The sequence below is a fragment of the Megalobrama amblycephala genome, linkage group LG15 (genome assembly GCF_018812025.1).
Source record: "Megalobrama amblycephala isolate DHTTF-2021 linkage group LG15, ASM1881202v1, whole genome shotgun sequence".
NCBI lineage: Eukaryota > Metazoa > Chordata > Actinopteri > Cypriniformes > Xenocyprididae > Megalobrama > Megalobrama amblycephala.
This window is the reverse complement of record NC_063058.1, coordinates 31,727,303-31,871,481: the sequence shown is the minus strand read 5'-3', so window position 1 is coordinate 31,871,481 and position 144,179 is coordinate 31,727,303. Positions and strand designations below refer to the sequence as shown.

Below are 144,179 nucleotides of genomic sequence, written 5' to 3'. Positions count from 1 at the left end.
ATGTTTTCTTTACTCAAAAAACACTATGTCTATAAAGGGTAATGTTTTGTGTATTTGTAGAGCAAAGAACAGTCTTCATCTGATATGTCCCGTCTAGTTGTAGCCAATATGCTATGCTATATACCCTGATAGCACACATACATCTTGGAGACGTCTATTTGATGTGTGTGTTTACGTCTGGAAGATGTATTTTTTAGAGTGTTTGCTCATCTGCAATACGTCTATAGGACGTTTCCTGTCAGATGTCAAGTAGACGTTTAGAAGATGTCTTTAAGATGTTTATGATTTAGAATGTATGTAAAACTTACATCTTAAAGACGTCTATCAGATGTTTGTAAAAAGCAGATGCTTTCCAGATTAAGTGATCTTTAACAGACATCTTGCAGACGTACATATGGGTAAAGGATGTAATTATCAAATTTAACATAGCACAATTTGACTTGCTCTGGAACAAATAATAGATTATTAAGACCAAAGATTGCCCGTTTTATGTACTCAAATTGAATTTTGTCTCATGTTTAACCACTATAAGAACCAGTGGTAAATCCCCGAAGCACTGGCCGAGATGAAGCTGTTCTCGGCGCTTACACAAGCTCTGAATGGCCGCTGACGCCCTGGAGCTCGCATCTCCAAAAAACGTCAAAACAAATTGTAAAATAAATATGAGTCAAATATTTAAGGCTCCTATACAGTATATACATACCAAACGTGCGATCTTCTCCTATCATGCGTCCTCCCTATTGCATCGCTGGCTGAGGCAATAATCATTTTAATCACTGTTTCGTGTTCAAAGATCTCTTTTATCAATGCCATTGATGTTTTTCCATTTCTAGATATGATTATCGAAATCAAAACAGTCCATAAACTATAAATCCTCACAAAAACTCACAAATACTAAAGTCAAGCCATCTCGCGCGTCACCCAGAACTGAATATGAGAGATCAGCCTGTGTCAAATTTCTCGGTTTCTGAATGGACGGTTGGCTTGATTGACATGTCGCCACGAACGCTAACTCTCTGGCATGATTTACATACCATCGACATGTCCTCAGACATGTCCTTTCTCCATTCAAGAGCACAACGAAAGCTCACAGAAACATGAAAATGGTCTCATTTGAAAGGAAATATCCTAAGCTGTTTGTTGCTTTTTTGATACTGTTTTAGTTTGATACTGACTTAAGCACACCTTATCAAATGTGTGGAGGGCAATTTTATGTTTATGTCTTTGGGGGGTACAGCACTCAAAAGTTACAGTACACTGAGGTACACCAGCCTGTTTTCCTCCCTGAAGATTCTTATAATCGAGACAACAGTGAAGGAACTTACAGTTTGGCTGAACTCATTGCCCAGCCTCCCTCATAGTCATATCATGGACAAGGACATGGTCAACTAGTGGCACGAATTTCATCTAAGACTCCCCTCATCCTCATCCTCTTCCCTCACCTCTTCCTCCGTTCCTTACTGCTCTTGCTCATCCTCCTCTTCTTCCTCTTCCTCTCTGGTGTCCTCGACCTTTTCAATCACGTCTCTCTGGATCCATTGTTCCAAAACTGAATGAATTGAATCAGACTCTTTTATCTCTCTATTGAAGGTTCTGATTGGTGTGTGATAAATTTTGACTCTTAGTGTTTCCACATGGGTAACTGTGTGCTAACTGAGCTCAAGCTACGCTGACTTGAGTGAACAATATTGAACGTGCTTTCTGAATGACAGCATGGTGTTGTAGGCAATGAGAAATTAAGTGTCTAGAGTTTTTCAGTGACAGATCAACAAATCTGATTCATATGTCAAAACAGGGGAATAGTGTTTAGTTTAGGGAAATGGGTGTGCTTTTTGATAAATGGTGTTATGGTTTTGAAATTTTAGTTCTAAATCCTGGTTATAGTGTTTAAGTAATCAAGAAAAACATGAATTAAGGGTGCAGAAATTCAACAATAAGCTTTAATAAATTATTTTTATTATACTAAATAGATAGATGAAAAGAAGAGTTGAAGTAGTATACTGTCAATTACAGTACAGTAAAAAAATAAATACATAAATAAATTCAGCATCCTCAACCAATTGGTGACCATTTGCCCTGTAGATGAGCCTGTAGTAGACAAACTTCCCTCACGTTTATTCCTACACAAAAACATGATCAACTGTAGTGCTTTGTATTTCATCAGGAACAAATGTCCTTTGACCCTGTCCCCTTCATTTTTCTTTTCCTTATTGTCTCCCACCAATAGGACTGCAAAGAACATAAAACACATAAAAAGCCCTATTTTATATTATCCTGACATTCTGATTGGTGTGTCATCAGTTTTGCTACTTAATGTATACACATGGATAAATGTGCGCTATTTGAGTTCACAGTGTTTGTGTTTTCTGCATTTTTTTTTTTTTTTTTGCATTTTTATGCAGAGTTTTGCAGAAAACACTGAGAAAAAATGGAACGTGTGTGAAAACAGGTAAAATGTGTTAAACGTTTTGAGAAATGTGTCTGTGTTTCTAGAACTGAATTAAACTTAATGGAAATTGGGCCAGCTGAACCAGTTATAGTGTGTTAGCAATCGAGAAAAACTGTAGTTTGTGCGCCCTCTAGTGGTAAGCATTGAAATGAATAAGAAAGGTTAATTTTGTCAAGGCTTTTTTTTTTTTTTTATCAAACCCGCCCAACCCTATTTTCACCATCTCTTGCTGAAATGGCGTCCAGTTCAGGTAAGAATTTCAGATTCTGTCTAAAACAAGCTAAAACTAAGTTTTTTTTTTTTTTTGATCCATCAGTAGTAAAATTCCACTATAGTCTATAATACGTATGGCTTGTTTTGTTTAAAATACTTGTCTGTGTAGTTTCACTTTCAGATTATGCAAACCAGGAAACGATATAAGCTATAGAAACTTATTAAAATCAAATACTGCCAATTAACCATCGATATCTATTTCGTTTCAGGGGTTTTGTTTATAGGTTGCAGGGTTTGCTGTGTCATTTGTTCACCTATTGATAATGGACGGGGTTTAATGATAACATGTTTGTATTAATGTCAAGTAGGATGTTTACTGGGATCCATCGTGGCATTAAGGACAATACTTTAATAATTCTGCACTTTTTGTCATTCTCAATTCAAAATAAAGTATCAATAATATCCATTAATCCAAATGTTGCTAGTCATGTAGGTTTGTTTACACATTAAACGCGTGGCCAGTGGCCACAAGAAAAAAAATGTTATGTGTCCCCTCAACATGTGATCATACTGTGAACTGTAATAAATACTGTATACTTAGTTTTTACTACAGTATACTGTAGTGTATTATACTATAATATATCCTATAGTTGTAGAAAACTTTCAGTAACTACAGTATTGGGTAAAATAATTGGATAAAATAATTTGTATTGTTGTAGTCATTTTATTACCACAACAACTATAGAATTACCACAACAAATTAAGTAATTTACTATAGTATATTTCAAAAACACTATAGTATTATAGTATTTAATATATATTACTATACTTTGTTTTTTTTTTTTTCAAATAATTCAAGTTTTGCATATATTTAAAATATGGTAAAATCAAGGAATCCTATACTCTTCAACAATATAAAAATGTATCTTTTTTCAGTGTATATTGGAAAAGTTGTAGATTAGTCAATGCTCTGCACTAATTGTTTTGTGTGTCACCTTTTTTGTTGTAGGCAGGAGGCGACGGAGGAGTGGAAGTGGCGATCGTCCTTACAGTATGTTAAACACTTGATGAAGTGGTAACACTTTAAAATACTGATCCATCATTAATGAATAACTACACAGAAACAAATGAGTAATGCATTATTACCACTCTAGTAACTACTATTAACTAACAATAAACTCTGATGAATGTATTAGTAAGTAATAGTGCTCAGTTGAAGGTGGTAGTTCACTATTAACTAATCAGTAACTACTGTTTTTTCATTCCTCCCAGAGAAATACTATGAAATACTATATACAGGTTCATAATTAACATGAATGATGCAGAATTCTAAATAATGTATAATTAATTCTATAATTAGTAATTCCTTCTGAAGGGTTTGGTAATACTTCAGTCATTACTAGTCTGTTACCATGACCTTAACTTTAGAATTAATTATATATTTTGCATCATTCATGTTAATTATGGAACCTGTATGTAGTAGCTCTTAGTAGTTCTCTGTGAGGTTTGAAAAAACATTAGCTACTAGTGAACTACCACCTTCAACTGAGCACTATTATTATACTATAATTCAAATGCAAATGTTTTTGCTATAGTTTCAGCCTGATGCAGTTATCATTTTCACATCCTGCACCACATTTAAATAGCAAATATATGTGCGCCCATTTGTGTGCCCATAGGCGTGATGGTCTGAAAACGAGGTGTGTTCAGGCACATTGTTGCATGTTGCTATTTTGAGGCAACTGAAATAGACTGCATACACTCTGCTTATTACACACACATGTACACACAGCAGCACACCAACATGGCAAATATTAAAAAATAAAAGGATTACAATTTAAAATATTATTCCCTGGTTAGGTATGTTTTGAAGCATGGCAGCTGGTTTGGGCTGGTTTAAGCTGGTCAAGTGCTGGTTCTAAGCTGATCCTAAGCAACTAGCTCAAGCTCAGGACCAGCATAAACCAGCTCAAATAGCGAAACCACCATGGCGCAACTGGGTTCTAAAGGGAATGGGACTTGAGACTCTTATTGGTTTATTTTATGTCATGCCCAAAACACACCCATGACTCATCAAGAGAATAGGGACAAAAACCATGTGCCGACCATTTTTCCTGTCGTTAAGCTAGCAAAAGTGGATTTGGACATGCCCTGAGTGCACCTGTGCCATGTGCTTTAGACTGTGTCATCACATAGACTTTAGATCATTAAAATAGGACACTAAGGGCCCTTACGATCTAAGCACACAATCTGAAGTTTTTTGTTTACATAACAAAAATATTTTGCATTTTAATCCTTTAATTTTTTTATATTTAAAAATGTTTGTGTGCTGCTCTACGTCCCTGTGGGTTTAATAAGCAGAGTGTGCATTGTTGACCCACCTAATGCACAACATCAGCGCAACATCTGCAACTCATAGTTATGAGTTTTGGTAACTTTTGGATTTTCTTCAGAGAAAACATGTCAGAATCAATGGATGCAAAGTCTGTCCTAGTGAAAAAAGTATGCCAAAATGTATTTAAAATCGGCATTCATTTCATGCTAACTACCACAGGCGGACTGGCCATCTGGCATACCGGGCACTTTCCCGGTGGGCTGACGTGCTTTTTGGGGCCGACGGTCGCCGACTGCAAAAAAAAGAACAAAAAAAAATTCTCTCGGCCCATGAAAGTGGTAGGCCTAGATCGGCGGCCCAATGCTTTTTCAATTGACACTGGGCTGCTGGCCCAAAACACTCAAAAATATCACATAGGCTAGTTTTTTTTCCTTCTGACAGACGCGGCTCATGAAATATGTAGCTCAGCGGCCCATTGGTTGTTTTCTTGATTGACACTGGACTGGCCCGCAGGTTGCACACAGTTACAGAAATCCGGCAGAAATTATAAAAAGTTACAAAAATCTGTATGCTGATCCTCACATACGCATACAAAAGTGAAGTATACTTTGGCCTTTAGAATGGTAATGACACACAAAAAGAAAAATCATTCAAAAAGAAAGGAAAAATTAAAATAAGGATTTGTTTATTGAGTAATAGATGGAATAATGAATGATAAAATTAATTTATTGTAATATATGCGATATAGAAAGTAATAACTCATTCAGGTCACTTTAGACCCATGTTGTATATGTCCAAAACTGTTACTTTTCAGGAACACTGATAGACTTAAAGGGTGACCAATTGCATTGATTTATGACAAAAAATTAAAAATTATGAAATATATAGCCTAATATATTAAATATAATAAGACTTACATCCATCAAATATACAAAAGTAGCCTTGTTAAGACAGTTGTCTGCAGTAAATATGTTCCTACTTGCAAAAATTTGCAAATATTAAAGATTTCTATATGGGTCATTTTTGACCCATGTGTGTAAAATTGATGTAGAAACTGTGTTTGTTTATAAAGTAAGAAAGGAATACCTGGAATAAATAAATGACAAAATACATTTCTTTCAAAGATTCAGCAAATAAACACTCAGTCATGACTGAAATACCATAGGAAATCAATACGGGTCATTTTTGACCCATGTGTGTAAAATTTATGTAGACAAACAAAAACTGTGTTTGTTTATAAAGTAAGAAAGAAAAAATGAACATAATGATTTTTTACAATCAAAAACAAGATATTTAAGGAATACCTGGAATAAATGAATGATAAAATACATTTCTTTTAAAGATTCAGCAAAGAAACACTCAACCGTTATTAAAATTACATAGGAAATGAATACGGGTAATTTTTGACCCATGTTGCGCATTAGAAGGGCAGTGATACAAAAATGATTTTTATTAAAAAAGTAAGAAAGAAAAAATTTAAATGAGGATTTGTTATGATCAAAAACAAGTTAATTGAGGAATACCTGGAATACTGAATGATGAAATTAATTTCTTGCAAAGATATAGAAAATAAAAACTCAGCCGGGTCATTTTTGACCCATGTTATGCATCAAAGGGTTAAAATAATTATGTAAGTAGTAAAGCAATACAAACGCAAACGGGCGTTTTAAGTTTAGAAACATTTTGAGTCACCCCTCCCTTGCCTCACAGTGGTTTGGTCCACCGCGCACGTCACACTCGTGTGTGTGTAGCGCTTTTACAGTCTATGGTGTAGCGGTGTGTAGATTAAATCAAATTTGGCAAGAAAGGTGGGATAGAGAGGATAAAGGGAGATGGTTATATCAAATTCAAAGAAATGTTAAAGGAGATAGGGTAGGATGTGGGTACCGGAGAGAAGAAATAGTGATGTTAAGGTTGGGGCATTGTACACTAAATAAAACTCTTAAGATGATAGGAAAACACCAGACAGGATTGTGTGAAGGATGTCAAGAAGAGGAAACAGTTGAGCATATAATCATGACTTGTAGGAGATATGAAGTTCATAGAGAGATGATGAGGAATAAATTGAGGGTGTTAGGGGAACAGGAGTTCACGGTAAAAAGGTTATTGAGCACAAAAGATAGGGAACATATCAGATTATTGATGACTTTTTTAAGAGAATCAGGGGTATTCAGTAGGATTTGAAGTTAAATTAGTAGAATGTGAGGGAGGAATTACAAAAGGATATTAGTAGTGTATTGGAAACATAACTAGTTTTGGATAATTAAATATATATATATATATATATATATATATATATATATATATATATATATAATATATATGTATTTTTTTTTTCCTCTTGTGGGGTGGGGTTAAAAGTGAGTGGGAAATAGAAGGTAAGGAATAAGATTGTAGACCTATTATCTGGTCCACACTCCGGAGCAGAAGGGGGCGGTAATGCACCAATAAGCTGGATGCCAACCGCCGTAAAACAGGAAAGAAGAAGAAGAAGAAGAAGAAGGTGTGTAGATCATGAGCTGTGTCCAAAACCGCTTACTCGTTCACTCATTCACTAATCCTTATATAGTGTATGGCATTTGAGTGCACTATATCTGTATGGAGTGAACGAAATGAAGTGAGTGAATTCGGACGCTGACGTATACACTGTGCGTCGGAGATCTCAGAAACGGCTCGACACGCTTTAAAACTATTTTATCCTACATGTTATTTACATTATAAAATAATGTTAATAACAATAACAATCATAATGACTTTATTTTGTAATCATACGTGCCAGCTTTGTAGTTTAATCAATTATGTAATTTTTTGTCATGCTTAATGTGTTCATAATCATTTAATACTATAAAATACTGCAAACAAAAATAAACACATTAACAAGTGTACATAATTTCATGTATTTATCCTTTTTAATAAAGTTGTTAGAAACTCTCACGCTCACAGATTACGTGGTCTTTGAGCGCCCTCAGGCGACCGTTATGATTTGAATACGCTACCTATGATTAACGATTTTTTTTAAATCATCCACTAAATTATCATCTTTTAAAGATTAATGAGTTAACAGTGCCGCAAAATATTAAAACACATTGCTGTTAGTAAAACACATTAAATTGATTTAATGCCTACATAATATATTTTAATAATGAAAATATTTTTTATTAATATAATTTCATTTTTTTTTTAATTCATCTATATATAATGTCCCCCTACATTTTAGTAGGTTTTATTCAAGTAGTGATTAATTAAAAAAAGAAAAGGTTAAAAAATTGGATTTTGGGAAATAGTGCTTCAGCAAGTGTACATCGAATCTACACTCGAAATCAGAGAGAATTGTGGGTATAAAGTAGTGAACGAATGTAGGGAATGAAGTCGTTCACTCAGAATTCGGACACCACTACAAAATGGCCGACACCCGATATAGTGGACTATATAGTGGATAGGGAGCGGTTTCAGACACAGCTATGGTGTAGATTCTGTAGAAGTCCGGTGGCGCCGGCGGGAGAGAACAGTTCTACAGTCAGATGAGTTCCAGTAAGTTGGCTGTCAAGGCTATTTTATTCAAAAACATCGGATGAAGTGATTATTTTCTCTTTAATGCTGACGGTGCTGAGTAATTAGTCATAACAACAACAACAACAAAAAAGATGATAACTGATGATTTTTTCTGATGATTATAATCGCTATTTTAGCGATTATAATGTTACCTAGCTTGTTTACCATAGCTTGTTGGATATAAGTCACCCACACCAACAACAATTAACATTGTGCAGAGTGGCTCTGACATTGTGATAAGAATATGTGAACTGTAATAAGGCTAATAGATTTACTGTTGTGTGTTGGGTTATGCTCAGTGTGTATTCATCGTATTTGGTGACTTGGTTGTAAACAACTTCAAAAAAAAAAAAAAAAATTGTATATATATATATACACATACATATAATTACATAATTAGTAATATATAACTATATAGTCATGAAATTATATATATATATATATATATATATATATATATATATATATATATATATCATGAAATTATATAATTAGTAATATATAACTATATAGTCATGAAATTTTATATATATATATATATATATATATAAGCGGAAGGACGTATTTGTGATTTGTAGTATTTGTGATCTTGTGTGGTGGTGGGCCGGTCTGGGCCAAAATGCCAGGGCCATCCCTGCTAACTACAAACCCTTTAATATGACATACTGACGTATCACTTGAGACTTGCTGATATAAATATTATCATTAAACTTTATTGAACAATAAAGTGGAACAATACATATTTCTTAAAATCAAGCCTACAATGTATTTAATAGCACTATTAGTAAGGATAGTATGAAAACTATAATTTAAATGCAACATATTTAAAGAGTATAAAGTATACTTGAAATAGTTTCACTTTAGCACAATCAAATATACTTTAGTATATCTTTATTTGGACCTCAACACTATGTCCGGATAACTAAAGTACAAAATTACTTGTTCTAATTTAGCAGACATGAAAGCTGCAGTCCGCAATTTTTCCTCTTTGTCACCATCTCTGTTTGAAACATGCGATTGCAGTCATATGCGGAACAGTTACCTGTACGTGTGTTGTGCGTCGGCACGGCTCGTCAGCGCGGATGAATCTAATGCTTGCTGTCAGTCACCGCACCGGTGTGGATACTGTACTTCAGAATCACAGATTCTACATCTTAAAAGTATGACCAATATAAGAATTTTCACTGGAAAATATCATCTGAACAAGTAAGTAACATTTCTGCCACTTTTGTTCTGACCAACTGAGGAAAAAAGCATTAGGCCTACAATAAATCACGCTGCCAATGATGATAAAATCTAACGATCGCTTAACTCGGATCATGCCAAACCGTGCAAATTATTATTACTGTTATATTGTTCTTAAATTGTTAATGTTAACAACATCAGCATTGCGTGACTGTGTATTTAGTGTATATTAGCGTTACCTGTAGATTTCAATTTCTGTAGTCACTCCACAGTCTGAAGTCTTTTGCTTTTTGACTACGGGTTAATCTCCAGTTGTCACTGATGATTGTCATTTGGATCTTTCTGGATTACAATCCGCCATCAAAATGACAAGTTTAATTATTTCAGCTGCTGTGAGGCTATAAATGTGCCGCTACCGGCAGCTTCCTCACATGATAAAACCGACTAGCCTGGACTCCTTCCTTTCTGTTTACGGACGTGACGTAATGACGCACAGAGGAACTGCTGCATGCTTGAATTTCCCGCGGAAATCCGCCATGTCGCTCTTATTATAAAAACATTATTATAAGCTTACTGTTGTGAATCGGGCTAAGATAATGAGATAGTTTTGAACAATGGCTGGTTATGTACTTGCTCAAAAATTGATTTTGGATAATTTTTAACCAAAAAAAGTTGCGGACTGCAGCTTTAGGTATACCAATTTAGCATATTAAAAGTACAATTGCAGAGTATTTATAAACATGTAAATATATTTGTAGTATACTTAACATAAAATACATTTTAGTATATTTTATTTTTCACTTGGGAATCCAAAACAACAATGTCAAATTTAGACCTTGAAAGCAGCTTCTGCTGATGTTTTTTTTTATTGGTAATGCCAAGGCATCAATAAATTACCCCCAAAAGATAATTTATACCATCAAACAGACATTTTTAAAAAGTAGTTCTATAAAGAAATACTTTATAAGAAATATAAGAAGCTGTATCTTATTTGGTAGACCAACATTTTTCAAAAGATATTTTTAATGTTCCATAAAAAAGAAACAAAGTCACAAAGACAACATGAGGGTAAGTAAATATAATTTTTTTTTTTTTCCCCCAGGTGAATTATTCCTAAAATATGAAGTTATTTGTTTAATGTAAATATACTCTAAATAAGAAACTAAAACTGGCAGTAGGTGGCAGTGATTGTCTTAATGAGCAATTAACTGAGTCATTAATTAATTAGATTCGTTGAAAAGGCTGATTCATTAAGGAATAAAGGCTCTCTTTATGAATTGGCAATTGAATCATTGATTCACCCAGTTGATTTGGTCAAAACGTGAATTCATTCAGAAACAAAACACTGTGTTGTTTGGAGATGCACAACATTTCTGCTCTGGCTTTATAGATATATTTTCATTGGCAAAATTGTGCAACAGACAATATTGTGAGTATAGTATATCACAATGAACATATTTATTGAGCTGTTGTATGAAATCAATCTCATTATCACTTGTGCTATTCAGGAAAAAAACATTTGCTTACACCATATAAACACTTGGAAAATGATGGCTCTTATTCAGAATTTTGCCCATTGTGGGAAAGCAATTGCCAAAATTGCTCTGTAAAAGAAAAAAAAAAGTATGATACATTTAAAAATGTAATATGTTAAATTTATTTGTTATTTTCAAATACAAGCAAAAGAATGCAACAGATATGCTCTGTATGCCAACAAGAGTTTCTTGTTTTTCTCAACAGTGGGAGAGCAGGGACAGAGCAACACCAAGAAAACTGAACTAAGGATCGTCCTTCTGGGGAAAACCGGAGTTGGGAAAAGTTCAACAGGAAACACTATACTGGGACAGAACAGATTTGAATGTAAAAAAAGTTTGAACTCTGTAACAAAGCAATGTAAGGCTGAGGAGTCAGTTGTTGGAGGCAGAACTATAACTGTCATTGACACTCCCGGGTTTTTTGACACAACACTTCCAGAAGAAGACATGGCAAAAGAGATGGCAAAGAGTGTGTTTCTGTCTGCACCAGGACCTCATGCATTCTTATTTGTACTTCCAGTAGAAAGATTCACAAAGCAGGAGGAAGAGGTATTGAAAAAAATTCAGATGATGTTTGGTGATGGTATGCTGAAATATCTTATAATCCTCTTTACAAATGGAGATGATATTGACCCAGAGACATTTAAGTCAGAGGTAAATGAGCACAACATATTAGGACCGATTTTTGAGAGCTGTCAGGGCAGATTAAACATCTTCAACAATAAAGATCAGAATAACAGAGAGCAGGTGAATGATCTACTGCAGACGATTGACACAATGATAGAGCAGAATGGAGGAGGACACTACAGTAATCGGATGTTTGAAGATGCTGAGAGATTCAGACGAGAGGAGAAAGAGAGGAGATGGAGAGGGGAAGAGAGGAGAAATAGAGAGAAAACAGAAGACTTTGATATGGAGATTTCAGACACAGATCCTCTGCTACAGGACAGAAAGGGTAGTGAGTCAGCATTTGGTAAATTCTGGGATCTTGTCAAACAATTTTTTAGGAATATTGCAAAAAAAGCTCGTGGAGAAAAAAAAGACAAGTAATTCTATGCAGTAATACTCAACAATGGGGATAACAACAAAAAGCTTCATGCTGCAGTGCATTCTGGGTGCACCAATCAAAACTCATCCATGGCTCCCAGCATGCATTGTGGCATGAATTATAGTAGTTTGTTTTTTTGAGATTTGTGTGATCAGTATTGTTGTCAAAGTGCCCAGTTTAAAATATTTGCACATAAGATGTTTTGGATATTCTCAGTTTGTGTCAGTGTTACTCTTTCTCTCACAGCTACCTGTAAATTTGTGTAGTAAAAAGAAAATATGTTCATTGTTCAGTAGGGCCGCAACCTTTCTACTGTTGTATTTGCTTTAAAATGGTCATTTAAACTGTATCACTGTACAACAAACATTTGCATGTCATAAACAGACAATTTCAGCTGATCTACTTTATCAAATCACAAGTTTTCCTAATGAAACACTGCTGCAATTGGTGTAAAAAACAGAGTCATTTAAGAAGCCACGATTTAGGTGCTCAACTAAAGCAAACACTTTCACTATACGAAATGGTGACTTCAAACTTTTTTTTTTTTCTCAATTAAAAATAATCAACATTAATTAGAGCTAAACCTCTGTTAATTCTCAGAAACATCTTATGAATGAAATAAAGTCAAACTGTTCTGTAATTGAATCTGGTAAAGCTGTTTTTGGAGTTGTTTAATTGTCCTCTGCTCAGATTTTGAGAAATCTAATTGATTTGATTGTCAGTTGATGTTTGGCTGATATCAGATCAATTATTATTTACAGTAAAAATGAATTTAAATGGGAATAAAGTTCTCAACCAAAACATAGCTGAAACATTTGAAATAAAAGAATAAATAAAATAATTATTTATTTGGTTTAATTAATACAATAAGCCACAATAGGTTACATACATGAATTTTAGGTATTGAAAACTATTGAACTGTAAGTTTAAATAACTAAATTTGTCAAGTTGAAAATACTTAACCCTCTGGAGTCTGAGGCTGATTTGAGGTACTGGAGAAGTTTTGACATGCCCTGACATTTGTGTTTTTTTTTTTTTTTCAGTTGCTTATAAACATTTTAATGACTCAAGTCATCTTCATTTATATAGAACTTTTTACAAAATAGATTGTTTCAAAGCAGCTGTAACGAAGGCAGGACTCAGAGTAAGATCCAAATGCAGCATTTATTTACAGGTGAGAGTGGTCGTACAGGCAGGGTCAAAACAGGAACAAACAGGAACAGTGAGGAACAGGCAGAGTCGTAGTCAAGGGACAGGCAAAGATCAGGACAGGCAGCAACGGGTCAAAAACAAGAAACAGGCAGGAACGATAACAAGCAGGCAGACAGGATAGAAACGCTCAGAAATGACACAATGGTAAACAAGACTTCGCGGTGAGGAGGTGTGTGTGACAGTCCTTTATAGTCCTGGTAATGAGTGGCAGCTGGGTGTGGTGATTAGTGTGGAGTGATTGTGAAGTGAGTGCAGGTGATGAGCAATGGAGGATCATGGGAAATGTAGTCCGGGATGTGACAGGAACAGACGTGATCGTGACATAACGCCCCCCTCCCGGAAGGCGCGTCCTCGCGGCGTAGATGACACCAATAGGGAGGGGGGTGGGTGCATTGGAGCTCTAGTGGCGGACAGGAACGGAGTCTCCAATGCAGGTTCCCGGGCCGCCATGGCGGGTCAGGTGCTACGGGCAGCCATGGCGGGTCAGGTGCCACGGGCAGCCATGGTGAGCCCGGAGTGTCAGAAGGCCATGGGGGATCAGGTGGTAACCTCGGCAGGTCAGGTGACTTGAGCAACCACGGCAGGTCAGGCGGGTCAGGTGGCTTGGGCAGCCACAGCAGGTCAGGTGGTCTGGGTAACCACGGTAGGTCAGGTGGTTTGGGTAACCACGGTAGGTCAGGTGGTTTGGGTAACCACGGCAGGTCAGGTGGTTTGGGTAACCACGGCAGGTTAGGGTCCATAAACGGCCATAATAGTTCAAAGGCCAATGACAGCAGTGGCCAGGCAGAGTGCCCACCCACAAGCTCCCCACCCTCAGGTATACTGCCCCCCCAAAAAGTTCTTGGGGATTTCAACGGGGTCTGTTGCGGCCTCGTGGGCAAGGAGTTCAGGTGGTTCCGGCAGGGCCAGGCGTTCGGATGGTGCTGGCAGGGCGAGACGCCTGGGTGGCGTTGGCAGGGCTAGGAGCTTGGATGGCGCCGGCAGGGCCAGGAGCTCGGGTGGTGCTGGCAGGGCAAGGAGTTCAGGTGGTGCTGGCAAGGCAGGGAGTTCAGGTGGCGCCGGCAGAGTGAGAAGCGCAGGTGGCGCTGGCAGGGCAAGGAGCGCAGGTGGCGCTGGCAGGGCAAGAAGCAGGGCAAGGAGTTCAGGTGGTGCTGGCAAGGCAGGGAGTTCAGGTGGCGCCGGCAGAGTGAGAAGCGCAGGTGGCGCTGGCAGGGCAAGGAGCGCAGGTGGCGCTGGCAGGGCAAGAAGCGCAGGTGGCGCCGGCCGAGCAAGCAGCTTGGGCGTAAGAGGGGGAAGAACGGAAGAAGCCTTCCTCTCCTCTTCCGAGGATGAGGCGATGCGGCCATCTTGTCCGTAGACACAGGCAATGTGGCCCTCTTGTCCGTAGACACAGGCGATGCGGCCATCTTGTCCGTAGACACAGGTGATGCGGCCATCTTGTCCGTAGACACAGGCGATGCGGCCATCTTGTCCGTAGACACAGGCGATGCGGCCATCTTGTCCGTAGACACAGGCGATGTGGCCCTCTTGTCCGTAGACACAGGCGAAGCGGCCGGCTGGCTTGAGAGCGTTGCAACCGGTTGGCTTGAGTGCGAAGCGGCCGGCGGGCTTGAGAGCGAAGCGGCCGACTGGTTTGAGAGCGAGACCGGCTGGCTTGAGTAAGAAGCGGCCGGCGGGTAAGAGCGGGCCGGCGAGGAGCGGCCGGTTGGGTTTCGGGATGCCAGCTGCTCGGACCGTAGTCAGTGGAGGATCAGCCACACTGGAACGCAACCCTCTCCGCTCCCGGACTGATCTAGAGACGTGACGTGACTCTGGGTGATCAGCGGCGACGTGACTTTGCTCTGGGCGATCAGCGGCGACGTAACGTTGCTCTGGGCGATCAGCGAAGGCGTGACGTTGCTCTGGGCAATCAGCGAAGGTGTGACGTTGCTCTGGGCGATCAGCGAAGGCGTGACGTTGCTCTGGGCGATCAGCGAAGACGTGACGTTGCTCTGGGCGATCAGCGGAGGCGTGACGTTGCTCTGGGCGATCAGCGGAGACGTGACGTTGCTCTGGGCGATCAGCGGAGGCGTGACGTGGCTCTGGAAGATCAACGGAGAGGTGACTTGGTTCTGGAAGATCAGCGGAGACTTGACTTGATGTTGTTGTGGTAGCAGCCATCTTGTGGGTGTTGTCTGGCGTGGCAGCCATTACATGAAGAGACGAGGTGTCGCGTTCCTCCGCGACACCCACAGTAAAGCTAGAGCCACTCAGTTGTAATGCCAGATCTATATATTGTTCTAGAGTCCCATCAGTTTCATGCAGTGGCATGAGGGAACTGAGCGGATCAGAAAGTCCCCCACGAAAGAATATCATGAGACATACTGTGTCAAAGGTTGTTAAATGTGCCAGTCCAATAAAATCCTCGACATAATCCTCAATCGTTCTGTCTCCTTGACGGAGACACATTAACTGGACAGAATGACTCATATTAGCTGAGACAGGAACACTCACGAAAGCTGCTGGATCTCGGTGTGGCGAAGTCTTCTGTAGCGAAGGCAGGACTCAGAGTAAGATCCAAATGCAGCATTTATTTACAGGTGAGAGTGGTCGTACAGGCAGGGTCAAAACAGGAACAAACAGGAACAGTGAGGAACAGGCAGAGTCGTAGTCAAGGGACAGGCAAAGATCAGGACAGGCAGCAACGGGTCAAAAACAAGAAACAGGCAGGAACGATAACAAGCAGGCAGACAGGATAGAAACGCTCAGAAATGACACAATGGTAAACAAGACTTCGCGGGGAGGAGGTGTGTGTGACAGTCCTTTATAGTCCTGGTAATGAGTGGCAGCTGGGTGTGGTGATTAGTGTGGAGTGATTGTGAAGTGAGTGCAGGTGATGAGCAATGGAGGATCATGGGAAATGTAGTCCGGGATGTGACAGGAACAGACGTGATCGTGACAGCAGCTTCACAGTGACAATAGGAAAACTAATGGACAGAGATTGTCTTGGCTTTACAGCAGTAAAAGTACAAGAAATGGAAGAAAATTTGGTAACACTTTACATTAAGGTTCCCTTTGTAAAGGGTTTATAAAGGTGTTTGTTAATGAGTAATAAGTCATTTACAAATGCATTATAAATCATTAATAATGTAGTTATAACTATGAATAAAAAGAGCGACTTTAATGTAATACCTGCCAAATAGTGAGCCGTTTTTAAATCATGTTATAAATGCTTAATAAATTGATTTATTATCACTTATTTAACTCAAAACCAGATTCCTGATTTATTTCATGATGCAGCAAAAACTGACTATCATAATTAGACTGAAGGGTGTTGGATTTGTGCTTTTCTTATTAATATCTCACGACTGCCACTTTTCTTACTATGTTGCTTACCAGAAGTTTCTTTCTTGCCCACGATACTCTCCAAAAAGGTCATGACGCCAACCCACAGCTTGTTTATCAAGATGGAATTGAAACTTTTTTCATCAATATATTTATTATTGTTTACATGAACAATTTACAGAATCAGTTCAGTAAACATTTTTTTTTTCTACACACCCTCTCATCCCTGTCCCACCCCTCGAGACAGAACACTTGCATGATCATTATTACAAGGCCTTGAGCTGATGTGTAAGACAAAAATTTTCTAAAGATATATATATATATATATATATATATATATACACACACACACACACCATTTGGAGGCCACTGAAAGGAATAAGGAAAACAATCCTGGAATGTTTTAATCAAAAACCTTCATTTCTTTTCGACTGAAGAAAGAAAGACATGAACATCTTGGATGACATGGGGGTGAGTAAATTATTAGGAAAATTTTATTTGAAAGTGAACTAATCCTTTAATGAGTTACAAATATTAATAACCTGTGAAAGTGAACCTTAATGTAAAGTGGAAACGTGAACAATTTATTCATGAGTTATAAACATTAACAGACTATCATGGGTGAGACAGAAACTTCTGGTAAGCAACATAGTAAGAAAAGTGGCAGTCATGAAGAAAACCACAAATCCAACACTCTTCAGACTAATTATGAAAGTCAATTTTTATTGCATCCTGCAATAAATCAGGAATCTGGTTTTGAGATAAATAAGTGTGAATAAATACATTTATTAAGCATTTATAACGTGAGTTAAAAACGGCTCACTATTTGGCAGGTGCTGCATTAAAGTTGCCTTTTTATTCATGCAGTTATAACTAAATTATTAATGATTTATAATGCATTTGTAAATTAATTATTATAACAAACACCTTTATAAAGGTTATGGAGTCATGGAGGAAAATGCTTAACGTGCAATTCGCAGTCAAAATGACTCATTACTCCACTAATAGTGCACTTGAAGGAGTGACTGAAAACGAGTGAGTGAATTTGAACTTTAAGTGTGCTGGAAGTGCGTGAATGGAAATCATTTTGATAACATTTTCATTTTTACAGAGAAAAAAACCTTTTATCGTGAAAAAAACTAAAGGCCTGTAAAAGTGCTGTACAAACTTGTTTTGCTACCACTAACTGCATGTTTGAGGAGGCAGAAACGTCCTTTAAAAGGAAAATGGAGGAAATAATGAAAGAGAATCAGAAAGATGAAATTAAAATCATATTGTCCCCTTGGAAATATAAGGTTCTATCTGACATCAAAATTTTATCAAAATTTTGTTATTCACATATTCATATTCTGTGACAACTTATTTACATTATGTGTGTACATTTTGGTACTTTTTTATAGAAACAAAAAGATTCTATTAACAAAGTCAAACTCTAACTTGGATCTATAAGGTTCTATCTGCGTGAGCCAATCAGCACTTCGAATGCACACACAAGGACCAATCAGGATCAGCTTTCTTTGTTTATTTGTAGAGAGTTCAGATAAACGCTAAATCGGTGAAGAGAAGACTAAATCATTTCACACAACGCAATGTTTATTAGAAACCTCATGATTGACTATTTTATTTATGATCTTGTCAATGACAGCAGCCCTATTAAAAGGATAAGTACAGTTTTTGTAGTTGTAACGTATGGGATAGGACAACGAAGTTGGACATCCACGTGCAGGCTTTATTAATAGGAAAAGCGTAGTTGTACAGGCAGTAGGTCAATCACCAGCAAACAGATACATAAAGGCAAGGCAAAAGAGTAATCCAAAACCCAGGCAAAGGATCAAGGCAGGCAGCAAATGATCATCAACAAAGAAACAGTCTAGTGTCAAAAACACAGGCTAGGCTAGACAAGGCAAGGAACAAGGTACACGGAGACAAGGCTAAACATTACTCAGCAATCTGTGTGTGTCTGAGTGCAGCTTTAAAGTGTCACTGATGGGAAACAGGTGTGAGTGTGTGATTAGTTCCTAGATGGGGAATGGTGGGAAATGGAGTCCATATGATGATAGTAGAACACGGACCCAGGGCAGGTAACAGGGGATGTTGTGTGTATTAGGTTATGTTTTAACCTTGATCCATCCTGTGTGCTTGAATTGAGCTATATAGCTATAAAGCTCTACCCTATGGCATACTGGATTAAAGTGTGTACTAGATTAAGTGAGATGAAATGTTAAATTTTACATTGTTGGTAAGTTGTTGCATAGTTTAAATAATTTAAATATTTTAAATGTGAAATATTTAAATTTTTTCAATGTTTATTAAGTTTTGCAAAACACCTTTGCTGAAGCATTGTCTGTTTTCTTGCAGTTTTTTTAGTCGTAAAATGTCTCAAATTTTACAATATTAAGCCTTAAAGGTCAAATAGTCAATAATTTATTGATGGGGTCTTAAAGGCAGGGTAGGTAAAAAAAATGTATAAAAAACTTTTTTTCAAAATTTGTTTAGGCTAAACTTTATTTATATATCAATACATAATTAAAATGTAAGTACTCTGAAAAAGAAAGTATAAAAATCGAGTGTCTGTAGACCTCTCACGACTGTTTTAAAGACAGCTCATTATTTCCATTCACTCCACCCCCTCCTTCTGGGCTCCTTCCAAAGCCACGCCCCCAAAACGCATGAACGCGCGACTCCGACCACTGAGCTGGAAGACGCATTATTTACCTGAGACGAGCGGAGAGGAAGGAGCACAGTGCATGTAGTGACATCATGTCAGAATCACATGTAATAAAAATAACTTTATAATTATGAAGATAAACAAACAAGATTTTAGTACTCACCAGAGCCGTCGAAAAACGGCTCTGGTACTCACTATCAAGCTAGCATATTGATATTGGTAAAGTTTAAAATATATATTTTTTGATTCGCTAACGAGCTAGTTATCTATAAGGCAAAGCTAAAAACAGGTTGCATGATACACGTTTTTCCATTACCATCATTTACACTGTGATGAAGATGAATTTCGTGTAAGATTCATAACATATACGTTGTTCTACAGATAAACAGAGTAACATACACTCAAATATCAACTCACAACTGCATTGCAGACACAAAATAATAACACACACATACAACAAAGTGTGTACGACACACACAGATACAAGACAAAGACATCAGTAAACATAGGTAGAGAATATAAAAACAAAACAAAGGCGAAAAAAAACGTGCAGGTAAACTTACAGGTGAACATGGTAAAAGAGTTAGACAGAGGGTAAATATAGTTCTAAGAAAAGTTCCTAGATGCGGAGTAACGTTAGGCCTACTATCTGTTAAACATGTATTTAGTTATCTAAAGCAAAATTATGCACAATTCAACACTATAGCTATCATCTTGAGCTAGGCCTATAGATTATTTATCGTCTCTACTACGGCTCGCTAAGTAATGTTATGTTAGCTATATTACGCAGCTACGTGTGCTAATGACACATGCTTCATGAAAAAATAAACAAAAAAATATGTATGATCAAAATACAAAAAGAAAGATTTACCTGTCCAGCAGAAATAAAGCCATCAAGGAGTCACTTTTCAGCCCCTTGAGTTCCCTCAGTTGAAAGGGAGTAAAATCTTTGCGTGGCAGGGGGAGCTGCCACTGGACCTGCCACGGTTATGCGCGCCTGCCTCGGGACCTGCCACGGTTATATGCGCCTGCCTCGGGACCTGCCACGGTTATGCGCGCCTGCCTCGGGACCTTCCATGGTTATATGCGCCTGCCTCGGGACCTGCCACGGTTATATGTGTCTGCCTCGGGACCTGCCACGGTTATGCGCGCCTGCCTCGGGACCTTCCATGGTTATATGCGCCTGCCTCGGGACCTGCCACGGTTATATGCGCCTGCCACTGGACCTTCCGTGGTTATATGCGCCTGCCACTGGACCTTCCGTGGTTATATGCGCCTGCCACTGGACCTTCCGTGGTTATATGCGCCTGCCTCGGGACCTGCCACTGTTATATGATGCATATATGATAAATGCCGATTGATGCATGCGTGCAAACTGTGCACAATCCTGCTCTCAGTTCTCGCCATCGCTGGAAAGCCACGCCGATATTAACTCGCCTTTTATTTCTTTGTTTATCCAAAGACTTTTTGTTCATTGCCTTTTCTTGTACTGTTACTGTCTTCCTTTTTTTGCCTGGTTTGCCTTCACTAACTGCATAGGCCGGTACTGTGAATTTTGCTTGCTGTTTCTCTGCCATTGTTTTGGTATTCCTAGGATCCATGCCTCTTGAATTCCCCAAATCAAACATGCGCGCGCAAGTGGGCAGGTCATGTGTGGCAAAAGGGTGGTTGCCATGGTTGCGAGAGAGTGACAGTCGCCTAAGCCAATCCTATGTTTCGTCCTACGTATGCGCAAAGCAGCGGAGCAGAAGGGCGTGGCACGCTAGCGACATCCGCTAGTCAAAGCCGTGTAAATGCGAGAACACAGCAAACATGGCACGTTCTGCAAAACAGTTGTTTTCGTTAAAGTCAGTGTAATCTACATAGTGCAAATACGGTGACCGGGAGGGGACATGTTCGGTTCACTTAGTTTTGTCGTGGCCACGACATATAAACTCGTGGAAACGTGATAATATGTCGTGGCTACAAGATATTAATTCGTGGGAACGTGATAATATGTCGTGGCTACAAGATATTAATTCGTGGGAACGTGATAAGTCGTGGCCACGAGATCGTTTTGTCGAGGTAACGACATCCTTATGTCGTGGCCACGCGATGTAAAGTCGTGGCCTCGAGATCATATTGTGAGGGAACGAGATATTTTTCTCGTGGCCAAGACTTCATTATGTTGAGGGAACGACATCTATTTCTCGTGGCCACGAGTTACATGTGTAAACAATCTGCGCTACCATAGCAACCTGAACTATCAGAAATGGATAAGATTATAATACTATTTATTTTTAATTAAGAAAAAGCGCGGAATTAATAAGTGATTATTAACATGTTGCCTATTGTGTTGTGTGCGATGCCTACAGCAGCATTCGAATGAAGTTTATCAATAAATATTATTGATATATAGTGTATATTTTTATCACATCCAACAGTCTTTTAAATCCATTCACTGATTGTTAATTTTTTTATTTCATATTTTTACATTATTTATTATTATTATTATTATTAGGCTATCATTATTGGTTAAATGTTTTTAATTCATTGTTATGTAGCCCTATTTGCTTTATTTTCCCCTTCATTTCGTGTATCCTTTCTGTAGGCCTATATTATGTTGCTATATTTTGTAAATACTTTAAATGCCAGATCATGCCAATAAAATGTGACTTTATGACTGTATTGTAGCCATGAAGATAGGATAAATGAGCGTCTGTTATTATTTGTAGACACTCGTGCCCGTGACAGCATTTGAATGAAATTCGAATAATTTATTATCATTAACTGGTTGTTAAAAGAATATTTAAGCTAAAAAAAAAAAAAAATCCATTCACTGATATAGCCTAGACAAAAACTTGTTCATCATTTTATTTAGGTTTTATAGGCATATTAATAATAATAATAATAATTATTATTATTATTATTATTATTATTATAATAAAGGCACGATCAGAAGGCTGTGAGATGGGATGGGTAAATGTTCATTATCATTAAATGAAGTTTGTTATCAAATTGATAATAACAAACTTGCTATAGTGGCAACATCTCGCGCAATATAGGCTATTTATAGCTTACATTGCGCACGATGTTGACTATATATAGACAGCATTCAAATAGTAATAATTTCTTAATTCTGCACTTATTTTATCATTCTTAATTCCAGGTTGCTATGGTAGCGCGCGTTGTTTACACATGTAACTCGTGGTAAAATAAAAAAATGACGGAGTTTCGCGTGCGCACGAGATACTTTCGCGTGCTCACGAGAAACTTTCGCGAAATGTATTGCGTGCGCACGCATTACAATTTCCGGTTTGTGTATACTATAACCTACTTCATTTGTGCGTCACTGCCTATGAAGAATGCCAGAGTATGGATGCACATAAACTAATAAAGATCATGAAAATTAAAGAGAAAATGAGAGTGGATGCACATGAACTACTACAGCTGTATTTGCTCAAAATCTGGCTTTCTTAGACCAGATCGTCTAGGATGAATCCAGCTAATTATTCGTTTTAATTAAACACGTGCCTTCCTTATATCTAAAGTGCTTTATGTCAATGGCTCTGCTCGCAATAAGCGCTGTTAGAATTGAATGGAGAAAATAAGCATGTCTCTGCCACCTGTAAGGATGCGTTAAATCCGACAAAGTGGTTTAATAAAGGGCCGTTTGATCTTGTGAAATATGAAATTTTAGTACGCCTACATTTTACAGTTCCAGTACTTTTACATGGGAAAATATAAATATGGCCTACTGCCCTAACGAAATACAAAGTTTCATCATTTTTACTGTACCAATGTTTTTTCATGAACCATTAAACGTGGCATTATGACAGTGCACACTGATCCCATTTCCCAGCGCGATTCTTGCCCTACGAAAGCCACATTTCAGCAAATAGATCGTTATTAATTTATGCACATCCATACTCGCATTTTCTGCATATTTTTGAGCAAATGGATCTTTAATAATTAATGCGTGTCCATACTATTTTCTTCTTTAATAAAAATATATTTGCTCAAAATTGAAAATGGGAGTAGCCTATGAATGAATTAATAATGATCTATTTGCTCAAAATTATGAAGAAAATGCGACTATGGATGTGCATAAATTAATAACGATCTATTTGCTCAAAATTATGCAGAAAATGCGAGTATGCATGAATAGGCTAAATAAAGATCTATTTGCTCAAAATTATAAAGAAGAAGATGGTATGGACGCGCATGAATTATTAACGATCTATTTGCTCAAAAATATGCAGAAAATGCGAGTATGGATGAATTAATAAAGATCTATTTGCTCAAAATTATGCAGAAAATGCGAGTATGGATGTGCATAAATTAATAACGATCTATTTGCTGAAATGTGGCTTTCGTAGGGCAGTTTATATCACGGTCTTAAGTCTGTCTGCTTTAAAGCATTCTCTGTGACGGCCAGGATATGAATAGTTATGTGCATTGTTCTTTTTGCCAAGTTAAAAAAAATAAAATAAATAAGGCTGATACAGTAAAAAGTGCTCAAAATGTGGCTTTCCTTAGGGAAGTGCGTTATTTTTCAAGGACTTTCCAAGAATCGCGCTGGGAAATGGGCTCAGTGAGCACTGTCATAATGCCACGTTTAATGGTTCATGAAAAAACGTTGGTACAGTAAAAATGATGAAACTTTGTATTTCGTTAGGGCAGTAGGCCATATTTATATTTTCCCATGTAAAAGTACTGGAACTGTAAAATGTAGGCGTACTAAAATTTCATATTTCACAAGATCAAACGGCCCTTTATTAAACCACTTTGTCGGATTTAACGCATCCTTACAGGTGGCAGAGACATGCTTATTTTCTCTATTCAATTCTAACAGCGCTTATTGCGAGCAGAGCCATTGACATAAAGCAGATATAAGGAAGGCACGTGTTTAATTAAAACGAATAATTAGCTGGATTCATCCTAGACGATCTGGTCTAAGAAAGCCAGATTTTGAGCAAATACAGCTGTATTAGTTCATGTGCATCCACTCTCATTTTCTCTTTAATTGTCATGATCTTTATTAGTTTATGTGCATCCATACTCTGGCATTCTTCATAGGCAGTGACGCACAAATGAAGTAGGTTATAGTATACACAAACCGGAAATTGTAACGCGTGCGCACGCGAAAGTATCTCGTGCGCACGCAATACATTTCTCGTGCCCACGCGAAAGTATCTCGTGAGCACGCGAAAGTTTCTTGTGAGCACCCGAAACTCCTTCATTTTTTATTTTTGCAAAGGTCTCCGTACTTTTCCCATCACATCAGAGAGGCATTTATTTTCAATAAAAATGAAGAAAAAAAAAAAAAAGTTCTAAAAGTGGAAGTAAATGGCCTAACGAGTGTTTAGTAATGATAAAATAATTTACACTCTATTATTGCATCCTGTTAATTTACAATACTGAGGTGCAAATAAAATAGTACGTATCTGCCAGTATAAAATATAAATAGCATCTAATTACTATTTTGTGAATTTTTATTATATATATATATATATATATATATATATATATATATATATATATATATATATAAGATCTAAAGGATTAATGATGGAGATTTATTTTCACAAGCTTTTTTGTTCATATTTACCAAGGGTACCAACAATTTTTATTTAGGAGAGTATTTATTTATTTATTTATTTATTTTTGTGACGAGAATTATGAAATTTCTATGGTTTCAAAAATATTGATATCATAAAATCCTTATGGCATCTGTTAAATAAATGTTATGATAAACTTTCAATATTTCAGTAATATGTCAAGCTTGGAACTGTTAATTATCCTGATGTGGCCAACTTTTGTTTTGATTTAAAGTTGTTAATGTTATTTTCACCAAATCTAACGTTTGTTAGCGTAATTTTTATTCCAAACACAGCTTGTATAACACAACTAACATTACCATTTTGCCAACGAATGCAGCTTTACCATTAAAGCCACAACATAATTAAAACGTTTTTTTCGTTTGTACTTTTTCACACACAAGATATTCTGAGAATGTTTATGCATTTTTTTTACAACATGGTAATTTTTGACCAAAGAGATTCAAGGAGAATGATAAATGACTGATTCTTCTTCTGCATTATATGAGAAGCACAAGGTTCACTCTAAAAAGAACCTGCCCAGTTATTAGAAGTGTAATATTTATGATTTACATGTCAATCTCTGTCACAGCGAGCATGTAGCATCTGCTCTAGTTAGGCTACATTCAAACCCTTCTGAAAAAGTAGTAGGCTGAGTTGTAATGTTTAAGCGAACTATCAAAAATCTCCATTGAAACTATTTTTTACAATGACATTATATATTACAAATATCTGAATAATTGTTCATTTTTGATGAAGATTGTTTTAAGTAAAAACTGTGTGGTTAAAATACCGTAATGCAACACAATTGTGATGTCAAGAGTGTTTTATTTAGTAAACTATCCGAAGATACACACAAAACTATATCTCAGTCTGTCAATGTGCAAAACTGCTACAAATGTAATTTTGTTTTAATTTGTCCTACATGTTGACAGGTTATTGAACACAAAAATGGAAGTAAAAATAGCAGACGACTAATATGGGTCTTTATTGCTTAAATACACAATTGGCAACATAAATATGATATTGATCACATTAAATAAACAGTTATTTAATGATAAAACTTACTTACAACGTTAAAGATAAATGCAAATAGATAAAACAGTAGATAAGCTCCGTTCTTGCCAAACCGGTAGTTCTGTGCGTTAGTTTTTAAACGTCAAAAGTAAAATGAATCTAAACCAAAAATAAACTAGCCTACTCGCCAGCAAATGCGAGAGAAATCCCAACGAGCAGTAAAATCACAGAGGATTGCATGTTTGTCTTAACATGTCGGCAACAGTCTTATTTTTAAATCATCTTTCTAGAAAGCCAGCAGAAGCCGATGTCTTTTCTTCTTAACACACCTGTCTGAACGCACCTGAACTACAGAAGCCCCGCCCACTCTATCATCGAGTCATCAATCACTATGCAGAACTACTGGATTGTGTTATTATTCTGTTAAAGGGGACTGAAGCCATCATGAAGTCGTGTACAGATTACGGAGCTAATCGCATTTTTTTCTGGGGTCAGCAAAATTATTACCCCTTCGTTGAAGTCACTACCTGAATTTGGCACAACACATGATCGCAAGAAAAAGTTCGGGTCAATAATGTAACCTCACAGATGCTGAACAGGTGTAATAACGTTTACATGATCAGCCATGATGAAGCCTCTGTATGAATGAACGCGTCTCACCTGTTTGAATGGAGATTTGGCGCCATCTGCTGGACACTCAACAAACAATCAACAGTGGGAAGTTGCTACTCTGAAATACTGTATAATAAAATGTGAAATGTCTTTTGTTAAGTTGGATTGATGACAGATTTAACTAGTCATTACCTCTCTAGCTCTGCTTGAGATCCCAGTGAGCTGCTTCAGCACACAGACAGCACAAGAGCAGAAGATTTGACTGAAACAGCATCTGTGATCCACTGACACCTTCATCTGTACAGAGACTCTCACTAAACACATCACAACACTCACTGAACAAACTATAATCATCAGTCAGCTTTATTTCTACAGCGCTTTATTCAGTACAGACTGATTCAAAGCAGATTCACTGGAATAAACAGGACAATAACAGTGATAACCTCACAAAGAATCAAAAGTTTGAACTATTTTGTTTATTTTGATAAATAAAAGAATTCATTTTTGTTCAGTAAATATACTGTCATTAAAATAGGCCTATGTTAATATAAAAATATATTTTAAAAATACATTATTTTTAAAAGTAATAATTCTGAAAGCATTAAAGGTGATTCCATAATATTAATATAGATTTACCATAGTAACAATAAATTATATTTTATTATGATATGATTAATATCATATTTTAAAATATGATTGTTTCATTACAAATATGGGTATTATCTCTAAGTTGGATACTCAATTTGATAAATGATATTTGCTATGTGGATCTGACCATTTACCCAGTTATTCATTATCATATTAATTATTGTGCCTTTTGCCCAACCAGCAGGGGCGCTTTTTACCCCAAATACCATACTTTTACACATTCTTCGTTATTGAAAACCTGTTGCTTTAATTACCCTGAACAAAACTGAAAATCATTAAGAAGACTTTTGTCTGAAAATACAAACATTAATTTAATGGATTCTCATTTGCTACTTAAATCAACAACATTTTAAAAACATCAAATATTAGATCAAACTACCTCAAAATCAACTTCTGTCAGCAATCTACATTGATGCCTGCGACAAATTTGCTCGTGCTTTCGAAGAGCGATATTTAGGAAAGTGCTGCGGCAAGTGTTTTGTATGGAGGACCAGGGGTGCCACTTAAAAATAAAAAGAAGAATCAATTAATTAATTTAATAATTCAAACATAAAAATGTATATAAATGATTCACTTTTTATATGGGCAATTTAATAGACATATTTAAAGTTGTTTATTTAATTCCTGTTTTTAAATGTAGTTTAATAAAACAATAAAACAATAAATTTTAAAAATCTTTTTTGAATGTATAAATAAATAGACACATTTGAAATGGGATATTTAATTCATTTTTTAAAACGTAGATAAATAAAACAATAAAAAGTTCATTAGTAAATCATTTTAAATGCGCATTTAAATCGCTTTTTTAAAAAGAATTTGGCAAATGCTTTTCTTTCTCTATTTACCAATTGCTTTTCTTTGTCTGTTTGCCAAGTGCTTTTCTTTATCCATTTGTCAATCGAGTGGTAAAATGCCATTGGACAGTACACACGAGGGAGCAACCAATCAACTTTCCCCTCAATTTGAAGAGCCAATCCTCTCTCACTTGTAACACTCATTGTCATTGGACAATTAGTACGGTGACCGGGAGGGGACATGTTCTGTTCATTTAGTTTTGTCGTGGCCACAACATATAAAGTCGTGGGAACGTGATAATATGTCGTGGCCAAAGATATTAATTCGTGGGAACGGCCACGAGATTGTTTTGTCGAGTTAACGATATCCTTATGTCGTGGCCACGCCATTTAAAGTCGTGGCCTCGAGATCATATGGTGAGGGAACAATATATTTTTCTCATGGCCGCGAGTTAAATGTGTAAACAACCTGCTTGACCATAACAACCTGGAATTATCAGAAATGGACAATACCATAATAATATTTTTAATTAAGAAAAGAATGGAATTAAGAAATTATTATATTAACATAGTGCATATTATATTGTATTGCGCGCGATGTTGCAGACAGCATTCTTTTAAATCCATTCACTTATCGTTTATTTTTTATTTAATATTTTTATATTATTAGTTACATCTGTATATTCAGGGATTTGTGAAAAAAACAGAGGGAAGGGATGTTTTGAAAAGTTTTTTTGTTGTTGTTTTTTTGTTTTTGTTAAAGACCACAGTGGAGCTATATACTATTTTTGGCAGCTGTTACAGAAACATTTTTACAAAAAAAATCTGATTTAACTTTGAGATTTGAAGTATTAGATATAGCTTAGATATTTGCAGCACTACAATGACACTAATAATTCTTAATTTCTGATAGAAATGCAAAATCAATCGGTAGTTATTAATAGAATAACGAGACACAACCCTTTACATTCAATCGCGTTTGGTCCCATTTATTTATACACGTTTACCTCAGATTTCATTAGATAGAATATAAGCTGTGCTGTACGCAGGGTTTGATAATTACCAAGGTCAGAAAATGTAGTTTACTAGGGGGGTACGGGGGCATGGTCCCCCGAGAAAATTTAGATTTCCCTGGTGTACATGTGTGCATTTTTAGGACAACAAATGGGATAACAATAGCTTTAAAACCATGTCAACAAATACATGCATGCACAGTTTTGAGGCAGCTTTAATCGCATGTTTGGTAATTTCATGACTTAACAGAACACCGACGGCCATTGCTCGTAGTTTCTTTTGCGCTTTATTTAAGCTACAATAAAATAATTATGCAGCGCGCGCCGGCGCATTTGCTCATGCAATTCTTGAGTGCGCGCCGCAAGCACAGTATAACGGCTGATTGGACAGTCATGTTCATTTTTCTGAGTTTTACTAACATCATCCGACCGCAGTTCACTGTTGTTCAACTGAAGCTCACTCGTTGTCACCTGCACCTTTTCCTCGCTCGTTTGACTTGCGCTGAAGCGAAGTCGGAATGCGCGTCTGAAAAGTGTCCCGTTTGTTGTGGTGGTAAAGAGACAGTTACATATAAACGCAGCGTTTTATTTGGCGATGTTTTAAAAAAAGATTTTTATTTTTGTTATTTTATATGCTCTGTTGGTGGTTTGTGGAGTAGCATCACCCAGGGGGGATATTTTTTTAGAGGCAGGGATACTATCTATAGTCTATAGACCAGAAGAGGGGAAATCCCCCCGTCCCCCCTACAAATCGCACACTGTGTATATTTATTTGCTTTATTTTCCCCTTCATTTCCCATATTTCTTTATCTAATTAATATTCTTTACTTTATGACTGTAGTCTATTTCTGTAAATGAGCGTCTGTTTTCTCTTGTAGCCCCTCGTGCCTGTGACAGCATTCGAATTAATTCAGAGTTTAAGTTTAAAAAATGTGTTACTATTTTAGAATATTTTGTTTATTATTTGTATATAACCTATGAAAGCATGATTTAATTCTATTTCTGTAGGCGCACGGGAATTTTACAAGGAGTTCATTTACGGGAATATTATATATATATATATATACCACCCTTATTTTTCATTCTTAATTAAAAATATTATTATGGTATTGTCCATTTCTGATAATTCCAGGTTGCTATGGTTGCGCAGGTTGTTTACACATTTAACTCGTGGCCATGAGAAATTATGTCGTTCCCTCAACATATGATCTCGTGGCCACGACATAAGGATGTTGTTACCTCGACAAAATGATCTCGTGGCCACAACTTATCACATTCCCACGAATTAATATATTGTGGCCACGACAAAACTAAATGAACAGAACATGTCCCCTCCCGGTCACCGTACTAATTGTCCAATGACAATGAGTGTTACAAGTGAGAGAGGATTGGCTCTTCAAATTGAGGGGAAAGTTGATTGGTTGCTCCCTCGTGTGTACTGTCCAATGGCATTTTACCACTCGATTGACAAATGGATAAAGAAAAGCACTTGGCAAACAGACAAAGAAAAGCAATTGGTAAATAGAGAAAGAAAAGCATTTACCAAATTCTTTTTAAAAAAGGGATTTAAATGCGCATTTAAAATGATTTACTAATGAACTTTTTATTGTTTTATTTATCTACGTTTTAAAAAATGAATTAAATATCCCATTTCAAATGTGTCTATTTATTTATACATTCAAAAAAGATTTTTAAAATTTATTGTTTTATTGTTTTATTAAACTACATTTAAAAACAGGAATTAAATAAACAACTTTAAATATGTCTATTAAATTGCCCATATAAAAAGTGAATCATTTATATACATTTTTATGTTTGAATTATTAAATTAATTAATTGATTCTTCTTTTTATTTTTAAGTGGCACCCCTGGTCCTCCATAGTTTTGTGCCATCTAGTGGTTTAGAGAAAAAAATAAAATAAAAGGCACATTTTGTCCTGTTGTACCCTACTGCCTGACTGCATTGTGTCAAGTGTAAAAATCAAATCAAGGTTCATAAAGACATGGATGAGAGAGTTTGGTGTGGAGGAACTAGACTGGCCTGCACAGAGTCCTGACCTCAACCCGACAGAACACCTTTGGGATGAATTAGAGCGGAGACTGTGAGCCAGACCTTGAAATAAGAGAAGAAGAGAGAAACAGATAAAGAGGAGATGAAGAAGTAACATGAAGATGAAGCCAGAAAACAAGCAGAAGAGTTTAATGAGTCAACAGAAAGAAAACTGCAGCATGTTCTGGAGCTCACAGAGATGATGAAAGAGTGTCAACATGAAAAACTGAAAAATAACCAGACTGTCATTCACTGATACTGCTGAAAGTCCAAAGATGAGACTCAAACAGCCATATTAATGCTTTATTTTTATTTTCTATAATACCATCATGACGTTTTACTCATAATTTTTGTTTAATGGGATACGGGATCGTCTGGAAAAAAATTTAAAAACATTCAAAACATTGTAAAATCTCTTTCTGACTTCCGGATTTTAACACTAAATTATTTGCCCACAGTAGAGTTATTTTATTATTCTGACCAATATCATGTGATGGACTGACCATCATTTAGTGTTTCAAATATCGCAACATTATTTTCCCTTTATTTTCCCTCCATTTTCTCCTCATGTGCACTTCCTTACACTGACAACAGACATTGTGTTTCATTTTGATCACTTTAATGAATTCAACTCATTAAACTTTAGCATCATTTATTGTTATTTTTTTTCTTAATAAGGGATAAGAAATAGACCATATGATAAAAACTGCCATAAATACATAAATATTTGATTCATTATTATTTATTCATTCTTAAAATCTAAGTAAACTTTGAAAAAAATTAACTTTTAAAATGTAAGTAAACTCAAGAGGAATAGTTCCCAGATGAGTTTTAGTTCCTCCCAGGGTTTCTTTGTATTAATATTTAAGTATGTTTTGTGCAGTAATAATGAGACACTCACCTCAAGAGAACAGTTTAATCACTGCTTTTTTTTTTATTTTATTTTTTTAAAAATCTTTTTCTCTAAATGTTTTTTCTCCCAGTGTTTGTTTCACTCAGTGCAGTTTCTTCATTCCTCGAGTGGATGACAGCTCTCATGAAACAGCTCTGTCTCTGTGATACTGATTCAATAATTGAGTTGAATTGAGTTTTAACTTCAAATGTGACATTTGTTCAGTTTTCAATTTACCTTTTATGATTAAGTGAAAATACAATATGTATTTCTACCTTAAATTATGTATTTTAAAAAATTATATACACACCATTCAAACCACTGGGTCTGTAAGTTTTTGAAAGAAGATTCACTAAAGCTGCATTTATTTGATCAAAATACAGTAAAAAACACAAATTTAGTGAAATATTCTATAATATTCTATATTTTATGTCAAATGAAGCTCTTCAATAATCTGCTGTCTTGTGTTATTTTATAAACACACTGAGCAGAAAATCACATGTTCATGTTCCTTCCTCACATTCATTGGAAGCTTCCTGTGCAGGTAAAGGTCTGACGTCACTGACTCCGCCCACACAGGTTTCTTCCTGCTTTCATGAAGGAAACAAATCTCGACATGCAGGTATCGCGTTTACGTTAAAAACACACTTTATGGAACATAATATATGTAAATTTACAACACAACATGATGATTTTATATTAATTATGAGCGCAGTTGTAACTGTATGAACTGTAGAAGTAGATGGTTTCACTTTCATGTTTGATTAGATTATGATCAAGATTATATCTAAGATTCTGTATATTTTCAGTGCAAAATGTGGAATTGTATGCAGTTGTGATGAAGTGTGAAGGTACATATTTCATCATTATTGCATACATCTTTATTAAAATTGTACATGTTGCTAAACTAATTCCTCAAACAGCTCTTGTTTTGTAATTAAATCAAATATGTTTTGAGTAAATCAGTGTGATCAGATGCTCAGATTCACCAGCATCCAAAAACAATCATTCAGTTTTTATAAGCGCAGAGATTTATTTAATGTGTGATTTAAAGAAAACTCCCATACAGAATAGTTTTAAACAACAGCATATTAAAATATTATCATATTAAAACTAATGTTGCACTCAGTGTGATAAGATGATCTCATTAGTGTGTGTTAATGAAGTAAAACGAGTGTAATCTCTGACAGGATGATGAAGAGACAGACGTCAGGAGTCAGAGAAGATGATGGACTGAAGACTGAAGAAAGAGCACAATATCATCATGTCCAGCAGAGAGAGCAGAGGTCAGAGATTATAGATAACTGAAACTGTTAAACTACTTAGTATTGCAATTATGTGCTTCATACTTGATAAAACACTGAATATGTTTTGTTCATATAGAAAAACTGTATACATATTCATCACATGAAAGATTTAGGTTATGTTTAAAGGGTTAGTTCGCCGAAAAATGAAAATTCTGTCATTTATTTCTCACCCTCATGCCGTTTCACACCCATAAGACCTACGTTCATCTTCAGAACACAAATTAAGATATTTTAGTTGAAATCCGATGGCTCAGTGAGGCCTTCATAGGGAGCAATGACATTTCCTCTCTCAAGATCATAAAGGTACTAAAAACACATTTAAATCAGTTCATGTGAGTACAGTGGTTCAATATTAATATTATAAAGCTACGAGAATATTTTTAGTGCACCAAAAAAATAAAAAAAATAAAATAAGGACTTATTTAGTGATGGCCGATTTCAAAACACTGCTTCAGGAAGTGAATCAGTGTAGCGAATCTGCTGTTCGGAGCGCCAAAGTCACATGATTTCAGCCCAGGGGTTTGCGAGGGAAATGCAGGGGGTTCATAAGTTGATGACAAGCAACTAATTAAATTATAATAAAATTATTAAAAATCAAACAAATATGCTAAATAATATTAAAAAAAATAAATAAAAAAAAGATAAAAAATATAATTTTATTTCTTTAATTTGCATGTCATGTGACCATTCAGTTTAGCTTGGGCTGAATCAGCTGCAGGAGTCAGATTTCACCTCACTTCGCCCATTTCGCCTCACCTTTGACTGATAGGATGATGAAGGCAGATTTGGTTTCAGAGCGAAATGTAAAAGCGCCTTAAGCGAGTCTGTCATATGTTTTGTTGTGTTTTTCATTAAGAATAATAATGAATCCATCATTAAAATGCGTTCACGGGCGTTCATAACCATGGCGCGGAGCCGTTATGAATGCCCGTGCGGCCGTGAGCATTTTATTTTCACTTTTGAATTAGCGATTTAAAAGCCCCCGCCGGTGTTGTTGTTTAAACAGGTAGGGAAATTTGGTAACACTTTATTTTACAGTGTCATTGTTACATGTTACATGCAGTTACTATAGTAATAACTATATATTATGCATAATTACATGCAACTAACTCAAGGTAGTTGTCATGTAGTTACTACTCAGTACTTGTATAATGTATAATTACAGTGTAACAAAAAACACCTTAAAATAAAGTGTAACCGAAAATTTCCTCAAGTTCAAATGTGTAATTACAAAAGCAATGTAAAGTACTGATAAAAACTAAAAAAAAAAAAAAAAATCAACGTTTTTAAAGTAAACATACAAATGTTCCATTCGATTATTGAAATGTATTGAAATCGGTCATCACTAAACAAGTCGTTATTTTGTTTTTCTGCTGCACCAAAAATATTCTCGTGGCTTTATAATATTAATATTGAACCACTGTACTCACATGAACTGATTTAAATATGTTTTTAGTACATTAATGGATCTTGAGAGAGGAAATGTCATTGCTGGCTATGGAGGCCTCACTGAGCCATCGGATTTCAACTAAAATATCTTAACTTGTGTTCTGAAGATTAACGAAGGTCTTACGGGTGTGGAACGACATGAGGGTGAGTAATAAATGACAACATTTTTGGGTGAACTATCCCTTTAAGCCTCATGTTTGTTGCTATATTTGAGAAAAAAAAGGAAAAAAAAAAGACAAGGTCATCCTGCTAGAGTTGATGCTGATGACTTGTGGCTGTTTAATAAAGATAATTATACCTTGACTTTAAACCTTACAGTATTACACTGTTTGACCTGGTTTGAGTCTGATAATGCCTGTCCCTGTATTTCACTGTATTTTTACTGACACAACATCAAAAACTCCTTTAGAGAATCATTCACATCTGATTGTTTTTTTTTTTAAACTGTTGTTGTGTTTTGTAGTTATTATTAGTTATTGTCATTTTCAAGAAGCAAATGTAAGTGTTTTTGTTTCTGCAGCTGTTGTTCGCAGTTCTGCTCGCAGGAGAAGACAGAGCAAAGACAGAGACCCTCCTCTCAGTAAGTCTATAGATGAATATTGATGACCATGATGCATACAAATATAGACATTTTTGCTCCATCTAAAACTCAAATGTGGAGTTCAGTGATTTATCTGTGAAATTACAATGTTAAAGATCTTGGTGTCATAACATATTACATGTTTTGTGTTTTAGTGAGCGATCCTAGGATTGTTCTTCTGGGGAAGAGCGTGTCAGAAAACAGTGGAGTGGGAAACTTCCTGTTGGGACGAGCAGCTTTTGACAGTGAAGCTCCTCCAGATGTTGTAGAGAGAGTCGGAGGAAGATTGAAGGACAGATACATGATAGTCATCAACAGTCCTCAGCTGCTCCAGACAAACATCTCAGATCATCAGATCACACAGACAGTGAGAGAGTGTATGAATCTGTCTGATCCAGGACCTCATGTGATCGTTCTGCTCCTCAAACATGATCAGTGTTCAGCAGAAGATCAGGAGTGTGTGGAGAAGGTGCTGGACTCTTTCTCTGAGAGGGTTTATCAACACACCATGGTGCTCACCACACAAGAGCCCACTGAAACCAATGACATCCTACAGAAGATCATTCAGAAATGCTTCAACAGACACTTCAGTCTTCAGAGAAGCAGCTCTCCTGATGATCTTCTGCAGATGTTTGAGGACATTGTGAAAATGAATGATGGACGACACCTGGATTGTGCTGAAGCTTCACAGTATTTCACAATGGAGCAACAGGACACAGAAAGATGTGAGTGTGATGATGTTTGATGTTTCTAGTGATAAATGAACAGTTTTTAAATGTTCTTCTTTTGTCAGTTTCAGAGGGGGTGAAGTTTAGTCTGGTGAGAGTGATGGGATGTTTATAATGGTCTTTTACATGTTCTTCTTTTGTCAGTTTCAGAGGGTGTGAAGCTGAATATGGTTGTGTGTGGGAGTGAAGGGACATTAAAATCCTCCATATCAGAGCAGATCCTGAGAGATGTGGATCTTCATGGACGTCAGATCAGTCTGGTGGATCTTCCAGCTCTGTTCAACACTCGTCTCTCAGAGGAGGAAGTGATGTGTCAGACTCTTCACTGTGTGTCTCTCTGTGATCCTGGAGTTCATGTTTTCCTCCTCATTATTCCTGATGCTCCACTCAATAATGAAGATAAAGCAGAAATGGAGGAGATCCAGACGATCTTCAGCTCAAGAATCAACAAACACATGATGATCCTCATAATGCAGAATTCAGAGCATCAGACAGCAGAACTCGATGAAGAAACACAGTCTGTCATTGAGAGATTTGGAGGTCGACATCATTTCTTTGGTCCCAACACACAAGTGTCCACATTGATGGAGAACATTGAGAAGATGCTGGAAGAAAACAGAGGAGAGTTTTTCTCCACAGAGACATTTCTGGAGGTGCAGATGAAAAAACTCATGAATTATGAAGAGATGAAAAAGAAAATTCATTCACTGGAGACACATTTACTGTCACAAGGTAATGACCAGAAAAATTAGTCTGAAACTGTATAGCATGAAAAGTGACAAAAAAAAAGTTTGTAAAAGAGGTGCAAAACAAATCACAATTATGAAAACAAAATGGCAAGACAAGTCAGACGAAAACGGAAAAGGTACAGTAGGTAAATGTCAATCAAGACATTTAGAAAGTACAGTGCGCTGCGGTAGTAGTTTTAAAGTTTTAAAAAATGTAAATGTAAATCTTAAAAATGTAAATAAAAGTGCCTAACGGGTACTAGACTTACTATACATACTATACATAATAATCATATATAATAATAAACAACCCGGTCTGAGAAAGCGTGAGAGTGGTGTAAAGAGTAAGATGATCAAATATAGCCTTTAATGCGAGCATCTCCCTTTTCCTGATTCCATTTTTATTGATCATATAATTTCTTATAGTGAGTTTCATTGGTGAAATAGAGAAAAACTTGTTATTAACATTATTAAAAATGTAATTAAGGGATCAAACAATAACAATCTTTATTTCAGATAAAATAGAAAATACCACACTAATTCAAAAAGTCAATCACATTCACGCCCACACACACGCACACGCACACATTTTACCAATCCATAATTGGGGTTGGCCTCATTTGTCCAGGAAACACAGCGATCACAGTTTACACTCCTGAACCCAGCGGGCCACCTCAGCCAACATTCCCTGCCAGTGGCACCGCTGGCATACCAACTCAAGAGTACGTTCAAAACCTCGATGTCCATGTTGGTGATATAACTGTGTTAATACCTCGGGCTGCAATACTGTTGGCAACACTAACTGAAGCACCACTTCCCCTCCATCGGGACACCGAACCTTATGATACAAAAGGCCCTCTTGCTCTACTAATCGTTGTCACTGGCTTAGGCAAGGGTTGCAGCTCATGGGGCCCTGGACATCACCCCTGCTGCTAGAACCTCAGGGCTCCCCGTATAACTAAATCTTTCCCATGCCGGTTCTGTAGCCACAGCATGCCTCAGCAGCTCTAGTACTGCCACTCTCAATAGATCATTCCCCACAAATGGATGTCCTGCACAGTGTAACCGTGACAGTGCATCTGCCATTTAATTTCCAAAAACTCAAATCGCATGGGGCTGTACGTAGCAGAGTTATGCTTAGCCGGCCTAACTGTGAAGCTACTGTGAAGCTTCAGCACAATCCAGCTGTCGTCCATCATTCATTTTCACAATGTCCTCAAACCGGGGTATCACGAACCGCACTTAGGAACTACACTACCACACAATTCAATATCTAACTTGATATACCAAATATATAGGATTTCAAGCCCATTGCTCGCAGTTGTAGCCAATGACACAATTGCATGCGATCCTGGCCCCATGGCTCAAACCTCAAATAAAACTGCTCTCTGTAATGGTTGACACCGTGGAACCAGTATTTCTCAAACAGAATACTGGAACACCCCGAATATTAACAACAAGATGAGGACATGAGGAGGCCAAATGGGATACAGACTCGTCACCATTTAAAACCTGGGAGCCATGCGTACCACATACAGAGCTGTGGCTCTCCCATAAAAAACTCCTCATTCCACACTAAAAAATAAACTCACATAACCTTACAAAATGCAAACAATGCAATATGATCATGGTTGAATCCCCTTACCTCTTGGGCATTCACATGGCACGTTGGAAATGTGGTCTCTCCATCTGGTGATAAACAGATACGCATGACGTCGGTACGGTCGCTAAAAAATATTGGACCATACTTTCTGCAAAAATGATTGCAGAAAAAAAGTAACTAAAGGCCAGAAATCAATTTCAGTTGTTGAGTTTAATTTTTCATAGAACATGTTTAATATTTATCATTGTCATCCTTAAATCAGTCCCGTGCTTCGACATGTTGTCACAGACACACCAGGCTCTTAACTCAGCCAGTCACATCGCACTCCCTCTCCTGAGTATTAACCAGCAACATCTGACACTCATCAGCAGTCATCACCACCGCAGCATAAAAGACACTTCAGAGCACTCAGTCACTGTCCGGTCTCGTTAAGACATACTTCCTGTTAAGCTTACTTTAAGGACTACTTACCTGTCTCCATTGTCTTCCAAGATCCCTCGTGTTCTCTGTGTCTTCAGTGAGTTTCTCCATGAGTCAACTGTTCCACATCTGCTCGCATCATCAACCTGGAGTGAAGATCAAGACAAGTATCATTGCCTTGATAGCCATCTGCTAAGAACTTTATCTGTATTCACTTACCTGCACTCTGCTTTAACTCTCTGGTTGTTCAATAAACATCATATGTGTCAACCTGTGTCTCCGTCCCCTTCTATGTGTAACATAAGACCGGACCAACACCGTCAAACAACCAAGTTGAGTCACCCGGATCCATTTCAAGACCTGGTCGATGCACTTTGTCGCACGCTAACCAGCACTTCCACCCCTGCACCTCCAGCGACCACTTTCGCATTCACCACTGCTTCTCCTGCACCCATTGCTACCGCCAGTCTCATGGCCAAACCGGCGCCCTTCTCTGGCTCGGCGGAGGACTGCAACGGATTCATTCTGCAGTTTTCACTAGTCCTGGAGATGCAACCGCACTTGTATCCCGACAATAATTCCAAGGTGGCTTTTATAATATCTCAACTCGATGGAAAAGCGCTTCACTGGGCGGAGCCGCTTTGGACATTGAAAAGTCCTGTTGTACAGTCTTTGTCAAGCTTCATTTCACACTTCAAGGAAGTGTTCAGAAAACCAGCGTGGGATTCAATGATCGGTGAGAGATTATGTAAACTAAAGCAAGGTGCTATGTCTGTTTCTGATTATGCTCTACAGTTTCGTATTCTTGCTGCTGCAAATGGTTGGAATGAACAAGCTTTGATCACAACCTATCATCAGGGGCTCGATCCACGTGTGCAGTTGCATCTCGCTGCATATGAGGATTCCATCGGGCTCGAAAAATTCATCCAACTGTCGATCAGATTCGCCACTTGTATGCAGCTGTGTCTCGAAGAGCACCAGGGCCAGTTGCTATTTCCATTCGTAATCCATCAGCCCTCCAGAACCAGCCAAGCAGCTGGTTCTGGAGCAAGTTGAAAATTCACGTCATACATCTGTTGAGCGACAGTGGAGGCTGACTCAGAATCTTTGCATATACTGTGGCCGTGCTGGCCATTGCATCTTTGAATAAGATGAAACCACTCATGATTGTTGTAACCCTTACTGTGGCTAAATTATGTCTTCCAGTCACTGCGCTCCTCGATTCTGGGTCAGCTGGAAACTTCATCTCCGGAGCCCTCTGTCGCCAGCTCAAACTCAAAGTCAGTCCAACACTGAAAATATACCAAATCCAATCAGTAACTGGAAAACCCCTCCGTCAATTTCATCACTGTGTAGGACCTCTTCATCTGTAAACTGATATTCTTCACAAGGAGGAATTCCGTCTGCAGGTTCTGGAGGAGTCAACGGCTGACGTGATTTTAGGGTGCCTATGGCTCAAGCAGCACGACCCCATCATCTCGTGGCGGACAGGAGAGATCCTGAAGTGGGGTAACAAATGTTTCCATGAATGTTTTCCTGAGTTCGCTGTACCAAGCCTTCCAAGTTCCGAAGAATTCCAAGTCTGTACTCCTGAGTTTCCAGTTTCATGACATCCAAGCTCCAATGATATCCAAGTCTGTGCTACTTCCGTGGAAAGTCCACTAGATAAACGTTATTCCCACTTCAGTGATGTCTTCTGTCCGAAGAAAGCCTCCAAGCTGCCTTCTCATCGGCCATGCGACTGTGCCATCGACCTTATCCCAGGTGAGCCAGTACCCAGAGGAAAGATATACTCACTGTCAATCCCTGAGAAGACGGCCATGGAGGAGTACATCAACAAGGCATTATCACAAGGCTACATCCACCCGTCTACTTCCCCTGCTGCTTCCAGCTTCCTTTCGTGGCGAAGAAGGACGGAGGCTTGTGGCCTTGTATAGATTACAGAGCCTTAATCAAGATCACCATCAAATTCAGGTACCCACTTCCTCTCATCCCAGCAGCATTGGAACAACTACGCGGCGCCACTGTGTTCACTAAGTTGGACCTCCGCAGCGCCTACAATCTCGTCAGAATACGTCAGGGGGACGAGTGGAAGACAGCCTTTGTGACACCTACTGGCCACTACGAGTATCTTGTCATGTCATATAAACTGGTCAACACCCCCTCCGTATTCCAACATTTCATGCACGAGGTGCTCCGGGAGTTCCTGCACAAGTTTGTCCTGGTCTACATTGACGATATTTTAATATACTCCTGGAGCATGTCCGACCATCGCCGCCACGTTGCGGAGGTCCTCCAATGCCTGAGGGCTCACCATCTGTTTCTCAAAGCCGAGAAGTGTACCTTCCACCAGCCCTCAGTGCAGTTCCTGGGTTATATCATAGATCGCAGTGGCGTCTACATGGATGAGAGGAAGGTAACTGCTGTAACAAACTGGCCCATTCCCACATCCATGAAAGAATTGCAAAGGTTCCTGGGTTTTGCAAACTTTTACCAAAGATTCGTCAAGGGTTACAGTTCCATCACCAGTTCACTCACCAGTCTGTTAAAAAACAAGCCCAAGTCTCTGTCCTGGACTCCAGCTGCCACGGAGGCCTTCGACACTCTCAAGACAGCCTTTTCGACTACTCCCCTCCTGGCCCATCCTGATCCAGACCTCCCATTCATCGTTGAGGTGGACGCCTCCACCACAGGAGTGGGAGCGGTATTGTCACAGCAGCAGGTGAATCCACCTATGCTCCATCCATGTGCTATCTTCTCTCACAAGCTCAACCCCGCAAAGGTAAACTACGACATCGGGAACCGGGAGCTTCTTGGCCATCAAGCTTGCCTTGGAGGAGTGGAGGCACTGGCTTGAAGGAGCTAAACACCCATTCATAGTTCTGACAGATCATAAAAACCTTGAGTATTTACGTGATGCCAAAAGATTAAATCCCCACCAAGCTCGATGGGCTCTATTCTTCACAAGGTTCGAGTTCACCATCTCTTATCTCCCTGGGTCAAAGAATGTAAAAGCAGACGCTCTGTCACGTATCTACAGTCCTGAAGAAAATCTCAAAGATCCAGAACCAATCATTCCTGAGAAACTCTTTGTAAGCCCCATCACTTGGTCTGCAAAATGCTCCCCGAGCCAAGTGCCTCCACCTACACCCCGCCGGGTTGCCCCCAGGGATTGCAGCACAACCAATGGACACGGCTCACTCCCCTCATTAACTCCACGCACACTTCACTGGGCACTGGCCACCCATGGGTCAATGAAACCCTTTTGCTGCTTAAACAGCGCTTCTGGTGGCCCAACATGGCATCTGACGTCAGGAGGTACGTACAGGGGTGGACATCTTCCCTCCGGGAAACTTCAACCTCTGCCCATTCCAAATCGCCCATGGTCACACCTAGGAGTTGATTTTATAACGGATCTTCCATTCTCCAATGGTTGCACCTGCGACTAATTCCCTTGCCTGGATTACCAACAGCTATGGATACAGCGGAGCTCATGTTTAACCATGTATTCAGATATTATGGACTACCTGAAGATATTGTATCTGACCATGGTACACAATTCACCTCCGGAGTATGGAAAGCCTTCTACAAGCTCCTAAGTGTGACCGTAAGCCTCTCCTCTGGCTACCATCCCCAGACGAACAGGCAGACGGAGAGGAAGATTCAGGAGATTGGCCGTTTCCTACATACCTTCTGTCACGGCCACCAGGACTCCTGGAACCAGTTTCTGGGTTGGGCCGAGTACGCCCAGAACTCCCTCAATCAGTCCACCACTGGTCTCACCCCGTTTCAATGCATACTCGGTTTCCAACCCCCACTGTTTCCCTGGGATGGGGAACCATCGGACATCCCTGCAGTAGATTACTGGTTCCGGGAGAGTGAGTCTGGGACTCAGCTCATCTCCAACTCCAGGGGGCACTACGCAGGCGCAGGACGACAGCCGACCTTTGGCGCTCCCAAGCACCCGATTACCAGCCAGGGCAGAAGGTCTGGCTGTTGACCCGGGATATCAGGATGCACCTACCCTGTAGGAAGCTGAGTCCTAGGTTCATTGGCCCCTTCACCATCACTCGGAGGATCAACCCTGTCACCTATCACCTGCAACTCCTTCCTGAGTATAAAATTCACCCAGTTTTCCACATTTCCCTGTTAAAACCTCACCATCCGAAGCCAAAGAACCCCCCCCCTTCCGCTAATTGTGAACGAAGGGACGGCTTACACCGTAAACGACATCTTGGACTCCCAACGTTGTGGTGGACACCTGGAGTACCTGGTCGACTGGGAAGGATACGTCCCGAAGAGCGGTCATGGGTCCCCAGAAATGATATTCTAGATCCCAGTCTCCTCGATGAATTCCATGCCAGACATACTAATCGCCCTGCTCCACGCGGCCGAGGTCGACCACCACGATGTCGGGGTCCACGATCCTCAGGAGCGGACCGTGGAGAGAGGGATAATGTCACAGACACGCCAGGCTCTTCACTCAGCCAATCACATCGCACTCCCTCTCCTGAGTATTAACCAGCAACACCTGACACTCATCAGCAGTCATCACCACCGCAGCATAAAAGACACTTTAGAGCACTCAGTCACTGTTCAGTCTCGTTAAGACATACTTCCTGTTATGCTTACCTTACGGACTACTTACCTGTCTCCATTGTCTTCCAAGATCCCTCGTGTTCTCTGTGTCTTCAGTGAGTTTCTCCGTGAGTCATCTGTTCCACGTCTGCCCGCGTCATCATTAACCTGGAGTGAAGATCAAGACAAGTATCACTGCCTTCATAGCCATCTGCTAAGAACTTTATCTGTATTCACTTACCTGCACTGTGCTTTAACTCTCTGGTTGTCCACTTTTACTTGTGTGTCCAGAAACAAATTTATGTGCATTTTATTTTGTGACTTCACCAGAATTAATAAAGAGTCTCTGCAAGACACTGAAGCGTTCGTTCGTGTGACTGCATGAGCCACTGATAATGGCAGCATCGAACACTCAGCATGATTTCAGAAACAATACATTCCAGCACCAGATCACCTTTATTTAACAAATTAATTATAAGAATGCTTTGCTAGTCAACTTGAGATTGACTTTCATTTTTATTAAAGGTCCCGTTCTTAGTGATCCCATGTTTCAAACTTTAGTTAGTGTGTAATGTTGTTGTCAGAGTATAAATAAAATCTGTAATATTTTAAAGCTCAAAGTTCAATGCCAAGCGAGATATTTTATTTAACAGAAGTCGCCTACATCAAACGGCCAGTTTGGACTACATCCCTTTAATGACGTCACTAAAACAGTTTTTTGACTAACCTCCGGCCACAGGAATACACAAGAGTTGCGTTTGTAGAGTGTGTTTGTCGCCATATCGTCGAAACGCTGTTATTTTCATCCCGCAGTCCAATCACCGGGTCTGATTCCGGCTCAAATTGATAGGGTAAAATTAAAGACATGTTTACAATAACACTGAGCGCATGCATCTCCACGTTATGGTAAGAGGCGTGACCTTTCCGGGCAAGGAGCACTAAGCTGCTGTCGAATCACAACACAGGAACCGCTGGCACAATCAGAACTCGTTACGTATTTCTGAAGGAGGGACTTCATAGAACAAGGAAGTCATCAGCCCGTTTTTATGACAGTGGAAACAGTAAGTAAATTATGTGAAAAATACTGTGTTTTTTTTACACGTGAAACATGAACACATGTTATATTGCACACTATAAACACAATCAAAGCTTCAAAAAACCACGAAAAACGGGACCTTTAAGTGCATATGTGCCACAAGTAGTGATGGGCAGATCGAGGCTTCGTGAAACACTGAAGCAGTTGAATCAAACGTGCCGTCATGTGACGAGGCTTCGAAACAATCTGACACTGGTCTCCACGGTGACCCCTAGTGTTCAGAACAGTGTAAATGCAACAAAACTCAGGCCAAACATGCATTATAAATACCCTTTTACAAATTTATTGCAAAAGATTTATTGAAGGTAAAATCAATCAAATGCAATTAACTAAACTAATAAGATTAAATATAGTGTCTGTATAATGTGTTCTTTTATCAATTTTCAAGGCTTGTTTCTCTATTCCATGGCTCAAGCTAAACAGGCAAATAAGAGATTAATAACTACCATTATACATTTTAATTATTCTAATGTCAAATTAAAACATTTACAAATGTATAAAACTGATCAGAGATCAGGTAAAACCATAGGGTAAAGCCAATAGACACAATAGTGAATCTACAGGTCCTTCTCAAAAAATTAGCATATTGTGATAAAGTTCATTATTTTCCATAATGTAATGATAAAAATTAAACTTTCATATATTTTAGATTCATTGCACACCAACTGAATTATTTCAGGTCTTTTATTGTTTTAATACTGATGATTTTGGCATACAGCTCAAGAAAACCCAAAATTCCTATCTCAAAAAATTAGCATATCATGAAAAGGTTCTCTAAACGAGCTATTAACCTAATCATCTGAATCAACTAATTAACTCTAAACACCTGCAAAAGATTCCTGAGGCTTTTAAAAACTCCCAGCCTGGTTCATTACTCAAACCGCAATCAAGTGCCTGACCTGGGCTACAGAGAAGCAGCACTGGACTGTTGCTCAGTGGTCCAAAGTACTTTTTTCGGATGAAAGCAAATTTTGCATGTCATTCGGAAATCAAGGTGCCAGAGTCTGGAGGAAGACTGGGGAGAAGGAAATGCCAAAATGCCTGAAGTCCAGTGTCAAGTACCCACAGTCAGTGATGGTCTGGGGTGCCATGTCAGCTGCTGGTGTTGGTCCACTGTGTTTTATCAAGGGCAGGGTCAATGCAGCTAGCTATCAGGAGATTTTGGAGCACTTCATGCTTCCATCTGCTGAAAAGCTTTATGGAGATGAAGATTTTGTTTTTTCAGCACGACCTGGCACCTGCTCACAGTGCCAAAACCACTGGTAAATGGTTTACTGACCATGGTATTACTGTGCTCAATTGGCCTGCCAACTCTCCTGACCTGAACCCCATAGAGAATCTGTGGGATATTGTGAAGAGAAAGTTGAGAGACGCAAGACCCAACACTCTGGATGAGCTTAAGGCCGCTATCGAAGCATCCTGGGCCTCCATAACACCTCAGCAGTGCCACAGGCTGATTGCCTCCATGCCACGCCGCATTGAAGCAGTCATTTCTGCAAAAGGATTCCCGACCAAGTATTGAGTGCATAACTGAACATAATTATTTGAAGGTTGACTTTTTTTGTATTAAAAACACTTTTCTTTTATTGGTCGGATGAAATATGCTAATTTTTTGAGTTTTCATGAGCTGTATGCCAAAATCATCAGTATTAAAACAATAAAAGACCTGAAATATTTCAGTTGGTGTGCAATGAATCTAAAATATATGAAAGTTTAATTTTTATCATTACATTATGGAAAATAATGAACTTTATCACAATATGCTAATTTTTTGAGAAGGACCTGTACATGATTCATGGGTTCACATTATCATCGCCCTCTGCTGGTGAACCATTGAAATTTCGAAATGTTTTGAAACAGTGATGACGTAATGAAGCCTCGTTTACTAAAATCACGAGACTTTGGTAGTTTGATATATGCTCCGAATCACCAATTCGAAACAAAAGATTCATGAAGCTTCGGAGCTTCATTGTGTTTTCTGATTTGATATTTTGTTTTTAGACTTGCCATTGTGTTTATAATTTGTTTTGTTTTTGAATTTGTTAATTTGTTTTCATAATTGTAATTTGTTTTGCACTTCTCGGCCACCGTAAGTTTTATAGTTTTTTATGCAGTTGATTTTTTTTTTCATTATTAATATTCTAAAGTTCTAAAATTCAAAATTAAGAAATGTTAAAGTTCAAAACTCCAACATTCCATTTGTACAAAAACAAAGGTTAAAGGTGCCCTAGAATGCATTTTCACAAGATGTAATATAAGTCTAAGGTGTCCCCTGAATGTGTCTGTGAAGTTTCAGCTCAAAATACCCCATAGATTTTATTTTATTCAATTTTTTAACTCTCTATTTTGGAGCATAATTATAAATGCGCCGATTCAGCGCGTGTCTCCTTTAAATTCTCGCGCTCCCCGCCCCCAAGCTCACAACTCTATAATACATTGCATAAACAAAGTTCACACAGCTAATATAACCCTCAAAATGGATCTTTACAAAGTGTTCATCATGCAGCATATCAGATCATGTAAGTATGGTATTTATTTGGATAATTACATTTGATTCTGAATGAGTTTGATAATGCTCCATGGCTAACGGGGCTAAAGCTAACATTACACACTGTTGGAGAGATTTATAAAGAATGAAGTTGTGTTTATGAATTATACAGACTGCAAGTGTTTAAAAATGAAAATAACGATGGGTCTGGTCTCCGTGAATACAGTAAGAAACAATGGTAACTTTAACCACAGTACAGTAGCAACATGCTAACGAAACATTTAGAAAGACAATTTACAAATATCACTAAAAATATCATGATATCATGGCTCATGTCAGTTATTATTGCTCCATCTGCCATTTTTCACTGTTGTTCTTACTTGCTTACCTAGTCTGATGATTCAGCTGTGCTGCTCCAGATGTTAATACTGGCTTGTCTAATGCCTTGAACGTGGGCTGGCATATGCAAATATTGGGGTCATACATATTAATGATCCTGACTGTTACGTAACAGTCGGTGTTATGTTGAGATTCGCCTGTTCTTCAGAGGTCTTTTAAACAAATTAGATTTATATAAGAAGGTGGAAACAATGGAGTTTGAGACTCACTGTATGTCATTTCCATGTACAGAACTCTAATTATTCAACTATGCCAAGGTAAATTCAATTTTCAATTCTAGGGCACCTTTAAGCATTAATGCATTTCAGAGTTTGTATAAATATAACAAAGAACTGATTTAACATCAAAATAATGATATGTGAAAAGTGGCTCATATTTATCTTGTCACTTGAATTAATGATTTGTTCCATTTTTAATCTTGAATATAATTCAGGTTCAGCAGAGAGTGAAGATGAAGTGAGGATTGTGCTGCTGGGAAAAACTGGAGTAGGAAAAAGTGCAACTGGAAACACAATCTTAGGAAGAAACACTTTTAAAGCACAAGCATCTTTTGAATCAGTGACTAAAGAGAGTCGGAGAGAAACATCTGAAATCAACGGCCGACACGTTACTGTGATCGACACTCCAGGACTGTTTGATACTGAACTGAGTAATGAGGAGATCCAGAGAGAAATCAGCCACTGCATCTCCATGATCCTGCCTGGACCACATGTGTTTCTCCTACTGATTCCACTGGGACGATTCACTAAAGAAGAGGAAAAATCAGTGAAGATCATCCAAGAGACGTTTGGTGAGAAATCTTTAATGTTCACCATGGTGCTCTTCACCAGAGGAGACGATCTCAAGGACCAAACTATTGATCAGTGTTTGGGAAAACCTGGATCTCCTTTGATGAACCTGATTGAAGCGTGTGGAAACAGATTCCATGTGTTCAATAATAATCAGACTGGAGACCGAACACAGGTGTCTGATCTACTGGAGAAGATAGACAACATGGTGACAGCGAACGGAGGGAGTTTCTACTCATGTAAGATGTTCAGAGAGATGGAGAGAGAAAAACAAGAACAACAGATGAAGATCCTGATGGATAGAGTCAGAGAAAGAGAAGATGAGATGAACAAACACAAAGAAGAGATGAGACAAGAACGAGAGAAACTTACAAATAAAATTGAGCAACTGAAGCAAGAAAAAGAGAAAAGAAAAACAGAAAAAGAAAAACTTCAGATCAAATATGACACAGAAATAGAAAGACTGATGAACATAATAGAGAATGAGAGGAAGAAAAGAGAAGATGAATTTACTGAAAGAGAAGAACAATATAAAACACTACTGAAAGAGAAAGAAGAACTGATGAAGAAACATGAAGAAGAGAAAGAGAGAATGAAGATGATGATGGAGGAAGAACGACAGAATGATGACAAAGAGAGGAAGAGCAGAGAAGAAGAACACAAGAGAGAAATAAGAGAACAAGAGAAACATCAGAGAGAGATACGAGATGAGATGAGACGAGAACGAGAGACTTTTAAACATGAAATAGAGAAAATGAAGAAAGAAAAGGAAAACCTTCAGATGGAAATAGACAGACTGATGAACAGAATAGAGAGTGAAAGACAGAATCATGAAACAGAGAGAACGGAAAGAGATGCAAGAGAAGAGAGTTATAAAACACTAATGAAAGAGAAAGAAGAGAGTGAGGAAAAGATTTGTGAGGAGATGAAGAGAGAACAAGAGACAATTAAACATGAAATGGAAGAAATGAGGCAAGAAAAGGAGAAAATAAAAACAGAAAAAGACCATCTTCAGATGGAAATAGACAGAATGATGAACATAATAGAGAATCATGAAACTGAAAGAAAGAGAAGAGAAGAAGAGTTTGAGAGAGAAGAACAATATAAAAAAGAAGTAAAAGAGAAAGAAGAACTGATGAAGAAACATGAAGAAGAGAAAGAGAGAATGAAGATGATGATGGATGAAGAACGACAGAATGATGACAAAGAGAGAAAGAGAAGAGAAGAAGAATTCAGAGAGAGAGAAGAACGATATAAGAGAATAATTAAAGACAGAGAGGAAAGAGAGAATGAAATTATTGAACAGATGAAACTGGAACGAATGCAGTGGGAGAAACAGAAACAAGAGGAAAGACAGAAAAGAGAAGAAGAGAAGAAGAAACAAGAAGAAGAACATAAATCTGAACAAAGTCCAGTTAGTGATCAGAGGAAGAGTAAGTTGAACTTTAAATTCTGTGAAACATAAATCATATTCAAATTCACTTCAGCTGTTTTCAGTGTTTCAATAGTTCTGCTCTGATTCTGATTTACAATCATCTACTGCAACATTATAGTGTGAAGAACGCTTCTGTACCTCGACACACACTGTATGACACAAATCAAACTGAATAACCTTACAGACTGACTTTAATTTATGATGATCTAAAATGCTGGGTCTTGTTCACTAACTGTGTGTATGAACAATCGTGATCCTCATTATAAATGTGTGTAGGCTTTGCACAGATTTGATCTTACTGTGTGCATATGCCAAAATCCATGGCAACATTAAAATACATGTTCAAATGTTAATTTTAAGGGTCTGATGTACAACCTTTCCTTGTGGTAATGCTTGGAGTAATGCAGGTGTTTGGAAATCTAACTCTTGCCACTCAACATTCTTGAGTAAAGGATGTGGACACTGACATAAACTATTCAGCTGCTCACAATTTCAAGATCATCTTTTATAAATTTCACATCTGAAAGAGAGGTGTACATATGATTTCTCTCCATACGTTTGGTCTCTGATTCACACGTATGTACAGTTGAGAAATTATCGTAAGATCAAATTCAGCATAGACCAGAGAAAATATTTATATATTTAATTTCAGTCATTTCCTTGTAGTGAAAGTAATTACTCTATATTCTAGTGTTAATTGTTAAGTGTGTAGTAATTGTCTAGTGTTTCTTGTATTACATGTTTGTTTTTAAATGACATTTTACACTATATAAACTATATATAAAACAGTCATGTCATACTTAAAGGGTCCACTATCAGAGAACAGATCTATCTTGCTATAACATGTCAAAGAAAACTGAACCAAACCCTATTAACCTAATGCTTTTAAACCTAACCTGCAACATTTTATAAATAAATCCCCATGATTCATCAGTAAGTTTTGCTCTGAAAGGGTTAGTAAGTTTATAAGTTTGGTCAGTTTTCTTTCACATGTTGTTTTATAGCCTGATATATCTGTTCTCTGGACCCTTTCCAAAGTATGTCATGAATGTTTGTAGTTTATATACTATAAAGTGTCTATTAAAAACAAACATAATATTAGAAACACTATACTTCACTACATGGAAATGACTGTAATTAAATATATAAATGTAAATCTTTTCTCTGGTATCTTTGCAGCTTTTACATATGCTGAATATGTGTAACTTCTCTGTTTTTTTTTTTTTTTTTGGCTGAATTATAATGATTTACTAATTCGAAATGTAAACACCCAGCAAACAAGCCTGCACTTTTACGGCTAGCAAGAGCCCCCAGTGGGGTGCCAGCACAGGGCCCCTGAGAATTTGCTCATTGGTAAAACATTGGCCCCTTAGCGCTGGCTCTGCAAAGCCTCACTTAGCCATTTGACAACAAGAAGAGAGGACATACTGAACAAGTTCAAATGCTGCTTTTTAAAATACTTAATAATATTCAACAGAATCTTTTATAGCAATATCAAACAAATAAACTGAACATTTTTAATAACTGTCCTTTGCAGTGAGTGGGTTAAACATTTTATTATTTTCTGTTTCTTTGTGATGTAGAAGAAGAACCAGAGATACTGAAGTCACATAGAAAAATCCCAGAATCACAGAGAAAAGACATTGAACCAGACGCTTCTGCTGACAGTCCCTCATCCAGACGGATTGTTCTTCTAGGTCAAACTGGTGTTGGGAAGAGTGCATCTGGAAACACAATACTGGGACAGAAAGAGTTTAAATCTGAGAGGGGTACAATTTCAGTAACCTGTGAATGTTCAAAGCAGCATGTTGTTGTTTCAGGCAGATCTGTGTCTGTAGTTGATACTCCTGGATTATTTCACACAGAGATGAATCCTGAAGAGTTAATGACAGAGATAGGGAGAAGTGTTTATTTATCCAGTCCTGGACCTCACGCTTTTCTCATTGTGTTTCATGTGAATAATAGATGCATTGAACATGAGCAGCAGATTATTCAGATGATTGAGATGTTGTTTGGTCAGGAGGTGTTAAAATACTCCATCATTCTCCTCAATTATGGAGATTGGCTAGAAGGTGAGACAGTAGAGGAACTCTTTGAGCAGAACAGTGGTTTAAGAGATCTAGTTGATCATTGTGGAGGCAGAGTTCACGTCTTCAACAATAAAGATCTGAATAACAGAGAGCAGGTGAATGATCTACTGCAGAAGATTGACACAATGATAGAGCAGAATGGAGGAGGACACTACAGTAATGAGATGTATGAAGATGCTCTGAGAAAAAGACGAGAGGAAGAAGAGAGGAGGAAGAGAGAGGAAGAGCAGATAAAACAACAAGTGGAGAAACAAATGCAAGAGGTGATTGAGAGAGTGAGAAAAGAGACAGAGGAGAGAATCAGAGCAGAGCGTGAATCTGATAGATCTGAACTAGAAAGACTTAAAGCAGAGAGACAGAGAGATGAAGAGGAAAGAAAACAGAGGGAGAAACAACAAGAGGAGAGAAAACAAAAAAATCAGAATTGTGTCTGTAGTTGATTCTGACGGATCTGACAGAGATAATGAGGAGTGTGTATTTATCCTATCCTGAACTGCTCACTTTACTCATTGTGTTTAATGTAAATTAAACAGAGCAGGAAAAGAGAAGATTACTCAAATGATTGAAGAGGATCTGAAGAACGGTTAAGGTGCTTATGTGAATATGTGACTGAAAGAAAGCAAATCTATAAATGTTCTGCTGAGATACAACTCGTTTATTTGGCTGTACAGTTGATGGAGATCTATAAATCATTTCTAGGATTATCTACACAGTTAACATAGTGATACTTGTCCACTAGATGCCTATCTTCAGTATAGGTATCTTACCTGTAGCCGTAAGAAGTGTAAATAGATTCACTGGGGGACTTTTTCAACCTTTGAGATGTTTTTTTTTTTTTTTTTTTTTTTTTTTTTTTAATATAACTTATAATACAATAACATGACACATTGTGTTTCATCCAAACAATAAGTTTTCATGAGTATCAAAACAGACACATGAAATGTCAATTGTGTTGTTCACCTGTATATGGTATATGTTCATTCAACAGAATCTCATCTTGTAGATTATTACCAGTGTAATTTTGTTCAGTTCTGTCAATTTGAGTCATTTTCCTTTCCATCCTGCTCACTGCTGTTTTTCTCCATCTTTTTCTGTGTTCATGTAGAGTTGTACTAAACTTTGACCAGTGGATCCATGTTGTTCAGGTAGCAATTTTTGAAAAATTTAAAGAGTAGATCTAAGATGATGTACATATACATATTAATTAATTTGTTCACTTGTTTATTTATTTATTTTCTTAATTATTTTTGCTATGCCTTTATAATGTATGTACTTTATACCTTGTAAATGCACAGTGCTGCTACACATCTGTTTGTTGTTGTCTGATTTCTTTGTACTGTTAGTTGTGTGTTCCTATACTGCTAAGCCGCGCAATGGGAAATGGGAAGTGGGAAGTATTGTGGAATGTTATGTTTAGTTTTGTTGGTTTTCTTTGTATATATGTCATAAATACCTATAAATAAAGTACTCAAAAAAAAAAAAAAAACTGATAATTTACTCACCCTCATGTCATCCAAGATGTTCATGTCTTTCTTTCGTCAGGCGAAAAGAAATTAAGTTTTTGATGAAAACATTCCAGGATTTTTCTCCATATAGTGGACTTCACTGGGGTTCATCGGGTTGAAGGTCCAAATGTTTCATTGCAGCTTCAAAGAACTCTACATGATCCCAGACAAGGAATAAGAGTCTTATCTAGAGAAACAATTTTCTTAAAAAAAATTCTATACTTTTTAACCACAAATGCTCATCTTGCACTACTCTGCAATCCAGCAGAAAGGTAGGTGGGAGTACTGCGGTAAAGCGAAAAACTACTAAATCCTCTCTGTCTTGCCTGCAACTAGTACAAAATGCTATTACTGGAACCAGAAAGAGGGAACATACAGCTATGGAAAAAATTAAGAGACCACTCCAAGTTCAGAAATCAATGTTAAGTGGTCTCTTAATTTTTTCCATAGCTGTATCTTGGCTGTCTTGGTTTCACTTCATTAACTGCCGGTTGAATATCGTGTGAAATTTAAAGTTTTATTATGTTTATAAGGGGTTAAATGGCCAGGCTCCACAATACATTACTGATCTCCTCCTCCACCTCCTTCTTTATTTGTTTTAAACAGCAGACTTAAATTTGCAGCAAAGCATAAAAGGTTGTCAGTCGTATGGTTCAGAAAGCATGTATTTACACAAGACACTCATGAATAAAGCATAAAGTAGACCCAGACCAAATCTATTTTTTTTTAACATTTAACAGCCATAATTTGAAACGTGTCTCAACTTACACACAGAGAGTTCTTTTCAATTACATGCTCAATTAATTAAGTTTCCATTTTGCTCACATAATTTTTGCAACATAAAAGGCTGTCAATCACATTTGATTGTCTTTCATCATGTTTTATGTAATAAATTAAAATCAGGAAAATTCATTATTATAGTTTGATTAGAGTCTCATGTATGGAGTAATTGTTTGTCTCTAATATTGTCAAAAAATAAAAAACTATAGCCTCAAAAATTTTCCCCAAAAGAACAATATTAATGTCATTCATCTCTACTTATGTTTCAACAGGAGGAGAGAAAATCTCAAATTTACAACTACAATATGCATATTATTTATATACAGTATGTTATGATACTGATGTGTGTTTATGTGGTCAGTGTATGATTTGTGATAAATTATCATCTGTTCAAGATTACATGCTTCATCTGAAGGCTGCGCTCCTCTATAACACACATTATTAGATTATCAGACACATTCATAATACAGTAATATAATAATTTGTCTAGTTCCCAAAACACTTTTTAATATCTACCATTATCTTCTGTTGTTGTTCTGTTCTCAGATGAGCTTCAAAACCTGCAAAAGAGAAACTTCATAATCAATTCAATTAAGAGAAATATACAAAATGTAGAAAAACAGTATTTTAAACTTCAGTTTCTCTTTCATTCAATTCATTCTAGTGAAATAAAATGTAAAAAAGAAAACAAATGTCAAAAAAGTCTGTCAGATATTTAAAAAAATCAAGTGAAATGTTTGCATATTTACACTGTAAATAACATTACATCACTTTTTGCATAGAATTACAAAACACTCTTTCATAAAACAGAAAGTGTAATATTCTCCAGAAATGTCCATATTTATTCCAGCAGCACTGAGAAACTCTTCCTCCCACAGCTACTTTAGTTTCATGACAACATGAGATCCCTCATTCAGCTCTTCTACACTGTTTTCTCTCTCTCACTGCGTTTGTTTTTATAACACACTGACTATACACAGAAAGATGATGAGGATGATGTATTTCACTGCCCTGCAAATGTCAATCAATGTTATTAAATCTGCTATTAGAATTATTTTAGCTTGTCTTCCTCATGTCTTGTAATAAATACTCACTGTAATGTCGATCTTCAGACACATAAACCGTCTTTACTAGTTAAACTCTTCTGAATAATCACAGATTCATAAACTCTTTAGATGTTATCGGCTCAACCACACACCAGGGGAAAGAGCTCAGAATTTACTGAAAACAAGAGATGGTTTAAATCACAAACAAAAAATTCAGAGAACAGTGTCTGTGTGTGTGTGTGTGTGTGATGACCATAATGATGGCTTGATATTTACCTGTACACACATGAATAAACAGAAGACATCGATATGGAGGACACATCAAAACCCAAGAACCCAGGCCTGTATGTTCATGTGTGTTCACACCGAGAGAGTTAAATTAACACTGAAACAGTGCTGAAGTTACTGAGAAAATAAAGTGATGATTGAGTATTAATAATAAACACTTATTATCATCATTATTATTATTATTATTATTATGAATGATTATTTAGCAATCCTGCTTTTCCAAACTTCAAAACCAATGCAGTACAATTTTGTACTGACTCTTTAGATCAATACTTTTCAAAAACTGTTGAACTTTACATTCGGATAGCCATAACAGGGTCATTGAGAAAATGGCCATGGCCAAATGTACCCAAAAGCTTATAAATCCTAAAAACATGTGTCAGCCTAGATCCTAACACCAAAGATGGCAGATCTTAAAATGCTTGAACCCTTGTAATTGCTGCTTGCAGCTATATTTTGTATGTCTTTTTAAAACACACCTGATTCAGATCATATTAGGAAACAGATACATGAACATGAACTTGTCAGAAAAAGAGAGAGAACATGCACCACGTACTTCCAGAACTGGACCAGTAATATCTGTTTAATTGTGAAATTGTGCTTGCGCCAATCCTGGGTTTTAGGTAACATGAAAGTAACTTGGCTTTTAGCAGTGATCATTGCCATGGTAACTTACGCTCCACGGCTAATCTGCTCCGGAGCAGGTTATGTTCTGGGTTAGAGATCTCAAACCGAAACTGGACCAATCAGATGTAAGCTATGTGACACTGACACACCCAACACAATAAAGTCACTCCCCCAGTTTCTCTTCCTCCAAATTAAAGGTCACTATATAGTAAAAAAATATTTAACAATGAAATTGTCTGGCTTTAATGATAATTACTTAGAATTATTTTATGATTTCTATAATAATTCAATGATATATATTATTATTAATCCATTACACAAGCGATTTTAGTTTAACAGTTATTTAGTTTCAATGAGTATTAATATATACAGATCACATGTAATATGTAATATAAGCTGTAAATAAACTTTAATATGACTACATTTGACCTTACATGTCTCTATCACTATATATTATCAACTATATAAACTAACTTCTCAAGTTTCACTTGCACAGAGCAAGATCATTTATTTTATTTGTCCTCTTTCACAGACAAGTATTTTCTTCAATGTAAATGCATTTAAAATCTTCATATTCTCCAATCCCTTAATCTTCAGCAAAAGAGTTTTGAATCACACTGGCTCTCTCGCAAGAAGTGAATCAAAGTTTCTCTCTGTTGTAAGGCATCATGGGTAAAGCATGGCGTCCAATCCTGCTCCTGGAGGACTCTGTCATGTAGAGTTTAGCTTTAACCCCCAGGCATGTGTTGTAAGGCATGTGATTGGCTGTTAACCACTGATGTCATTCATTCATTCATGTGCACATGCTCCACAAACTCAGGATCAAAGCCTGAGTTGACAGAGAAAGTTGATGATCAACATCATGGTACCTACCAGCCAGACTGGAGTGGTTTGGTTTTGTCAACTCGAAACTAATCCTATAATCCTGAGTTTGTTCAGCTACCATCATGGTACAGGCCCCTGAAGCAGCTAATCAAGGTCTAATTATAGTCATATATAGAAACTTCCAGACAGGCGTGTTGAAGCAAGCTGGAGCTAAACTCTCCAGGACTGAGTTTAGACACCTCTAAATTCAACAAACCCTCTACTACAGCCAACATTTGAAGAATATATAGAATGATTATTCTGTAGTTTCCCGTGTTAAGCAGTTAAATTTAAAATAATTGAATATAAAATTGTTTTTCAGATTTTGTGATTGTTTTCAAATCATAAAGATGATTGTCAGCAATAAATCAATGCTTCCTTTTTATTAATATTATCGTTTTATTCTTTCATTTCTGTTTAATGGGGTTTTATTTGATTGAAATGTCTTGCTGCCAAAATGAGAAAAGGTTTAAACATTGAAAACATGTTTATGAAAACACACTGGACCGGTGGAGGTGCGTCTGGCAGAAACTCGCTTGAGTGCTTCTAATTACACCAGGGTTAGGTACAGAGTGAAAATCACATCATAAACTGGAAGGTTTGTTTCTATGTTCATTTACTACATGCCTCTGATCTGTACTCATCTCCATCACACACTTTCTCTTGTCTTCCACAGAGAGACAAAACTTGTGAATTTAAAAATGAATGATCATTTCTTTTTTTACTGGCTGATAATTACTTATAATTAATATAGATATGAGAGTATGATTTCAGAGAGATTTGACACGTCTTACTGAAGAGATCATGATCTTAAAGGATTAGTTCACTACAGAATGAAGTTATTGAGAAAATGAAGTGATGATTGAGCATTAATGATGAACATGTGAAAACTAAATTAGGATTCTTATAAATCAAGATCAACATTATGTGAAGAGATCAAACATGGCATGACTGTGGCATGTTTTAAACCCTTTCTGAATTAACAGAAATACTGTGATGTATATAATAATAACATTTCAATCTGTTCTCACATCAACATTCATATACATATTATGTACACCTTAAAATAAAAGGTTATACATACATTTTAAAATATATCCAAGAAAAAGACGATGAAAAAAAATAAAAGAGTACACTGATATTAAAGTGAATAAATGATGTGATGAATGAGGGAAACTGAAGATGAGAGTAGATATATGAGTGAGATCTGATGATTCTCCTCAATCATACGTCTGATCTCCTGAAATGATCAGAATCACACATTAAATCAGCTTCACCTCATCTGCTCTAGACGGGTGCAGTGATCAATAAACCATAACTCACGTATCACGCCAATATTGATGAATGACTTGAGCTTTCAGAGCCACTGGGAGACGCTGCAACAGAAAATAAACTATTGAGACGTCATTCTGACTCATTCCAGAATTTCTTCTGGATTTGAGATCTTATTCATACAGTGTTTACAGTACTATTAATTATACGATGATTCATTGTATAATACAATATTTTAGAAATTATTCTACATTATCAAAACATTTTAAAGGCTGGTACAAACTGTGCGATTTATAATAGTCCTTTACGATGGTTACTTGTCAGACTGTACGAACATGATCCTCATGTCACACTGTGGAATCTCAGCGGTCTTTTATGTCAGACTTTACGACAGTCAAGACGCTTTAAAAATGGACGCGTGCATTAAAACGTTTCCGTAGGACATACAGGACTTAATAAAACAATGAAATTAATGTCCAAGTATCCAACAGGAAAGTGTGAATGGTGTGGAGAAAATGAAACGGTAGAACATGTTATCATGTATTGTGATAAGTATAAAGATGATAGAGGAAAGTTATTAGAAGAGGTTCAGAGGAAAGAGGATATGGAAATCAATTTGAGATATCTGTTAAACCCAGAACAGAAAAGTAATAACAGAGCAGCGTTAATGAAATATTTGGAGAACACAGATTTAATTAATAGGATATGAATAATAATTTTTTTTTTTAGCCGGAGGAGCTGAACACGCAGCGCTGGCTTTAGTATAGAGTTTTGGGAGAATTGGGGTAGTGGTTAGAGTCTCTGGATCGAGTACACAGTAGGTGGCGGTAATGCGCAAAATTGGTGCGAGCTGCCAAAAAAAGGGAAGAAGAAGAAGAAGAAGAAGAAAACCTTTCCGGAGTTTTTTTTTTTTTTTTTTTTTTTTTTTACGTTTCCGGAGTTTTACATCAACTCATACACGTTCGGTGACTGTGAGCTGTGTTACACGCGGGACTGAAATGGTGGCTAAAAAAAAGACATCTCTATCGTTAATTTTGATCACGGCTTGTCTTGAAAAACAAAGACAATTTGAAGTTCGTCGTCGGAGAAGTCACACTGGAGGATTGTGTGCAAAATCTTCTGACACTGCCAGAATATCGTTGGAGGTAAAATTTGATCACAACAGTCATTAACTGACTGTCTGTGTACATGTCAAACTAGAGATCAAAGACTACAGATTTTAGGCTAGGATTATAGGGTCCGTGTACGTTTTGATAGTTTGTTTTCCAATTTGAAATGAAATACGCAGAAACGAGAAAACGGTCATTTCCCGTTTTTTCGTTTGTTAAAAAAAAAACGGAATAACGAGATTTTGAGATTTTCGTTTTTTCGGGTCACGGATAGAAAACGGAAACACGACTTCAAAACTCGTTTTCCACATGTGGGCGGTCATTACACGCCCCTTTCAGCCGATTGGTCAATCAAATCTGAGCCAGTGACGTCATCTTCAGTTCGTTCAACAAAATAACAGTCCTCTGCCGCTATATCAGTAGATGTCATAAATCGGCTTTCTTCTGTGCAACCTAACGCGTATTTCACAGAAATATTTATTTCAGAAATGTTAATCAGCACACAGACTGTTGTTATGCTGTTTGTAGATTTTAAAAAAAAAAGTAGTTTTTATTTTATTCTATTTTGAATAAATAGAATAAATCACAATAAATAAGTAGTGTAAGCAGTTTTGAAAAACGAACAATAGCTCATCTCTCTTTATTTATTTTATATAGCCTAACATTGCCTGCTGAATATAGGCTAATGTTAATAACCCTTTGGTTAAAAGATAGAGGGAATATGTAAAGATCAAACATTAAAGATCAAAATTACAGCTTCATAGCTATTTTAGTTATGACAAAAATAATATATAAATGTTAAGCCAAAACGAATTAATTTAAAGCTGAACTGAAAAAGAAACCGGAGTTATAACCTAGGCTACCTCTCTAATTTGACACAAATCCAAATGTTTCTATCACGATTTGGAGGCTAAACTATATTTATTATTTGAACGCTTTTATTGTAGCCTACAGACTACTTAAAATGAGCAGTATAACTTTTTTATATATTTGGTTGAATGTAGGCTATGTTTCGACAGTTAACAGGCTGTAATGTCAAGTTACTAAAACTGACGTTGTGTGAGCGCGTGAGGCGCCGACGCGTTCACTTGAATTTTCTTATAAAAGCGGAAACAACTTAAAATACTCAGACATTTATGGTCAAATATATGTAACACCATTCGAATCTGTGAAGGGTTAAATAGGCCTATTATTTTTGTACACTCACAATAAAAACAAAACATTGCTCGTAAAATAGCCTAAACAAACAAATTTTCTGCTGTCTCAGTTTCCTTTCTGTGAACTTCTCAAAAATGAACCGACACTCATATTGTCGCATTTTTTCCCCTTTCATTTTGGTAATATGTTAATTACTTAAGTTAAATAAATTTCGCGCATAGACATAGGCTATTTATTCCTTTTATATAATTGAATCCTTTTTTCTCCGTTCACAGAAGCGCAGCAGGTGCGTGGTGATGAACCCTCATGTTCTGTTGTTTATTCTGCTATTTGTACATGTCTAAAACTAAACCCCTGGGATTTTTTTAATGATTCACAGACATTTATCATTTATCATTCTAATTTAATATAATCTTGTCGGATAATGAAACGATGATCGCGTCAGTTGAAAGTCAGGGGGAAAAAAACAGAAATGATACTGACAAGGCAACAATAATTTTAGTTTAGTTTAAGTTTTTCAAAACATCTACAGAACTGCATACAGTAAATTTTCCCGCTGTTTAAGCCACGAATATTTACAAAATAAAATAATTACAAAGATAATAAAAGATCTATGTTTAATATACGAGAATTTTTGTTTTGCTGTTGTCCACTAAAGCAACTGACGCAGAATCGCCAATTGCTGTTAAATCGAAATTGAAAGTAAAATGTTCAGGGCCATGTATAGCTAATTCATTCAAAAGCGAAGGAAAGACAAAAAAGTGAGGATAGCAAGTAAACTGTGACATATAATAATGTTCACTGTGTTCATAAAAGTGTTTAATTTAAGAGATAAAATCTGCATGGCCATTTATAAGTAAGGAAAACTAAAAAGCCCCCCGATGGTGATACCGTTATTAGGTGTTGCCACCTAGTGGATAGCCTATTTTCTAATATGACTGCATAGTCTACTGCAAGGAATGCGTCTGCTAAATGATTGAATTTAAATGTATAAAATGTAAATAAAACATTAAAATAAGAAAAAAAATGAGTGCAGTAGCCACTGATCTATAATAGAGAATAGTCTATCATTATGTATAGCCTATTGATCGGTGGTAGTAGCCCAAAGGATGTCATGCGCTTGGTAACAGATGTAGAGGCATTTACATTTTACATTTTAAAAACACAATGACAGCTTAAAAGACTTAATTAAATTTACTGTAGTTTTTTTAAACTTTTTTTTTATCTGTGCAAACATATTTCTGTGAAATACGCGTTAGGTTGCACAGAAGAAAGCCGATTTATGACATCTACTGATATAGCGGCAGAGGACTATTATTTTGTTAAACGAACTGAAGATGACGTCACTGGCTCAGATTTGATTGACCAATCGGCTGAAAGGGGTGTGTAATGACCGCCCACATGTGGAAAACGAGTTTTGAAGTCGTGTTTCCCTTTTCTATCCGTTACCCGAAAAAACGAAAATCGAGTCAAAATCTCATTTTTCCGTTTTTTTAACAAACGAAAAAACGGGAAACGACCGTTTTCTCGTTTCTGCGTATTTCATTTAAAATTGAAAAACAAACTATCAAAACGTACACGGACCTTATAGGAATCTTTTAAGATTTGTTAAATTTGTCTCAGACGACCAAATCGTGGCCAAAATTGCACAGTGTGAACCAGCCTTAAGTTTAAATATATAATTGTAACACATTATTCTGTAAAGACAGCTCATCCACCTCTGATACTGTTACACCAAACACAGATTACAGGATACTCACGTTTAGCAGGAACATATCCTGAAAAACAATCAAAATGAAATCTAAGTTCATGAATTCTAAATGGTCTTGAAAAATAAAGTGTCACCAACATTTTAATTCTCAAAAGGCTTTAGCTATGAAACATGAGTAGTGAGAATTTCTGTTGTTCAAAAACCAGATTTACATAAATTGTTGCTTTAAAGTCAAGTCATCTTCATTTATATATAGCGCTGTTCACAATACATATTGTTTCAAAGCAGCTTCACAGAGACAATAAGAAAATTCTTATCGAGCTAAAGTTGGTTTTTCATTGAATCACTTCCATTGTAAAAATAGTTAATTATTACTTTAGGGCAGTGCCGTAACTTTGTTTTAAAAAGTGGGTGGGATGAGAATGTGTATGTGTATTGTAATTGTATTATTACAATAATAATAATGATAATATGATATTAAAATATGATAGTTTCTTCCTTACATCTGCTATAATACAAGATGCCATTAGTCCCGAAAGTATGTATATCAGTTAATAAATACGAAGATCCACCTTTGATATTAAATTGTCCTGATGGACTAGTGGCAGCATTTTCATTTAACGTGCAAGAGGTTCTGGGTTCTAATCCATTCATGTATAATTTTTTTTTCTTTTAGATTGAAGCGCTTGTTCGTGTGAACACTGCGCAGTGTGCACGAATGCCAAGAGAACACTGTTGCGCCTCAAAAACAACACATTCAAATTCTAGTGCCAGATCGCCTATTATTAACTCAAATTGATAATCAACTGGGGTGTTTCTTTTGTATTACATATCCGTGCCACGTGAGGTTTCAAAAAGAGGTGGGGACAATATCAACCCTTTAAAAAAGTGGTAGGGACATGTCTCACCCGTCCCACCTGCAAATTACTCCTATGCTTTACGGGCTGCATAAATGACACCTTTCCTACTGAAAACTGAATACCTTTAATGTATGCTGTTCATTTACATGTTTAGTCTATAGGCTTATATCTTAATTTGTGTTCTGAAGATGAACGAAGGTCTTACAGGTATAAAACAACATGAGGGAGGGTAAATAATATATTTGGGTGAACTAACCCTTTAAGGGACATATATGTAGGAGATGATGAATGAACAATTGAAACAGAAACTGGTTCTGACCTACTAATTCAAATACTACTACATACTGTAATAAGACTATCAGTACTAAGATAATAATCATGAAGCATTTCTGTTTCTCACCTGCCTTCTTTTTCTTTGAATATACCAAATACACAATGACACCAATGATGAGCAACAGCAGAATCACCACAGGAACAACAACAACAGTCATGTCAACCGGAGCAGCTGTTTCTGTTTATAGAAAACATACATCAGATTGCTGAAAGATTCGATGTTGACTCTGAAGTTCTGAGGACACAAAAACTAATTATACAATACAATACTTATTTATAAAGCACATTTAAAAACAGCCAAGGTTGACCAAATTGCTGAACAGAAAAATTAATAAATAAATAAGAAAAAAGAAGACTACCAAATGTAAGGAACACACAGCAGTAATAAAACAATAACACCATGATCAAGAAGTATTGAAAGACAAAGGGAATAAACATGTCTTTATAGCAGATTTAAAGGTGGAAACAGAGGGAGCAAATCTAATGTGAAGAGGAAAACTGTTCCAGAGTTTCAGACCTGCAGTTTTTTAACAGTAAGTAGACAGAGATCACTGGATCTTGTGATGGAATTTTTGAACTAATTAATAATGAACTAACATTTCTTTTCTTCTACAGGCCTAATAATAATAATAATAATCTAACTTAGAAATAGAGAAACAGTCACTAGGACTGAGTGTTGTGATTCAGAAACATTCTGCTGTGCTGGCTAGACAGCATCCCTTTTGGGGATAAAAAATAGTCTTTGAGAGGTTGTTTTGACCTATTGAGTAATCTGAACTATTAACCCTGAGACATTTTTTGATGATCTTGTGATTCAGTTGTTCTAATCTAAATTTACTCCGGCAGTAAGCGGGACAGAGGAACTGAGATGTTTTTCTTAAATCTAAACTAATCATATTGAGACTGATGATAATGAGTAATAGATCATGCCATGCTGACTATGAAGTGTACCTGAAATCCTATAAAACCTGTTGTATTCCTTTGTTCGGAGAGAGATTCTCTGGAATGATGAGAACTCTCCCGGCCATGATTAAAGCATATTCTGAGGCATAGACTGGAGTCTGTCTGGTTTTTAGGCTGCAGCAAACCTAAGCACTAGAGATCTTTTTCTATACTATAGTGATAGTGTTTAGTGGAGGTGAGGAGCACTAAAGAGCTTAGTATCAGGTGATAGTGCCCCAAAATAGGCCGAGACGTCGGCCGACTCGAACAGGTATTAAAGTACGCTCAGTAGAGTATAAATTTATAGGTTTATGGGTGTTTGGGACACCCGGGTTTTAACTAAGTCAGGTGCGTAGAAAAAAAATCTACCACAGTTTTGGCGAGCCAGCCTGGAGCCCAAGGGATCCTCCCTCCGTCCGGCGGTGGGGGCCAGGGGCCAGATAGTGTTAAATTTGAGTAAGAGGAACTTGATTATTATTTTTCCTATTTCTGTTTCTGTATTCTGCCAACTTGCAATTTGCAAGAAAAGACCCTGAGACCCCGATCGACGGAGGGATCCATCCGAGACGGGCTGAAAGGACTTAAGGTTTGAGGTAGGGTACACAGACTCCAGTCTTTTCCTTTGATTTGCTTTTTATTGGGACAAACAAGATGCAGTTTTGCAATTCGAAATTTTGTCTGTTGGATGTTGTTTGTTTGTTTATGTTCTTTGTTTGCATGTTGTGTTGTGTTGTGTTGTGTTGAGCTGTGAATAAGTAAGAGAGACACTGGCTAGTCCCAGTTTTAAGAGGTGTATCCCGTTAGCCTATAGGGATGATGAAATTCGACTGAATTCACCGCAGCGATATCCTTTCAATTTAACAAGATATACTTATGTAAGACGTCGTGTAGGATTGAGATTGAGTGGCCAAGTTGAACAAATATTTGAGCAAGATTTTGCAGTTTTGGGGATTGGTTTTACTAAAGCATGGTATTATGATTACAATCTAGACCCATATTTAATGTTAGGTCAAACATCCTTGTATTTGCTGACTAGACCTAATTTAAGACCATACATAGATAGAAGCACAGGAGAATTGGGATTGAATCCTGTTCCTCCTATTCCAGGATATCCCATGATTTCCCATGATTTGGGCTTGGAGATATAGCTCAGATATTTATCCAGTAAACTGAATTTATAAGATTGTTTTTTCCTCTTTCTCTCCTTCTAGCAACGAATAATTTTCTTATTCTGTCTGCCCTCTTTTTGCTGTTGCTATTACTCTCGTTGAAATAAGAGAAGAAAATATATAGGAAGAATATCTTGCTTTTGCTATTGTTTCTGCAAAGAAGTACTTGCTTGCTTAATTAACAATGGAGAATTGCTGCGGTAAAATAAAAACTGAAAAAACTGAGATCCGGGGTCCTTTCCGAGAATTGGTTAGAAAGTGGAATTTGCGAGAAGAACAAATTGCTCAAATTCATTTGTGGTCAAAGTTCACAAAAGGACAATTTGAGAAAAACTGTGGTACTTTGAGTGTGTCAGTTTTAGGAGAATCAATATGTATCCTGGAGAATCTGTCCCCAAAGAAGCGGAGACGGATTGACTGGACGCTGTTCAACAGATGGGAGCGGGAAGCGGAGGCTCGATACGAGAGGCAAAGAAAAGGTGAGGAGGAAAAGGTTACTCTTATTGCCTTGCAGACCAAGAAGCAGAAGCAAGAGCTCGGTGATATGCAGGCAGTGAGTGGGTGCAGGCGGCCCCCGCCATACAATGCTGCAGGAGAAGAGGAAGTTGGACAAGTGCCAGTGGCTGGGAGCTCTGCAGAGCCATGCTCCAGGAAAGGGGAAGTGAAGACAGAGGGTGAGAGCTCAGATGATGATGAGGATGAGAGGGATGCAGGGGTTTATCAGGAAGTTCGAAGACTCCTGAACGAGGCGATGACACCTGAGTTGCGTGAGCCCCTAAGCCGCGTATTCAAGGGGGTGAAAAGAAAAGCTGGAAAACCATCTCTCACACACCCAATGAAAACTCGGTCAGTCTCTGTGATTGGGAAAAAGACTGAGAAAACTTGTAATTTGCCTATGCTTCAGTTTCCAGGTGCTGAAGGGCCAGTGTGGGTGGAGAGACCTTGGGATTTGGAAGAGCTTCGAAATGTGACAGCCGCACTCCCAGATCCAGAAAAAGGGGTAGAACGGTTCATAAGTGCAGTTACAAATGTTGATGTAACTTATAAACCCACAGGTCGAGACTGGTCAGCAATATTCAGTGCAAGACTGGGATTGAAGTGGACAGAAGTGCGTGGAGCAGGCGAAGACGCTTTCAACCCCGCCCTGCAGCGTCTGGATGAAGGAGGAACTGAAACTCAGGAGTGGAGAGTTCAATGGACAGCAATGCTTGAGAGACTGAGACTGGCTTACCCACTACGGCCAGACTGGGCAGCGATTGCCAACACGAAGCAGTTGAAAGGTGAGACTATCACTGCTTATCTTGCGAGACTAAAGACTGTTGTTGATGAATGTGCAGGTCTTCCAGAAGGAACCGACAACACAGGAGTTCTGAAACACCATTTTGTAAATGGCCTGCTTCCAAACATACAGAAAGCTGTCAAATTGACCTGCATTGGATGGGAAGCTCAGAATCTGGAAGTGGTGATGCAACATGCCAAGCATGCTGAGCAGAATGACGAAAAGAGGAACACAGAGAAACAGCAGAAGTTGGAGAATGCTCAGTACATGTTTTACCAGTCCCAGTCCAACAACCAAATGCCAAGAGATGACAACTATCAAGAGGCAAGAAGAGGAAGAGGCAGATGCTGTGGCAGGTGTAATGCACAGAATGGCAGGATTGGGGACAGAGACAGGTGTAGAATCTGCGGCCAGAAAGGTCATTGGGCCAGGGAGTGTCCAGAAAATCCGAACAACTTCCCCAACAGCAGCAGTACCAAAATAACTTCCGACAGCAGCCACAGCAGAGCTACCCGCAGCAGAGGCAGAACTACAGAGAGCAACAACACACTTCTTCTTTTCCTCCCCCTCCGCCAACGGCAAGCTCCACAGCATAGGATGAGGTGGGAGACACTCAAACCCGAACAACTCAGCTTATTCAACTGACTAAAGACCCAAGCTCAAATCCAATGATGACGATACTTGTACAAGGACTTCCAATCTCCATGTTATTGGACACCGGGGCCACGAGGACAACACTACCATTAGCAGTAGTTAATGGGGAGAAAAAGTGTACACATTCATTTCTGATTTCTCAAACATGTCCTTTAAATTTGATGGGCAGGGATCTAATTTCTAAATTAGGATTAACAATCGATGTTTCCTTGAGGGGAGTTGAAGTGACAACTACGAGTGCTAATTTTGCTCAGATATTACCAAACTGGTATTATAATTGGGCTATAACTCCTTCGTTATAATATAATAGAAATAGCGAGTATGAAGAAAGTTGGTTCGATGGATCTCTGGGTGAGACATTAAATCTTGAGTATCTATTAATATCGCAGCATTTCTCAGCATTCACTGTAAAACTAACACCATCTCAATCTACTCTTTTCCAACAGATGCAAGTCCAGCCTCACGTCTCAGTGGGGAAAAGAGGAAGCTCCTGGGCGGAAGTAGGAGTGTGGCTCACGGAGCAAGTGGAGAGGGGGGGCTGGACTTGGCATGATGATGGGTATTATACAAATGAAGCAGGGGTAAGAGCATATCCAACAATGCAGACAGTGACGGTTCACAGGTTGTGCAGTGAAGAGAGAAATAGTATTTCTTGTACTCCAATTGAAAATGATTTTGATTTATCAGGGGTTCCAGAGACTCTTTGGGCAAAAGATAAATTTGATATTGGTCGGATAAAGAATGCAACGCCTCTTGTAATCACGCCTAAAGGAAGCACATTAATTCAGTATGTGGATGATTTGTTGATTTGCTCCCCAGACAAAGCCTCCTGTGAAGCCGACACGTGCATTGTTGAATTTCTTAGCAGAAAATGGACATAAGGTGTCCAAAAATAAGTTGCAGTTAGTAAAACAGGAAGTAAGGTATCTTGGCCATCTAATCTCAGCAAATGGCCGAGCTTTAGGCCTAGATCGAATTGAAGCGATCCGAAAAATTCCGAAACCAGTTACAAAATTGCAGATGATGACATTTCTAGGGATGACGGGATACTGTAGACCATGGATCCAAGATTATGCTGAGATCTCAAATCCCCTTCTCATGGCAGCTCATGAGGTCAAAAAAATAACAGATCTGATCACTTGGACAGACTAACGCCAAATTGCATTTGAGAAATTAAAATTATCATTGACCACTGCACCCAGCTTAGGGCTGGCTGATTATACAAAGGTTTTTGAATTATTTGTCTCTGAGAAAAAAGGGTTCATGTCTGCTGTTTTAACTCAGTCCCATGGTGACCGTCGACGCCCGATCGCATATTATTCCAAACGATTAGACACTGTCGCAAGAGGAATGCCACAGTGCCTACGTTCTGTAGCCGCCACGGTCGAAGCTGTATTAGCATGTTCGGATTTGGTGGTTTCCATCAATTAACTGTTTATGTTCCTCATGCAGTACACGCATTGTTATTGCAGTCAAGGACAGCTCATCTGACAGCTGCACGTTCACTGCACTGGCAAAACTTCCTGCTTACAATCTCAAATGTCACATTGAAAAGATGCACCATGTTAAACCCGTCGACACTACTTCCCACAGAGGAAGATGGGGAACCCCACGACTGTACACAGGTAGTAGAGATAATGACGAAACCGCGACTTGATTTACAAGATACACCTTTATCCAATCCTGAATTGATTTATTATGTGGATGGGTCGTGTCTCCGGAATCCACATACGGGACTGCTTTCAACTGCATATGCCATTTGTACTAAATTCGAGATAGTTGAAACCGAATGTTTACCTCAACATCATTCAGCTCAAGCAGCAGAACTTGTTGCACTCTCGCGTGCATGTGAATTAGCTAAAGGCCATTCTGTCACAATATATACTGACTCACGTTATGCTTTTGGCGTCTGCCATGACCATGGAGCAGTATGGAAGAACCGAGGTTTCCTTACTGCTAACGGAAAACCCGTGGCACATTCAAAATTGATTGATAAGTTATAGGAGAATTTATTGTTGCCAAAAGAAATTGCTATTTGTAAGTGCGCAGCTCATATGAGAAGTTCTGACGAAATATCGAAAGGTAATAATTTTGCCGATTCCATAGCAAAAAACACCGCACTGACAGGATGCGTGCCAACTGAATTTATAGGTTTTACATCCCTCGCTACCGATAGCACCCAGCTACCACCATCATTAAGCGAGGTTCAGAAACTGGGTACTGACCGTGAGTTGAAAATTTGGTCAGAGAGGGGTGTAAAAGATGATGAAGGTGTCTGGAGAGATACCGAAACAGGTAAGCCATTTCTGCCTAAACAGCTATATCCAAACTTTGCAAATTGGGCTCATGGGGTAGATCATGCCTCAAAATTGGCTATGAATGATTTGATCAGTACTTCCTGGGTGGCTCCAGGATTTACAGCAGTGGCAGAGAAGTTTTGCCAGAAATGCCACATCTGCGCAGCGAATAATGTGGGAAAGCAGAGTAAACGGATTGTTCCCTCTGCTCACCCTGTACCAGAATTTCCCTTCGAGCACGTCATGATGGATTTCATTGAATTAACACCATGTCAAGGGTATAAGTATTGTCTTGTTATTGTTGATATGTTTTCAAAGTGGGTTAAGTGTTTCCCAAGCAGAAAAGCTGATGCTGCGGCTGTAGCAAAAGCTCTAATACGAGAGGTAGTTCCCAGATGGGGAGTGCCTGCAAAATTGTCTAGTGACAATGGAACTCATTTTGTAAATAAAGTTGTAACTGAATTGGCAAGAGGACTAAGAATAAATTTGAAAACGGATTGCTCCTATAGACCACAGAGTGGTGGTGCTGTTGAGAGGTCTAACCAAACGATAAAGAATAAATTGTGTAAAGTTATGGCAGAAACTGGAATGACATGGGTCCAAGCCTTACCCATTGTTTTGATGGCCATGAGAGCCCGAAAAGGGGCAAGAACAGCCCTCAGCCCACATGAAATTCTTACAGGTCGTCCCATGCGAGTAGGAATTGAACCTCCTCCCCAGGAGGGTTTGGCGGGGGTGGATGAGCAAATGAGAAAATATGTTATCCTTAACCAAAACTATCAAAACAATCCATTCGCAGGTTAAAGCTGCTCTGCCACTTCCAGGTGTTGGACCCCAGCACTCTTACGAGCCAGGACAGTGGGTCTGGATCAAAGATCTCAGGCGAAAGGCGTGGAACAACCCAAGGTGGCTAGGGCCGTACGAGATCATTCTAACAACAAACACCGCAATCAAGGTCGCTGAACGTGACACCTGGGTTCACGTGTCACATTGTAAGCCCACCAACACGCAGATTCAAGCCAAAAGTAGAGGAAATCAGGGCGTACTAGTGACGATCCCTCCTCTGCCAACGAAGGAAAGACCTTGCTACGGCTCGCAAAGAGTCATCAAGGTGAAGATGGAACGCTTCAGACGTCTGTGGGGCCAACGGGATGATCAGCGCACCTGGGAGCGGCTCTGGGCCGACAAATTGTTTAAGTGTAGCATATGTGTTATTGCATTCATAAGTGTTGTGATTTTGGTTGTGCTTTTGCTTCTATTTGAATTTTCTACAGGGAGTGTTGCAAGTAGAGGGAAAAGGGAGGTGATGTCAGTTCCTGTTCATCATGACCACTCATCCAATGTGAACCAGCACCATTTTGGGTTGAATATGTTTTGGAAATATGCTAATTACACAGCCAAACAGCATGCACCTATGTTTGTGCACAGGCCTCCTTCTCTGCCACATACCCATATCCATTGTCTCCAGAGCCGGTAGAAGATCATGAATTAAGGTGTATTATGATTCATATAGCTGGACGGGGATCGAGTGTTCTCAAAAGATTTTCCGAAGGGGAGAGCCCCTTGAGTGTGAGAATGTAACCTCTGCTTCGCCAATCCTCTCACTTAGCAGTGGAGGAAAGAAAAAGATTTGGCCTAACCCTAGACAAATATTTAAAGAATGCTACCAATCTCGAAAGGGGGTTAATTTTATGGGGATTCTTGAGGGGTGTAAGGTAATCCATAACGTAAGTTGCGACAGTCCCACTGGGATGAGTGATCATATAGCGGGAGGGGCTTTCCTTCTGTATGATTATTACTGGTTATGTGGCCATACTGCTTACCCAAGTCTGCCTGTGTCATGGAGAGGTGTCTGTGCTTTAGTTAAGCTCAGAGCACAAATTAGAATTGGATATGTGAGTAAGAAAAGAAGGCAGAGGCGGAATTTGGGTAAGAAGGATGGCGATACCTGGTGGAGACATGATATTTCTGATATTCCGACTGAACACAGGGTGATTGCCAAGACGGCTCAATTTTGGAAGGCCTTTTTGATTCACAATGCTGTAACTGACTCCATGAATTGGATTAACAGAATTCATTATGAACTATTCCGATTTGCAAATGACACTCAATTGGCTTTGACATATTTGAAAACTTAAGTAGGAGCTCTGAGACAAATGACTCTAGAAAATAGGATGGCTCTGGATGCGATCCTAGCAGAGGAGGGGGGAGTTTGTGTGAAAATTGGGAAGGAATGTTGTACTTTTGTTCCAGCTTATGATGCTGATGATGGTAGCATTTCAAAGGTGCTGACTGACATGACAAAGGTTCGGGATGATTTGTGGCAAGATGAACAGGCCAAGAATAAGGGGATAGGATAGAGTTTAGATTGGATCTCTGATGCCTTCCGCAATGCTTTTGGCAATATCTTCGGACCCATACTTAAGTTTTTGGCAATGATATTCGTAACCTTGCTTGTTGCAATGATGATAATTGGATGTTTGATGAAGCGCATTCGAGTTGTATTGGGAAGATTTGTCCAAATCATTGTGGAAGCAAGGGAAGAAAGAGAGTATGTGGAGTTGTTGCCAGCTGTCAGGAATGAATATCAAAATCTGCAGGATAATAATGCACGTCGATTTTAATCAAGTTTGATCATTTTTGATTGAAGTAAAATATGATCAAGAGAGGGGGAATGTGATGGAATTTTTGAACTAATTAATAATGAACTAACATTTCTTTTCTTCTACAGGCCTAATAATAATAATAATCTAACTTAGAAATAGAGAAACAGTCACTAGGACTGAGTGTTGTGATTCAGAAACATTCTGCTGTGCTGGCTAGACAGCATCCCTTTTGGGGATAAAAAATAGTCTTTGAGAGGTTGTTTTGACCTATTGAGTAATCTGAACTATTAACCCTGAGACATTTTTTGATGATCTTGTGATTCAGTTGTTCTAATCTAAATTTACTCCGGCAGTAAGCGGGACAGAGGAACTGAGATGTTTTTCTTAAATCTAAACTAATCATATTGAGACTGATGATAATGAGTAATAGATCATGCCATGCTGACTATGAAGTGTACCTGAAATCCTATAAAACCTGTTGTATTCCTTTGTTCGGAGAGAGATTCTCTGGAATGAACTCTCCCGGACGTGATTAAAGCATATTCTGAGGCATAGACTGGAGTCTGTCTGGTTTTTAGGCTGCAGCAAACCTTAGCACTAGAGATCTTTTTCTATACTATAGTGATAGTGTTTAGTGGAGGTGAGGAGCACTAAAGAGCTTAGTATCAGGTGATAGTGCCCCAAAATAGGCCGAGACGTCGGCCGACTCGAACAGGTATTAAAGTACGCTCAGTAGAGTATAAATTTATAGGTTTATGGGTGTTTGGGACACCCGGGTTTTAACTAAGTCAGGTGCGTAGGAAAAAATCTACCACAATCTCAAACCTCTAGAAGGAGTGTGCGGGTGAAGCAGGTTAGTCAGGTACTGAGGGGTTGAATTGTTGAGGGCTTCATAAACAAATAGTTGAATTAAATTAAAATCAATGCTATATTTAACAGTAACCATTGCAGTGCAGAAACAACAGGAGTTATGAGCTCACACTTGTGGGTCTGTATTGTGGTTCATTGGTATCTTCTGGTCATTCTAACAGTGGTTTGCATAAACATTCATTGGCTTCTACTAAAAGTCTCTTACCATTATTAGTCCTGATTTCATTCTCTGTCAGAGTCTTTCTGAAGGTTTTGCTCTGGTGTTTCACCACACAGCTGAACTCATTCTTCCTCCACTCATCAGGTTCAGTCTGGAGGGTCACAGTCTTCTGGAAGGTGCCGTCCTCATTGGGAAGAAGTTTCCCAACCTTCACATTCTTATAAAGCTCTTGTCCGTTTCTCATCCAGGTGATTGTAATATCACTGGGATAAAAGTGTGTGACGTGACACAACACTGGAGAGGAGGAGTTCGTCTGTAACAGAGACACCTGAAGAGAGACTAGAGAGACAAAGAGAGAGAGACACTGTAATCTTAACCCTCTACCGCATGGTGTTGCCATTTGGCAGCATACTCTTTGTGTTAATTTCCTTGCCACTCTCTTGAAGAGAACATCCTTGTTTTTTTTTTTGTTGGTAAGTGAAAAGGAGTAAGGAGGAATGCTCAGGTAGTTAGCTAGCTTGAAGCCAGTGGGGCTAGCTTGAAGCAAACGTGTGGGCGTCTGGGGCTGTATTCACAAAACATCTTACCACTAAGAGTTCTCCTAAATAGCAGTAAAAGTTCTTAGCTAATAGTTTTCTCCTAAAACCTATTCACAAAGCTGCTGAGACAAACTTTTACTAAGGAATAGACTGAAGTCTTAAGCTAAGAGTGATGGTGGGGTTGACCTCGTTACTATGGAGTAAACACACAGTGATTGGCTGATGGGGGAGGAGTCAGTGATTTAATCATAGAAATATTGTAGAATGAGGTGACATGTTTCCATATTAAAATAAAGGTTTTAAAATACAAATGTTGCCTTATTCAACAGAGAATGCAGAATTCAAGTGACAAATTATGTTTTATAAACAAAGTTTGGGAGAAACACATTCAAACGTTTTTTTCTAATCAGCTCGAGAGGAGGATTATATACACGAGAGGCGACTCGCCTGTTACTTCGATAGTTTTCTGTATCTCTCTGCCAACCCGCTCCTCACTCTCGGCTGAGAATATATATATATATATATATATAGGCTATGTAATTTTTTTTTACTCTATTCAATCATTTGTAAATGTGAGAACTCAGGAAAAAGACTGCCACAGGTAATCAGACAATATTTATTTATTTATTTATTTATTAAAGATTTTTTTTTTGGCATCTCATTGTAGATTCAAAATCTATAAATCAAAATGTATTGCATTTAGGAAGAAAAGGTTCAGCACCCAAGGCTCTATCGCTATTCCCTCAATGGTGTTCAGTGTCTTTAGGTGGATTAGGATTGTTTGTGATTTGGTCTTAGTGATTTAGGAGTCCTCTTGACTACTCCTAACGTTTCACAGATTTAGGAGCTACTTTTAGCGCTAAAATGCTTTGTGAAATACTCTTAGAGCAAAAATTTAGGACTCCTAAAATTAGGACTGACAAGCCTATTATTTTTAAGAATTTCTCCTAAATCGGCAAGTTAGGAGCTACTTTTAGCCTATACAGCCCCTGGTTTACAGTCAATTACGCGCACACAGGAAATCAAAGGAGTAAGACTCAGTCCCCTGCACAGTACAGCCATATGCAACAGAATGAGAAAGCTGTGGGCACAGGTGCAGCTAATAAAGGCTGAGGGAGTCCTATTTGGCTTGAGATTGGTTGGGTGGAGCTTAGGGCTAACAGGGAAATGAGTTTGTTATATAGGGGTGTGGCACTTGAGGCTGCAGCTTATGCCGAGTTCAGACTGCACGATTTTACCCCCGATTTTGGCTCGCCGACAGGTTTTGAGAAATCGCCGACAAATGCCCGAAATCACAGGCAAATCGGTGCTCGTTCACGTGAGTGACAATCATGCAGTGTGAATGAGCAAAGATGCGATCTGAGAGAATCGCCGACGAGTCGCCGACGCCCGTGAGATATTTGGCATGCTAAATATCTGGACCTGTCGGCGATTCAAAATCCTGCTGTGTGAAAAGTGTTCTGACTGAAAACTACATCGGCGATGACTGACAGCCAATGAGAGAGCAAGATACAGAGCAGCGGGGAGTTCGGGGAGGAGCTATAGACCACAACATCAGCAAGCATTGATTTGTTTCAGATAAACATTACAATTCTATCAAACAGAAACAAAGCACAAACATTTGCTTGACCATCCGCAACAGCAGCACATTGAAAAGTTAGCTATGTATTTACCTCCAACTCTCGTAGCAGAAACAAACAATCCACAGTCTCCCCAACCATTTCCTCCTCCATATTTTTCTTTTCTTTTTCTTATATTCGCTGCAAATCAGCGCACAGGCAACTCGTATTGCCAGCTTCTTGCAGGCTACCGTTTTTAATAATAATAATAATAATAATAATAACTCCGGTCCTGCACGCGTGATATCGCGTTGTTTCCTTGTCACATATCGCGTGTGTTTGGTTGTGAAATGTAGTTAGCGTGCCAGACAGAGTTGTCTGCGATTCTTCCTATTGTAAAGTCATGCAGTGTGAAACCTTCTGTCTCCGATCCATCGTGCAGTTTGAACACAGCAGCGACTGAATGCTGGCCAAGATAGTCATGCAGTGTGAAAAGAACAGTGACCCGACTACTTTGAAAATCGTGCAGTCTGAACTCGGCTTTAGGGAAACAAAACTCCTCATCAGTAAGAGAAGACCTTAGTTTAGCCAATGATGTGCTTTGGTTAAGTCACATAATATGCAATTTTTTTTTCAGTGGCGTGATGCCATATGGCAAAACTGCAATAATGGAATGACATTATTATAATAGTTTAGCTAGCTAGCAAAGGTCAGCTGCAGTGTAACTGTCAACAGATATGGTTTTTATTAAAATGTATATTTTTGAACTTTTGTTTAAATTCATTACCAGTGTTATTTCATTCATTGTTTAAAAACAAATGTGACACATGTATGGGTATTATTACTCCCTTTAAATGTTTAATGTAAAGGGTTCTTTAAGAAACGTAATGTGTCACATGGTCAGTATTGAGTGGGAGCGGATGCAGATAGACTGCGGGACATAAAGCCTCAAGAAAATTGTTTAATCTGCATGTGGTCTTGGAGGCGCACACGGTAATTTACTTTGTGTTTATTGCATATTGTTTATGATGTTGTTTTATGTCACTCTGCACAAAAATGTAACGTGTTATTACGGATTGTTGTATTTCTGTTGCGTCATTCAATTGCATACCAGTGGACATTATCACAAGAAACTTGAGAAATGCATATTTGAGAATTATGTTTTTATTTCTTGTAGTTTTCACGGTGTCTGCAGAGAGAGAGAGCAAATAAAATAACAAAAGACATCTGTATGAAGCGTGGCCATTTTTTCGTCAGACCCGTGCAGCTATATGCAGTTTGTTAAGCTGTAACAATAGCAACATTAATAATGCTAGTGATAAAATGTTGATTAGTCGTATGTAAAAAGGGGCTCTATGTAGGAATGACACCCAGTGGTCGAAATAGGTACTGCAGTCCAGATTCTAAATATTGTTTGCCCTGCCCACTCCTTCAAAGACTCGGGTGGCGAGCTTGAGGACACACAACAAGAGGGAGTGCAATTGACAATAAGAGCTAAGGAGACTTACACACTGTAAGCTGATGAGTTGATTTATCTGTTTTAATATGCTGTTGTTCATAGAGATATTTAGATGAATTCAGAGGCTTTTTAGGTCGGGTAGAATCTGCGATTCTCTGACCCAGTTTGTTTGCCGGTTTCCACGGCTGTAATATGCGGTGTTTTCCGCCAACTGGCAACCTGTGATGTCGAAATACTATTGGATAAACTGGCAGCACATGGTTTCACACAGACCAAAACAAAGACAAACATTCCGACACGGAACGCGCATTTCAAAGTAGAATATCTGGCTGTAGGATTGTGTTTCTGAGAAACAAGTAGGTGAACTTATAAGGTTTCCTAAATATCTGCAAACATATTGGGGTATTTTTATGCTTAATAAAAGTAAAAATCTTACATATAGCCCCTTTAAGGACTGCCATGGCATTTGTATTATGCTTTAAATCTCATCAGAGACCTGCCTGCCCACTGCCACCACAGCCAGTACTACTGGACCAGACCAACCACTGGTCTACAATGGTGTCTCAAAAAGGCAGGTGCAAGTGGCTGTAAGTGTATTGTTAGGATGAAGTGCACCAAATGTGATGTGAACCTGTGCCTCATCTCTGAAAAAAACTGCTTTGTGAAGTTTCATACAGAAGGTGAGGATTATGGGTGGTTCATGTTCATAATTTTCCTCTCATAAGATTGCGCAGTGTTGAATTTTCTTGAACTGAATGTTTTTGTTTTATTTTTTTATTTTACATGATAAACAGTGTTATATTTGTTTTTAACTGTCTACATTTGCAATTTAAATAATATCCAGGAAAAATGTAATGAAATTCCAAGAATCTAAAGCATTATTCAGCAACAGAGAATGGAATAAATAAAAGCACAAGATGTTGGAAAATATTTATAAGGTGTTTATAATTACTGCTAAAGCTTATAATAGCACCAATTGATACAATACAAACAACATTTCTGAGGAAAAAAAAATATTAACTATATACACTTACTCTTATTCTAAGTTATTTCCACTATTGTATGTTGTTGCTGTATGGCAACATATCATAAAGTACATTAAAATAATATTTTTTCCAATTTTCTTTTTTTACAGCACTTCAAGTTGAGCCATTCTAAGAAGAAGAAAAAATATATATAACTCTGACTGATTTTAAAGTGTCATTTTTATGCACTAACTGATAATTGTTACGGATGCTGGTATATCAAACACACGACGAGGAAGAGTAACGTATAATAAGTCTTTACTAGATAATCCACAGGGAGAAACACAGAATCCAGAGTAGAGCATACACCAAACATATCCAAACACAAACAAGACCCGACAAACAACTGAACACAGACAGGAACTTAAATACACTGACACAAACAAGCTAAACAGGTTAACAAGTGGGCGTGGTCCAATGAGTGTCCATGGTGACAGAATGTGGCGGGAAACAGAACAAAGGAACATGTGACAATGCAAACAAACAAACTAAAAGTCCATGTGACTGTGACATTACGCCCCCTCCCGGAAAGGCGCGTCCTCGCGCCGTAAAGTAACATCAAAGGGGAGGGCTGGAGGGGGTTCTGGAGGTGGACGGCCGACCGGGAGGAGGTGAGAGATGGTGGTGGAGTGATCCAGGGTGGAGCCTTGAGCAGAGGCAGATGTTGTGAGCTGACCCAGGCCACAGCTAAGACTGCGTCCCATGGCGGCGGTGCCGGAGGGAGGAGCCATGGAGCGAAGATCATTGGAGCCGCCATGGGGACGACCGGAGGTGACGGCGACACTGATGATGAAGCCCACCGCAAAGCCAGAGAGCCGATGTAGTGGAGGGACCCCGAAGATCTAGGCAGCCGCGACGTAGCCGTAGTGACGATCCCCCGAGATGATGGTAGAGATCCGGAGGGCTGAAGGCGAGCAGGAGCGACCGAGGGCAGAGGTGGAGCCTGAGGGAGGGATGAGCTGGCCGAAGACGAAGGGGTGGAGGGCCGGAGTGTAACGACCGGCCCGTAAGTCCGTGGCGTAGGTGTAGCGATGCCCGACCCAGGTGGAGCCGACGTACTGAGGGAGTCCTGCGAGGCTGAAAGTCCGACAATCTCTGCCGGCATCGAGGGAGGAAGGAGCGTAGGCGCAGGAGTTGGGACGCCAGATCGAGGAGGACTGGAGCGTGCAGAGGCAGAGGGCGGAGCCAAGGGCTTCTCACAGCCGTGTTGAGATGACTCCCAGAGGGCCCGAGTTGTAGCCTCACCACTGAGAGGAGGCGCAGAGGGACTGATGGGAGGCATCAATGAAGGGATGACAGGAATAGCTGGGGACTGGGGCATAGTGACGGGAATACAAAAAAAAGTGAAACACGAAAAAACACTGACACGGAAAAAAAACAAAACACTGACGACAAAATAACGCCGCAACTGTATTGGTCGGGTCTTCTGTTACGGATGCTGGTATATCAAACACACGACGAGGAAGAGTAACATATAATAAGTCTTTACTAGATAATCCACAGGGAGAAACACAGAATCCAGAGTAGGGCATACACCAAACATATCCAAACACAAACGAGACCCGACAAACAACTGAACACAGACAGGAACTTAAATACACTGACACAAACAAGCTAAACAGGTTAACAAGTGGGCGTGGTCCAATGAGTGTCCATGGTGACGGAATGTGGCGGGAAACAGAACAAAGGAACATGTGACAATGCAAACAAACAAACTAAAAGTCCATGTGACTGTGACAATAATAATCATGTACCTGTTTTCTCCAGGCTGTTCTTTCCAAGCGTCAGGAGCTTCTTCAAAGTATTGATACAGTCAATTTCAAGGTAGTATTTCCAATACTCATGACGGATGGTTTCATTGTTACACCTCTCTTGAAAGCTGAATCCTTCCTTCATTGGAGATATCCATTTATCACTCTTCAAATCCAGAAACAAGAAATCCTCTCCATCATATCCATATTGACGGAACGCATTTGTTTTCCCAGTTTCATCCAACTGTGTAGGTTCTTTGGGATGTCTGGTTATTACCGGAATTTTTGTAAGAACTTCTCTACAGTTGTTACTCCACTGACGTCACTCATCAGTCCTCTGCATGCATTTGTGTGATCTGATGAATGTCAGAATGCTTTTGATAGTGTCAAAGCTTTGTTATGTAATGCTCCTATCCTTGCAGCCCCGGTGTATAAAAAAGCTTTCAAATTGGAGATTGACGCAAGCTATGTTTTTCTCAGACAACCTCTATAAAAATTCCAGAGCAAATAACATACTGTTATTTGCTCAAAATCCACAGTGCTTTAAGAAATCTAATCCAGTCTAATGCAAATGTCTGTGATTGCTGATGTTGTATTATTCTAAAACATCTCTTAATTTGTTTTTAGACCTCCCTGAACTATCATTTGTGCACCAGTTTTATGCTCCAAAAGCATGCTTTCATTAAATTTCAATATGTGTGGTATAAAAAAATAAAATTATACAATTAATAAATAGAGCCAAATCACAGAACCTGCAAAGACAATTTTAATATCAGTCTAAGGTAATAGTAAGGTACATGTCTACATTTTTCTTATCACTTATGCAAGTTTATTTTAAACAGACACTTTTATTTTTTTTATTTTTTAAACAGCCACATGACTTTCTATAACACCCATGCCGAGAAAACACACACTCTCCTCTGTGAAAACAAAACAAAGATTTAAGTCTTGTAGAACATGAAATCTCAGGTGTTGGTAATAATTATTGTAATTCAATGACATTTGAAAAGTAGTCCTGTCCAAATAGTGATATAATGTCATGGTTCAATTTCAAATGAGTGTGAAATTATCATTTGCAGTTCTAAATTTCATAGAAGTTCATCACACACACACACACACACACACACACACACACACACACACACACACACACACATACCCGTTTATCGGGCTAGAGGGACATTTTTTGAAATTTTTCATAAATCAGACTGGGCATAGGGCTTTGGGGACACCAGGTTCCAGTGGTGCTAGAGCTACAAAAAACATATCAAAAATCATGAAAAAAATCAGTGAACCTATACACAACTTAAAATTAAAACATTTTCTTTGCACAACTGAGATATAAAAAAAGGCTATTTTTCAGACTTTCTGGTGGTTTGTAAAGACTTTTCTGTAACACGGCCTATAAGGACAGTGTGGTGTACAAGGTCAGTGACGTCACCATACACACACACCAAGTATAACCTGCTTTGCAAGGACACCGGGTCTGTAAGGCCAGGTCACCACACACATACACCGAGTGTAACCTGCTTTGAAAGGACACATGGTCTGTAAGGTCTGTAAGGCCAGTTCTCCATACACACACACTGAGTATAACCAGCTTTGAAAGGACACATGGTGTGTAAGGCCAGGTCACCATACACACACACCAAGTATAACCTGCTTTGCAAGGACACAAGGTCTGTAATGTCTGTAAGGCCAGGTCACCACACACATACACAGAATGTAACCTGCTTTGAAAGGACACATGGATTATAAGACCAAAGTGACTGAGGCACACCATTATAATAATATGGAATATATTAAGAGGTCATTTTTGTTTTCTCTGTTGTGCATTACAATTTGGCACATAAGCTGTAAATAACTCATCACATCGGGACATACTTTGCAAATAATATAAATAAGGAGGACAATCACTCCATTCTACACTTCTAACACCATGGCTCTTATCTGATGGGATCTACTAACAGGTGGGCCAAGCGCCATTAAAACAACTAGGAGCATAACACAAAAACAGTGCTTGCATCCACTGGGACGAACTCAACCCCACCAGCACATGTATTATGGAGTTTTTCTTCAATACAATTTTTTTCTTCAAAATTAGTCACAAATTACACAAAGTGAGGGTATATGTTAAAACCTATTTAAAAAGGATTCTCTCAGACAACCTAATCACATTATTTCAATTCTGTCAGGACCACTATCGTCAACGATTATTGATTGACTATTAGCATATAGTTTGGATTGGCGGTATAGTTCTGTTCTAGGCAAGAACTCCCTGTGCATCCATGCAGCCTAGCATGGATAAGAGCAGCAATAAACCCCCTAAGAGTAAACAGAACCGAACCAACATAATGTATTGCAGATTTCATTAATGTTGGCATTAAATGTACAAATTAATTCAAGAATTTAGACTGATTCCAGGGGAATTAGAATAGCATATCCTGACTGGACAAGAGGAGGAGATGGGGATGGAGGAGGGTAAATGAGCTCTGGAGAACACGATAACAGCTGATAATACTGAAGATGAGGATATGATTTTTTATATATATATATATATATATATATATATGCAAGCTTGACTAACGATACCTGCTTGATTTATGCTTGCTCTTTTGTTGTTTTGTGGAGATTGCGAATAGGATCGCAACTTGCTTAGGTCTCACCAAGTATATTTATAACCCAGTTGATTTCATTATGTTTGACTACTAAACTTAACTCATGCATTTAAGCTAAATTGTTGAAAATAATAATCTAGGTTTGTCATTATTAACACACAACACAACATTTGTTGAATCACTGAACTATATTTGATTTAGTCACCTCAAGAATCAATTCCTTAACAAAGGACAGCATTGTAAAAATTAATAAAGGAAAATAAAAGCGAATCCTGACATTAAAAGGCCCAGGCTAACCACATAAAACAAAACACTGCCTGTGAGCAAAATAAAGCTTAAGTTACCTAAACCATTTCTGAACACCAACTTTTAAAACATGCCTACAAAGATAAAGGTTCGGGCTGTCCAAAATTTAATGTTTAGCATTTGAACGCTTCTTAAAGGCCAAGCCTCTGTTGCGTACAAAATCTCTAATATTTTGAATGGATCTTGTCTCCAAGATAGGTTGTTCCTTTTCCTTGCACTTCAGGCACTGCTCATTGGTGACAGTGACAGAGTTTTCAATAAAAGGCCTCATGTGTTTCATTACGGCTTGTATCTCCTCCTCAGACCATGGTCTCTTTACACACCGCCTCGATGAAACACGGAAACCTGAACAATTAAAAAAAGATTAGAAGATTAAAAAAGATAAGAGATACAGTGAGATGTACTTGCAGGTAGGGATGTTGGTGTTCAAAATTGCCAAACAAGCTGGAACTTGTGTAGACAAAATGTGTGTGATAATAAATTGACTTTAGATTTGCTAAAAATCAAGTTTGATTAGCATGACATTTCATTACACAAAATACATCTAGCTTCTTTATATGCTTTATATGTCTAACCAAACATAATGTAAGTGTTGACTGCACATTAGCAATTGTGCCTAGAGATGGACATGGCACCACATTTAAATACCTTGAGTAACGGAGTCAGGGAGATGAGGTGAACTAGAAGATACACAGGCAGCGTTCCCCTGGTCATCTAAAAAAAAAAAAAAAAAAAAAAAAAAAAATATTGCACAGTATAAATATATAGGCTTAAAGAGCCTGTCTGTCTACCAATCAAACACCATGGGCATGGAGGGGATACATGTAAAACTGCAGACAGCCAATTCTATTATAATAACTATACTCATGGCAAAGTTGTTGAACAGGATGAAGTCAGGAGAGCGTGAATATGTGCAACAATACCTTGAGTGATAATTTTACTAGGAAATGTAGATTTTACACAGGCCAAGTCATCCCTGTTGTTTTAAAATGATCATGCAAACTACTGAACACATCAAAATAATAGCCACAAAGCATATGCGTCACAATTAGGGATGGAACGATTAACGGTTTCACGATAAACCACGGTAAAAGGTACTGAAGGTTAGTAGTATCGTTTAAAATGTAATTATCATTAAAACCGTGTTTGATTATCACGATTTTGAAAAATTGCAGTAAATCCTATTCAGCCAGCATTAGTCCGATGCAGATGCAACACGCAACATTGTTTTAATTTTTTAATTTTTTCATTTAATGAGAAGAAATGGCAGAAGGCAGTGACAGCGCCGGGAGATTTCAGCCCTCTAAAAGGACCAAATCTGAGGTGTGGTCATATTTTGGCTTTTACAAAAGTCCTGAGGGAAACTTAATAGAGTATAATCACCCTGTCTGCAGAACATGCAAGAAGAAAGTCGCTGCTATAGGGGCAAAATATTTCAAATCTGCAAACGCAAGGCAAGTGGACTTTGACCTCAATACTAAAACTACATCTGGGAAATAGTAACGTGAATCTTCCACAAAGAAAAGCTTGCAGAAAGTGGCTTTGAGTCAAAGACGAACTAACAAGTTCAGACAAAACTAGGGTGACATTTAAAGGATAATAATGTGTATTCATTGTGCACTAATTACAGATTTTCTTTACCACATAAATAATTACTGGTACATATTGAATTGAGATTAATGTTTTAAATCTAACCTGCTTATAAATCCATTTTGTACAGTGTACAAAATTGTCCAGACAAGATGATCACAACAAGTTATAGTAATAATTATAGTAGTATTAATAGTAAGGTCTGATATCATTTTCAATACAATCAAAAACAGAGACGCAAGTGGGATTAATGAAACGAGAGAGCGTGTCCGTTGTGATACGTGGATGTGCGCTGTTATAATGCGTTATTGCCAAGGGAGGAAATGCCACTAAATAGAATCTTGCTTAAAAACAAAAAAAGAAAAGTGCATAGAGCTGCTTGATTTATTTGTTGTTTGTTGATTTTGAAATATAAAACTTGTTGAAATCTTTTCAGTGTGTGCCTCTGTTCTTTTTGAACATTTTCATCTCATTTTAACAAAACCATGATATTGATAATCGTGATATGAAATTTTCATACCATTCCATCCCTAGTCACATTGAAGAGAGATGATAAAAAGTTAAGCTTCTAACAAAGTTTCTTACTATTGTACTACTAGAAAATTCCTGACTAAAACATTTTAATATACTGTAATGAACCCACAGATCCCAGCTCATTGCATGAGATATGTTGGACAAACTTTGGGTCCATTATTGAGATTATACCTTCAGCTGCAGTCTCGGAGAGGTGAGGCGATCCTAAAGTCACAGAAGCCAACATTTCTTCATTGTCTAAAAACAAAAAACAACAACAACAACAACAACAACAAAAAAACAATGCAATAAAAAGTTCATACATGTTTGAAATAACAGTAGGCTGTTATCTAAATGTATAAAAAAAGCCTATTTTAAAGATTTCACCAATACAATTGCAAAATCCACAACACAGAATACAACAATTTCAGTAGCCAATTTCAACAGTACCTTGCAATGTGGAAACATTAGGGAGTTGCTGTGATCCGGTATCAATATCGTCTGTGTCATCTATTAAATGACATTGCAAAAATGTTATCACATTTGTTATTACACCAACCATATACACATACACCAAGTAGATTTAACAACATGTAAATGATGCATACCACCAATTTCATCCAGAGATTTTCCCTGAATATCCTTCACACTTCCCTTCTCCATAGCCATAAGCAGCTTTGAGATCTTAGCCAGCTGAATTGTTGATTGGGGCAGTCGATAGTACTCCCTATGCACCCTAATGTCATGGCCGAGAAAATCGGCTAGCTGGTCCAGTTCATTATCTTTCAAGTTCATGACTTGGCTTATTGTGGCGATCTGTTTGCGAAGGTTAGTTGATCTGAGGTTTTGAGGATCTTCGGCTCCACAAGCATCTGCAAATTGACCAAACTGGCCTCTGTAGTGACCATCACTACAAGGAATAGCGAAGAGGTAATTGTTGTTTTCAGTTACTCCACACTCTTTCCTCTTACTAATGAGGAGTGACAGGTTAGCAGTCATATCAGGAGTCAGGATCACAGCAACCTTTCGTCCTTTTTTCCCCTTCAGTTCCACTCTGGCGAATTGTTTGCAAAGTCTCTTCTCAACTTCTGTAAGCCCAGTGCTTATGTCATCGTTTAGTTGGGACATGTCACGATCTTCAAAATTTTTTACAGTCATCCGTGCCACTTCACCTTCCCTCCTCCTATTAAACAAAATGACTTGGCAGAGGGTCACCTTTGCTAGTGCTGCATAAGTGCCTGCTGTTGGGTTATCGGCTAGTTTCTCCTTAGTCAATTCCACTTGCTGACCAAGATATAACTGTAGCTTCTGAACGTCTTTGGCCAGTGGAAGCCTGGTGCTCTTGTTGTATTTTGCCTCACTCAGGTTTGATAAGGCAGAATGGGAAACTAATTCAGACCACTTTGTTTCATGAAGTGTATGAAACCTCCTGATGGAATCGATCACCTCTTGGTCCTCTTCCATGAGAGCACGACACATGATGAGGTCACTTATCTTTCTGAGAGAATGCCCAATTTTCAGGGCCAAACTTGGGGCTTTGAACGTGTTGTTTTCATTATCAAAACCCGAAACTCTCTTGACAGCACTAGTAAGAATAAAGAAGTTGCCTGGTTTTATTGCCTCTTCCATGTTATGGATTCTTGTTGTGTGGCGCAAAGTCACAAGTAATCTCCCAAGTTCCCTTACTTTCTGTCTTATATACTCATGCTTTGATCTGTCACTCCCATGCTTATTAAAGAGGGACTGGGCAAACTGCATGAGATAATGGTCATTTCTTATTGCAGTGGACACGTCATCCTTGTGCATTTTGCCCAGCACTGACCAAAGTTCACTTGAAATTGGCTGGGACATTGTGGATTGAGCAGATGCTATACCAAAGACTCTGTCTCTCAACTCAGGTCCCTCTTCAACATTATTCTCTGGTCTTAGAGCACATCTTTTCATATGTCGAGAAAGTTCTTTTCTGGATAACATACCCTTACAGTACAAGCAGTAATCATACGTCTCAGGGATGCTGCTCTGTTTGGAACTCCTTTTCACTTTAAGACAGCCTGATCCTGTGGTTTTAACAACTGAGTTGTGCTTGAAGTTGCCAAGGTTTCGGAATTTCTCAAGAAGAACCTTTCTGTCCTTTGATGATTTGGGGAACTGGAGTGCCAGAGCAATTTCAGCATTTTCATTTACATGCCTCTCGAGATGACGTGCAAATTTTGTTTGAGGTTTTCCACATACAAAACAATAATTGACTTGGCTTTTAAGGAATTTTGCTGATTTGGTTGGGGATTTACTTTGGCCAAGAATATGCACAGTACCCTTTTCGTTACTCGCAACTTTTGTTTTCTGCTGGTATGACTCTGAGCTTTCTGGTTCTGGGTCACTTTGGAGATCACCAGTAGTTTCTAGATCCATCAGGATATTCTTACTGTTGTCATGTATATCTATGGTCTGTTCTTGTTCAGCAACAGTAATGCCTAAATCTGGCATATTAGTGGTATGGGACTTTTTGGGTGGTGTAGGCAACTCAACACTCAACTCTGTCCCTGAGCTTTCTGGATCTGATACAGACTCTGGGATGTACTCGTCATCAGATGAGACATCATCCTGTAAAGTACATCAAATTAATGAATTACATTAATTAAATACAGCATACTTTAAATAACAGAAATACACATGGGAAGGATGGATGTCAAAAACAAACTGCTAAGAGCCATCATATTGATATTAAGCATATAATACTTCAATGTACACTTACATCTGATATATCCCAGTCTTCTGAGGATTTCTGGAGGCAGATTTTATGCCACACACCACAGCATTCTTCAGACAAAATTAAGCAAACCACAGCGTTAGGCAACAATTGATCAGTTTCCCATGCTGACCAATTACATACTATTTTTCTTATTAAATGCAAACAGCTTCACACTTATGAAATATACAAAAACAAGAAATGCAACGGTTCAGTACAAATGCACAGTTTGAGTGATGGCTAACATTTTCCATTTAGACAAATGTACATAGCATTCAACCAATGAGGTAAAATTCACTGGAGTGGCAGAGCATTTACATTACCCATTCAAAGTCAAAGTTAAAAAAGTATGTAGTGATCCCACACATTAAATTCACTAATGCCACTAAACATAAGCATAAAGTTAACTGAAAACTAAAGCATAGTGAGTTTAGAATGAAAAGCAGAATTTTTTTTAAAAATGACTGCTGTAAATTGATGGGATTTCCAGATACAAACAGATTTAAAATTACAAATATGATATGGCATCATCCTAACAATCAAGAGGTTTGAGATTCTGATTATAAAAAATTGTTATTGTAAAAACAGACAAATTAGCAGCCTGGCCTGACCTGACCAAACATTTTTTTTTCTTATGTGTAATAGGCAAGGTGTGAGGACATATAGGCTATGTTTCAGAATGCATCCTTGACCCAAAGACTTCTGGCAGAATGATCTAATGTGGAATAGAAATGTTGAAATGTTTATCCTACATAAATTAAATTATCATCTCAATTAGCCAAACTAAATTCAAAGTCAACTCGAAAAGCCCACTCGATCTATTATCAACTCGTCTAAAGATAGGCCCAGTGACTTACTGGAAGGCACAAAGTTAGAGAAAAAAAAAAAAAACACTTGAGAATGCTTATTGGACAGATACTTTGAGAACATAGACATTCTAAGAAATTTCCAAGTTTGATGCAATGTTCGCTCGAAGGGTTTAACATCATCTTCGAAGTTTGTGAGCATCAGCGCAATTACAGAGTGACTTCAGCAATGACCTGAGAGCACCACGGACTTGAGGGTATTTTGTATTTGTTGATTCTCACTTAGACATAATGAAACGTTTGTACATTATGCTTTTCAGCCAAGCTAATCTTTAAAAATGCTGACGAAGCAGCACAAACATTGCCCTATGTTCCCGTAGCGGTTCAAACCAAGAACTGCGGTTTTTGCATTGATAACGTCACAAATGAGTTTGTTGAATTGTTGTATAGACGAATTTCAAACAGTGGTGTTTCGCTCATTGTGCAATTGGGTTAACACTGCAAATGAATAAAGTCCATGAAAGACTCTTTTAACCAAGCTGCAGCGAACAGAACGAAAGAGTGAAACATTTGCGAGGATTTAAGATTGTAGCCTAACTTAGGGCTAAGTCTAATCAACAAAGAGCAATAGGACAATATAGATAGTCTAAAAATATAAATGCTAATAGCAAATGAATTAAGGACTTGTTCAACATCCAAAGGCGAATGTCTCCAGGGATAGGGAAACCCTGCGTGATAGATTTGTGATGCGGCTTCTACAACTCACTGACCCCCCCAAAATAAAAATGATCACTTCACGTCAATGGCCTTTTTTGATTCCAAAAATGCTTAGCAATTTTGCAAAAAGACGATTAGTTTGCAGTATGCTCTCTGTTCTCTGCCATATGCCTCAGCTTGCAAACTCACTTCTGTGGTATGTCATAGTATCTGCCACTACAGTGTTTTCCACCGCAATGGTTTGAATTGAAAACAGTCAAGCAACATGTTTTTATGCTTTATAGGTGTGAGCCTGGAACTGACCCATGGCATGAAATTAAACTACTTATGGTATACTGAGAAATGCATTAATTAAAATAAGATGAATAACACACTTACGTTTGCATCTTACACCGTGCCATCTGATAGATGTCAAAGGTGAATGGCATATCCAGCATTTGTCAATTCTCACCGATTCAAAAACCAGCTTATGGATTGTACACTGTGGAAAAAAACAAACAAACAAAAAAACATTTAAAACATGAAATAAAACACATTTACATACACAAATTATATCATGAATTAAAAAAAAAAAAAAAAAACATTTGGCTATTTTATTTTCACACAACCATTTCTACAAATCCTTCAGATGAGATGAAAAAGGGGAAAGAAGTTACTAGAGAGATATAATAGCAAAGCATATCTATTCAATTCCTGTGACTTATGTTAAGCTTGGCTAACTGTTGGGGCATCACTCATCACACACACAAGAGAGAGATATGCTTCTACTTGGAACTCTTGTGATGATGGCAAAGAAGACAATTCCTCTAAATAATGAAGAAAACCTTCATCTGGCATTTAAAAAAACAACACATCTAGTTTCTGAACCTGTGTCCAAAGCCAAATTTAGATTTACCCTGCTTAACTTCTATTATCTGTAACAGGGATCTCTACCAAACAAAGGCTTTGCTTAACACTAAAAGTTACATTCCAGGCCCAGGGTAAATCAACCTATAGCCCTGTTGTTTGAAGACAGCGAGTGCTGTAGGTAGAAGAATGAGACAATTTTCTACAATACAGACCACTAGTGAAACAGCGGGTAACTAGCTGATAGGGCCACATCACTCCATAACCTCTAACTGCAAGGAAATAGGTTGATTACCCTAGTCTATTTAAGTAGATAAAAGTAAAAACAATTCTAAGAAACTAAAGTAATTTTGTGAAAAAAAAGGTAAAGATCTATGTTTGTGTGAGTGACAGACAGACTCAAGGTATGCAAGGACACTGTCCCTCAGACCTGTAATGACATCCATGCTCAAACCCTGAGTCTTCCACTGTTGAAGTCCCAGTGTGTGGCACACTCAGAAAAACACCAGTGTTGGGGGGACACCGTGGTTAGAAAAGACCATCCATACTGAATAGAGCACATTTCCACCACAGCTGCAAGACGTTTACTAAAACACTGGAAATTGTGTTCCATGGAACATCACAGTACTTCTAACATTGGTCAATTTCAAAACTAAGGTAAATTCAAACTCACCTCACAAGCAGAGTCGTTTGGTGTGGCTCCGGATGATTGACACGCTGATCTCAATTCGGTCTCTGTACAAGGGAACACAGGGAGATTCAGTGCTTGGATTTCCTCAAGTCATATAACCACATATAGGCATAACATACTCAACTCACATCCCTGACAGACAAAAATTCTACTCAAAATATCCATCAAGACACAAAATAATAATCTATAAATGGCCTGATATTGCCATGTTTTTCATGCTGCAAACCCTCAGGGATGCCATGCATTGCCAGAAGTTTACTCAAAACTTTAACTGACCACTGGTAAGGTCTGTTGAGAACACAGGGGGTGACACCTCCTGCTGCTGGACACCAACTTCTTCTGCGAAAGAGGGGATTGGAGAAGTGCCACATTGACCTCTGACACAATGCACCTAAAAAAAAAAAAGAACAGCAATATGCAAAGATGAACAGGCATCAGCTGATATAGTGTTCATTTCACCTAAGACGGACACCCTCATTCATACATCCCATGATAAACAGCTGAATTCAAACTAACCTCATGCTCAGGGCTGTCTGGTGCGGGACTGGATGACTGACACTCTGCTCTCGACTCAGTGTCTGTTGAAGAGAACACAGGGCATGAAGGCACAATGCTTTGCAAGACCCCAGTATTTACCAGGCATTGCTTATTCAAGCAGGGACTCACCTCTGAATAAGTCTGTAGAGGAAACATTGGGTTCCACGTCATGGGCGTGGTCACCAAGCTCTGCAACGGAGTGTTGGCCAGAAGGGATGCTTGCACCACTGAGCTGTGTCTAAACAAGTTAAACAGAAAAATGCACATGTGAACTTGGACATCACCTGCACAATTGTGTTATTGTACAGTTGAACTGACTAAAGTCCCATTGTTGTAAAACAGACAGCCGTATTCAACCTCACCTCACAAGCAGAACTGCCTGATGTTATATTGCAGGACTGGACTTCTGGTCTCTCTCTGGTCTCTGTATAACACAGGAAAGAATATGAGGAAGGCCAGGGAGGGTGGGGTTGTGCATCACTCTAGAAGCCACCACACCATCACTGGTTCACATCCTTTATAGACACAATACGTTTATTTGCCCACCATAACTAATGTAAAACATAAGTCAAACAGTCACTGACCTTCAATAGAGACTGTGGATGACATGGTTTGGTCTTGAAAACGGTCTTTAATAGACTCTTGGGCAGCAGTGCTTGTAACAGTAGGGGGAATCTACAAAACATACAGGACAAAACATACAGATAAGCTTGCTGGCATCACCTGAGAGAGTCATGCAAGTTCAAGATTAACCTGACACGATTGACTGAAAACCAGATTTAATACCACCAAGAAGTGACTTCTGTTTTTTGGTTATAATTGTTGGCACTAACAAGCGATAGGTATTGTGTATTCTCTGTGGCATCATGAAACTGACACAGCTTAAAGGGATAGTTCACCCAAAAATGAAAATGTGATGTTTATCTGCTTACCCCCAGCGCATCCAAGATGTAGGTGACTTTTTTTCTTCAGTCAAACACAAATTATGATTTTTAACTGCAACCGCTGCCGTCTGTCAGTGGTATAATGCAAGTCAGCGGGAACTTGGACTATAAGAGTAAATAAAACACGACAGACAAATCCAAATTGAAACCCTGCGGCTCGTGACGACACTTTGATGTCTTAAGACACGAAATGATCGGTTTGTGTGAGAAACCGAACATCATTTTTTACCTCTAATACACCACTATTTCCAACTGCATTCATCACTCAATTCGTTTGGTCTGATCGTGCTCTGACAGCGGCAGTGATGTCTCGCGCATATACTTCAATGAGAGCGAGACATCACTGCCGCTGTCAGAGCGCGATCAGACCAAACGAATCGAGTGATGAATGCCGTTGGACATAGTGGTGTATTAGAGGTAAAAAATGATATAAATACTGTCCTGGTTTCTCGCACAAACCGATCGTTTCTTGTCTTAGGACATCAATGTGTTCGTCACGAGCCTGCAGGGTTTAATATGGACTTGTCTAAGCAAGTTTTATTTACTGTTATTGTAGAAGTTCCCATCCACCAGCATTATTTGACTGACAGACCGCAACGGTTGGAGTTAAAAATCATAATTTGCATTCTACTGAAGAAAGAAAGACACCTACATCTTGGATGCACTGGGGGTAAGCAGATAAACATCACATTTTCATTTTTGGGTGAACTATCCCTTTAACACACAGAAGCTTTTAAGACAGAGATGATTTCATTGTTATCAAGATGTCTAGAAGCATAGGCTTTAAACTGTGACACTAATTCATAGGAAAAAAATCAAAATGACTCACCTCTTTACGCCAGGGCCATTCTTTCCCACCATAGTCATAAGTGATTTCAGTTCCTGCCGTAATTTCCTTCAGTGCAAAAAGGCAGAGATGTGGCTTCCCTTCTGCTTCGATCAACTTCATTCTGCAATTCGGTGCCTTGTGCTCATCGTTTACCAGTCGCCCAAATGACCCATCTTCAAGTGCTCCATCAATACTGCAAATTTACAAACATCATGCACTAAACAGATTGTACATTCATTTGTAAGCAACTACACTAATGCCAACATCCAATGCAAGTAAATTTGTTCGATGCATAGTTGATAAGTTTAAGAGCAACATGAGTTTTACTTCAGAAATCCTGACTTTTCACTATAGAAATCTAAACATATTAGTCATTCTGAACCTACCACCATGTCTTCCGCTTCCATATGAAGTCAAACATGAAGATCGAACATGCATTGTGGTACAGTTTATGTCTATGTTCAGCTTCAGCTGCATCAATCAGCTCCCCTCTGTACTCCACCACGAAGTCTCCTTGATTGAAAACAGCTAAAGTGAAGATACCACGACCTGCGGACACAACATTATTAGACACAGGGGTAGCAGACTATCCACTATTCTACATGTAGAATAATGAATACATGTCCAAGTGTAGAATACAGCAACAGACAGGCCCACTTTTAACTAAAATATTATTAAAATACTATTAACAACTTTAATTTATATTGATATTTGTACAATTAATAGTCATAGACTAAAAACCACTGGTCATAATATCAATTCAAGAACCAGTGCAGTGTAACCCAGGGGTTCCCAAACTTTTCAGCCCACGACCCCCAAAATAACGATGACAGTGACTCGCGACCCCCACTAACCTCGGAGGTGGTTAATGAGTTGTGCACAAAGGCGCACACGCACTAACGCATGTTTCACACATAGGCCTACTCTGTTTGCAGTGCGCATTTTTTTCTGTGCCCATATTAACGGATTTCACACTGCACGCGGATGCGGTCCGGCAGTGCGTTCCAGGAGCGGTGCGTCTGCAGCAGTGCAGCGATCATTTACGCGCCGAGTCTATTTTTGCTGTGCTGCACAGCGCTGAATTAAAACGACAGCGCACTGTTCGCATTAAAATAAACATGTATTGACGCGAAAAAACTAGTAATTTCACCATAGATTCATATAGTTCAAAGTCTCTGTTACACAGTTTAAACACGGCATTTTTGCCTCGGGTAAAGCAAGGAAAATAACACCTTACCAGGCATTTAGGTGAACAAGGAGACATAAACAATAGCACTCGTCTCTTCGTGAAGGTGGAAAAACAGTTCTTTATGACCTGAGGGATTTATTGTAAAAAGATTTAAAAGGAAAGAAAAGACGAGAGTCGCCTGTTTTTGTCTATTTTAAGTTTTTTTAAAAAAAAAAAACGTTTTTGATTTTAACATAAAGCTTACGTTAAAATGTTTTGCCACTTGCGTAAGCAACATAATATATAAATCTAAAGTATTACTTCAGATAAATATAAAGTATGATATGAATAAACGTTTAAATATAGTGCGTTTAAACGTGACATCTATGAAATATAGTGTAGGCCTATACAAAGAGAATCGCTGTGCTGACAAGCCATATTCAGTAACAACTTTTGGATTTGAAATAAAAATAAGTAAATGTTGTGTTTGTGATACACAGCCATGGAGCAGTTGCGCACTGCAAACGCGGCATATGTGAAGCGCGTGCTTCTCCGCTCTCCTCCGCCGGCCTCCCTGCGTTGTCTTTTTTGATCGATATTAACCAACGTTTCATTTCGACACATGTCTGAATGTTTAACATGTTGCAGTAAACTGACCTGCTGCAGCTGATGCTGTTGCTACTATGTCATTAATCTGTCGTAATCACCTCAGGAGTCACGGCCGAGGAAAGGAAACTCGAAAGGTTGATGGCTTTTTTTTTATTTGCATGTTTTTTGTTTTTAATTTAACTACTATTTTTAGTATTTTGTGACAATTATTGATAGAATATACTCTTTCTAATCGTTTAATTATTATTATTTATTTTTTTTAATTTTTTTTTTATTTCTGGAAATCATCTCGCGACCCCTCCCTCACTGTCTCGCGACCCCCCGGTGGGTCGCGACCCCGACTTTGGGAACCACTGGTGTAACCCATCAGTCTAGCCTGCAGTGTGTCAAAGTCACTCACCTTTAACTGGATTAATATATTTGATTTCTAACATTGAATTCTTGTCTCTTCCTTCAAGGATGTGATTAATGGCATCCTGAAGGGGAGTAGTTCTCCGTGGCATGACACAATTTGCTAAGGAAATTAAGAACAAACATGTAAACAGTATATCAATATATTTTAAGTTCTGTGAGGGGACATACACAGACAGATGGACACAAGGGTCTAATTTCAATACCCTAAAACATTAGCTTCCAGTTTCACAGACAAGTCTTAAGATAGTCTCAGATTAAAATGCATGTTTGAGCTGTTTTAACTGAAAGTAACTTGCACTGACATATCTTAAAATATATCAATATAAAATATATCAGTGTCATTGTTTTGTCTCAAATTGCCCTTGTCTGTGAAACCAGGCTTTAGATCTCTTAGAAATGTAATGTGCAATTTAAAAAAGTAAAACTTTACAATATTATGTAAACAAATATGTGCAGAGTATACTGAAGAATGTGTCTTGTCAGTCCTGTTAATATGCTCAAATATGTGAAAACTATAAATCATACTTCTAATTAAAACTATTGTATAGTTACGCATGTGTCTGCAATACCCAGGTGAAAACATACTCTAGTAATTTATAGTAAATACTATAGTGTTTTGGAACCATACTATAGTAAAGTACTTGAATTAATTTCTTGTGGTAAGTTTATAGTTGCTGTGGTAATTTAACAACTATAGTAATATAATCAAATTACTTTGCCCAATATTGCACTAAGTAACTTCTACAACTATAGGGTATATTATACTACAAATACACTACAGTTTACTGTAGTAAAAACTAAAGTATACTACAGCATTCATTAACAAAGTATTGTAAATACTATAATATATATATATATATATATATATATATATATATATATATATATATATATATATATATATACATATATACAGTACAATTTACTATAGTATGGTTCTAAAACACTATAGATTACTATAGTATGTTTTCACCTGGGCAGGCATGACAAAAATATCAAAACATGAGGTTTTGTAGTCATAAAATAAAAAAAAATACATAGCCTGAGATGGCACAATACAATTTCTTGTACTTTTAATCGGTCTTCATTTCATGGATGTTTAAAACAAATCGATTAAACTTATTTTTTAATTTGCCAGAGTTGAAAAGGCCCTGATTTCGTGGAATGACCCGTTTTACTGCTAAATTTAATCTGTATTGTTGTTATTTGTATGTCGCTTTGGAAAAAAAGCGTCTGCTAAATACCATAACCATAACCATACTTATCATTCGAACCTATTAAAACGTTTTATAATTTATTTCTTACCTTTTCTCCAGAACGTGCACTTCCAGAACTCCCGGGAAATTGAATCACCTGTTGATAGTCGAAGCTCTCTCCCATCCAGCCAATCAAAATGAGTGTTGAATTCGCGTCTAATTTCGCGCGTTGTGTATAAAGTCCCGCGTTGTGTATAATTTCCCGCGCTTGTGTGTCGCTGCATGCAGGGACCACGACAACCGATAGGGGGCAGTGGCGGACACACAAATATACAACATATGTCAGGTTTTTGGTATACAAAGACTTTTGAGAAAACCACTTTTTAGGTATTAAAACATGCTTAGAAAAGGTTTTATATGGGTTATTTTTATGAGGACAGCCAACTGTCCTCCTAAACAGGAGGGTCCTCATAGCTCTGTGAAATGTCTTGAAATCTGTCCTTATAAGCCGTAAAACACACACACACACACACACACACACACACACACACACACACACACACACACACACACACACACACAGGACACAGACAGAGACCCACCCACACCCACACAGAAAGAGTCAGACTGAGGGAGTGAGGAGGGAGTGAGGGGGTAGAGAGGAGGGAGTGAGGAGAGAATTAGTGGTAGGGGGGGGTGCCACAGATAGAGGGAGAGAGAGGGTGAAAAAAAATCCACATTCAAACCAAAATATCGGACTTCCTGTTGGTCAGAGCTAATGACTGTAAATTAGAAAGTTGTCCGGCTTAATGAGAGCAATGTGTGTACAGAGTTTGGTGACTGTAGGTTAAACTAACCCCCCACTTTTTTCAAAAGGTGGCGCTGTAGAGGCCCTCCTTCCTGCCCGTTTCTGAGGCTTTGCCCATGTCTACTGGATGACAATTCTGAAATATAAGTCGAGTTTCATGCAATTTGAAGCATGCTAAGTGTCTCAAACCCATCCAAAACAAATATTGAAGTTTGATCTGTTGCTATGGCAACAATGTTTGAAAAATATTAAACATCTTTTTACAGGTCTTCATTTGTTATTCTAATGAAGTTTGAAGCAAATTGGGTTAAAATTATAGGGTGATCTTAAAGCATTTTGAAAGTAACACTTCCTGCTGCCACTTGGTGGCGCTATAACTTTGACTCACAATAGTCACATCCATGTCATCAGACTCCTATAACGAACACACAGCTGAAGTTTCATAAACATCAATCAATGTATGCAGAAGTTATAACACTGTAAGGATGGATTTCACCAAGACTGAATTAATAAAATTTATAAAATAGAACCACTTCAGCTCTGCAGCATTTTGTTTTTTTTTTAGAGGATTAGGCATATCTGAATTTAAAAGAGCACCCTAGCCACATACATTGCAGTAAATTGATTAAAATGGTCTCATTTTACAGAAAACCCTCTATATTTTAACACAGTAGTGGAATATTGTATATATTATATTGTATTTATTCATAATTTTATGATAAACACAGATAAAAAGTCAAATTTTTATATAATTTTTTTATTATTTTTATTAAAAATGTGTAATTTAGGATAGGTTTAGTCTACGAACCTGCAGAAAGTTTTTTTTGATTCCACTAGGTGGCAGTAAACAGGGGAAAAAAAGAATCTTCTTGATATCTCTTTATAAACAAAAGTTATTGAGATTTTACTGAAAGGAGGTATTGGTGCCTCGAAGCGTTCCTTTACTCTATTTTTGAATTCTAAAAGAATTGGACATACCCGAATTAAAAAGAGTGCCTTACCCACATAAATTGGAGTACAAGGATTAGCATGTATTCACAATTTTATGATAAACACAAATAAAAAGTCGGATTTTTATTAATTTTTCAATTACGTTTAAATTTGAGAGTCTGTAGTGTAGGATCTCTTTGGTCTATGAACCTGCAGAAAGTTCCTTCTTTTCATTCCACTAGTTGACAGTAAACAGGGGAAAAAAGAATCTACTTGATATCTTCTTCTAAACAAAAGTTATAAAGATTTTACCGAAAGGAGGTATTAGTGTCACCAAGCATACCTTTACCGTCTCCATTTTTGAATTGGACATACCTGAATCAAAAAGAGCGCCTTACCCATAAAAACTGAAGTAAAAGGATGAAAATAGTTTCATTTTACAGAACACCCTCTAAATTTTAACACAGTAGTGGAATATTGCATATATTTTATTGTATCTATTCACAATTTTATGATAAATACAAATAAAAAAATCTGATTTTTATTTATTTTTCAATAAAGTTTTTATTTGAGAGTCTGTAATTCAGGATCTGTTTCGTCTATAAACCTGCAGAAAGTTTCTTTTGATTCCACTAGGTGGCAGAAAATAGGGAAAAAAATAATCTTCTTGATATCTCCTTCTGAACAAAAGTTATTGAGATTAAACTGAAAGGAGGTGTTGGTGCCTCCATGTGAACTTATACGGTCTCCAGTTTCTGAAAGAATTGGACATACCTGAATTAAAAAGAGTGCCCTGCTCATATACGTTGGACTAAGAGGATAAAAATGGTCTCATTTTAAAGAAAACTCTCATAGTTTTAACACAGTCGTGGAATATTGCATTTATTTTATTGTATTTATTCACAATTTTATGATACACAAATGAAAATGAAATTTTGTAATTTATTTTTCAAATCAAGATTTTCAGTAAACAGGGGAAAAATAATCTACTCAATATCTCCTTCTGAACAAAAATTATTGAGATTTAACTGAAAGGAGGCACTGGCGCCTCCATGTGTACTTGTACTGAAAAAAATGGGCATACCTGAATTAAAAAGAGTGCCCTACTCATATATGTTAGAGTAAATGGATAAAATTGGTCTCATTTGACAGAAAACCACCTACATTTTAACACATCAGTGGAATACTTTGTGTTTTTTTATTGTATTCACAATTTTATGATAGAGATGGAGGTGGGAGGTGTGCTGGTGGCCAAACCACTTCCTTGTAGGTGCCTGGCTGACTTGTTAGCTACTATCCATCCTTCATCACTCAGTCTAGTCTGAAAAACAAAACAAATTTGTAAATTCACATTGAAATCCTGAAACTCATGCTAAAATAATGATACATACGCACAAATGCATGCTAAAATAATTAAACATATGCACAAAGGTAATTCATATATACACATAACATATACACAAATGCAATTCACATATGCACATAACATACACGAAGGCAATTAGCATAACCACAAAACAGATACACAAATACATGTGCATTCAAAAAAATTAAAAATAAATGAGCACAACCAATGCATAAATGCAAGCAATTATTAAAACATACACGAAACAGAAACTGATATGTAAACTGCAATTCGCGTGCACATTAAACATGTATAAAGCGCACAAGGCAATGCACTTCTAAATACAACCGATGCACAAATGTGTGAAACAATACAAATATGCATGCAAAAAATACAAACATACATGCAACAATACAAATATACATGCAACACACGATATGAAATGCACAAAGACAACGCTTATGTGTAACGTTACTTACTGAAGATGAGGATCCTGTCCCACGCAGCTTTTCTGACCGCGTCAAAGCTAGTGTTGCTGAAAGATTCAGTCACTCAGACGATCAAGCTCCTCCAAAACCGAATTCACACCAAAAAACACCTTTTGTGAAGCCATTGTGCAAAGACAAAGTGCTCTAACCAGTTTTTAACGCAATAATACAGGGAAAAACACTGTCAGTACTCTCCAACTAGCTTTCTAGCTGAACTGGACGTCCTCAGGAAGACACGCTCAGTGGTCCCGCCTCCTCAACTTTACAAGCGCATATCTCAGCCTATGAATGAGCTAGAAAAGTGATCGACATGTCTATGGAGAGCAATATGCGATGACGTCATCAACAATCGCCGCTAACAAAGATCATTGATACTAAGTGTAATAAACATTTTTGGCTGCATCGCATGTTTAGATCTGCACATATGAGACATATTACAGTGTCGTTTGGCCATACATGCTCACAGACAAGTGAAAACAGTCTCATTTTGAAGAAAACAACCTAAATAACAAGCTGATATAGCGTTTGAGGCTAGTAGCTACACGAGGAAGTAGTGATCGGAGCAGGAATATGATTCATGTATTGGCTTGTTCAGAGGAGTCATTTTTATCTTTATGATTCTTTTGATAATTTTGTTACTAAAACGTATCGGATCGGTGAAATAAACAGCAGTTATGTCCTGGAGAGTGAGAGCTTTCATTTGATATACGACTTGTCTATGTTTGGTGAGTTTGTGTGATATAAATATTAATTTGAATATTATGAATATGATTTTTTCAAGGGGGGGTCGTTGCGGGGGGGGTTGAATTTAGACCTTATTATGTTCTTTTGTGTAATACAAATGCAAAAGTGACGGGATTGGCAAGAAAGCTGAGGTTCTAAGCTTTTAAAAGATACCCTATATGTCTAGTTTTGTGCTCCACAATTTATAGATTTTTGTAAATAATTATGATGATGCAATATTGGACCCACATGTGGGTCCGAGGTAGGCCGCAGAGTTGAAGTGGATATAATTTCTGTAATTACATTTATAATTACACTGTTGACCCATCCCTTAACCCTTACCCCTACCCTTAAACATACCCATACCACCAAAGCTTTCCCTAACCTTACCCATATCCCACCTCAATAGCAGCAAAAGTTTTTTGCAATTCAATATGAACCCAGTAAGTACATTGTACTTATTTTTGATGTAAGTACATAGTAGTTAAGGCCACTTAATATAAAGTGGGACCAAAAATAATGAATTATGCAAGGGGATTTACTATGGTTTGTGCTTATCAATTTACTGGTACTTGCGCTGCTGTTGGTAGATTGTGTTGGTCATTATGGACATGATTATGCTCTGTCTGTGTTCTTTAATTTGCTTTAACTTTTTTGGAATTGTACTCACTAATTTTCCCTGTTTAGTACTCTAAACCTTAAACTCTAAAATTCAGAAGACAGTGAAGCTAAATACTAAATAAAATGATTTTGTAAGTCTTTAAAATTCCTTCAGTCTATGTAAACAGAGATAAAATACACTGAATTCTTTAAAAAGGAAAAATAATTCAAATCTTAATAGAATAAGAGGAAAAAAGACAACACAGAATTCATATTTTGTGGATCAATTTTATTGTTTTGTTTCAAATTATAGTTCATGTCTTTTGTGTGACTGCTGAATTACAAAATAAGAATTTTCCATACAAGATTCTGTGATTTATTTACTGCCAGCATTGATTCTGTTCTCCGCTAAACTAGAGACTGTTCCATTACTTCAACCTATGTTGCAGACACTTGTCACACATTAGTTAATCAATCACTGAATATTTTCTTTCAGCTTCCATGTTTTCTATTCAGCTACAGAGTTTAATATATGTGATTGTTTCGACAGTTTTACTTCCCTAGGTAAAAAAAATTCCTTAATTGTAATTATAATAAAAATGTTCTTCAAACACATTCTCTGACATTACACTTACTGCATGTGCAACTGTCAAAACCCATTAATTACATATTATTTAACAATTAGTTAATAGTCATGTGCCTCAACAAGTAGTCATAACATAATGATATGTTAATGATATGTTAATGATTAATTAATGCAGACAACTGAAAGTTGAAATATATGGCTTCAACCCATTGTGGTAGTTAATTAAAATTGTAAATGAATGTGTTAATAAAATATGTTATTAAGGAGTTAATACATTATGCCATATAATTAACAACAATTCATATATTACTTAATCTATTAATCATATAGAATCTTTATTAGTTGCTGATGCAGTAATCATTAATTAATGGTTTAGTTCTTCATGAGTCATACATTAACACATGATTATCTGTGCATTAGTTAAGCATGAATTAATGCATATTAGTGCACCAGAATTGTAAAGTGTTACCCAACATTTTTTCCACCCATTAGTGATGCCCCTGCCTTTTACCAACAATTAAGCCTACAACTCCACCAACAATTCCACCAACAGCTCCACCAACAGCTCCACCAACAACTCCACCAATTATAGCACCAGCTGCGATGCCCATTAAAAAGTGTTTCCAATACTTGGAAAAAAACTCCTTAAATCCATATCCTTCTTCACACTTTGTATTTCTCTGCTTTTTCACTCTTTCAATCTCCTCTTGTCTCTTTTTCTTCTCCTCTTTTTGTTTTCTGTCCTCTTCCTCTCTCTGTCTTTCAACTTTAAGTCTTCTCATTTCACACCTCATTCGAGCTTCACACTCTGCTCTGATTCTCTCCTGTGTCTGCCTTTTCACTCTCTCAATCTCATCATGTCTTTTCCTCTCCTCTTGTTGTTTTCTCTCCTCTTCCTCTCTCTGTCTTTCAACTTTAAGTCTTCCCATTTCAGACATCATTCGGGCTTCACACTCTGCTCTGATTCTCTCCTCTGTCATCATTCTCACTCTCTCAATCTCCTCTTGTCTCTTTTTCTTCTCATCTTGTTGTCTCAAATTAATCTCATACTGTATTTCTGCTCTGATTTTCTCCTCTGTCTGCTTTTTCACTCTCTCAATCTCATCAAGTATTTTTCTCTCCTCTTGTTGTTTTCTCTCCTCTTCCTCTCTCTGTCTTTCAACTTTAAGTCTTCTCATTTCAGACCTCATTCGAGTTTCACACTCTGCTCTGATTTTCTCCTCTGTCATCATTCTCACTCTCTCAATCTCCTCTTGTCTCTTTTTCTTCTCATCTTGTTGTCTCAAATTAATCTCATACTGTATTTCTGCTCTGATTTTCTCCTGTGTCTGCTTTTTCATTCTCTCAATCTCATCATGTCTTTTCCTCTCCTCTTGTTGTTTTCTCTCCTCTTCCTCTCTCTGTCTTTCAACTTTAAGTCTTCTCATTTCAGACCTCATTTGAGTTTCACACTCTGCTCTGATTTTCTCCTCTGTCATCATTCTCACTCTCTCAATCTCCTCTCGTCTTTGAATCTGCACTTGTTCTTGTCTCTCATTGTTCTCACGCTGTATCTCTGCTCTGATTCTCTGTTCTGTCTCATTTCTTACACTCTGAAACTCTTTTTCTCGTCTGAATCTGTAAGCATCTTCAAACATCTGATTACTGTAGTGTCCTCCTCCATTCTGCTCTATCATTGTGTCAATCTTCTGCAGTAGATCATTCACCTGCTCTCTGTTATTCTCATCTTTATTGTTGAAGACGTGATATCTGCCTCCACACTGATCAACTAGATCTCTTAATGCTTCATTTTCTTCAATGATTCCTTCTGTGGACCTTCCTTCTAGCTGATCTCCATGAGTGAAGAGAATCATGGAGTATTTCAACACTTCTTCACCAAACAACATCTCAATGATTTTAGGAATCTCTTCCTCCTGCTGAGTGAATCTATTCACAGGAAACACAATGATAAAAGCATGAGGTCCAGGACTGGATATATAAACACTTCTTGCTATCTCTATCATTAACTGCTCAGAGCTCATGTGTGTGTCAAAGAATCCAGGAGTATCAACTACAGACACTTTCCTGCCAGAAACAGTGGCATGTTTCACTGAAGATTCACAGGTTACTGAATTTGAGCCAACTCTAGATTCAAACTCTCTCTGTCCCAGTATTGTGTTTGCAGCTGCACTTTTCCCAACACCACTTTTACCCAGCAGCACGATTCTTCTGGATAAATGACGGTTGACAGGACTGTTGACAGGGATGTTGACAGGACTGTTGACAGGGATGTTGACTGAAGTTCTTTGTCTTTTTGGCACTGTATGAAGGGGGAAAAAACAGATGATACTTATACTTCAACTTATACCATCTACTTTGTACATGGATATTGTGTAAACTACATGTGAAAAAGAAAGTACACCCTCTTTGAAATCTATGTTAGGTTTTATGTTAGGAGAATATAAAAATCATCTGCTGATCTTTGAACTGGACTATTGTCATTATCAAACTCCTCTTGTCTGTGAGCTTGCTGCCGGTCTGCTGCGAGCCCTCTACCCGTTAACGTCTCCACCATCGGCTCTTCTGATGGGTGAGTTACTGCTCTCTCAGTCAGTAGCGCTGTTTGTTTAACCGCTTGCTATCTGGGTGTGTTATCTCCTATTTAGTTTGCTGTTTTTGGTGAAGGGGTGTGTTCACCACCTGTGCTCGGCTCGCATTTTTGCTCAGTACTAACATGCCTCGGGCAAAACTTTCTTTTTCTTTTTCTTTTTTCTTCTTCTCTTATCTGCCTCATTTTTTAGCTCATTTCAAAAATGGATATTGGATATACCATCACAGCTAAAGGCCTTCAATTGTCACCTGCGTCTCGATGCTGTGGTGTATGAGTGCTGCCGGAGTCTAGGGATTCTCCGGCTCCCTCGATACATACGCTCACAGCGTGTCTCCAGGAGTACCTTTTGCTCTAAACCTGATACCCCTCCATGCATTTGGACAAATCATAGATCGTCGTCTATGTCCAGACAAGTACCCGCCGGCAATACTACACATCACTCTTTAATTTATCTCACTGATGCCCAGCAACGTACCACTAACTTGAATTCCCTGCATAGACATTTTGCGCTTCTGAACTGTCGATCTATATCGGACAAAGACCCTTATCTCAATGAAATTATCACTGACAATAAGCTTGACATTTTTCTAAAAAAACTTGGCAAGTTCCGGATGATTTTCTAAAGTTAAATCTTCTCTCACCTGAAGGATATAATTATCTGTCCAGACCTCATCTCCATGTTAAAGGGGGTGGTCTCGCTGTCATTTACCTGGACAATCTCCGACTCAAGCAACTTGATTTTCATGATTCCAATACATTTGAATATATGGTATTAAAAGCTGACTTTCTTATAATTATTTTGCTCTATCGTCCTCCTAAAGCCCTGTTTTTTTCTGAACTGAGTGAACTGTTAACCCTTGCCTGTTCATTGTCATTTCCCATTCTCCTGCTTGGTGACTTCAATATTCATGTCGATACTGTTTTCTCTAACACTAATCAATTAATGTCTGTTTTTGAATGTTTTAATCTGACTCAGCATGTTCATTTTCCTACCCATACTTGTGGTCATATCCTTGATCTGATATGTATATGAAGGATTGATATCTGTTCCATCTCTTCTTCTGACACTGATATCTCTGATCACAAACTTCTTGATTTTAGCTTAAGTCTGCCTATGCATAAGAAATGCCTTAAAACTGTTATTTCATACAGCAATCTGAAAGCTATTGATACTGCATCATTCTGTTGCTCTATTGTTTCTTCAAACCTTTAAGATGTCTTTGATATTTCTTCTCCCTCCATGATATTATCTAACTATCACTCCATAATTTCTGAAATCTTACAGCAGCATGCTCCTATTAAGACCAGAAGTGTCCCCTCTTCCCACTCTTCTTCTTGGTATACCCCTGAGCTCCATATTCCCAAGGCTACTTGAGCGTCTCTACAGAAAAACTGGTCTTACTGTACATTATTTAGCATTTCTTGATCATCTCAAAATATACAAATCTGCTCTGATCTCAGCTCACTCTAGCTTTGTCTCTGCCTCAATTAATAAATCAAGCAACAGGCAAAAAGCATTATTCAACACAATAAGCTTACTAAACCTCCACTTCAAGACTCCCTAGCTTCTAATGAGCTTTGCTGTTCCTTTATGGATTATTTACTCGAAAAGACTGATGCTGTCCACCAATGCTTCTCTACTGATACAAAGCTCAGCTATCCACCAAATCTATCCAGTCAAACTCTGTCTTGTTTTTCTTTAACAACCCCATCTTCTGTCTCTAAGTTAATCTTGAAATCTAACTTCTTCCTGTCAACTTGATCCCGCTCTCTGTAATGAATCATCACTCTGGCTGGGATCCATTTGCATGCTTTTATTAAACAGACTCGTAGTCGTACAGGCAGGGTAGATCAGGGGCAAACAGGTATAACAGGGAACAGGCAGACTCATAAACGGAGAACAGGCAAAGGTCAGGGCTGGTAGATAAAACTCACAGATCAGGATAGCTGTCATGATCACAAATTGGAGTGCCCAAGTTTAGCCACCAGAGGGCACTCCAATATGAACTTTTGACACTTGTTTGAACTACAATTCCCATACTCACTTCTGGACTCATTATCCCACTCATTGCACTCAGCTGTTTTGTGTTCCATCATTAGTGTCTGTCTATTTATACTCAGTTGTTTCTGTCCTTGGGGGTGGTTTGTTGTATTGTGACGTGCACTTTTGTATCTCTGGCTTTTTGTTTTGTGGACTGATTATCTGGATTTTGACCCCTGCCTGTTTTGGATGTACGATTGTGGATTGCCCAATAAATGCTGCAACTGGATCTCAACATCTTGTTCTTGTGTGCCCGTGACAGAACAAACCACCACTGCAAGATCCAGCAGCATGAGCTTCCGGATTCCTCCGCCAGCCAGTGAGTCCACTCCAGAGCCCGCTCTAGCCAATGAGTCCACTCCAGTCCCGCATGCTCTCCCTGTCAGTCCTATGATGGCCAAGAGGACTGTCTTCACTTTTTATGTTTTGGCGGTCTTGCGTGCCTGGAGGATGCACTCAGAGCAGCCCGAGTCCGCTCCAGCCAGTGAGTCCGCTCCAGCCAGTGAGTCCGCTCCAGAGCCCTCTCCAGCCAGTGAGTCCGCTCCAGCCAGTGAGTCCACTCCAGTCCCGCATGCTCTCCCTGTCAGTCCTATGATGGCCAAGAGGACTGTCTTCACTTTTTATGTTTTGGCGATCTTGCGTGCCTGGAGGATGCACTCAGAGCAGCCCGAGTCCGCTCCAGCCAGTGAGCCCGCTCCAGCCAGTGAGTCCACGCTAGTCCTGCATGCTTTTCCTGTCAGTCCTGTGATGCACTCAGGGCATCCCGAGCCCGCTGCCGTCACCGAGCTGGCCGCTCTCCCTGATACGGCCACGGAGGCCGTCACCGAGCTGCCCGCTCTCCCTGATACGACCACAGAGCACCCTTGGTCTGCCCTGCTGCCACCGCCCAGGCCTGCCGCCGCCGCCGCCGCCGCCGCCCAGGTCGTCTGCCCTGCCGCCGTCAACCAAGCCTTCTGTCCTGCCGCCGTCGCCCAGGCTTTCTGCCCTGCTGCCACTGCCCCGGCAGTCTGAACCGCTGGAACCCGCCTGGTCAGTTTCTCCAGCGCTGCCCTGGCAACCAGCCAGGACTCCAGACCCCAGGGAACCTGCCTGGTCAGTTCCTCCAGTGCCGCCCTGGCATTCAGCCAGGACCTCGACCTTCTTAGAGCCCCCGTGGTCTGTTCCTCCGGCTCCCCCTGGCCTTTGGTTGGGGGCTCTGGTCCTGGCCCACCATCCCTCCCCCTGGTCCTTCTCCAGTCCACCTCCCTCCTGAGAGTTGTGTTTTTGTTTTTTGTTTTTTCATGGAGCGTCTGGTAGCCGCTCCGTAAGGAGGGGGTACTGTCATGATCACAAATTGGAGTGCCCAAGTTTAGCCACCAGAGGGCACTCCAATATGAACTTTTGTCACTTGTTTGAACTACAATTCCCATACTCACTTCTGGACTCATTATCCCACTCATTGCACTCAGCTGTTTTGTGTTCCATCATTAGTGTCTGTCTATTTATACTCAGTTGTTTCTGTCCTTGGGGGTGGTTTGTTGTATTGTGACGTGCACTTTTGTATCTCTGGCTTTTTGTTTTGTGGACTGATTATCTGGATTTTGACCCCTGCCTGTTTTGGATGTACGATTGTGGATTGCCCAATAAATGCTGCAACTGGATCTCAACATCTTGTTCTTGTGTGCCCGTGACAATAGCAAAGCACAGGTCAGGGATAGGCAGCAGTGATTCGTAAACGGTAACAGCAGGTTCGGCAACAGAAAGGCAATCAGAATATAGAACAACGCTCAGAGTTGAGCACCTGTAAGCACCTGTAAACCATACAATCGGAAGACCCAGTTACATAAGTGTTCGTCAGTCTGCATAGCAGTGGGGAGCTTGGGCAGTGGGATGAGTCGGCAGGCCTTGGAGAAGCGGTCAATTATGGTGAGTATGGTGGTGTATTGATCCGAAGGTGGCAGGTCTGTGACGATGTTTATGGCAATATGGGACCACGGACGGTGAGGTATGGGTAATGGTTGAAGTAGGCCGGCAGGTGACTGATGAGAGGATTTATTGACATTGCAGGTAGTGCAGCGATGGATGAATTGAATGGTGTCTCTGTTCAGGGATGGCCACCAGAAGCGGTTCTGCAGGAGGTGTATCGTAGCTGTGATCCCAGGGTGACCGGATGCGGGTAGGCTGTGTACCATTTCTAGGACTCGTGTTCCTTAATTCTCAGGGAAGAAGGTCTTGTTCGGTGGACACTCCAGTGGGATCTCGATCTGGGAATTGGCCTCCTCGAGCTCAGCCGTGATATCCCACTGAATGGGAGCAACAATGAGATATTCAGGTAACACAGTTTCAGGAGCTTTGTTAATGAGCTCACCTTCAAACTGTTGCGAGAGGGTGTCAGCCTTGCTGTTCTTTGAGCCTGGTCTGTATGTAACTATGAAGTGAAAGCGTGAGAAGAACAGGGACCAGCGAGCTTGACGTGGGTTCAGCCTCTTTGCGGATTTGAGGTATTCAAGGTTTTTATGGTCTTGTTTAGCATATCCCGAAATACATCATTGATGAATGCTTGGAATATGGACGGACTGTTGACCAGGCCGAAGGGCATTACAAAATATTCATAGTGGCCATTTGCAGTGGAGAATGCTGTCTTCCATTCATTGCCCTCCCGGATGCGGATCAGGTTATAAGCGCTGCGCAGATCCAAACAGAGTGGGTTGTTGATTGATGTATAGTGAGCACTGCAACATGAAGCCCTTACACTTCGAAGGATCGCCGTCAAACTTCTCTGGCAGAGATAAGCGTGGATGGTGAGAGGGTGGCGTCTCAGACGCGTGGTTAATGGCTGCCGCCGCGAGTGGTGGTGGCGTGGGCGGCGCAGGTGTTTGGAGACCTTGCAGAGCTTTTACAAGTTCCTCCGTGAGAGAGGGAAGGCGGTTCAGTTGGTGCTGGTGAGCGGCGATTTGACTGGCTTGCGCTGACATAGTAGCACACAGATGATTGAAAGCAGCTGGATCTTTGTGTGGCGAAGTTTTCTGTAATGAATCATCGCTCTGGCTGGGATCCATTTGCATGCTTTTATTAAACAGACTCGTAGTCGTACAGGCAGGGTAGATCAGGGGCAAACAGGTATAACAGGGAACAGGCAGACTCATAAACGGAGAACAGGCAAAGGTCAGGGCTGGCAGATAACACTCACAGATCAGGATAGCAAAGCACAGGTCAGGGATAGGCAGCAGAGATTCGTAAACGGTAACAGCAGTTTCGGCAACAGAAAGGCAATCAGAATATAGAACAACGCTCAGAGTTGTACACCACGGCAATACAAAACTTTGCATCTAAGTTAGGTGTTAGAGCGTCTTTTATAGTCCTGTAAATGACAATCAGCTGGCGGGTAATCAGTCCAGTGCGGGGGTTGCTGGGAAGTGTAGTGTGTGTAAATGTTAGTACTCGGGAGAAGGTTCCCTCCGATGGCCAGAGGAGGGAATCACGGAGTTCGCTTCTGTGACACTCCTACTTCTCTCCTGAAACTTTGCCATTCTTCCATCTCTGCACCTATCTCTCACTTCATCAATACATCTCTTACCTCTGCTTCATTTCCTCTGCCACTCAAAACTGCTGCAGTTACCCGTTCTCAAGAAACCCAACCTCAATCCCTCAGTTCTATCTAATTACTGTCCTATTTCAAATTTACCCTTCATAGCAAAATTACTGGAAAGCACTGTTGCCTCCCAACTCCAGTCTTTTCTAAAATAATCTCTTTGATCCCTTTCAATCTGGTTTTCGCCCCCTCCATAGTACTGAAACTGCACTTGTAAAGGTTGTGAATGATCTACTGCTTTCTGCTGATTCTGGTTCTCTGTCTATACTTCTGCTACTTGATCTCAGCTCTGCATTTGACACCGTCTCCCATGAATTACTTGTTTCTCGTCTCTCTGATTTGGGTATTTCTGGTTCTGCTCTCTCTTGGTTTTCTTTCTGACAGACAATTTTAAATGTCAGTTAAGGATTTTCGATCACCGACTGTCCCCCTGAAGAGAGGTGTTCCCCAGGGATCCATTCTCGGGCCTTTATTATTCATAATTTACATCATACCAATTGGTCAGATTCTACAACGTCATGGTCTCAACTACCATTTTTACGCTGATGACATTCAATTATACTCTATCTGCACACCTACTCTACCTCCCCAAACAGACAAAATATCTGCTTGTGTAAAGGACATAAAAGATTGGCTTAATTCAAATTTTCTGAAGCTCAACATAGACAAAACTGAGATCATTTTCATTGGAACTCCCTCACTTACCACCAATATCTCTACCAATCTCACCTGTGAAATTTCTGGTTCTCAACATCCACTACTGTTAAAACTTTGGGTGTAATCATTAACTCATCTTTTCAGTCTCATATTACCTCTATTACCAAATATGCATTCTTTCACCTACATCGCATTGCCCAACTCTGTCCCTTCATCAGTACCAAAGACGCTGAAACTGTCATCCATGCATTTGTCTCATCACGCCTTGATTACTGTAATGCTCTTTTCATTGGTCTACCGTCTAGCTCCATTTCCAGATTACAGTACATTCAAAACTCTGCTGCTAGAAAACTCACCCATACCAAGCGCTCTGCTCACATCACCCCAATTTTGTATGATCTCCACTGGCTACCAGTTGCCTACCGTATTCAATTCAAAATCTCTGCATGGCTTGGCTCCCCATTATTTCTGTAATATGCTCATCCCCTACACTCCGACTCGCTCACTACGTTCCTGCGACTCTGGCCTTCTCGTTGTCCATCGGCATCGCCTCTCTTCAATGGGGGGCAGATCATTCAGTGTTATTGCACCCAAACTCTGGAATTCTCTCCCTTGCTCACTCTGTTGTGTAAATAGTATCTCTGAATTTAAATCATTACTCAAAACTGTTTTCTGAATGTTATAACTTTTTTTTTTTTTTTATTGTTTGCACTGCATTATTACTAATATTTCTCTGAATGTTATGTCTCAAGTCCTGTTTTGTAATTTTGTACTTGACTCCTTTTTCTGTATATTTCCATGTTCTTTATTGTTTCTCTCATTGTCTACTCGTATTATCTCTTCCTTCTTATGTAATACTGTAAAGCGTCCTTGAGCTCTGGAAAGGCACTATATAAATAAAACTTATTATTATTATCATTATCTTGTCCTTAAGTCTTAACTTTCGGTAAATACAATCTCAGATGAACAACAACACATGACATGTTATACCATGTCATTATTTATTAAGCAAATACTATAGCCCACAATAGAGAAGCCATATGTAAAAGTTCCCCCTTACTGCTTGCATAGGAATTAAGAGGATAAGTAGCAGTCAGGTGCTTCTAGTCATATTCTTTTGATTAACTGATCATCAGCAAGTGTGAGCACCTCTTTAAAAGCAGATGTTTTTGCAGTTTCCTATAGGAGCATTAATGTGTGTGTTAACACAATAGCTGAGGAGGAAAGGCATCAGCAATGATCTTAGAAATGCAATTGTTCCTACCATCAATCTGAAAAGGGTTATATACAGGGCTTGACATTAACTTTTTTGCTCACCAGCCACTGTGGCTAGTGGTTTTGCAAAGTTACTAAACACTCAGCATTTTCACTGGCCACAATTTTGCTTTTGGGAAATTCCATTTTATATAATTAAAGTTGACTTTGGCATGCTAAAATGACTTGATTTTGAGTCATTTTACTTGATTTAGAAGATTTAAAACCCTTTCAAACTTTCAAATGTAGAGTGACCACCCAAATCAAGACTACATTGTATATCAGCTGGTACGTACAGGTGGGCAAGAGGTGGACAATATGAGCATGAGCTAATGTGAGAAATTTTAAGTTTAAGTTCATTTGAAGTATTTTAGGCTATAAAAAAGAATACAGAAGTGAAATACAAAAACAATAGTAAATACAAAAAATCTTTTTGCAGATACAGTAGGTTTATTTAATATGTATACATTTATTTAACATCTTTTGTTGTTTGACAGGTATTTAATTGTGACATGACACATATCCAGTTATAACCTGTTTACGTACACATAAGCCATTACCAACTGTATTCACATTAGATACTCCACACGGTGGACATTATGACATCTGTGTGTGTGTATTTGTCTATTCAGGCGCAAAGAGAACTGATCGCGTGCGACAGAGAGTGAGCGCTCCTGTTGTGTGTCATTCATCGTGATTCTGCTGATCCCGCCTTCACTAACAGAAAGTTAATCAATAACGAATTGTAATTGAATTGTAATTTTGTGATACAACGATCTTGGCATTTCGTTTGGCTGTAAGCTGAAATTCACTATTCACTATTCACTAATGGTCTCCGAGGGTTGTTCGTAGAATTTCTGGACTTTGCCCTGCTCACAGTTGGTTCACTTTTTACTGTGGGTGTCGCAGAGAAATGCGACACCACGGTGAATCACGTAATAGCTGCCGTTGAAGAGAACATTTACAAAATGGTGGTCACAACAACATCACGTCACGTCTCCGCTGATCTTCTAGAGCAATGTCATGTCTTTGCTGATCTTCCAGAGCCAAGGCAAGTCTCCGCTGATCGTCTAGAGTCACGTCACATCTTTGCTGATCTTCTGGAATCACGTCATGTCTCTGGATCTGTCAGAGAGCGGAGAGGATTGTGTTCCAGTGTGATCCACCGCTGACTTCAGCACGAGCCGCTTCGCACTCAAGCCTGCCGCCCGCTTCACTTTCAAGCCAGCCAGCTGCTTCGCACTGCCGGTCACTTTGCACTCAAGCCCGCTGCCCGCTTTGCACTCAAGCCTGCCGGTTGCAACGCACTCAAGCCCGCCGGTTGCAACGCACTCAAGTCTGCCAGTTGCAACACCCAAGCCCGCCGGTTGCAATGCACTCAAGCTCGCCGGTTGCTACACATACAAGTTCATTGTTTGCTACGCACTCAAGCTCACCTGTTTGTACTCACTCAAGCTCTCTAGATGCTATGGACAAGATGGCCGCTTCACCAGTGCCCACAGGCAAGATGGCCGCCCCTTCAGTGTCTGTGAACATAGGGGTTGTTACAGCCATTGAGTCCGCTCCAGAGCCCAAGCTCCTTGCCTACCGGCGTCACCCGAGCTCCTTGCCCTGCCAGCGCCACCCGAGCTCCTTACCACGAACCCGCCACGGCCTCTGTTGAATTCCAATGCACCCACCCCCCTCCCTATCTATACCATTTACGTCGCGAGGACGCACCTTCCGGAAGGGAGGCGTTGTGTCACGTTCCAGTCACTTCCGGGCTACACTTCCCATAATCCTCCCTGCCAATCACCTGCACTCACTCCACCAATCACTAACACTAATCACCACACCCAGCTGCCACGCATTACCTGGACTATTTAAGATTCACTCACACACCACCTGATTGCGAAGTCTTGTTTTACACTGTATACATTACTGAGCATTTATTTGTCTGCCTGTTACCGATCCTGTCTGTTTACCGTTTACGATTGCCTGCTGCCTGCCTTTGGACTGTATATTGTTTCCCTACCTGTGAGTGATATCTGCCTGTCCTGATCATTGCCTGTATCCCAACCACGATTCTGCCTGTCCCTTGCTGTTCCTGTTTGTTCCTGTTTGACCCTGCCTGTACGACCACGCTCACTTTTAATAAAACTCTGCATATGGATCCCTTCCTGAGTCCAGCTTCGTTACAATAACACTGACTGTTACGTAACAGTTGGGATCATTAATATGTACGACCCCAATTTTTGCATATGCCAGCCTATGTTCTAGGAATTAGACAAGGGCAGGCAGTATTAACGTCAAGTCAAGTCAAGTCAAGTCACCCTTATTTATATAGCCTTTTTACAATGCAGATTGTGTCAAAGCAGCTTTACATTGATAATTGGTATATAATTTTCCTTTTAAAGAATAGTGTCAATGCAGGCAGATCAAAAGCACTGTTGAATAAATGTCAAGAATACTGTTGAATATCAAATGTCAAGTCTGAGGGCGGGAGGGCTGCACGATTAATCGTATTTTAATCACGATAACGATATCTGCTTCTCTCGATTGATTTTAAATAATTGTCACGATATTGGCCCGCTCTATGAAAATGAACATAATTTGGAAATATTGGAAGTAATATTAGGAATTTCGCTGTTTTATCTCTAGAATAAACATGATTAATAATCGTGATTATAATTTTGAGGAAACTGTGGCACTGGCTGTCGTGTCGATGAGGCCTTCATAATGGATGATCTAGTTGACTCGATCTCTGCTGATACAGGGCTGCGTTGTGGTCGTGTCAAGGCACTGGTCCTCGGTCTCATCTGGATACGGCCCGAATCCGGTTGACTACGGTAAACCTCGGGATAAACAGAAAGACTAATATTAGCGTAGATGCCATTCTTTTTCTGATGTAACGAGTACATCTGGTGTTATAGGAAGTGTTTCTGGTTCCGGCTGAACTAATTTATGCAGCAACAATACAAAAAATACCTCCAACCACAAGTGATCAAGAAATTTAATGCGGATACCAAACTACCTAAGAGAAAACTCCACCACAAACTTGCCACCTATGCCACCAGCTCCGCTATAATTAAACTATTTCATATTAGCTTCGAACTGAACACATCATTACACTGTCAGCAGAGTCTCAACATACCTGAACATGAACAAAAACGGGAACGGAAATGCCAGGGAGAGGAGAACCCGGAATCAGCAGTATACATACACACTCACCAAAGTAAGGGTCTTTAAATGGTACGGCCGCTTCTACCTCATTGGTCTGCTCAAAACCATACCCCAAACAGCCCAATAAGATAAATCACTTATTCTGCCACATATGGATCTCAACCTGAGCTCGAACGAGTCTCTGTTACATTACAATTACATCAGTGGGGAGTCAATTTTCTGGAATAAACATTTTTTGAGCAAAAGCTAAAAAGACCTCAGGCTTCACAACGGACACTCATAAAGCTCAGACACTGTGCTTTTATGTGCATTTCAGCTTTCCATAATTCATGCATATTACAGACTTCATTCCAACAGTCAAAAGTCTGATTCACAAAACTGACTAAAATATAAGGAAAAGGAGCATCACTGAAGACTTACAAAAAACACCAAACATGCAAACTTAATGCTAAAGACAAGGTGATAAAACATTCAGCTCATTTATATTCTCTGCTGTTGTTGGTCAAGCAGTGAGATGATTGACAGCAGCGTATTCACTGTAATCCTGATTATTCCTGCTACTGACACTGTCAGGACAGTCAGATTTCTTGTGGAAATTCACCACAGCATAATTCAGATCCTCAGCAGATGTGATGCAGCACTGAGAGTCACCAGTGGCTTTCTGAACTGTAGCGTAAACGCAGTTAGAATCAGAGGGGTTTGTGGGTAATTGTGTGTGAGCATCTTTAATCTCCTCATAATCACAACCAGTGTGAGAAACCTGAGGAGAGACAGAAATTATTTACAGCTCTGAAGATCGTCAGGATGGAAGGCATTAGACATTAATATCATTTTATACAGTAACTGGACTCACCACTTCATGTTTTCTTGGTCCAGTCTGAGATGACGAATCACCACCTGCCAAAAACAAGCGTCCTAAATTAATTACATTATAATTGTAAATTCTTTCACACAATCATCAAATATCTGTATTTTGCTCATGTTTCATTGCAGCTTATAGGTGGTGACAGAAAGTGAGAAAACAGATCAAGAAATCTGTTTTAATCTCAGTATAAATGGTGAATTTCTGCATCTAAATAAGTTAAGAATGAGCTTTACCTTGAGACTGACGCTTCTTACAGAAAAACAGTAATAAGAGTCCAGCTGTGATCAGAACCAGAAAAAACAGAACCAGAGGGATGATCAGAGAAGAGCCTGAAAACACAGGAGAAATAATGTTAGAATCTGATCACTTTGAGCGAAATATCAGATCAGATCATTGATGTTTGGAATAGGAGGGTTGCCCGGTTGTAACTAAACTAGCCAGACCATGATACTGACCATATACCAAATATCAAAACTCAAAATATGCAATTCCCATACCTAAAATACATATTTCAGGGAAAACCACTATATTCAAACGCTCCTACCAGTGGCGCTCCTTCACAAATCTTACCGTCTGTTTTATCATTCGTAGAATGTAGAATATTTCAAAATAGCTTTTCAGTCAAAACTAGCGCCAAACCTTTAACAAAAAAATAAAATAATAATAATAAAAAAACGTACATTTTAGTATTGATATAGGTGAATTCAAACCCCTGCAGACAGTCGGTCAGAACTATATGATTTCTAATTTGAAGAATTCACCCCAGACTACAGAATCTCATTAAAGCCTTTACTGAAGACAAAGTTGTGGTTCTGGAACAAAATACAAAATAATCTTTCATGAGTAATTATTTAAGTAAGCCTTTACAATCACAAAACCAAAAACAATTATCATGCAATAACAATCTTATATTATAAAATTTAACCACAAAATAAGGCAGTTTACAGTTTTTTTCAATTGCTAACATACTTTTGTTCAATCTGTAGTCACATTTTCAAAACTCTAAACACATCAGAACATCCGTCTGTTGTGACCATACCATTAACGTCATACCAATTCATGTCGTTTTCACACAAAATGCAGTCAATTAACATGTTTCTAAAATGCTTACATTTTCTTTTCATATAAGCTTACCCCGTACCAAAATCATTTGTCTTTCTCATCTTATTTGCAAATGCTTAAACACAGCATGTCAGAAATAAAGACCCAATGTTCCAATCATTAAATATAGTATAAAACCTATACTTTTGCAACAACAGCAGCTCAAAAGTATTGAAAATATATATAAAACAAATACTGAAACAATTGATAAGCATTTTTAATTAGAAGATCACTGAAATATTGAGAAATAGCAGATTCCAATCTCAGTTGGAGGCAGTCAGGTGTTCAATTTCTTTCCATTACATGGACACAGTAAAATAAGACTCTTTGAATCGGATTTGTTCAGTGTGGATGAAGAACAACACAGAGGAGCAAAAAAAAAAAAAAAAAGAAAAAAGTCTGGGTAAGGGAGAAGGAATAGATGAAGGAGGAAGAGGAGAAGTTGGATCAGGAACAAGGGAGAAGAAGAGGTAGAGGAGAGGAGGAAGAATTGTGTGCTGGATTGTGCATCTCTGGGTTTTTTTCCACTTACACATGTAGAACCTATGAAAGCTTATTTCTGCCATGAATAGAAAATAAAAAAGGTAATTATGTCTTTTTATCTCACAATTCTGACTTTTTCTATAGTTTCTATAATTCCTTTAGTTTATATCACAATTCTGAGGGGAAAAAAGTCAGAATTGTGAGATGAAATCTCACAATTGCAAAATAAAAAAGAAATAAAAAAAGAATTGTGAGATAAAAAGTCACAATTACCTTTCATACTTTTTTATTCTGTGGTGGAACAGTAAGCTTCAACAGTAACCAAAGGCCATGTGGATTTGTTGTTGATCAATGGCAGCAATTTCATGTTTTCATTTCAGTAAAAGCTTCATGTAAAGCTTTTCTACAGGATTCCATACCACTGTTTCATATTTACAGAATATGTGGTCTGCGTAGGGCACTACAGTTTTTTTCAATTGCTAACATACTTTTGTCCATTCTGTAGTCACATTTTCAAAACTCTAAACACATTTAGCAAAACATCCGTCTGTTGTGATCATATCATTAACACAATTCATGTCATTTTCACACAAAATGAGTCAATTAACAAATTTCTTAAATGCTTAAATTTTCTTTTCATATAAGCTTACCCCATACCAAAATCATGGATCTTTCTCATCTTATTTGCAAATGCTTACACACAGCAAGTCAGAAATGAAGACCCAATGTTCCAATAATTAAATATAGGATAAAACCTGTACTTTTGCATCAACAGCAGCTCAAAAGTATTGAAAAAATATATAAAACAAATACTGAAACAATTGATAAGCATTTTTAATTAGCAGATCGCTGAAATATTGAGAAATAGCAGATTCCAATCTCAGTTGGAGGCATAGTCAGGTGTTGAATTTATTTCCATTACATGGACACACAGTATAATAAGACTCTGAATCGGATTTGTTCAATGTGGATGAAGAACAACACAGAGGAGCATCTGGGTGAGGGAGAGGAATAGATGGAGGAGAGGAGAAGTTGGATCAGACAAGGGAGAAGAAGAGGTATGGGAGAGGAGGAAGAATGTGTGCTGGATTGTGCATCTCTGTTTTTTTCCACTTCCACTTCACGTGGAACCTATGAAAGCTTATTTCTGCCATGAATAGAAAATAAAAAGGTAATTATGTCTTTTTATCTCACAATTCTGACTTTTTTTATAGTTTCTATAATTCCTATAGTTTATATATCACAATTCTGAGGGGGAAAAAAGTCAGAATTGTGAGATGAAATCTCACAATTGCAAAATAAATACCATTAACGTAAATAAAAAAATAGAATTGTGAGATAAAAAAATCACAATTGCCTTTTATACTTTTTTATTCTGTGGTGGAAAAAAAGCTTCAACAGTAACCAAAGGCCATGTATGTTGGATTTGTTGTTGATCAATGGCAGCAATTTCATGTTTTCATTTCAGTAAAAGATTCATGTAAAGCTTTTACTACAGCGATTCCACTACCACTGTTCCATATATGCAGAATATGTGGTCTGTGTAGGGCACTAACTAACAACGGGACATTAGTCCACCCTCTATGGGGGCAACATCAACACCACACACCCAACCCCAGAAAGAGATTTCAACCAAGGGGCCAACTGGAAGTTCTGCATAGGGGACTCATTTGACGCTGCCCTGAGCAATTCTGTTACTTTCTTCTTCTTTTTTCTACGGCACATTCTATAAAGTAATAATGACTTATTCACTTCTGTTGCCAAAAATGCACACATTCAACACTCAACCAAAAATGTAGAATTGCTTACATGTAAACATTCTAATATTACTCCAGTAAAAGGAAAATGAATTATAAAAAACAATGGATTTCATATTTTCTCCAGGTAGAACTGAAACATGACAAGTAATGCACTTTTCATAATGTAATGTATTTTGACCGTCATTGCACTATGATTGACTATATGTTCATGTTGGATAGAAAACTAGTGCTAGTGTTTGACAGAACAACTCGATTTTGAATCAGGATTGCTGTGTTTTGATAGAGTTAGTGTATGTTGAAAAAGGTTTTTAGCGTTTTGAAATGTAGAGTTTGTGTTTATTTAACAAAATATGGGTTTGAGCACAAAATTAACTATTTGGCTAATTGTGTGATGTTAAGAGTTTAGAAAAAGTACTTTAAGTATTGGTAAACCCTTGTTAGCAATTGAAAAAAACTGTAACACCATGCCTGTGTAAATAATAAGAACAGTCATTCTATGATTGCCCACAAGATGGCGGCATTACCACATTAGATGTGACTGAGGCACATTTATATGATATGGTAAACAGGCTAGTTACTACTCACTAAATAACCCGTTACAGTTTTTTTACGATTGTTTACACACTAAAATAAAAATTTCCACACAATTTGCAAAATTCTACTGCAATGAGCAAAACACCTCCACAGATTTGCACAACATTACACACAATGTCTGCTTAACCCTTTTTGCAAAACATTACACACAGTGATTTGTAAAACTCTACACACATCCACCAGACATGGAAGCACAAATGTGCTAATTTGAAAACGCAGCACTTAGGTGTGCTATAAAAGGCAGCAGGTGAGTTCACCTGTCTTCAACAAAAATGGAAGGAGCTAGAAGAAGAGTGAGAATGAGAGGGGGAGCTCAAAGAGGAAGAGGAGAAGGAGGTAGAGGAAGAGGAGAAGGAGGTAGAGGAAGAGGCCTAGATAGAAGAAGAGGTAGAGAAGGACTTGAAGAGTTGATAGAACCTGAACAAAGACGACGAGGACCAAATTTGACTCAAGAAATCTGTGCAACACTTATTGACCATGTTATCAACCATGGACTGACACTGATGGAAGCTGGACAAAGAGTTCAACCAAATCTCAGCAGAAATACTGTTGCATCAGTAATTCGGACATTTCATCGAGAAAACAGGTAAGCTAACCACACAGTATATTGAAACTGAAGCTTGCTGTACTTATCATCAATATTGTTTACTGTGACATTTGACAGTAGGCTGCATGTGTATTTTTTATATATATATATATATATATATATATATATATATATATATTTTTTTTTTTTTTTTTTTTTTTTTTTTTTTTTTACATAGGATTGAGGGTCGAGGACACCAAGGTGGAAGGGGCCCTATGTTCACTCGTGCACAAGAGGCCGCCATTGTGAACATGGTTTTGATCAATAATTGTATCAGGCTGCGAGAAATCCAAGCCAATATCATCAATGATGACCACATTTTCAATAACATCAAACGAGTCTCTGTCAACATTAGGTCAAATCCTTAAGAAAAATCAAATATACATGAAGCAACTGTATCGGGTACCATTTGACAGAAATTCAGAGAGAGTGAAACATCTGCGCAATGAGTATGTGGAGGTATGTATTGTTCATCTTACTATGGTGTGGTATTGTGCACTGCTCATAATGTTCTGGCACAAAAAAATACTGTGCAATAGATATTGAATAGTATCCTATTGTCTTTTTCTGTGTTTCAGAGAGTCTTGCAAATGGATGCTGCAGAAATTCAACATGAATTTATATATGTGGACGAGGCTGGATTTAACCTTGCGAAAACAAGAAGAGGGAGAAATGTAATTGGACACAGGGCAATCACCAATGTGCCAGGGCAGCGAGGGGGTAACATCACCCTTTGCGCTGCTATTACACAAAATGGGGTCCTCCACCACCATACAAATCTGGGACCCTATAATGCAAATCTAAATTTCTGGACAGATTGCACAAGATTGTCACAGCATTAAACCAAGTGAACCAGATGCAGTACATTGTCATTTGGGACAATGTCTCATTCCATCGGGCTGCTCTGGTCCAGAATTGGTTCCATGAGCACCCTCAATTTGAAGTCTTATACCTTCCCCCATACTCCCCCTTCCTGAATCCAATAGAAGAGTTTTTTTCAGCATGGCGGTGGAAGGTATACGACCTGCGGCCCTATGACCGTTTGCCCCTCATTCAGGCCATGGAGCAGGCCTGTGATCATATCGAAGCAGCTTCTGTGCAGGGGTGGATTCGTCACACGAGGCGATTCTTCCAATGGTGCCTTGCCAATGAAGACATAGCCTGTGATGTGGATAAAATCTTATGGCCTGATCCAGCTAGACGGAGAGATGATGAATAGTTACAGTATTCTTGTTGCTTTTACAGTAGTTTTTCTTCAGAGTCAAAGTGTATGTACTTCATGCAGTAATTTTTATTTGTCTACAGATTTTATTTGTTTCATTGATTTCATTGTTGGCTGATTACTGTAACTAATTATGGTAAGAAATACTGTAAGTATTGAAATAAATACTTGAAATATTCAATCTGCAGCATCAGTGTTGTGCAGTGCCTGGTAAGTTTATAGTAGGCCTATTTGTGTACATTCTCCCTATATCTCAAACTAATCACGAAGAATGTTGTGGGTTTTTTCACAAATTTTTTTCATCTAAATTATCCCTTACATGACAATGTCTGGCCAAAAATCTAGCACATGCTATTTCCTAAAATGAGTTTTTTTACAAATGTGTTTATTTATCACAGCAGTGTGAAACTGGCTGCAATAGTGTCTGATCATTGAGGACTGTGTTGGTTAAATGAAAACTAATAGCATTTTCACAAATGTGTATATGTTTTGACTGAAGTGTGTCATTTTGCAAACAATCTAGGAATTATGCCAATTGAGTGTGGTGTTTGGATAATTGTGATTATATTTGGAAAAAAAAGAACCCGGTTTTCAAAATTGCGTGTAAACGATTGAAAAAAACTGTAAAACATTAACATCTGTCATGTTAACATCTATCAATTTACATTACTTGCATCAGCTGTAATGAACATGAAAGCAAGCCTAACGGTGACAAATCAATAAGCATCAATTCAGTTAAACTCCTGGGATATTGATCTGGGCAGCGTTTGCCAAAAGCATCATAAGCTTAAGTTGATCTGAGGTGCATTGCCATCAATGGAGCTATGATCAACTTAGGCTTACAATGCTTTTGGGAAATGCTGCCCTGATCAGTTAAGTAGTAGAGGGGTTTGTTAATCAGTTTCAGCTGCTTTGTTGTTAATGAAATTAACAACAGGTGCCCTAGATGGGCAACAATGAGACAACCCCCAAAACAGGAATGGTTTTACAGGTGGAGGCCACTGACATATTTTCCCTACTTATCTTTTCTGACTGTTTTTCACTAGTTTTGCATTTGGCTAGGGTTAGCGTCACTACTGGTAGCATGTAGCGATACCTGAACAGGCAGTCCAACTCCTCCAGGATGGCACATCAATATGTGCCATTGCCAGAAGGTTTGCTGTGTCTCCCAGCACAGTCTGAAGAGCATGGAGGAGATTCCAAGGAGACAGATAGAATGTCTGTGAATGTCTCTGACCAAACAATCAGAAACAGACTTCATGAGGGTGGCCTGAGGGCCCAACGTCCTCTAGTGGGCCCTGTGCTCACTGCCCGGCACCATGGAGCTCGCTTGTTATATACCACTGAACACCAGAATTTTCACAGATGAGAGCAGGTTCACCCTGAGCACATGTGACAAACGTGAAAGGGTCTGGAGAAGCCGTGGAGAACGTTATGCTGCCTGTAACATGGTCTAGGGAGGCATATCCATGGAGGGACGCACAGACCTCTACAGGCTAGACAATGGCACCCTGACTGCCATTAGGTATCTGGATGAAATCCTTGGACCCATTGTCAGGCCCTATGCTGGTGCAGTGGGTCTTGGGTTCCTCCTGGTGCACGACAATGCTCTGCCTCATGTGGCGAGAGTATGCAGGCTGTTCCTGCATACTCCAGCATGCCCCGATGTTGTCAGGCATGCATACAAGCATGTGGGGGCCATACAGACTACTGAGTACCATTTTGAGTTGCTACAATGAAATTTCAGTCGAATTGACTAACCTGCTGCATCATTTTTTCACTTTGATTTTCGGGGTGTCTTTGAATTCAGTCCTCTGTAGGTTGGTTTCCATCAAACGATGTGGCATCCTTTCGTTCCTAACACATTACCCAGTCCATATCTGTATAGATATCCAGCATGATATTTTTCCCCATTGAGATCTGATGTGTTTTCCAAGTGTTCCTTTAATTTTTTGAGCAGTGTACATATGACGCTACTAGATGTGTCTCACTTGCGGCATGAGAACAATTGGCAGATTTAAATGAAGAATAACCATATACACTTACTTTATATGCATGCACAGCTATATTACATCAGTAACTTTGGGATGCTGCAGACAAACGTGAGATGAAGCGGATTACTCATGAAAAGATTTCTCATTCTGCATGTCTGCTCAGCGCAATGTCAGAAATATCTGAAGAGGTGTAACCAAGAGGTTTTGAGTTGAAAATCTCTTCAATTTCAGTCAAGACTATTCTCAGGACTTCTTCCGTCACAGTCTGTGCTCCAATGGTAACTTGGAGAGCTGTTTTGATTGAACGGATCTCCTTCTCCCAGCATCCACCAAAGTGAGGTGCTCCTGGTGGATTGGTGGACACAAACTTGATTTGCTGGGAAGTGAGGTCACCTTGTAGCTCATGATGCAAGGCAGCAAAGGATTCATTCAGCTCTCATTCTCCACCCTTGAAGTTAGTGCCTTGATCACTTAACTCGTACGGTTTCCCAAGTAATAAAGGGCCATCAGGAAAGAGTCTGAATCTATGCTCGCTAACAGAGCTATATAAACTGCCCTGGTCATAATTAATAATATGCCCCACCTCTTCTCATTTTGGCATCCTACATTAATCATGTAGGGTCCAAAACAGTCCATGCCAGTTGAGAAGGCAGGCAGGCTTAAAGAGCAAGTGGCGAGTCAGCCATACGAGGAACTTCTGGTTGTCCCTTCCATCTTTGACACTCCACACAATCCCAGGTGAAAAAAAAGTACATTTCAATAATGTATTTAAAGTGCTCTATTTTCCGCACTAATTTTGTATTTAATATACTAAAAATTCATCTTTAGTACTTCTTAAGTTAATCTTAAGAACATCTAAGTGTATTCAACTGTGCTATTTTGAGACACCATGAAATATGAACTAAAATGTGCTTTTAATATACTATCTCTATATTTAAAAAATATATTTAGTTACCACTTGTAGTACACTATGGGTTCAAATGTACTATAAGATATCCATATATATCCTATAAGATATCCATATATTAAGAAAAGAACAGAGACAAAGACAGGGAAAATAGGACAAATCCTATGACATTTAGACTACCTGGACACGAGACAAAGCATCGGCAGTTAGGTTAACAAATTAACGATCAAACTTGCCTTCACCAATTGATCAAATAGTGCTCTAATTAGAAGTATATGTTCGCCCCAGGTTCGACTATACACGACGACATCATCTAAGCACACAACGCATCCCTTCAAACCAGAAATAACTCGATTCATCAAATGCTAGAAAGTAGGCAATAGAAACGAATCAGGTTTTGTTATAGCATTTACCTTTCGATAATCGATACAAAATCTGAATGATCCAGATTTATTCACCAACAATGATGCAAAGACCTGATCACCCGATTGAAACAAATGCAATTTTGTACGACGATCAAAAAGTTATAGGATTTATCCTATTTCCCTGTCTTTGTCTCTGTTCTTTTCTTAATTTGCTTCCTAGGCGCCAAGGTTGCTGGAAGGAGTTGAAGAATTAAGACCGTGATTGGGACTGAATCTTTTATTACATGGACTACTGGATTTGTTTTTGTGGAGTTCTGATTTGTTCTTAAAGACTCTGGTCTTTTTCTTTTAGGGGGGGGGGTGTGTGATGAGTCTCTCCTTCCTGCTGTGGCCGGCCGGTAGGTGTGGCTGGGAGACTCATCAATGGAACTATTTCCACCTGTTCTTCCCCTATAAAGTTTGGGCTTTGTTTGGTGTGCTGTAGCTTGAGCTTGCTCCTGGTTGCATTTTCCTGAGTTTGGTTTGTTTATTTTGATGTCGTTATTCATTTGAAATTAGTTCTGTCTGACACCTTGATCATGTGTCTGACAGAAGTTGTTGGTTTTGTTGATTTCTTGTTTTATATATTTTCCTATTTATTTTAAACAAATCTTTTGTTGCAACCAAACCATCTGATTATGTCCATTTTCATTTGTCACGGCTGTGAGTCGGTCGTGACACAGGCAAACACAGTCATAGAATCTGACCAGAGTTTTAAGGAAGAGATGGGGACAGTGAGTTCTTCGACAAGGACCTTGGAGGGCTAGGCACCACTCAGAGTTGCACATAGTTCAAGGAGAGGTATAGACTGTTGCTTTCGGGGTGTAACACATGATCTGGCCACTCAAAATGCAACTTCAACTTGGCCTTCTGTGTTTTCTATTCACAAATATGCCAGAGATTCATAGGCCTGCTCAGATGTGTCACAGAATACGCGTATATCACATCTGCTATTTGGGAAATCCGTGTATGGACTGGAATAGCATCTTGGCAATGATATTTTTCCAGATCACCCAGTTCTCCCATGAACTCCATAAGCTGGCCAGATCTTCTGGCTTTTTATCCCATAGGCGCTGCACCAGTGTTTTAGCTCTGATTCACTTCCCCTAGTAGTGAAAAGTGACTGACTGACAATGCAAGATCAGTCCAAGGGTAGATTCATTGGTATCTTGCAGTCCCTGACGAAGTCGAATACCGAATGACATCATCCACTTTAACTCTCACCATTTTGTCTTGTAAAAGTCTGATGGTCTCTTGATCAAGTTTTGACTGCATCACTACTTTCTCACTGTTGAATGGAATTACATCCACCTGCCATAGCTTTGCCACTTGGGCAAACAGATCATCATTGGGGGAGATGGCAGTAAAGAGGCATTGGTGAGTGTTGAGCCTATGCTTGATCTTGTGTAGGGCCTTGTAGCGTCCAGCCTAGCCAAGTTCAAACTGCAGCAGGTCCACCTGGAGGGCCTAGGCGAACAGGCTCAACTAGGGTAACAAGGTGTGGACAATCTGAGCCAATTAGCAGTACAGGCTGAACTCTGTCTATTTGCTGCAAAGGCAATCCAGCCAACAACAGGGTGAGTTTGATCAGCAAGACCAAGCCTTTCGGCTGTGAAGGCACCTCGAATGGGGAATTTCTGGTAAGTCGGTTGTGTCAGTTAGTGACAAGAGACACAGTGAACGAGACTGCTGCCCCATGAAGGCACCGTTCGCAGTATTGGGTCCTTAGGCTGCCCCTTCAGATTTAACTGCTGTGCTGCTGTGTGGAGCAGTATGGTCCTCTCCACCCCATCATCTAATACAGTATATGCCTCAATAGATTTGTCCCCGTTAGTGATGACTTTGCTCACCTTTAGAAGAACCTTGTGGCTGTAGATACAGCAATCTACATACAGGGTGTCCTTGGTGGTGTTAACCAGACAGGAGTTGTCTTTAGTATCTGTTTCAGTTTTGCTATCTATAGTCCGTCTATTTAGATAATGCAGTATACAGAGGTGTTTCCTATGGCGCGTCTTACAGGAGGCATTCAGGTTGCATTTTGAGGCATGATGACTCTGTCCGAGCACCAACACTGATTAGATCTTACAGATCCAAGATTCCTTCTGTTCTTTAGTGAGCTCTTTGAAATTGGCACACCCATTTAAGAAGTGATTGGCATTGTCACAATAGGGGATATGTACGCAATCTCCCTTTGAATCTGGCAGATTTAGATGTTACCTCTTGAGCGGCTGCTTGGATTTCACTCCCATCTGTTTTTCTGTGCCCAGCAAGATGCAAGTTGGTTTCCTAAAAACCCTTGGGTTACAATGGTCCTGCCTTTTATCACTACTGTGTTCTGGTGGGAGACCTGTCCTCCTGGAGCTATAATCTTGTACTTGGAGCTCCTACTCCAGCCAGTTAGAGAAATCGAGGAGAGTAGTTATAGTTAACCTCAGTGAGTGTATATATCTCTTGAAGCTAGTTCTCAGCTCATGAAAGAGTCTACTTTGAAGTCATGACACATGTGACCCACAGTCTATTGATTTGTGAGGATCTGATACTTGATTCTGTGGCTTCGTCAGGGAGGAGGTTCTCTAATGCCATGCACAAAAAACTCTCTTGGATCTGATGTCTTTATGGAGGGTATAGATGGCTTCGGTCTTCTGTAGGTTCTCTCCTGGAAGCAAGGCACAGCAGATCTGGGTACGTTCTCAGATCGTCATGTAGAATAGGACTCTCTGACACCCAAGTATAGATAATAGTTGTCTCTGGACTTCTCATCACAGTGGATGGGTTCAGCATATGGATGAGGCTGAGCATGAGGAGGAACATTGAATCTCTGAGCAGGGGTACGATACCTTGACGTAGCTTGAGGCTGATCATCTGGTATTGGTGAAACAGTGCAGTCCCTCACCTGCTCTGTTATCTGCCTGATCTGCACAGAGAGGTAATGATGGAAGTCGCTACAGATGAGCAGAAGAACCCAGAATATGAAAGCAACAAGCTCAACTGCAAGCTTAACTGGACCTAAATGTTTAACATGCAGTTGAGCTTGTTGCTTTCATATTCTGGGCTCTTCTGCTTGATTGTACAAAGTATGCTTTTTTAATAAGCTGTGTACTAAATTTGGCCTTTTATACTGTCTTAATGTACACACTTTTGTGTCTGTTATCAGATCTGTTGAAAATGCTGTTTCTGTTCATGTGTGTCAAGACAGTTTAGAAATCCTGACTGGATGATTTTTTATGGCCATGTCCAGGATAAAGAGTATGTATGATCACCATATAGGCTATACATACAGTTATGGTGATATTAAATTACTTAAACCGTGATATAGGAATTTGGTCATTTACACTCTAGTCATTAATCAAGTCATTTATTCCCTGTAACTAAACCTCTTGCATTTCGTTTAGTCGCACCACAAGTGTCACTGTGGCCTCAAAGCTTCGCCCTTGCCACTATGAACTTGATTGCTATGTCTGAAGTAAAACACACCCCCTCATACATACAGACATACCCATACAGACAAAGAAATGTAGAAATAAATAAATGTATACATAAAAACATATATAAATAAATGCATGTGGATATAAATAAATAAATGAAAAAAATATAAATGTTGGAAAATACAATTAAACATAAATAGGGTAATACACATTTATTTTTATTTATTATTTTTTATATTTCTTTTGTCTGTTTCTTTATGTATTTTTTATGTATTATTTTGACAGCTGTGGCATTCCATAACAAACCACCAAAATGCAGATTCAACTCAATATGCAAACAAGAATGATTAGGTTATAATTGCTATTTATTTTACATATTAAATGTATTAAATTTATTTTAGAATGGAAAATATAATTTATTTTTATGTTTAGTGGTAAAAGGACTCACAGCAGCACTAAAACCTGCACTTCTACTGTATCCACATTACCACACTTATGCTGCAACACCAGACACTGATCTGAGATTAACAGACACAGAGAGAACTAAACACTAAACACTTTCAAACCGCAAGATCTTCAGGTCATGCATTCATATACTGCTGTAGAATGAAAACAAAAAACAGCCATTTGCAGATGCTGAGTTTTTTATACTTCCTCTTTTTAACTGCAGTTTGTGGTTTTGCTTTGTTAAACAGACAGAACATCTAAATTATTAATAATTACTTGAATAGAATCAGCTTCAAACCTCAATGATTTTAAACAACATGATAAATAAAATACAGTGATCTGCCGAACAGAAATTAGTCATGGTTTTCAATTAACTAATGATTAATATCACTGAGAAAATCATCTGTACCTGTAAGATCGATCTGGACTCGTGTGATGAAGCTCTTGTGTCCTTGATCAGACTGAACTCCACACCAGTATTCTGAATGTTGTTCAGTCACATGACTGATGCTTCCCATCAGGAGCTGCTTTTCCCTGTCATCAAACAGCTGGATCTTTCCCTCAGGACTCCATCTTCTGCTCTCCTTCACAGACGTCTCTTCAGCACAGAGATCATCTCCAGATCTCCAGCAGAGAAACTTCACATCTTTTCTGTGGGATTGTGGGTATTTGCAGCTGATGTTCACAGATCCTCCTGCAGCAGCTGATAGACTGATGCTCTTCTCACAACAATCATCTGTTTCAGATCCAAATCAAGTGCAGCAATGTTACAATGACCAGATATATTCATGGATTCTGTCAAATAATGCATAAATGACTGAAAGCGTCTCACCGTCTCTGATGTCCAGATTAAACTCAGAGAAGAAACTGTATTGTTTAGTAACTTTGACTGTAATCTTATATTTTCCAGAATCATTCACATTCAGCTCTCTGATAAACACACGTAAGAGATCTGCAGATCTGTTATTATAAACAGAGAATCGTCCGTCATGTTTCTGTTCTGCTGTTCTGTTAGTGTTCATTACAGTCAAACATTGATCTGCTGCAGTTTTACAGACTTCTACATTGTTCTTGTGTTTTGTCTTATATTTGAAGTTTATAATGACGTTTCCTCCTGAATATCCTCTCACAGTCCTGTTTTGTTGATCTGTTAAACACAAACTCAGATAATTTGTCATTTTGTTCTCAATATAAACACATTTCTGCTCACTTTGCTGCAACATTTATGAATGAAGTCAGGATTATGAGTGCGAATCTTCCATCAGGAGATCAAAAGGTTATTGATGGAGTCTGTTATGAGTTTCAGGTGTGAACGGCAGTAATTACAGTCAGTGTTGAGTATCGTGATGTTGTGGAGATCATCATGGGTTTGAGCTCTCAGTTACTCACCTCTTATAACCTTCAGATTCACTTCAGTGTAGGAATCTTTTCCTCTAGTTTTACCAAATGTACAGTTGTACGTCCCAGAATCCTCTTCACTCAGATCTCTGATGGTCACTTTCAAGACTGCTGATCTTGTGTCGTCATACAGAGAGAATCTTCCAGAATCAACCCATTTATCTTTAGTCTCAGTCTTGATGAGTTCAGAGCATGTGGACCTCTGATCAACTCGACAAAAAGACTTTGCCGAATATTTTGTCTTATATTTGCATGTGATCGTGACTCCTCCTCCTGAATATCCTGTCACGTTCATGGAGCTCATGACACCTACAGCAAACCAGCATCTTAATACAACACTAACATATACTGGAGTGAGAGTTATTTTAAAATGTCCCTAAAGGTAATTTCACCATATTAGGTGAAAATAAAAGTTGCGTCCCAAAAGATACACTATGCACTATGTAGTCTACTAAACCGTGTAGCGTATGAATTTTTTATAAGGTTATTTTGTCATTCAACAGAGTCTGATAGTCCCTCCCCCATTTGTTCACACGTTTACTAGTTTCTACATGGTGAATGGCACATAGTGCAATATATAGAGGATAAGGAACGATTCAGACAGCATAAATATGCTTTCCATTGACACAAATAAAGTCCATTTTTGTGTGTCACATGAACCGCCGCAGCGTGAGCAGTCGTATTGAACCCATTTGAATTCTGCACAGAATGCTGTATTTTAAAGTGATATAGAGGAGATTAGGAGGAGAAACGGTTAGAGATTAGAAGGAAACCAAAGCTTTACAGCACTGGCTGAGCTGTGATATAAACGAAACGCTATTGGCTATTTTAAAAAGGGGGTGGGGCTGTTCAATATATCTCGACTTGTCTTCCTGTTTCAGTTGTAATTACGTCAACACACTGAATAATGCTGCGCGTTCAAAGACACTTCAGAGGGCCTTTAAGCACTGAATAGGGGTTACACTCAATCTAACTTCTGTATTCTGTAAAACAGATCAGATCGCTTCCGGTTTAGGTCTTTTGTATGTGCTTTATTAAAAAAATTGCTGTTTTATTCAAGATAACTTTAAAAGAGCATAACTGATGTCCCCCGCATTTGCAGATTGATATTTAAAAGCTTCTTTTTTTTTTTTTTTTTCAATTTTTCTTCTTCACGCTAACTTTTTGCTATATTTAATACAATAAAACACCTATAGCAATGTGGAGTGGTTTCGTTAATTACCTTAAAAGTCCATAGACATGCTGTCAGTTTCATACTGCTGTTAACACTTTCTCTGACAAGCGGATGCAATGAGTCCAGTTTTCCGGTTTGGTCATGTGACGTTCGGCATATACCCTATGAATGACAGGGTCCCCGCTGTAACATCACACAAGGTAAATAAGAGGATCTAGTGGAGACTAGTAATAAGATTAACGTCAATCTGGTATTATGTTCAGTGTTTGCAGAAATATATACAGAAATATATACAGATTATTTGAAAAATCTATTTTTTTTTGCCCAGCCCTAGTATGAACATAACATGCAAAGTTTCACGCTAAGCGTTTCTTAGTGAAATACTGCCATAAAGTTGACGACGCTGGAAGTTTTATATTTGCAAATGTATAGAGACCGTCTGTGAAGTTACATACGATAAACGATTCCAACTTCAATAGCATTTGAAGAGAATGACTTCCTGTCATAAAACCAACTGTAAAGTGTTCATGTAGGTGTCAGGCATGATGCACAGCTTTTAGATTTCTGATATTTATTAAAATAAATAATTTGGTAGTGTAAAAATATTTACACAAGATTTGACAGTTTATTAGTTAAATATCAAAAATCTAAAAGGTATGAATGATACTTGACATTACATGAACTTTACAGTTGGTTTTGTGACTGTAAGTCATTCTCTTAAAATGCTGTTTAAGTTAGAAACGTGAACACCGATGTTGCATGTATTTTTAATAATGAAAATGTGTGTGAAATGTTTTAAAGTGAAATATTCAGTTTAAATATACGACCATGTTGAATTTCAGCCCACAAAAATACAAGCATTAGTACAATTCAACAAGCTTTTTTGTTTCAAAAACATTTGTCATTATTTTATTCCATAACTTATTCTACAAAATGGCGTATAGTGCATAAGTACCCAAACTGAGACGCACCTAAAGACTTTTGGTCATTCTTTAATCTCTGTTCTAGTTCTTCTGATGTGATTGTTGGATCAGAACTTCTTACCAGGAATCATCAGCAGAACGAAAGTCAAGATGATCCTCATCCTTCTCTCTTATTAAATGATCTTCTCAGTAGATTCAGTTCTTCTGAAGCTCTTCTGAAGTGTTCGGATGAGTTTGAATGTTTCCTGGAAGCATCTTTAAAATAAATTCCTAAATGTGACAGAGACGCTCACTTCCTCTGACAGAAAGAGAGAGTGAGAGAGAAAAAGTGTTAATAGACAGGGAAGTAAAACTACTTCTTAATAAACACACAAACACAGACAGAACAGACACGAGCAGATAAAACTCATTATTAAGTGTTATTTTACACAGATTTTCACAGAATGATTCTGTTTCAAAGGTTTAGTATTACAGGGTTTTTTTTCCAGATCTGTAATTTTGAATGTTTTTAAATGACTCAAGAGTTTAATGAAGTGTTTCTTCAGTGCTTCACATTCATTTTAAAGATAGAGATCAGCGGTTCCCATGGTAACTGTATAATTACACTGCTGACTGATTAATTTTGCACATTTATAAAATGAGGTGTCACTCATCTCTAGCTGTGCTGATCCATCAATTATATATTTATAGATTTTATTATTGTGATCTCTACTTTCCCAATGTGACCTTTAATAGCTTTCTACTGTATTTTATAAAGTGCTGTGAAATGTCTGTAATAGGAACACCGTCCCACAAAGGCTCTTACCTTAGTAGGAGAATGAAGAATTGGCCTGAAGACCTTTTTAAGAAATGACATGGCCCAGAAAGATCATGTGATCTCTGGCAAAGTGACATTTGCTTGGATTCAATCTCAAACCAGCAGACTGGATTCTCGAAAACACCTCTTTAAGACTCAACATGTGCTCTTCAAATGTTTTGTTATAAATCAAAATGTCATCAACCTTACAGATGTGCTACAGGAGCCTCCTGAGGACCAGCTCCATCAAACGCTGAAATGTGGCGGGGGCGTTGGATAGGCCCATCGGCATGGACCGCCACTGATAGAGGCCCTGTCCTGTTGTAAAGGCTGTCTTTTCTCAGTCCTCCTCAGCAACTCTCACATGCCAGGAACCGTTAGAGAAATCTAATGTGCTGAACCACACTGTCATCCACACGGGGTAGAGGATGAGAGCCTTTAATAGTCACACAGTTTAAGTGTCTGTAGTCTACACAAAAACGCCATATGCACACTTCTTTTTCACCAAAACAACTGGTGATGGCCAGGGACTACAGCTCTCCTCAATGACGCCATCCGCTAACAGGCCAGCCACCTGTTTCTCTATCTCAGCACGTCTTTCAGGGGATGCACGATATGCACGCTGTTTGATGGGAGTCTGCTCACCAGTTCTGATGTTTCACTAGTGTACATCTACCAGAATTCTGTTTAGAGGAGCTGAAGATATCATTGTATTCCAACAGCAATGCTGAAAGTGCAGCTCTCTCTGATTCAGAAATAGGTGACTCATGCAGGGACAGAGAAGGTTGCTGTAGTTATATCAGCTGGAGCATGAAACAGATGAACATCAGAGTCATCAACTGAGTAAAACTCACCCAGGTGCATACTTTGTTGTGAATCGTGGCCACTGTGTGAGCAACCACTAGACCGGAAGAATCCGCATTTGGTGAACACACTTTAACTCCCACAACTGACTTGATGAGGGGTGGTAGGTTCATAGCAATTGCCAGCGACACGTTGCAGCACATCGGAATGAAATCTTTGCTGGTAAGGAGAGGAACTGAGATGTCCCACAGTTGTAGCTTAGCATGGCTGAGATCCATTAAAGCATGATTTTTCAACAGAAAGTCCCAGCCCAGCAACACAGTCTGTGTGGTTTCTCTTAGCACATGAAACACATGCTGCCACGACTCAGTTCCCAGCTGAAATGTTATATTGATGGTGCCTAGTGTATCTAGCATTTGTCCATTCACAGCACAGACTGACACATAGTCCTTTTTCAATGGACGATTCGAAAGTGTTGGAACTGACATATGAAAGTCTGCACTCATGAGGGATACCGGAGTTGACTAATATTTGCACCTCCACACCTTCAATCACTCCTCTCACATATGACGCTAGCACATCCCGGCCAGCGCCCGCAATCACATGAATGTCTTTTGAAATGTTGTCACTATCATCAACATTGTCCATTTCAGGGCCCACAGGCAGCATTGCTGGTGTTTGGGCCGCAACATGAGTTAAAATCTGTTTCCCGGGCCAATCACTAGGAGACATGAAACGCTTTCTTGAGTCATCCTCATAGCTGTTCCATCTGCGAGGACTGGGGCTAGGGCTGCGTTTAGCAGGGGACCGAGCAGAGTATGAGTGTTTATAACCACGAACATCCATACCTGATGTGTGCTCATCATGCTGTTGGAACGATTTTCCCTCAGGTCAACGGCCCCTCCGTGTGGCATCAAATACACGTGACTGGCATCCACGGCCTCCTCAGACACACTGGCACATTCCACTGGACTGAGAGCGACCTCCACTCCACTCATCCATTGCTATAGGACTTGCTCTGGCTTTCTAGTCACCAAAGCGCATCAGTTCCATTCTCATGTCTCTCATTTCTTCGGTTACTCTATCCTCTGCTCTGTATAGCCCTCCATTATCAGTCACAGAGTGAACAGCAGCCACTGCTCCTCCATCATTATTACCGTAGGCAGCATTAGCAGGCATGTAATCAGTCTTTATTGAGTCTCTGGCATTTTCGCACCGATCTGCGATTATCACAGCCTCCTTTGTTGCTCTGTTGGTTCACCACATCAGTTATGAAGAATGGAGCCGCCATCCTTACAGGTGGATGACTCCATTGTACAGTTTAAAGACAAATTTAAAAATCTGGAGGTGATATTTGATCCCAACCTAACGTTTGACTTACTGGTTAGAAACACTGTTAAGGCCCCGGTATACTTCAAACAAAGTTCTTTTTCGTTCTTCGTTTAGGGGTAAAACGAAGTTCGAAATTGTCACGATCATTACTGGGAGTGCCCTTGTCCGCCACTAGAGGGCACTCCACCCAGACTGTTCTCACCCCTTTTTTCACCTGTCAGAACTACATTACCCATACACACTTCCCAGACTCATTATCCCATTTCATTGCACTCAGCTGTTTTGTGTTTCCTCATTTGTGTCTGTCTATTTATACACAGTTGTTTCTGTCCTTGGTTGTGGTTTGTTATATTTTGTTACGTGCACTTTTGTTCTCTGGTTTTCTGTTTTATGTGGACTGTTTTCTGGAGTTTGACCCCTGCCTGTTTGATTATGCCTTTGGATTTACCTCAATAAAGCTGCGATTGGATCCTAACACCTTGTCTGTGTGCCCCGTGACAGAACAAACCAACATGCAAGGATCCAGCAGTGTGGGATTCTGAATCCTTCCTCCAGCCACTACGAGGGAGCGTTTGGGTCAACTGCGGGCATTAAGGGCTTTACGCCAGGAGGGATGGGAGGTAGGATGCTTCGCCAAGGTCTTTTGGAAGATGGCGGTGGGACTGGGTTACAATGACGCGGCTTTGAAGGATGTTTTTAATTGTTGTCTTGACGATCCTCTGCCTCAATGTGAGATGGAAGGGCTACAGATTTTGGATTTCTGGAGATTCGCCGCATATCTCCGCCATCGGAGACAATGGGCAATGCCGGGTCAACCAGAACCTTATCGTAGAGACTTTCCAACCGAGCCTCCCGCAGAGAGTCAAGACCCAGGCCCTCTGAGCCCCACTGGTAAGCGTAGGCTAAGGCGAAGGAGATCTGCCCGTGAGTCCACTCCAGAATCCACATCAGCCCGTGAGTCCGCTCCAGATCCCGCTCCAGCCAGTGAGCCCGCTCCAGCCAGTGAGCCCGCTCCAGCCAGTGAGTCCACTCCAGAGCCCGCTCCAGCCAGTGAGTCCACTCCAGAGACCGCTCCAGCCAGTGAGTCCACTCCAGAGCCCGCTCCAGCCAGTGAGCCCGCTCCAGCCAGTGAGTCCACTCCAGAGCCCGCTCCAGCCAGTGAGCCCGTTCCAGCCAGTGAGCCCGTTCCAGCCAGTGAGCCCGCTCCAGCCAGTGAGTCCACTCCAGGGCCCTCTCCAGCCAGTGAGTCCACTCCAGAGCCCGCTCCAGCCAGTGAGTCCACTCCAGCCAGTGAGCCCGTTCCAGCCAGTGAGTCCACTCCAGAGCCCGCTCCAGCCAGTGAGTCCACTCCAGCCAGTGAGTCTACTCCAGAGCCCGCTCCAGCCAGTGCGTCCACTCCAGCCAGTAAGCCCGTTCCAGCCAGTGAGTCCACTCCAGTCCTGCAGGCTCTCCTTATCAGTCCGGTAATGGCCAAGAGGGCTGTCCACACGTTTTATGTTTTGGCGGTCTTGCGTGCCTGGAGGATGCACTCAGAGCAGCCCGAGCCCACTGCCGTCCCAGAGCAGCCCGAGCCCGCTGCCATCCCGGAGCTGCCCGCTCTCCCTGATACGGCCACGGAGGCCGACACTGAGCTGCCCGCTCTCCCTGATACGGCCACGGAGGCCGTCACCGAGCTGCCCGCTCTCCCTGATACGGCCACGGAGGCCGCCACCGAGCTGCCCGCTCTCCCTGATACGACCACAGGGGCCGTCACCCCTGTGGCCGCCGCCGCCCAGGTCTTCTGCTCTGCCGCCGCCATTCAAGCCTTCTGCCCTGCCGCCGCCGCCCAGGTCTTCTGCCCTGCCGCTGCCATACAAGCCTTCTGCCCTGCCGTTGCCGCCCAGGCTTTCTGCCCTGCCGCCACTGCCCAAGCCGTCTGAACCGTTGGAACCTGCCTGGTCAGTTCCTCCAGCGTCGCCCTGGCAATCAGCCAGGACTCCAGACCTGCCGGTGCCCGCCTGGTCAGTTCCTCCAGCGCCGCCCTGGCATTCAGCCATGACTCCAGACCTGCTGGAACCAGCCTGGTCAGTTCCTCCAGCACCGCCCTGGCAATCAGCCAGGACTCCAGACCTGCTGGAACCCGTCTGGTCTGTTCCTCCGGCTTCCCCCTGGCCCTCAGTCGGGAACTCTGGACCTGGCCCGCCATCCCTCCCCCTGATCCTCCTCCTGTCCACCTCCCTCCTGAGTTGTTTGTGTTTTTGTTTTTTGTTTTGTTTTTTTCTGGTGGAGCGTCTGGTAGCCGCTCCTTTGAGGGGGGGTAATGTCACGATCATTACTGGGAGTGCCCTTGTCCGCCACTAGAAGGCACTCCACCCAGACTGTTCTCACCCCTTTTTTCACCTGTCAGAACTACATTACCCATACACACTTCCCGGACTCATTATCCCATTTCATTGCACTCAGCTGTTTTGTGTTTCCTCGTTTGTGTCTGACTATTTATACTCAGTTGTTTCTGTCCTTGGTTGTGGTTTGTTATATTTTGTTACGTGCACTTTTGTTCTCTGGTTTTCTGTTTTATGTGGACTGTTTTCTGGAGTTTGACCCCTGCCTGTTTGATTATGCCTTTGGATTTACCTCAATAAAGCTGCGATTGGATCCAAACACCTTGTCTGTGTGCCCCGTGACAGAAATGTGTGACCAGCGATATACTGTAAACGAACATCTGACGCTGCCCACACTGCTGAGATTGACGATTAGATGAATATGTAAATATGTGCCGTGTACTTTCTTCTCAGTAACAAAATAAACACAACAAAAATGAGAAAACAGCAAGCATTTATTATAGATAGCTGTAGCATATGCACACGTATCAGGATAATCAATAAACTTTGGAATTTTCAGAACGCTTTTAACCTGATGAACTGTGTTTTTAAATCACTAAATCGGCTCCGGCCGACTGCGACTTTTGGCAGGTTTGTGGACCCGTGAGGTTAAACAGAAAACTCCAACTTCCTAACTTTGGAAACTTCAAAAGGAGCACCCCCCTGGTGTGGGCCCAGAGACTGACCAGACAAATTCCACACACACACACACACCACCCACACACACAGACACACAAAAACACACAAACATACATTATTGACTGTATATGTAAAATATAACTATGCCAAAACGTACCTGTCATGTATCTCAAGCGTATGCATGTTTCCTAATGTTTAGACTTAGTTTAAATAACTGTAGTTGAGTTAGTTTTAGTATTAATGATGGAATTTTGTCTGTAAACCATAACTTCTTTTATATGCCTTTCTGATCTATCGAGTTTGATCTCGTTTTAAAGCTCTGGCTACTGCTCATTCACTGAGATATGTCACATAGCTGACAAATGCATTTTTCTATGTGTTTAATGATACTGTGAAGAAAGTACTCCATCTCGAAATCCGATCTGATAGTCATAAATTCAGCTAGGAGAAAAGACAAAGAAGGAGCTTGCCCACCAACTTTGCATCGATGTCATTGGCTATTCCACCTCAAGGAGGTGTGTCGGCTTATCTGTCATAAAAGAGGAGCACCAGGATTCTTCGGTGTGTTCTCCCGACGGCCCTGAATCGTCCATCGCCCACTCACGCACGTCTCTCCCAGACGTCACGGCGACGCGCTTCCATCGCGCTCATCACGGGACCACCATCTCTCCGGCGAAACTAACTTTCACGTCCTCAGTTCAAACCCTCCCGCGGAAACGGAAGAAGCCAATGAACTGCAGCAGCACTGACCTGAAACCCCGCAAGCAAACTGACGCAAGTACTGTTCCTGAATCTTAGATAATGAAACTGATTTCTGTGCTGGCTATCAAGGACTGTTAGGTTTTGCTACTTGTCTTCTCTCTTTCCTTCCTTTCCTGTCTCTACGTTCCCTTTTTGTATATATTTGTATATTCTGTATTTAGACGTATAACTTCTGTAGTCGTAGTTTGCATATATTAAACACATTATTCATGCTCGATTGTTCTTTTTGTTCATTTCAACAACGATCAGGTCATTTTAACGTTTCGATCCTATATCCTTGCTTTACGTTTGGATGCTAGAATAGGAAGTCTTTCTCGTGGCCAGAGAAAAGACCTTCCTTTTAATAACATTCTGAGGAACTGCAGTTTGTGGGACAAACTAACAGTTTCTCTAAATAATTATTAAACCAGAACTAAGCATATATGTAACTGATTATAATTCGTTGTTGTTAATTCACAATATATGTTTAATTCCCCCTTGGGTCGGTATATGCATAATAATTATTCATAAAGCTTTATGAGTTATTATATTCATATTCCACCCATAAATTGATTAATAACTGTACGAATCGCTACATAGCACAAGAAAAGCGTCTGATCATAACAGCATGGGAATGTTAGCATGAGCTCTGCAAATTAGCACTCCAGTCACGTCATGTCTTCATTTAGCACTTTATATAGCAATAGATTGCTTAAAGGTGCCATCGAACGTTTTTTTTACAAGATGTAATATAAGTCTAAGGTGTCCCTTGAATGTGTCTGTGAAGTTCCAGCTCAAAATACCGCATAGATTTTTTAAAATTAATTTTTTTAACTGCCTATTTTGGGGCATAATTAGAAATTAGCCGATTCAGGTTGCTCCCCGCCCCCGGAGCTCGCGCTTGCCTTAAACAGTGCATAAACAAAGTTCACACAGCTAATATAATCCTCAAAATGGATCTTTACAAAGTGTTCGTCATGCATACTGCATGCATGCGTCGAATCATGTGAGTATAGTATTTATTTGGATGTTTACATTTGATTCTGAATGAATTTGAGGCTGTGATCCGTGGCTAACGGCTAATGCTACACTGTTGGAGAGATTTATAAAGAATGAAGTTGTGTTTATGCATTATACAGACTGCAAGTGTTTAATAATGAAAATAACGAGAGTCTTGTCTCCGTGAATACAGTAAGAAACGATGGTAACTTTAACCACATTTAACAGTACATTAGCAACATGCTAACGAAACATTTAGAAAGACAATTTACAAATATCACTAAAAATATCATGTAATCATGGATCATGTCAGTTATTATTGCTCCATCTGCCATTTTTCACTATTGTCCTTGCTTGCTTACCTAGTCTGATGATTAAGCTGTGCAGATCCAGACGTTAATACTGGCTGCCCTTGTGTAATGCCTTGAACATGGGCTTGCATATGCAAATATTGGGGGCGTGCATATTAATGATCCCGACTGTTACGTAACAGTCGGTGTTATGAGGCAAGTAGTAAAATCAAGCAGCTTTACAGTATCAAACATGAAAACAGTGTTAGTGCCTCATTTTTTTACAAGCACAACTTTATTTTGTACTATAAAGCGGCTATCCAGTGTGTTCATGTTTTCACCTGCGGAGATCTTACCTCAACAAACTCAAACACGAAATGACTCAGAGATACATTCCACGCGAGAGAAGGCGGAGTCTCGGCGCACACCTCCTATTACGTTATCGTCACTGACCAATGGTCGCTTTGGCAAGCCATTTCGAACTTCCAAAAAGAACACAAAACGAACTTCGTTTTGGCCTGATTTTGTTCGAAATGACGTCACATCAGTTCATTCTTCGATTTCGTTTGAAGTATACCGGGGCCTTTAAAGTATCTTTCTTTCACCTCAGAAATATTGCCAGATTGAGCCCAATGTTAACTTTTACTGTGGCAGAAAAGCTAATTAACACATTTGTCTTTTCTCGCATTAATTATTGTAACTCTTTGCTGGCTAGAATTCTCAAGACAACTCTCAACAAATTACAGTTGGCACACATCTTGACTAGAACCAGTGCAAGAGAGCATATTACACCTATTCTCAAATCACTGCACTGGCAGCCAGTTAAATTCCGTATTGATTTTAAAGTTTTATTACTGACTTACAAAGTATTAAATAATTTGGCACCTCAATATTTGGCTGACCTATTGACACCCTACACCCCAGTTTGAAATCACTAGATCCATCACTGGTGCTCCGCCATGGGGATCTTCAATCCCGTCTGCTCTGCTGTGGTGGTCTTCTGCTCCGCCGTGGGGATCTTCAGTTCCGTCTGCTCTGCTGAGGTGGTCATCTGTTCTGCCGTGGGGATCTTCAGTTCCGTCTGCTCTGCTGAGGTGGTCATCTGTTCTGCCGTGGGGGATCTTCAGTCCCACCTGCTCTGCTGTGGTGGTCATCTGTTCTGCCGTGGGGATCTACAGTCCCATCTGTTCTGCTGTGGTGGTCTCCATCCCCACTGAGATGGTCCCGTCACCTCAGGCCACCTGCTCTGCCGGCTATATGAACCTGTCGCCAGTTCACCACTGTTCCTTCCTTGGAGCACTTTTGATAGATACTGACCACTACCCCACAAGAGCTGCAGTTTTGGAGATGCTCTGACCCAGTCGTCTAGCCATCACAATTTGGCCCTTGTCAAACTCGCTCAAATCCTTACGCTTGCCCATTTTTCTTGCTTCTAACACATCAGCTTTGAGGACAAAATGTTCAATTGCTGCCTAATATATCCCACCCACTAACAGGTGCTCTGTCAGTGGTCATAATGTTATGTTTGTTATGTCTCTATTTATACAAAATGCTGCACATTTATATAGTTCTGGATTTTGCACATACAAGTTGTAAAGTATTGATGTCTTTTGCCTTTTGTTAATCCTTTCCTGTCTGTTAAAGGCAATAATAAAATAATAATAAAGCTGCATATGTGTGGCATTAACAAGTGGAGGGAAACGCAAATCACAATTAATTTAATCCGACTACACCACCCTGTTTGAGCACTGGATACTCCCAATAAGGACACAGAGGTAAGTTTTACCAATTGAAGGCAAAAAAATAAGATGTAGAGAGAAGTGAGTAGCAATACAGAAAAATATACTTTATTATAAAAGCATCATCATGAATTAAACTCATTATCATGGATTCTCTCTCCTGTGAAGCACACTCCAAATTATAGAAAAAAAAAAAAAAAAACTATCCAGGGTCAGTCTTAGCGGGAACAGGGCAGGCCGGCTGCAACTCAGGAGGTCTTCTGAAACCACCTAAATTCACACCAAATCAGACACCAGGTGCACACACCATGAGGAAGCTGTGTCAGCACACTGAAGCACACACCACCGAATGAAAAGCAGCTAGCCTTCCCCGTTCCACACCAAGTCCTCACTGGCTCCTGGAGAGGAAGAAAACCACATTAATCAAACTACACTAAAGAAAAATTACACTGAATAATCAAAGAAAGAAAACCACTAAAGTAGACATTACAGACACTGTGGTGATGTGGCTATAGCACTCAGGCACCGCTGATGAAACCACATGCAGCAAAATCAGATAAGGAGCGCATGAGTGGAACCAGAATAACTGGACAGTAAATGAAGTGAAAATCAAACACTTATACAATGAAACAATATAATACAGTGCAAAAAAAGCCACCCCTGCATAAACTCTGGCCACCCCTGTGGCCACCCCAGTATGACTTTGCATTGGGTACTATTAATTTAAATGCATAATGTAAATTCACAAGTTCAAGAAGTGAAAGAAAATAAAATGCCACCAAAAAAGATAGATTGACTGACGCCACCAGCCCACATAGCAAACAGACTTGGCCCAAATGTGGCCTCATAATGGCACTGCTGGCGTGTTGCCGGCACTGGCATGCATCATGTCAGCCAACTGTGGGCCATGTGTGGCAATGATGGCACTGCATCCCCTGCTATATTATATATATATATATATATATATATATATATATATATATATATATATATATATATATATATATATATATATATATATATTTTTTTTTTTTTTTTTTTATTTCCCCTACATAACAGTTTATTTAAACATACATGTAACGTTATAGTTACAACTGGGCGGTCAACTTGTTTATTTTGGCGCGATCTCCACGGTAACACCAGCTTTTCTGGTTGGTGGATGAGGTTCACATGATGCGTCGGTTGAAATTTCTCCCGCTGAAGGGTGAAGACGTCTGTCGGGCAACCGCTGTTCTAGGTAAGTGAAGTTATGTTGTGCGACCTAACAAGATGTTATGTTAGATGTTTTGAATCAATATTTGCCCTTTTGGAAAGAATTGAACTTAAAAAAAAAAAAAAAACAATTACAAAAAAGCCGCCAAATGCGGTTAAAACTCGCAGATTATTTTGGTTATTATGATTAATGAATTCCATCACTCGTAACAGCCATCTTTAAAAATAGAATAACAACTTTTGGCGCTTTTTGAAATACATGAAACTCGGATGCCACTTAGTTCTTTATTGAAGTGAATTTTGCCTATAAGGTAGCTGATTCACTGCCCCTTGAACTTGAGAACCCAGATATGAGGATTGACGCGACCGGGGTGAGATAGACCGGCCTGCGGTGCTTCCTGTCCAGTGTGCGGAACAATGTAGCCCACTGTTGTTAAAAAATCACAGCAAAATCAGCAACAGTAATTGACTTTTTTAACTGAAAGTGAGTCAAAGGTTGTACAATCAGATTTAATTATATCTAAATCTAATCTCTGACTTTGATAATCAGGATAGGTCTGTGTCTGATATTTTTGTTTTAGCTAGTAGACATTCTTAAAACAATAAGAAAGCGATTTGTTATTTCGTAAGCATTTTGCATCAGTCATAGAATCAAATCTGGAATAATCATTGTGTCACATAAACAAAGACATGTTTTTGGTATTTGTAGGAGGTCATTGTTAGTTTACATTAACCTATGCAATAAGTAACTGTTTAAGACAGACCAGTACATTTTGAAATTAAATGCACTTTTTTTGAGGTGGAAATAAGATGTTATGCTTTGAATGCGTTACATTATCAGTACTTCAACAGTGCATTGGTTACTCTGTTTACACCACAGTTTCCATATCTCAACATTTTTAAGGTTTTTGTTTGCTAAAATGGTCTTATTTGTCATACTACTGTTGTCAAACTCTGACAAGCCAGTTAGTCATTCAATAGTGCCATATTATTGGCAATCATTTCCTGTAAAAAACACCAA

The 144,179-nt window shown here is 39.0% G+C and overlaps 5 protein-coding genes across 5 annotated transcripts; 2 read left to right on the top strand and 3 right to left on the bottom strand.

Moving 5' to 3' along the window:
- Positions 1–2,650: 2,650 nt before the first annotated feature.
- LOC125247897 (GTPase IMAP family member 9-like) lies at positions 2,651–12,715 on the top strand. Its single transcript, XM_048159436.1, has 3 exons — positions 2,651–2,699; positions 3,672–3,713; positions 11,475–12,715. The coding sequence occupies exons 1-3, from the start codon at positions 2,684–2,686 to the stop codon at positions 12,317–12,319; spliced, it is 903 nt and encodes a 300-aa protein (XP_048015393.1). The 5' UTR covers positions 2,651–2,683; the 3' UTR covers positions 12,320–12,715.
- A 19,964-nt stretch (positions 12,716–32,679) lies between these two features.
- Positions 32,680–53,241, top strand: LOC125247049 (myosin-9-like). The gene is made up of 8 exons (XM_048158212.1): positions 32,680–32,748; positions 33,317–33,412; positions 35,403–35,462; positions 35,618–36,187; positions 36,335–36,922; positions 47,936–49,404; positions 49,453–49,723; positions 51,309–53,241. The coding sequence occupies exons 2-8, from the start codon at positions 33,391–33,393 to the stop codon at positions 52,253–52,255; spliced, it is 3,927 nt and encodes a 1,308-aa protein (XP_048014169.1). The 5' UTR covers positions 32,680–32,748; positions 33,317–33,390; the 3' UTR covers positions 52,256–53,241.
- A 29,224-nt stretch (positions 53,242–82,465) lies between these two features.
- LOC125247909 lies at positions 82,466–96,720 on the bottom strand. Its single transcript, XM_048159456.1, has 17 exons — positions 96,318–96,720; positions 94,999–95,112; positions 93,208–93,370; positions 92,822–93,014; positions 91,633–91,723; positions 91,411–91,472; positions 91,178–91,286; positions 91,028–91,089; positions 90,788–90,902; positions 90,494–90,555; positions 89,353–89,455; positions 87,458–87,522; positions 85,314–87,306; positions 85,156–85,215; positions 84,898–84,963; positions 83,251–83,316; positions 82,466–82,947 (listed from the first exon to the last, which is right to left on the bottom strand). Exons 1-17 carry the CDS (start codon positions 96,490–96,492, stop codon positions 82,709–82,711), a joined length of 3,738 nt encoding a protein of 1,245 aa, XP_048015413.1. The 5' UTR covers positions 96,493–96,720; the 3' UTR covers positions 82,466–82,708.
- Positions 96,721–101,161: 4,441 nt separating this feature from the next.
- Positions 101,162–105,023, bottom strand: LOC125247048 (golgin subfamily A member 6-like protein 22). Its single transcript, XM_048158211.1, has 3 exons — positions 104,920–105,023; positions 104,736–104,803; positions 101,162–103,987 (listed from the first exon to the last, which is right to left on the bottom strand). Exons 1-3 carry the CDS (start codon positions 105,021–105,023, stop codon positions 102,177–102,179), a joined length of 1,983 nt encoding a protein of 660 aa, XP_048014168.1. The 3' UTR covers positions 101,162–102,176.
- Positions 105,024–114,774: 9,751 nt separating this feature from the next.
- LOC125247047 (polymeric immunoglobulin receptor-like) lies at positions 114,775–134,692 on the bottom strand. Its single transcript, XM_048158210.1, has 7 exons — positions 134,362–134,692; positions 130,141–130,458; positions 129,584–129,898; positions 129,161–129,487; positions 116,062–116,157; positions 115,817–115,860; positions 114,775–115,723 (listed from the first exon to the last, which is right to left on the bottom strand). Exons 1-7 carry the CDS (start codon positions 134,690–134,692, stop codon positions 115,466–115,468), a joined length of 1,689 nt encoding a protein of 562 aa, XP_048014167.1. The 3' UTR covers positions 114,775–115,465.
- Positions 134,693–144,179: the final 9,487 nt, after the last annotated feature.

What these genes read in the sequence shown, in the direction of transcription:
- LOC125247049 (XM_048158212.1), top strand. Translation starts at nt 33,391, where the DNA reads ATGTCCAGCAGAGAGAGCAGAG. An exon ending in GTCCAGCAGAGAGAGCAGAG is followed by an intron (nt 33,413 to 35,402) that starts GTCAGAGATTAT and finishes TTGTTTCTGCAG; the next exon opens with CTGTTGTTCGCAGTTCTGCT. An exon ending in AGTTAGTGATCAGAGGAAGA is followed by an intron (nt 49,724 to 51,308) that starts GTAAGTTGAACT and finishes TTTGTGATGTAG; the next exon opens with AAGAAGAACCAGAGATACTG.
- LOC125247047 (XM_048158210.1), bottom strand. Translation starts at nt 134,692, where the DNA reads ATGGATGTTCGTGGTTATAAACACTCATACTCTGCTCGGTCCCCTGCT. An exon ending in GAATCTGAAGGTTATAAGAG is followed by an intron (nt 129,899 to 130,140) that starts GTGAGTAACTGA and finishes TGTGTTTAACAG; the next exon opens with ATCAACAAAACAGGACTGTG. An exon ending in TAATCTGGACATCAGAGACG is followed by an intron (nt 129,488 to 129,583) that starts GTGAGACGCTTT and finishes GATCTGAAACAG; the next exon opens with ATGATTGTTGTGAGAAGAGC.
- LOC125247897 (XM_048159436.1), top strand. An exon ending in AAGTGGCGATCGTCCTTACA is followed by an intron (nt 3,714 to 11,474) that starts GTATGTTAAACA and finishes TTTTCTCAACAG; the next exon opens with TGGGAGAGCAGGGACAGAGC.
- LOC125247048 (XM_048158211.1), bottom strand. Translation starts at nt 105,023, where the DNA reads ATGAAAATCAAGTTGCTTGAGTCGGAGATTGTCCAGGTAAATGACAGC. An exon ending in CAGATAATTATATCCTTCAG is followed by an intron (nt 104,804 to 104,919) that starts GTGAGAGAAGAT and finishes TGTCCGATATAG; the next exon opens with ATCGACAGTTCAGAAGCGCA. An exon ending in TGGTACGTTGCTGGGCATCA is followed by an intron (nt 103,988 to 104,735) that starts GTGAGATAAATT and finishes CCCTTCATACAG; the next exon opens with TGCCAAAAAGACAAAGAACT.
- LOC125247909 (XM_048159456.1), bottom strand. Translation starts at nt 96,492, where the DNA reads ATGCAGCGACACACAAGCGCGGGAAATTATACACAACGCGGGACTTTA. An exon ending in GCACGGTGTAAGATGCAAAC is followed by an intron (nt 87,523 to 89,352) that starts GTAAGTGTGTTA and finishes TTTTGTCTGAAG; the next exon opens with AATGCTGTGGTGTGTGGCAT. An exon ending in AAGACTGGGATATATCAGAT is followed by an intron (nt 87,307 to 87,457) that starts GTAAGTGTACAT and finishes TGTACTTTACAG; the next exon opens with GATGATGTCTCATCTGATGA.